The sequence below is a fragment of the Salvia splendens genome, chromosome 13 (assembly GCF_004379255.2).
Source record: "Salvia splendens isolate huo1 chromosome 13, SspV2, whole genome shotgun sequence".
NCBI classification, from domain to species: domain Eukaryota; kingdom Viridiplantae; phylum Streptophyta; class Magnoliopsida; order Lamiales; family Lamiaceae; genus Salvia; species Salvia splendens.
The window spans coordinates 27,305,693-27,449,871 of NC_056044.1; the positions used below are offsets into that span (position 1 = coordinate 27,305,693).

The following is a 144,179-nucleotide window of genomic DNA, read 5'->3' on the forward strand; positions in this document are numbered from 1 at the left end:
AGGGCCAGGGGTGGGCGTGATGATGAGCTCCGCGGATGCGGTGGTAGTGGGAGGGGAAGCTGTGCTATTGGTGTTGGGTTTCGCTGCACATCGTTGAATATTGGTTGACCAGACTTTGGAGGAAATTGGCGCAAGAGATTTCTTACATGCCTGTATTTATATATGGAATGTGGTAATTATCATATTTATTTCTTTTTTTCATGAAAATTTATTTTTCAATTGAAAGAGTATTTGGGAAGATAATGATACTACTAAAATAGTCTTACTTTGCCGATTTGGGATATCTATGAAAATTAGTCTTATTTTAAAAATGAAAAAATTCCTAATGCTTTACTAACTTTTTCTTATTTTCTCTTTTAGAGCATCCACAACCGTGCTCTTGCCAGCGGCACGGTTGTGGGCCCGGGCGGTACTATTCATGCCTGCTCTCTGGCAAGAGCACAACACACACAACTGTGCTCTTCCGCAAGGACGAGCACAATTAATATAAAATTCAATTACACAAAAACATTTCCATAATATTAAAATTCATTTAAAACCCACAATAAATATTACAAATGACAAATAAAATTAAACATTGCATAATTAAAATCCTAAAAATTAAAAATTACATAATTAAAATCCTAAAAATTAAAAATTACATAATTAAAATCCTAAAAATTAAAAATGACACTACTCGTTGCCGAATTTCGCCCACATGTGGTTGATTAGGTCTTCTTGTAGTTGATTGTGGATTCGAGTATCGCGCATTGTGTGTCTTGTCTCGATCCTCTGGCCAACCGTCGTATGCTCGCCTCGGCGTAGGGGAGACCTCGCTGTTGAGCTTCCGGCTTCGTCCTCGTCGTAGAAGCTAGCCGCCCTCGGCCCTTCGTCGGCTATAATCATGTTGTGTAATATAATACACGTGAACATGATGTCGGCGATATTATTCACGTACCACAGCCGAGCCGAGGCCTTCACAATGTTGAATCGAGCTTGAAGGACCCCGAAGGCTCTTTCGACATCTTTCCGCGCTGACTCTTGACGCTGCGCAAAAAGAACCCGTCTCGGGTCGTGCGGGTTGTGGAGCGTCTTCACGAACGTCGACCACCTTGGGTAGATATGGGTGAAATCCATTTGAGATTTTGAGTGGGTGATGAATGTGTTGATAGTTTGTATGAGAATTATGAATGAGAGATGAATGAGAGATGATTTGATGTGATAAATGGATGATGAATGTGTGTATTTATAGATGATTTTGGGGAAAAAAAAATAAAAAAAAATCAAAAAAATTCAGAAAAAACGGGAAAAAAACGGCCATATTTTTGGGATTTGGAAAATATTTTTTTTTATTTTTTAGCATTATTTATAATTAAATACCGATTTTAAAAAAAAAAATAAAAAAAAGTTTAAACACAACGGCTATGCCGTTGACGAATGGGAGCGCGCCACGTGTGCGTCCGCTAGCACGGACGTGCTCGATACATCGAGCAGCGCCGTGCCAGCGGCGGCGGTCCTGCGCCTTGCCAACGGCGCGGACGGCGGTGGCGTCTTTCGCCACCGCTGCGGATGCTCTTACTTTTTCTCTTACTTTATATACTTTTTCTTTTATTTTATTAAACTCGTGTCGTTCACAAATAAGACTATTTTTTTTATAAAGGAGAGTAATTTATTTTTTATTTTGAAGAGTATCTTTATTTTTTCTTTAACACAAAAGGTAAATACAGTACTACATCCATCAATTATAACACGACCACTTTTATTCTGGCACATGGATTAAGAAATAGTATTAAGGCCATCCGCAGTGGGGCGCGCCACGTCAGCATTTTTATCCTCCTCATTCTCCACCTGCAGTGGGGCGCCCTAAGGCGCGCCCTATGGCGCGCCACATCATCAATTTTGTAATATTTACAAAATACATGCGAATTAAAAAAAACTAAAATACATTTAAAATACGAATTTTAAAAACTTCATTCATTTAATAAAAATTAATACATTACAATGCGAAATAATAAAAAATGCAAACTCAGCGACGGCGGTTACGAGCCCACACTTCTTCAATCATGTCTCTCATGAGCTGCGCATGCTCCTGTTGGTTGCGCATTGAGGCCTGCCTAGATAAAACCTCATCGAAACCTAACGGTAACCCTCTATCGGGTGTCTCGGTTGATGTGCCGGCAGAGCTAGATGCACGGTCGTCGTCATTCCAATCGGTGATGCTTCCGCCTTCACTCTCGACTATCATGTTGTGCATGATTATGCATGCATATATGACATCGGCGATGACTTCCTTGTACCAGAAACGAGCCGGCCCATTCACAATTGCCCACCGTGATTGGAGCACCCCAAACGCCCGCTCTACATCCTTCCGCGCCGCCTCTTGCTTTTGCGCAAATAAATCCCTCTTCTCACCAATCGGGCAGCTGACCGTCTTTAGGAAAACTGGCCACCGTGGGTAGATGCCGTCGGCCAAGTAGTACCCCATATGGTATTGGCGTCTGTTGGCAGTGAACTCTATGGTCGGGCCGTTGCCGTTACATTGGTCGGTGAAAAGGGTGGACGAGTTGAGGACGTTGATGTCGTTGTTCGACCCGGCTACGCCGAAGTAAGCATGCCAGATCCAAAGCCGATAGTCAGCGACGGCTTCGAGGATCAACGTCGGGTGGCTGCCCTTATATCCACTTGTGAATTGGCCTCTCCACGCCGTCGGACAGTTCTTCCACTGCCAGTGCATACAGTCGATGCTCCCGAGCATCCCAGGAAACCCGTGCGCCCTCTCGTGCATCTGCATCAGACCCTGGCAATCAGTGGCTGTCGGCTTGCGCAAATATGTGTCGCCATAGGCCTCTACTATCCCCCGACAAAAGTACTTCAGACACTCGCGGCCTGTAGTCTCGCCACAGTGGAGGTACTCGTCAAAAAGGTCCGCCGTGGTGCCGTATGCCAACTGACGAATAGCAGTCGTGCACTTTGCAATGGTGTAAGGCCGGGTTTCCCGATGCCGTCCTCCCGAAACGTGAAGTATTCTTCACGTGAAGACAATGTACGAACAATGCTTAGAAAAAGGTACCTCGACATTCGAAACCGGCAGCGGAACACAGTCGGGCCCCAACGTGGTTGATCGGCAAAATAGTCTTCAACCAGACGCCTGTGAGCTTCCTCGTGGTTGCGTCGGACATACGTCCTATGTCGAATAGGACGATGGACTTGCTCAGCCGCCGCTGCAGCCGCCGCCTTCTCGCGCTGCATTTACGAATAGCATGCCGTCATGGCCTCTTCAACGGCTGCATCTAATGCTTCGTCAATCGAACGACCGGAATCAGACGAACTAAAACTATTGGTGTCTTCATCGGGATTCATTTTCGTTGGATGTTGAGAGAGAATATGTTGAGAGATAGTCGATATGTTCGTATGCACAACTGAATGAGAAACGAGATTTATATAAAAAACGAAACTGTGTGCCATCATCTGCGGCCTTCACAATGGAGCGGACGATGGCGCGGACGATGGCCATCGTCCGCGGTTTAAGTCGCGCCCGAAGCATAGGCCGCGACTATCGTCCGCGGCCTATGCCACACACCCACAGTGGGGGCGGACGATGAATGGCGCGGACGATGCGCGCCATCGGGCGTGCCATCGTCCGCCCATTGCGGATGGTCTAAGAAAAGTTGAATGAAAAAGTTAGTGAAATATGATTCATACTTTTATATATTAGTTTAATAATAAAATGTGAATGCAATGAGTTAGTGAAATGTGAAATCTATTTACCATTAACCGTAAAAAGTGAAAATGGACACTTAATTGGGACAGACCAAAATGGAAAAAATAGACCTTTAATAGAAGACGGATGGAGTAATTATTTTTGTACTATACTTTTTTCAATTTAATTTCTTTCCTTGGAATTCAATACGTACTTTTTAGGAAAGCATATTTATCTTCTTGAAGAGGTAAATAAAATAATAAATCTTCTCAATTTACCTATTTCCCTTAAAGATGCTTTAAGGCACTGTTTAGTAATGGTTTTATGAAAAACGAATCCAATTCAATCATCTGAATTATTCGACAATCCGTAATCTGAACTATGAAATATGATCTAATATGAGAAATAGAGTAGTACAAAATTGCGTAAGATATACTCCTTTCATCCGAAGATAGTTGAGTCGTATTCCTTTTTCAGTTGTCCTAAGGTAGTTGGGTCATTTCTTTTTTTACAAAAACTTTTTCATCTCTCAAACTTTACACTCTTATTTTATTCATTCTCTTACTTAACTCTCTCAAATTTAACTTTAATAGTACACCAATTTCTTAAATCTTGTGCATAAAAATGCTTCAACTACCTTCAAACGGAGGGAGAATAAAAATCCGAAAATCTGATAACCGAAATTATGACAATTTAATTATTGAAATAAAAGAATTTAATATCAATTGAATTGTTCTAACACAATGGTTCTATAATTCACATATGTTCTATGTAAATTAAAAACATTTTAAATGAATAGTGATTTTTAATCTAAATAATAAAATTATAATTACCAGCAGGTAGCATGATTCCATGGTAATTTGAATAATAAAAAAATATTTTACTAATTTTAGTACTTCCTCCGTCCCAAGGTAGTTGAAACATTTCTTTTAGGCACGAGATTTTAAAAATTGATTTATTAAAGGTTAAAATGGAGAGACTAAAGTAAGAGAGATTAAAAGAGAGTAAAGTAAGAGAGACAATAAAGTTTGAAAATTGAACCAAAAAAGAAAATGACTCAACTACCTTAGGGCAAGCTAAAAATAATTACGACTAAACATTGGTACGGAGGGAGTATAAAAATAGATTAATTTTAATAGTATTCACCTCTTTCTAAAGAGAAAGTTATCTCCCATTACATTTATTGTAGTTTGCCAATATAATTTTAATGTCCTTGTAATTTAAGAAGTTTCTCAAATTCGATTAGTTCATCTGTATCACGTGCTAGAGATAAAAACGTAAAAATTTGTTTGCCAGATTTTATTAGTTCATCCGCATCACGTGCTAGAGATAAACGCTTAAATATTCGTTTGTCAAATTCGATTAATTCATCCGCATCATGTTCTAGAGATAAAAAACTTAAATATTCGTTTGTCAGATTTGATTAGTTCATCCGCATTACGTGCTAGAGATAAACGCTTAAATATTCGTCCCTTTGAGTGTTTATCTCTATCTTTAGAATTTATGTACGCACGAAATTAACTTTCTGTCACATGCGTTGTCTGTTGCAACTAAACATGCCCACGGTTCACGAACCGGCGGTTCCGGTTCGGAACCGCCGGTTCCGGTTCGGTCGTCTTCGGAACCGGAACCGAACCGTGAGGCTATTTCACGGTTCCGGTTCCGGTTCGAAAACCGGCGGTTCCGGTTCCGGTTCGGAACCGCCGGTTTTCCGGCGGTTTTGGCGGTTCCGGTTTTCGAACCGGCAGAACCGCCGGCTCAATTTTTTTTTTTTTTTTTAAATTTGAAATTTGGCTTTATACAATAAATCGGAACAAGACAATGCATAATTCAAGCACAAATAAGACGAATAAGGAGAAAATGAAATAAATTTTATTGATTTTGAGTTGTAACGGACAACGATACATTACAATTTACAATACATAAGTATACAATACAACAACATACAACAATATAATATAATTTACAAGTGTCGTCGCCTCGTGGGACTCGGAAGGTAAATAAAAAAAACATGAAATGGGGGGGAAAAAGGAAAAATTGAAAAGGGCTTGGGATCAACTTAAACTTTCAAAGTTAAACTTTTCAAATTTAAGTTGAGTTGCCTACGTATCCACAATTTTATTGAGGAATCAAAGCCCACGTAGTTCTCTTACCTTAGGATCAACCATTTTTTCTTGCAAAATGTTGCCCATTTTCTAAGCAAACACATATCAGCACGCCATATACACATTGCTGCATTTCTAATAGGGGCAATTTGATCTTCCAAAGCAATCAATGCATCTCGAACACATTGATTGCTTTGGAAGATCAAATTGCCCCTATTAGAAATGCAGCAATGTGTATATGGCGTGCTGATACGTGTTTGCTTAGAAAATGGGCAACATTTTGCAAGAAAAAATGGTTGATCCTAAGGTAAATTGTACTTGAAGATCATTAAAATATATTCCCCATTTGATAAATATCTTATTGGTGAAAAAGTGGGTATCTTTGAGGCAGATGGTACTGGAACACAAATTTATATATGGAATCTGGATGATACTTCAAGATCATATATAAATTTGTGTTCCAGTACCATTTGCCCCAAAGATATCCACTTTTTCACCAATAAGATACATATCAAATGGGGAATATATTTTAATGATACATTACAATTACAAATAAAAAAACATGAAATGGGGGGGAAAAAAAAATTGAAAAGGGCTTGAGCTCAACTTAAACTTTCGAAGTTAAACTTTTCAAATTTAAGTTGAGGTGCCTACGTATCCACAATTTTATTGAGGAATCAAAGCCCACGTAGTTCTCTTACCTTGCTTACCTTTTTGGTCGGCTGTGCTCGCCGTTCACCGCCCCCCGTCGACTCATTGCTAATGTTGAGTGCTCTCGCTTCTGACCTCGTCATCGCCATCGGAAGAAAATTCTTCACCATCACTCTCTACACGGAAGTCGAAATCCGGCTCTTGTGCTCTCATGTCCGCCTTTGCCCAATCGTCAAGTAACATAGTGGCTTCCATGTTCTTGGCGGAGAGATTGCTCCTTCTGTTGTCTAGGACACAACCGCCGACACTAAAAGCTTGTTCAACGGCGACGGTGGAAGCGGGAACGGCGAATATCTCCTTAGCCATGATGGAGAGTATCGGAAACTCTTTGTCATGTGTTCCCCACCAATTAAGGACGTCAATTTGTTGAGTAGGAGGACCTGCATCTTGAAAAATAGAGCGCGATTCCAAATATATATCTAATTCACTAGTCGCTCTAGTCCTATTGGTTGTAGTACCGTATAGATCTTGCAATTGTGATACTACGTCGGGATCAATCATGATATTGGTAAAATCCCCTCCACCAAAATCAAATGTAGACGGACTAGGAGGAGCACGTACCTGGTGAGCGGTGTTATACCGCATTTCATATTCCGCGTAGAGAGAACGAAGTGCACTATCTAACCTTAGTTTGATTTCATCAACATCCGGAATACTTAGTTCGAAGCATTCTCCTCTTGTCAAGCCCATTTCGCGGAGTTAAGAAAAATCCAAAGCGTGCAAACAACCATAGTACATGTCTAAAATTTTATAAACACCATGCAACTTCCACTTTGGATCCAAGCATTTTGCAATCAAAAACACATTTGGAATACGTGAAAAATATTTTAACCATTTTTCAACCATGTAAAACAAAATAGCCTTCAACTCAATGAATTGAGTATTTTTCACACAAGTTTTAAAACCAATTGCCACATACATGCAATGCTCCAAAACGCGCACAGAAGTAGGATAATAAACTCCGGATAACTCAACAGTGGCATTTTTGAAAGCGCGGAATAATCGAAATAAATCCATGCTGTGGTCCCAACAAGCGGGTATCAAAATCAAATCAGAAGGAACATGAGGACAACTTCTAAAAAAATCACATAAATACTCAATGTGGTTCAAAGTCGACTCCAACATATCATATGTCGAGTTCCAACGAGTTGAAACATCCAAACGAAAGTTGGTGTACCTGCATTGCTTACCATGACAATATCTCTTCCAAGCTCTACCAATAGGAGCTTTGTTATGAATCAACTTCACAGCAGTTCTAATAGGATCAACATACTTTTGCCACAAATCGATCGCATCTTGAACACACAAATTCAAAATATGGGCAATACATCGCACATGAAAATATTTACCATCAATAACAGGAGAACATGCACTGATTAGTTCATCTATGCTAGCAGTGTTAGCGCTAGCATTGTCAAAACCAATAGAAAAAATTTTATTGATCAATTGAAATTCATTCAAAACTTGAATGATCAATTGAGCAATTGCTTGTGCAGTGTGTGGTGCGGGAAATTCCCGAAATGCAATCAAACGTTTGTTTAAAGTCCAACTGTGATCAACGAAATGCACAGTGATGCCCATATACGAATTTTTACAAAAACAATCAGTCCACACATCAGAACAAATAGAAACTTTATGCCCTAAGTTAATAATAAACGTACCTAATTGCGCCTTCTTTTCCATGCATTGTCGAACAACGGCCCGAGTCATTGAAGTTCGACTCAATTTTTTTGCAGCGGCATTATAAACTTGCCGCATACTCGACTCAAAAGCATCGTTATCAAAAGCATTGAATGGAAGATGTTTCATAACGGCAAATCTAGACATCACATTAAGAGCATTTTTGTGATCATATTTCAAAAGAGTATTGCTACACGTACCTGATGTTTGGGATGAACCCGTCCCACTACCGGTCCCGACTCCATGTTGAAAGTTGAGTTGAGTTTGGGTTGGAGCGATACCAAACTCGACCGGATGCGCTTTCTCCATGTGACGGGTAAATGTACCGTATCCTCCACCCCTTCGGAATGTGTATACGTTTTCGCAATAGTTGCAATACACATTATAAGTGTTAGGATCGTTACTATCTTGTACCTTCTTGAAGTGTTTCACCATGATGTTGGAGGTTAAAGACCTGTCAGCTGGTCTAGGAGGTTGAGGAGGACGAGGTTGTCCACGACCACGCCGACTCCTTGGTGGTGGTGGGGGTGGCATTTCTTGAACCTCTTCTACCTCCTCCTCCTCCTCCTCCTCGTCATCATCATCATCGTCTTCATCAACATTCACAGGGGTTGGACTTTGTTGGGAATAGGCACCGCGACCGGGAGCACCACTACCGGTACCAACATAAGCATCGCCTTGGTATTGAGAGCGAGAGAGAGCAATAGCATGTGCCACATCTTGCTCTTCTCGAGCCTACAAAATAATATTTGTATTGTAAATACAAAATAAAATTATGAACAATAATGTAATGTAATTCAAAATTAATTAAATTAGTAGATAATAAATATTAACCTGCCACTCATCCATGTTCATTTGAGAAATTTCATCAATAACGGATCTCCGAGATGGCCTCTTGGCCTTTCCCTTTCCCTTATCAACACGACCTTCTCGGGATGAAGACATATTGCTATGTAGAAGTAGAAATGTAGAAATATGGAATAATATTTTTTTGTTTTAGCAATTGAGAAAGGAAGACAACTTATAGAGAACTACGGGAACAAGTATAAGTGTATAACAATGCGTAATAAGAGTAGCACTTGCGTAATTAAATGGAAGCACAATAGCACAAATGAGAAATTGGAGACAAAGAGAGAGAATTGGGAGATTGAAGAGAGAAACTCTTATTAACACAAGAGTGGGGTGAATGTAAATGAGGATAGAGGGGGGTATTTATAGATAAAAATGGGGGGAAAATGGAAGAATTTCGAATTTGAAATTTGAAAAAAAAATTCAATTTTCGCAAAAACCGGCGGTTTTTGGCGGAAAACCGCCGGAACCGCCGGTTTTCCGGCCAAAACCGCCGGTTCCCGGGCCGGAACCGCCGGTTCAGTCAACGAAACCGTCTGCAAAAGCTGCGTCATGTCGCCTCGTTTCTCGCGCCGCATCCGGAAGCCCTGAACCGGCGGTTAACCGCCGGTTAACCGCCGGAACCGGCCGGTTTTTCAGCTGAAAAGCTGCCGCCGGTTCCCCCATCAAAATGCCTCGAAATTAGCACCCGAACCGGCGGTTCGGCCGGTTAACCGCCGGTTCCGAACCGTCCGGAACCGCCGGTTCGGTCACGGTTCCGGTTCGAAATATCTTGAACCGGAACCGGACCGCAACCCGAATTCCGACGGTTCCGGTTCGGGAAAAAGTCCACGGTTCCGGTTCGGAACCGGAACCGGCGGTTCCGGTTCGGCGGTTAACCACCGGAACCGGAACCGGTGGGCATGTTTAGTTGCAACGTCGTGCTTAACATCATTACATATGCAAATAATTGATTAGATATGAGCTGTATATTCTAAATTTTGAAATTTGAATTTGGAGATTATAATTTTCATACTACTATATTTTAGTGACTAAGTGTGGCTGTTGATTTTCGTACCATATCAAAACTTGGACAACGTTACAAAAAATTAAGAATAACTTGACATGGGCTTAAGCCCCCAATTGAACCAAATTGTGTCCACCAATATTGAGCGTCGTAGCTTTGGGCCCGCGTTTATATCTTCGCTCTCTTGCACCGCTAAATCCGTGTCGTAATTTGGGCATATATTTTAGGTGACTATCCCATTTTTATGCAAATAGAAGGTTTTTGGAATCACATTGGATTTCGTAGTTTGGATTTTAAATTGTTTAGATCGGATTGGACCAGATTTCATAATTCGGATTTCAGATTGTTTGACTGTTTAGATAATCGAATTGGATTCACTAACGACGCCTTAGAGACTTGAGTTGCAAATGTTTACAGATAAACCCACTTCCCTCTGAATTGCTTCAAAACAAAATAAAAAAAAATGAGCAGCCAAACCAAACACAGCTACGGCGACGACAACAACAACAATAACACACACACAGCTTCCCCGCCAACCACCACCGTCACAGTCGGTAACGTGGAGCTCATCAACACGAATTATTAGATTATCTCTCGAGAAGCTGATCATCTACATGGAAGCTTCGAGAAAGGAAACTGAGGTGAAGGCTTGAAGAAGCTCGAGTTCACAGCTGTCATAGAGAGTTAGAGTGTTATTTTTCTGTTATGCAGTTGTTAGTTTAGATTAGAGCTTTTATATTCTGCTCTTGTGGTATGATGTACACCAAGCAAGCATCCTTGTAGTTGTATGTATATAAGGGGCTCATGCTTGTATTGAGAAATATTCATTCAATAATACAAAATCAAGTTTCTCCACTATTCTACTCTTCTTCATCCTTCGGTATCATGCCATCTTTACCAGTTTATGAGGAATGATGATCGCAAAGCGGCTAGGGCTGTCCCAGCGATGGATGCGGTGGTGAAGGTATTTTGTTTCCACACGCAGCCCAACCGTGGCAGAGAAATCGGCAGTACAGTTGGACCAGCAGCGGCTTTGTTATCGAGGGTTTTGACGAACGCACACTCACCTGAAGAAGAGGGGCTCAGACACCAAATATGTAGCTACCGTGCTTGCAATTGGGGAAGAATGCGATATCGGTGAGTGAGGATTTCTTACTGAGTTTTGTTTGCAGCTTTTACCCGGCAAAATTCAAATTTGTGGTACTCCATTAACTAATGCTTTACTATCATTTTGTAAACACATTGTGCACACACACTTCACTCATGCTTTACTATCATTTTTACTCAACAAAGAATTTGAAATTGAATACTAATTCAATTTATTCAAATTCAGTTCCGTAGATTCAATACCGAATGGACCCGTTGTGAAATTTTGATTGTTACAAACCGATGCAGCCATCAATTCTGGGGGACCTGTTTTCAATGAGAAGAGAGGGTGTGTTGGGATCGCGTACGAGGATGTTGAGAATGTTGGTTGTGTCATACCCACGCCGCTCATTATGCAATTCATCCTAGATTATGATAAGAACCGAACATATACTGGTTTAAGTTTTCTTCTGGCCTTCTCTTATTTTTTCGTGGTCTCTTTCTAGTTGGATAGCCAATATTTGTTGACAGAATTCTTCTATCTTGACTCTTGAGGGAGAATGGTGTTTTAGATTTTGGAAAATGATATACTAATAGACTAAAATATATTTTTAAAAAAAGTTTTACTCTGTTTGTCCCAACTAAGTAAAGGCATTTACCTCTGTCCCAACTAAGTAAAGGCATTTCTTTTTTTGATAAAAAATAAAACATCCAATTAGTATTATTTTTTTTCATCATCTACTTTACTTCTCTTTATCTTTCTTACTCTATTATTCTCTCATACTTTTCAACACAATTTCTTAATCTTCGTACCAAAAATTTTGACTCAACTTAGTTGGAACGGAGAGAGTAGTATTTTAGTAGTATACTATATAGGTACTTCCTCAAGAACGATTAAAACTCAATGAAAACAAGGTGGATTTGGATAAGGATGGATGAATGACGAATGGCGTGGTATGAAGGAACCGTTGATAAGTCAGGAACTGGAATGATTGACTCCACAAATGATTGTGAAATGTCATTTAATAAACCAGATAAAATAACTCAATGAACTGAAAATTTAAAAGAAAAACTCAAAAGAGATAAAACTCATCATAAAATTACTATTCAAAAGGTGCATCTTTGTAGTCCAACAATGAGAATTTTGTATTGACGAAGAAATCATAAACTTATGATAAAATAAAACTTTAAAAAAATAACTAGAAATAAATTACTAAGAGGAAAAACCTAATTAATAGAAGAAGAGAGTATCAAAATCAATTAATATTGATTAATATCTTTTCATCTACCTATTCTAATTATCTAGTAAAGTTATCAAAATATTTTAAGGATATTAGAAAATTAATGTATGCATCAACCATGAGCACTTGTTTGCAGTTCTAATGATTATAATATACCATGTTTCTAGACAAGGAAAGTGTTAGAAGTGACCGTCAAGTTGATCAAGCTGTTGATCAATTTGGCATAATGCATCTCAAGTCACTTTGATCAAGTTGCTGATCAAGCCGCTGCATGCCAAGTTGATCAAGCTACTGCATGTAATGCTGAGATTACTAACCATGGTGATCAGTGTATGGCAACAAAGCAAGATGCACGTGATAAACAAGTGATCAACTCCACACGAGCCAAGGTGATAGATAAGACAAAAGAGAGGACAAAAGTTGGTACATCAAAAGAACCAATCAGAGAGCTCACACGAGCTACAGCTGTGATTGAGCCAAGCATGCCAGCTAAGGTGGAGGACCACCGTTGTACTTGGAGAGACGTGTTGCTCAATGGAATGAAGAAGAGAGAGAGTTTGCAGAGTTTGTTTTGATTAAGAAAGTAAAGCATGTTTAACTTAGCATAAAAGTAGATTAGTACAATGTTCTAGATCATTCGAATGGAGAATATATGTATTGTATCATGTTACATTTGAAGATATAAAAAATGTGGAATTGAAAGCTTTCTCCAAATACATTTCTAGCATGTCTTATTTCTTCTTCATAGCTTCCGCCGCTTCTTTTCATAAAGGAAATGAAATTAATATACTAGTATGCATTAACTATCAAGTATTATCTCATGCTGTTTTTGTTCTTATTATTATTAATATACTTCCACTGACTTAAATTTAGCAATTATCTGCCTAATCCTTATTCGGAGTCACTGACACGAAGTATTCGGGTTCCCAGATTTCGGGGCTGAGTGGCAAAAGCCTGAAAATCCAGACTTGCGTTTGTATGTGGGGATGAAACCTGATGAGAAAGGTGTATTGCAAATGATGGAACAGGTATATGCTGACTATAACTAAGTGAATTACAGTGCTACAAGATTCATAACAATAACATCATTTTTGGGATGCAGTTCCATTTAGGCATGGTGAGCGCATACTGCTGTAATTCAAGTTCTGCGTAATGCTCAAACTCTGAAGCTCCAAGTCAAGTCAAACTTGAGATGCACACAAGGAGGCTCGTTCCTGCTCACACTAAGGGGAGACCTCCTTCATATTACATTGTTGCTGGTTTTGTTTTTTCAACTTCCATACAACACCAACAGCTAGCATGTATTAACATCCAATAAGGAGGGGTGTTAGTCTAGCTTTATTATCTTAATTACTTTTCTATCCATGTCTCCGGTATGGAAATGATTACGAGTGCCAAACTCCAAACAAGTTATTGGACAAACTTTCACATGGATGGAATGCCCCAGTCACGGGATGAACAAATCGTCATTGTTTCTCAGGTTAATCTTGACTACACCATAATGCGTATGTTCAATGTTGCAATATCGGCTTGTGAAACTTGCAAAAGGTGCTTGCGGCTGACATCAATATTGGATATGAGAATATCTTCGACACCCAGGTTAGTGGTCAAGGATAGAGATAAATGCTACTATCAACACAAAAATGAGTCTATATTTGATAAATTGATATGAACCACTTGTGTTTGTATGCGTTTAGATTCTTGCATTCAATGGTGAGCCTGTGAAGAACTTGAAGAGTTTGGCTAGCATGGTGGACAGCTGCAATGAAGAATGTTTGAAGTTTGATCTGGTATATGAAAAGGTGAGCATTCTATGTTGGTTGTAGTATTGGCAAGTATAGTTATTTGTTGAACGCCTTCAATCTTCTTGTTGTTGGTGCAGCTTGTGGTCCTCCGGACGAAGACTGCTAAAGCCGCAACCTTGGACATTCTGGCGACCCACTGTATACCATCGGCCATGTCGGATGATCTCAAAGCATAATACTATGCATATACTCCGTCCAATCGAAAAATAGTCACATTTTTTTTCATTTTTAATCCGTCTAACCAAAATAATGAAAATAAAGTATTGATTATCGCAAGTATTATGTTATAAATAAATGAAAATTACTCCATTCGTTCAAGATTAAATATTTCACTTTTACTCGGTATGAGTTTTAAGAAATTTAATGAATTAATGTGTATTCTATTTTTAAAATTTTATTATGTGGTTTATTATATAAAGAGTGGAGTTCATAATTAGTAACTAGAAAATAAGGTTTGCACTTTTTTGGTCCATGAAGTAGAAAAAATCACATTTCAGGAACTTGCAGAAGCAAAAATCACACTCAAGGTGTCTCGTCTAACTATTTTGCCCCAGAGGCCATGACGGATGCATAAGTCATTTTGTTCATCTCATTATCACTTTGTCACATCAATCATTTAGTAGTGTGATAACTAGAAATCAAATCTCAACTACTAGATCAAAAAATGGAAGGTTGAGATTGAGTTTAAAATTTTTCGAATTTGAAAACACGGAATTTACTATAAGAGCGTTTTAGTTCATAAAATCTGCTATTTATTCAAAATGAACTAAAACACCATTGGAATGAACCAAAACACCCTCAAGATTTGGATTACTTCGGATTTTAAAATATTTCATCCGATCAGAAAACCCAAATTCATAACCGAATTCTAAATTTCAATTTGATTCAGATCATATTCTTGAATTTCAGTTTTTTTTTGTTCTAACTCTAATTCAAACCACCTAGGTGTTGTGGCCGAGAGTCCAAAACAGAATACAAAATTACAAGTAATGATACAAAAACAGTGAAACATAGAGAACGAATTAGACATGAGAATTTACTAGAAATGCCATCTTATTAGGGCACCCGCAACGCTGTGCCGTTGCGGTTCCTATGCCGTTCCGGCGGAACGGTTCCGCGGCGGCACGCGTTGCAGCCTACGTTCCGTCGCCATTCTGTGCCGCCCTCGTTTCTATGCCGTGCCGCGTTCCGTTCCAGAGGAACGCGGAACGAAACGTTCCGCCACGCGCCTAGGCGACGTGGCGGCCTCCCATTCGACGCGTGAAGCCCACTCGCTGCCCCGCGAGTGGGCTTCGTCCCGGTGACGCAATAATTCAATTTTTTTAAAAAAATACGAATTTAATTTTTTTTTTGCAACGGTAATGTGACCGTTTTTTTATATCCGTTTTATTTTTTTATTATTATTTATTTATTTATTTACTCTATAAATACTCCTATTTCATACTCATTTCAATCACAAACACACATCTATTCCTCTCTATTTCCACCCCAATTTTCATCTCAAATCAACTCTCGTTTCCTTCTCCTAAATTTAATCAAACTAATGGATCCTTTTGAACAAATGCGTCAAATATTGCAACAATCACTTGAAGAAGATCGACGACGGGAGGCCGAAGAAGCCGCGCCGCCCCAACGACGCTCCCGTACGTACATCCATCGTAACCGAGAGGAAGCCGCTGCAAGGTTAGTACGCGACTACTTCTGCGATAACCCGGTTTGGGGAGATACGTACTTCCGTCGCCGTTTCCGCATGGGGAAACCTTTATTTCTCCACATCGCGAATACTTTGGCAGTCCGGGAAGAGTTCTTCCAGGAAGGGTACGACGCGGTCGGCCGTCCCAGCCACACGACGCTGCAGAAATGTACTGCAGCAATCCGCCAGCTTGCCACTGGACAAACGACCGACATGTTCGACGAATACCTCCACATCGGAGACAGCACTGGGCGAATGTGCTTGCTCAAATTCTGCAAAGGCGTCCGGGCAGCCTTCACAAACGAATTTCTCCGGAGGCCAAGCACGACCGATTGTCAGTTCCTGCTCGACCTTCACGAAACAGTGCACGGATTCCCCGGGATGCTCGGCAGCATCGATTGCATGCACTGGCAATGGAAGAATTGTCCGGTGGCGTGGAAGGGGTCCTACACGAGCGGCCACAAAGGCACCCACCCAACCGTTATACTTGAGGCCGTTGCCGACTACCGCCTTTGGATCTGGCACGCGTACTTCGGGGTCCCCGGGTCGAACAACGACGTAAACGTGCTCCACCAGTCCGACCTCTTGACCGAAGTTTTGGATGGTAAAGCGTCGGCCATCAACTTCGTCGCCAACAACCGGCTTTATAAAATGGGGTACTATCTCGCCGATGGCATCTACCCGAAGTGGCCTACCTTCGTGAAGACGTGCAGTGGGTCTGCGAACCCAAAGCAGGCTCTTTTTGCGCAGAAGCAGGAGGCTGCTCGCAAGGATGTGGAGAGGGCGTTCGGGGTTCTCCAAGCGTGCTTCAACATCATCAAAGCCCCGGCTCGTACGTGGTTCATGGAAAACATGGTCGACATCATGTATACGTGCATAATCTTGCACAACATGATTGTCCAAGACGAAGGACCCGAGGCGGGAAATTGGTTCGACGACGAATCCCCCGGAAGCTCAACCGCAAGTAGTCCGCCTCGAAGTGGAGCGCATCCGTCTATACAAGAACGGTTATCTATTCGTGCAAGGACACGCGACTCTAGTGCCCACACCCAACTCCAACAGGATCTAATTGAGCACATTTGGGCAAATTTTGACGGATGAAATTATTAAAATTGTGTACTTTTATTTTTTTAGGATTTTAATTGTGTGCTTTTTATTTTTTTAAGTTTAAGTTGTAATTTTTTTTAATGTTGTGTGTTTTTTAATAAAGTGTGTTTGTTTTTTATAAAGTGTGTTTATTTAAATTGAATTGGGTTGGAAATTAAAAAAAATGAAATTGAATGAATAGTAATTTAAGGAACGGTTAAGGAACGAAGGGTTGCAGGTTCCGTTCCATAGTTAAGGAATGGAGTAAAAAAGTACAGTGGGACCCTCAAATAGTAGTTTAAGGAACGGTATAGGAACGGCGTTGTAGATAGCCTTAAGAATATCTATAAGAGACGATGAGATGGCATAGATTATGGAAATCCACACTATTGTCAGACCACTCGGTACACATGGATAATCTCCATCGACCACGTAGTACCATTGGCTGAAAGATGAGGTGATTGACAGATTCCTCATCCTCCTTGTATGTACTTGTTTACTTACATTTTCTATAAATATATGTCATCTTTAACAACCTAGCCCATTTCTGCTCTCGTTCTATGCAATTCGAAAATAGGTTAGAACAGCAACCCAACATGAAGTACAGCAAAGCCATCACAGCTAAACCTTCATATGAAAAACCATTAGCACCAAATTCGACAGAAATCTACTCGTAAATATGTGGGTGAAAAAAGAAGAATAAAAAGTATAAAGAGAAGAGAACGATGGGCAGTAAAAGCTCAAATTCACAAGGGCTTGTATAACTATGCACATCGATCTTCGGTATATCTTGGCGCCAAAAGCTTGTGCTTCTCCAGCAGTCTATGTACATGTGGATTAGGACCTCCATCCTTCCACTAGGGAATGATATCACTGATATTCAGAAGAGGACTTCAGCGACCGGGTGGATAAGAAATGAGTTTCCCAAACAACTCCGCGGTTTGAAGATTATTCCAGCTGAGGGGCTCAGAACCTGCTGCAGAGCTAGGACAATTAAGATACTTCAATTAGGTCCACATTAAACAAGTCCAAAGATTTAGATTTTGAATGACATGGGTTTGCATAGGTAAACTGCAAAATCACAAGTAAAATTTTCCACAAATTTAGTATTGTAAAAAAACATATGGACTAAATAGCTATTGTCGGCATCAAAATCTTTGAGACCCTACACATTATGTAAAGAAAATTATCAGAGGATATGTGGGAAGTCAAACCTAAATGGAAGGGCTGATTTGAAAACTCTGCTTTAAGAACTATAGTGTTTACAAAACACACCGTTTCAAGTGGCAAAAAGTATATTTGGCATCTACAGCATTGTAAAGACACGTTACTGTTATAATGAGATTCCTCACAGACAAAAGCAAAAAAGTAACCGTACGCTATCCCATGTTCATTGAGAATTGGGGAACTTAGAAGACTTCAAACTTTGGGAAGCTATTGATACCTCTAGGTTTAAAAGTATACTCCATTTTTAGCCATTGCTCAGCAAATTATAGACTCAAGTGGAAAACAAACTATGTTTCATATGCACAGAACTATATCTAGATCAGTCATGCCGAACAGTCAGCAGCATAGAAACAAGTAACTGTATTCACATGAAGTAACACCACCCACCATCAAAGTAAGAACAGGAAAGAGAAGCAAACTTACAGGACGTATGTTGAGCATGTAGCCCAGAAATTTACATTTCCTACTGCCATGATGGCTGCTTGTATCTGATCGTTTCTTTATCCCACCCTCCGTCAGGTTCCGCCCTCTTCACACCTGAAACTGGACAGAGCCTAGCTTGCTCCTCTGCTTGAGCATGCGAATTGATAACAGAGTGTAGACTTGATGAATGAGGCAAATTGTCTTCCCTGACATCACCTTCAACCGCTCCAGGGCCAGCATTGAGGTCTAGACCTTGTCTAACCCACTTTCGGCTGTTTTCCAATCCACTGTTACTGCTATTATCTGGAAGACCAACCATTATTGGTCTCTGAAATTGGGATGGAATTGCACTAACTGGTCCCAACAATTGAGAATTCACAGGAGGTGCAAAAAGCCTAGTACCAGATGAGGCATCTGCAAATGAGGTTCCGCCAATGGGAAAATTGGCAGATGATAGAGGAAAAGAGTGCCCATAAGGGAGCACCGGAAACTGGAAAGGACCAGACGGGAATGAGACAGCAGGAGATGAGGACAATACTGATCCACGGTAAACATCAGGCGTAAATGGAGATATGCCAGCATGGCCAAACATTCTCTGGGATGCTCCAGGTGGAATTGCTTGAAATGATTGGTCAGTTCGATCAAGTATATTTAATGGAATTGCCGCAGCTGAATAAGTACTAGCTGGAGGGAACCAAGACGACAAACTACCAAGTCCAGGATTATTTGCTCTAGGACCAATATAAGGCAACTGGGATGTCAAAGCAACTTTGAATTGTTGAGTGTTTCTTAAGTGCTCTGCACCACCATCATCAAAACCAGGCTGATCATTGAGATCAAAACCCCTTTGAACATCAGCATACGGTAAGCCTCCTGAGGGTTTGACAAGTACTACAGAACTCTCTTCATTATAACTCCGGCTGGTAGAACACTGTCCATTCTCATTAGATTCATCAACTCTATTCAAATCCAAATCCAGTCCACCAGAGCCAAGAACTGGTATAAAACCTGAACTTTTATTAAGCAATATCGAACTATCGTTAACCAAATAACAATCTCGAGAAGCTGTCTCGAAACTTTCATCTGGCTCATTTAGGTCTACATTAAGATCTATATCCAACATAGCACGGCCACTTTTACTGGTAGAAGCATCACGTGAGAATTTGGTTGTAGCCAAAGGCACTTCAATAACCTTTCTTGGTTCGGCTGGGCGAAATGCACTAGTGGCAGCAGATCCCTTCCAACCCAATTCCCCTTTACTTCTCAAAAGGTCCTCTGGAGGAACAAAGGGGCCTTTTGCAGCAGCAGCCACTGTAATGGAAGCAGGATGGAGAGTAGGAAAATGGTTTACAGAAGCTTGCAGGCTGTTGGACATCTGAACAGTTGTTGAAAAAGAGGCCGCCAAACTCCCTGGCTCCCCATATTTTCCATCATCAACACTAAACCCTTCATTCAGATCAAACTTTACTCTTGCATCTGGATCTGCTCTTGCTGCAGCAGAGGGCACTTCTGAAGCAGATTCTACTTCATCGACTTTAATTGCAAGAGGTTTTGATCCTCTAATGTTTTCATTTGTATGCCCTTCGAGAGAAACAGAAGCAGGAAAGCCTGTCTCAGGGAGTGAGACCGGCTCGCTGATCTCTTTCTTTTCTGTAGCTGTTTCCATATTATGACTTCTAAGACCATCACCAGTGGAACATGAACTAGCAGTACTACAGCCATCAATGGCTGTGTTTCTGTCAACTCTCCGATTGATGATAGCCCTTTCAACATCACTAACACACGTCTTGATATCCTTTTCATCCATTTCACTGACTTTGACTGCATCACCAGCTTCAGAAAATATCAGGTGTGATGAGGTATGATGTGTCTTCTCATCACTAACTCTTTCTTTGAGTTCAGACTTTACAACTATAGCAGTGATTTTCTTCATCGAGTTAGTACCCACCATCAATGCATCCTTTACATCACTCTTGCAGTCCATATTACACAATTGATTCGTAAATGCATCTTCAGCCATTGCTATCCCCTTAGCTGTGTCTGAGGGATCATCACCAGACTTGTAATCAGTCCCAGCAACACTAGTTCCATCTTTTTTACAGTCGCCAATGTTATCCATGCCATTGCCTGATGGGGTATTTTCCTCCTGGAATTTTTTATCAACTTCATCTCCAGTCTTCTGATTGGCATCAGTCTTTTCAGTCAAATTCTTACTAAACTCCCAATTAGGGTCAGCAGTGCTTCTAGAATCTCTGCTAGCAGCGTCATAGGGTTTGCTTCCCTCTCCAGCTCGCATGTCTGCAGAAGTATGTGATGGATGACAATCTACGTCCGTAGAGAATGATGCTTGTTTAGACAGATGTAATCCATCTTCAGAGAATGAACCATTTAACAAAACCTGTTTCTTGTAAACACCATCTCCGTCATTGCAAACCTGCTGACTTTCAGTTCCTCGAATTTCATCTTCAGGGGAAGGCTTTGATTTTGCATCATCATTAAAGCAAACTCCCTCTGCTGCAGGTGTGCTTCTTTCAGTTGAATCAGAGGGCGAAACAATTTCTGATCTTGACATTTCCCCAGTTGCCACACTAGCCAGTAAGTTCATCCCTACATCATCCTCGGGGGACAATGAAGAGTGTGCTTCAGAATATTTAACGCAGCTTTCAATTAAAGCATTCATGGGGCTAAAAGAAGTTTCATGCAACTTTCCACACTTCAGTTGGTTCTTTTTTGGGCCTTCCATAGGTCGACCGGAGTCTTCGGTTGATATACTTTTCTCTTCTTTGATATGTACAGCAGCTGACCCAGCTCCATCACCAGATCCAGTCACTACATCTTCCTTATCATTAACTCGACAAGATTCAACATTCGTGTCAGGGCTAGCATTACATTGGAGAGCATCACTCTTCGCCCTTGAATTATTGTCAAACTGATCAAGTTTGTCTGAAATCACAGGTTGAGATGTTTGGCTACTCAGAGCAGAAGGATCTTCGGGAGATACTCCCCTGACACCTTGACTTGGGCTCTGTGACCGGTTTGGTATCTTAACAATTAGCTTAGGATTGCCTGCTTCAAGCACTGGTCCATCGCTAAACCTTTCACTCACCATACCAGATTGAGATACTTTATCTGAGGTAGAATTTCTTATAGATGATAAACTTCTGCTAGAGCTGCTGTCTTTCTGAACTCCACTAACCCCTGGAAAACCACCACCTTTTCGATTTCGAGAACTACTGCTTGATATCTTAGATGCAGAAACTGCTGTCGAACTCTTTGCCTCCTCTTTTGTTGAAACTGAAGGACTGTAACTATGAGACTGATTTGAACTGCTGCTCCTATCCTCCCTAATTAGAGGGGCGTCAGGAGTGCCACTGCCACCGACAGAAGTTCCAGGTTGGCTCTCCTTAACAGATGCTGGCGGTGAAGATGGTTTTGCTGGACCAGGAGATGAAGAAGCAGACTTTGTGTTATTTTCTCCATGTGAGGACTTGACTGAAGTAGTTTTAGACGCAGAATGAGTGATAGAGCTTCTCATGGCAACATCAGATCCACTCAGTGTTCTGCTAGCAGCATGGGAAGCCTCTGGGGGGCGTGATTTGGAAGACCATACAGGTCCACCTTGGGCAGAACCAGTCTCTGCGTCAGTACTAGTCATTTCCGCCTGAACGCGTTTCTTCCACGTGTCAACTAAACTTCGAGCCTTCCTTTGAATTTCTACATTTTTATGTGATCGTAGATGATTCACAGATCTACCAATGTTGCATGTTTGAAGCGCAGGGAGGTTCACAGGAAGGTTATCTAGAGCGCGAAGTAAAACCAAAAGAAATTCCTCCACAGGTTTGTCACCATCCTTTGAATTGTTACCACCACCAACCTTCCCCTTATGGATCTCCTGCAGCCACTCATCAAATACAGATAAACCCTTCAACTGCACAAAACGATTGAGGCACTCAATCTTCTCAGTTGCAGCTACTACACCAGCAAGCATGGCACGGCTATTTAAATCCATTTTCTTCTCCACTCTATGTTGCATTAATTGTAATAGCTTCTCAACTCCTTCAAAGTCTACAACTCCACCTTTCTCTGTTATCTTTGCAATATCAGATTTTTTTTCAATTTTGTGCTGACCAGAGGCGCTATCATCTGTTTTTGAGAAACGTTCCCGTTTGACAGGATCCACTGAATGATCTCCTCTTTCCCTCTTCTTAACCTTGGTTTGAGAAGGAAAGGAAGTCCCACTATTCTGAGCATTCTCAGAACTAGGTTTTAATTGGGATGCTGAAGTTAGGCCATTAGCTTGTTTCGGGGATCGGCCACCAGGCTGCAATGTTCCATGCATTTCTGTCCTTGTTTTGTCTAAAAGCTGGTCTACTTCTTCTTGACGCTCCTGCAAGTCATGCACAAATGCGTTTAGAAAAAGATTCTGAGAGGATGAAAGAATCAGCATTGTGATCTTACCCCATGCGTTCCCTAATCAGTAAACAATATTACTAGTTATTAGTAAAAGAGAACAAGATATTGACAAACAACAATGACAACTAACATTAATGTAATCTTGATCTGTTAGCCACCATAAACACTTGTTTTCAATGTCATAGACGCGCCAGCAAACAAAAGAGGATGTCCCTGGGGGAAGTTCAGCACCTCTAGGAAGAAATGCAACTTTACAGGGATGAAGTAAAGAGGCAGCAAGAATCTCGTCTTTATGAAACGAGTAAAAGATTTCGTTTGGTGCGCTTTCCAAGAGAGAGCCTTTTCCGAGCTTTAGCTCAGCAGGTCGATAAAGCCAATTAACTCCTACCCACAAGTTATTATCTTTACTTAATGTCAACCGACGAATTAAACCAATAAAAGGCGGAGAATCCTGAGGGGGTTTGAAAAGACCACAATCACCAACGTTGATTTTGCGACCATCCTGCAAGAGAAGAAGATGACATGTGGTTGTCAAGTCAACTATTTTCCTGCAGTCTTAAAAGATAAACCTGTTGACAAGCCATACTAAGTAGCTGAAAAAGATGCAGCAGTTTCTTTTGGATGTGTAGTTCAGAAAATTATTCCAAATTACACTTGGTTGAGATTACCATAATACCATTCACCAAAAGCAAACATCATTAGATTCATCAGAAGTCAGAAGCATGCGTTAATGGCAAAAAGTATCAGTTATGTAGTATCATATAGGTAATATAAGGTGCACAGAGCCAACTTTTTCATACCTCTCTGAGAAATATAAAAAGTTGAAAACCTGATAGGCAAACTCACCTAATACAAATACAGATGAGGAACCTAATCTAATTCAAAAAACAGTGTCTAGGCATAATATGATCACCTCATAGCTCATTTCTTTCTTAACCATTATTGGTTATGAAGTTTTAGATAACCACTTTCAATTTTAATGATCTATAGTTTCTTAAGCAATCCTTACTCTTATAAATAAGATTTTCTAGGTTGTGCATGTTTGTATATAGTTGGTACTTAGTACCAATACTAATGTGACATGGTAAAGGTGGTAAACTACTCGCTATTAGAGGAATAAAGTTGCTTCTTTTGAAGTTTTGGCTAGTTGAACACTTGACTGTCCACTGCCAACAGAAAAATGCAAGATCCTGCCCCATCGGTAGAACTGGTACAAAATCCATTAAATTTGTACATGAAGCAGAAGGATTATTTTCATCTACGCATATGATTAACATAAATTTGTTTACAATTGAAAATAATCATGCCAAATCACAAAAAGCACATGTGAAATGTTTTAATGGTAAAACTTACGGATTAATGCATAAAACATCAATAGTTGTGACAGCCAGTATTGAACCAATCCCAAAAACTTGTTCGGCGAAAAAGTAAGTTAATTGATAGGAGACATGTATACGCGTATATAGGCATCTATATAACAGCACCCAGTAAAGTCTTCAACTGTTTGCAACGCTGCTCACGATGACAGCAAGTATATGATCATTTCCAAAATTGTAAAAAAAATGATTGAACGATTCTTGATATATTCAATCAAAACAACAGACCGATACAAGTAAAGAATCCAAAACTTTGACAAGAAAAAAAAAAGGAGTCCGCACCTTAAAAAACGAATTTGATTCCGCAGCAGTTACAGTTGGGTGCATATGCCAACTGATACTACGTTGTAGACTTCTGCAACTCCCCTCACCTTCCCTCCGAAACCTCCCACGCATAATAAAAATCCCTTCTTTGCATTTTTCCGAGATTCGACACAACCACAAAAACTGCCTTCAACCATCAATTCAAATCAATTGCCCTGAATCTTCACCCTCTCCGCTTCTCGCAAATCCAAAACCCTAAATATCTCGATTATTTAACCTCTTAACGAAACCCTATAAATTCCAGATTGCCAATCCAAAAACCCTAAACCATCCGAAATTAATAATCGGAAACGGCCTCAACGTCTGAAACTAGCTGCGTCTTCAATTGCACGATCTGCAAAACGCGGAAATCACAACTCATTTAACCTTCTGATCGAGTCAACATGCCATATACATAAACACAAATCGATGAATTAATCAGTAGATTTTCGGGATTTGGTGAGTCTATAAATAGGGCACAACTATGGGATTAGATGAATCTGATACAAGAGGGAATTTGTTTAGAAATGAACAGAGTGACGAAGGGAACGACGCAGTTCTTATTTTCTCATTGGGAGCACGGAATTTTGGGATAATTATGAATCTACTCCTTTCCAATTTAGATATCACATTTGTCGCCCCTATCCATTTCCATAAATATTTGTTGACTAATTTTCATTACTTTGATTTTCCTATTAAAGACAATTATTATTGTTCCTTATTTACTTTGATGGATTAATATCCATAATCTAAAAATGAAGAAGGAATAATAGACAATTTAAAAACGATATTTGGCACATAAGCCAACTTACCATCATCATTATTTATTTATTTTTATTCAACTATCGTGAAATTCTATTCTATAGATTTGGATCTGCAATTAATATTCACATCATCTCATCAATATAGTCCATTATGTTTTGGGGGGAAATTCAATTTATTGTGAAATACTACTATTATATAGATTTGGATGTACAATTAATTATCTCTAACCATTTTATATCAACATATTTTTTAATATTTGTGAAAAAAATAAATAGAGAATAAATAATGGTAATTGGAAAAACTGTGCATTTCCAAAAAAAATTTATTTTGGTGTAAGTGTGAAAATTAAAATTGGACTAAAATGATGGAGTATATAAATCTGACATTCAAAATTTAAAATAAACCAATGTATTTACGGCTTGCTTGGATTCCCGGTTGTCCATTAGGTTCTTTATTGAGAAATTAGAGTACTAATTAGTTTTATTCTTGTCACGACCGCCCTTTGGGGTTAATAAATACGGGCGATCGTGATTAGAAGAACTTAGTAAACAGACGAAGGAAACTAGGGTTTCAATAATGAGTTTGACCAATAATTAATATTTAATAAAAATGGGCCAAGAGGTTGACATTATCCAAATAAATTAGGTTCAAAGCTAAAAGATTGATGAGTAAAAACAATGTCTCAGCGGAAGCGTTCAAGAGAAAGAGTGACGTCATGTGTGGAGACACAACGACACTCGTAGATGACAACTAACCAAACCATGCTTCAATTTTAAATTTGCTCAACACCACCAATTGCTCGTCGCCGCTCAACCTGCACATAGGGAAAACACTTGCAGGGCTGAGTACTATAAAAATACTCAATGGGCTCATGCCGAAAACATTTTAAATAAAAATTGGTATTTTATCATGCCATACTTAAGTAACCAATCGGGGTTTAGCTTTAGAAAGGCCCGAGGCACTAAAATCATTTCTCATAGTAAAAGTCGACTGATCAGTCATTTTCCCATAGACGTTAGCCATATCTGTCAATACATGACTTGGAATGTGGCCACAAACCAAGCCACTAGACCGGCCAGCCCGTACGCTAGCACACGATCTACCATAGGTGTACACTAGTCTAAGTAGGGTTTGCGGCCCTACGAGGACCCGAATTCGATTTATATAACAATGGCGCATAGCCATATCAGATAGGCACGTTAAAACACAAATCACGGCATGATAAATACAGTTTCATTTCCATCGATAAAATATTTAGGACGTTGTCCTTATTTAAAAGAAAGCCCACCTTTACTAATTCATCCAATTCTAATTAATGAGGCCCAATCATTTTAAACCCAAAGCCCAAATCTTAAAAGAACCAAGGCCCAAATCCTATTAAGACAAAAGAGCCATTTATTCACCATCATCTCCACGCTTTTTTTTCTTTCTCTCTCCCTATCTCTCTTCTTCCCCCCTTCTTCTTCTTCTCTCGACGAAAAAAAGATTTGCAGAAGCTTGACGCCTCCTCCGACTCGCCGTTGCGCCATCGCGCCGCTGCTGTCGTCGTTCGTCCAGCCGGGAGATGCCGCCGCCGTCGTCGTGCAGCCGTCGCTGGGAGGGGCCGCTGCCCGCCGCCGCGAGGAGCTGCGACGCCAGCCCCGGCTTCGCCTCTGCCATCGTCGCTGCTCCAGCCGCCCCAGCTCGCCGCCGTTGTTGTCGGCTGATACCGCGCCTGCCCGACAGCCTCCGAATAGCCCCGACCGACTCCGATGCAAACCCAAACCAACCCGATTCACCCCGACGTAAGTTGTTCATTGATTTCATGAATTAAAGTCTGATTCTTTGATTCAGTTTGCTTCGGTTTATGCGATTTGAAGATTGAATTCAGATCGTGGTTATTGGTTTGATTGTGCGATTTGATTGAGTGAAAACATGCTATGCTGTTCATGGATTGAAAAAAAAATAGATTGGGGAAAAGAGATTTACCGATTGTGAATGAAACAAGGACGAAACGACGTAGGGCCTTCTCTCCTAAATTTGGCTTTTCTCAGTTTCTGCCGGAAGGAAAAATAAGTGAGTTGATTTCAATCATGAAAAAATAGAGGAAATTTGTAAGATTACCTTGAGTAGAAGTTGAAAGAATGAATGCTTGTTTTCTTTGTTGCACAGAACGGATAGGAGAAAGAAGATAAACTGTTTTGGTGATTTAAATTAAAGGGAGAGGTAGTTAAAGATGTGGGAGAGATTTAGGGAGTGAGGAGAGAGGGGAGAAACGGTTTAGACGTGTGAAATAGGGTAGAATTCGATTTCTTCCTTATTTTGATTTAATTGAATTTATTTGGCATTTGTTTGCAGATCACGGAGGAGGAATATCTTTTCACGGAGGAGGATAATACCTGTAGAATCTTTAATTAAAAAATTAAAGCCGATTGATGGCCAAATCAACCGGGAAAATAAATTAAGTTGGTTTAATTCACGGTCCTTTGTATTTTATTTTAATTTGTGCAGTCCGCAATTTATTTATCACGGACTGGATTTTATGTTATTTATTTAATTTATCGGATCCAACACGAAATTGAGTCCAATAATATTCCTCACGGACAGGAATTAATTAAATTCGCGCAGTCATTTATTTCTCAAATCTCTAGTCCAGCAACAATTAATTCACCGACAATTAATTCACGGACTTCGCAAAATAGCATTAAAAAAGTAATTTAGGGTTCACAAATTAGGTTTAGAAAAACGGGGCGTTACATCCTACCAACCTTAGCAGAAATTTCGTCCCGAAATTTGTTACCCTCACGTAAATAGTTCTGGGTACAATTCCATCATTTTATCCTCATTCTCCCACGTGGCTTCTTCATGCCCATGATTTTCCCATAGTACTTTCACACAAGCAACATTTTTATTTCTCACAATTTGGATCTTTCGGTCCAAAATAGATTGGGGTCTCTCTTCGTAGCTTAAGTCCGGATTCAACCCGACTTCCTCAAAATGGATCACGTGCTTCGGGTCGAACACGTATTTTCGTAACTGTGACACATGAAAAACATTGTGAACATTTCCAAGGTTTGGTGGGTGCGCCAAACGGTATGCAACGGGGCCCACTCCTTCAAGAATTTCATAAGGCCCAATAAATCGCGACTTCAATTTGCCCTTGACGCCGAATCGTGTTATCCCTTTTGACGGGGATACTTTTAAGAAAACTTTGTCGCCAGCCTGGAATTGTAAGTCAGTTCGTCGGGCATCCGCGTATGATATTTGTCTGTCTTGAGCTTATTTTATCCTTTCACGAATTTGCCGCACGATTCCCACCATTTCTTCAACTGCATCGGGTCCAAGTATTCTTCTTTCACCAACTTCGTCCCAGTAGAGCGGTGATCTACACTTTCTTCCGTATAATGCCTCATACGGCGCCATGTTTATCGTTGCCTGGAAGCTATTGTTGTAGGCGAGCTCGATCAATGGTAGTGCTGCCTCCCAACTTCCTCCTCGGTCGAGTACCACGGCTCTCAGCATATCTTCGAGAGTTTGGATCGTTCTTTCGGACTGTCCATCGGTTTGCGGGTGAAATGCCGTGCTGAAGTTCAATTTGGTTCCAAGCTCCTTCTGTAGACTTATCCAAAATCTTGAGGTGAATTTTGGGTCACGGTCGGACGTGATAGTCACTGGGACTCCATGCAATCGGACTATCTCCTTTTCGTTATTTTGAGCTAGCTTGTTGGACCCATAGCTTATAAGAATCGGTATGAGATGCGCACTCTTAGTAAGTCGATCTATAATTACCCAAATGTCGGTGTTTCCCTCTCAGAGTCCTTGGCAAACCTGTCACGAAATCCATGGGGATGTGCTCCCATTTCCACTCGGGAATCTCTAGTGGTTATAACTTCCCATACGGTCGTTGATGTAGAATCTTCACCTGCTGACAGACTAAACATCTCTCGACGAATGACGCTATGTCCCTCTTAATACCATTCCACCAAAAGGACTTCTTCAGATCTTGATACATTTTCGTACTTCCTGGGTGAGCGGTGTAAGGTGTCTCATGAGCTTCACTCATCACCTCGTTTTTGAGCCCCTCGTTATCCGGCATGCATAATCTTCTTTCGAAAGTAAGGGCATTGTCACCTTCTTCACTAAAGTTCCCAGATTCCCCAGTTCGCACTTCTATCCAAATTTCCTCCAAGTTCGCATCCATCCGTTGTGCTTCAATAATCCTCGACCTTAGATCAGGTTCAACGACTAAAGTGGCGATTCGGGCTTCCACTGTTTCAGGTGCCCTCACCACTTCCAAACGCATCTTGTTAAACTCGCGAATCAAGATTTCTTCTTTGGTGATAAAAGTAGCCAGCTGGGAATGATCTTTCCGGCTCAAAGCATCCGCCACAACATTTGCTTTGCCGGGGTTGGTAATTGATGCCACAATCGTAGTCCTTCACCAATTCGAGCCATCTTCGTTGTCGTATATTCAAATCTTTCTGCTCGAAGAAGTACTTCAAGCTTTTGTGATCCATGAAGATCTCACATCGGACTCCGTAGAGGTGATGTCTCCAAATCTTTAAGGCGTGTACTACCGCTGCTAACTCCAAGTCGTGGGTTGGATAGTTCAACTCGTGTGGCCTCAATTGTCGTGATGCATAAGCAATCACTTTGTTGTTCTGCATCAACACACATCCAAGTCCCACCTTCGAAGCGTATGTGTATACCACGTAGTTCACTCCATGTTCTGGCACAGCTAGAATCGGTGCACTAGTTAGCTTTTCCTTCAACAGTTGGAAACTGGCCTCACACTCTGGGGTCCAATTGACTTTTACCCCCTTCTTGAGTTGTTGGGTCATGGGTCTCGCTATCTTGGAGAATCTCTCTATAAAACTTCGGTAGTATCCTGCCAAGCCTAGGAAACTCTGAATCTCGTTTGGTGTTGAAGGTGCTTTCTATTGTTGTACCGCCTCGACCTTGGCGGGATCCACTCGAATTCCTTCCGTCGACACAATGTGACCAAGGAAGTTTACTTCCTTAAGCCAAAACTCACACTTGCTGAATTTGGCATACAGTTTCTCACTCCTCAACGTCTCCAAAGTGATTCGCAGGTGCCCCTCGCATTCCTTCTCATTCCTCGAATAGACGAGTACATCATCTATGAATACCAAAACGAATTTACCCAAGTATGGGTGAAATACCCGGTTCATCAAATCCATGAACACTGCAGGTGCATTCGTCAATCCAAACGGCATCACCACAAACTCATAGTGACCATATCTCGTGCGAAAAGCAGTCTTCGGTATGTCTTCTCGTCGAACTCTCAACTGATGGTATCCGGACCTTAAATCCATCTTAGAGAACACACCAGCTCCTCGAAGTTGATCGAATAGGTCATCTATTCTCGGTAGTGGATATTTATTCTTGAGAGTCATCTTGTTCAACTCTCTATAGTCAATACACATTCTCATCGACCCATCTTTCTTCTTAACAAAAAGCACAGGCGCCCCCCCACGGTGAAACACTGGGTATAATGAAACCCAAGTCCAAGCTCTTGAAGTTGTATCATGAGTTCTTCCAACTCTTTTGGCTCCATTCGATATGAGGCCTTAGACACCGGTGCCGACCCTGGCTCTAGGTCAATTGTGAACTCCAACTGTCGATCTGGCGGTGGTCCAGGTAACGCTTCAGTAAAGACGTCTGGAAATTCTCGTACCACAGCGACATCCTCCACTTTCCTTTCCTCCTTCTCATCTCCTTGTAGATAGACCAGATGGGCAGGACGCCCTTTTCTCAACATCGTAGTGGCTTGGAGCGCGGAGATGATAGAATTTTTTTTCCTGTTCGTCGTGATTCCATGATACACGATTGGTTCTTTTCCAAGGGCTTGTAATGATATTTGTCTCTCCTTACAACGAATAGTAGCAAAATTCGCGGTTAACCAATCCATCCCCAAGATTACATCGACATCCCTCATGGCCATAACTTGTAAGTTGTGCGCGACTAGCTTAAGTTCCCCCATGACAATTTCTATGTTCGAGCATGTTCGAGAAATCTCTATTACCCCTCCCACTGGTGAGGTCACCATCATCCTATGTTCAGATTGATTAGCAGACATACTTAATGTGTCCACGCATAGTTCTGCCAAATTTCCGCTCTCGTGACTCCCTTGTTCAGTCTTGGTTTGTCTAAAACTCAGCGCATATGCTCTAGCCTGGGAGGGAAGTCTTGGGCGGTGAGGTTGTTGTTGTCGCGGAGATTGATCACGATTCATCCTTGGTTCCACCAGTGGTGCCCTAGACTGCGGACGGAATCCCTGATTGTTCTGCCTTGAACTCATCCCCACGTTCTTGCTCGGACACTCTCTAGAGGAGTGGTCATTTCCCCCACAGTTAAAGCACTTGGTAGTTTTCCGCACTCTACACTCTCCCAAAATGGTACCTGGAGCACACATTGCATTGTGGTGGTTTGGGTCGGAAGTCACCCCTCTGGTTAGAGAAATTGTCTACCCCCATGCGGTGGTCGATTTTGATTGGGTTGGTACCTCTTGTTTTCTTAGTGGGTCTTATTTCTATCCCACTTTCTCTTCTCTCGAGAATAATGTGGTGGAGGCAGTGCCAGTGTAGTGTTCTCCGTCACCCTCTCCTTGGGCATAGCTGCCTCAACATCTAGCGCGAGGGCCAACGCCTCCGCATATGTAAGCCTCCCATGACTGGCTAATGTCATCTTGATCTCATGCCTTAGACCCTCACGGAACTTTTTGGCCAGTTTCTCATCAGTGTCAACTTGTTCAGGTGCATGCCGAGTCATATCGCGGAGTGTGCGATCATATTCAGTCACCGACATACGCCCATGGTTTAAGTTGTAAAACTCAGCCGTCTTTTCCTTTTAGTAGCTCTTTGGTATGTACTTGTTATATACCCAAGTCATTCTACCCACTTTCTTAGGGGTCAGGTCCCTTGCTTGGTCCCACCTAAAGTCGGCCGAATCCGTGAGTTGGTAGGTTACATAAATCAATTGCTCTTCCTCGGTGCACTTCAAGAATTCGAAGATGCTCTCCAATACGCGTATCCAAGTCCCGGCCTTTGCTGGCTCTCCTATCCCATTGAATATAGGAGGATTTTGCTTTAGCAAAAATTATTCAATATGCCATTCTGGCTTAGGTGGAGGAGGTGATGGTGATGGTGCTTGCCTGCGTTTCTCCATTCGATTGTTTCCCATTTTAGTTGATTCAATTTCGCCACTTGCTGGTCAACTTCCTCTCGTCGACGACCTTCATTCGTATATCTTAATCTATCAGGGTGCTCGTACTTTCATTCCAATACTGTCGTACAGTGATGATCTTATGCGACGACCTTCTCTAAGTTGTTATCCGTATATCCCTTGATCAATCACTTACATAAATTCTGAACCGCAAAACATGATCATTTGATGTGCACGGCTTCTCTCAGCTTTTGTTTCTCAAGACCTAATGTCTGGTATGGCATAAAGTTCGATTCTTTGGCTGCTTGCTACAACATATCATAGATGCGAAAATATTCGACTCCTCGTGCTGTTGGTGTATCGTTTTGTATGTGTCTCTTGAAACTTATTCCTCATATGTGTTTGCAGAGATCGAGCCATTGTCTTTCTTGAGAGTCTTGTATCAAGAATTTAGAAATCTATTTAACAGCCTTACTTGGATCAGAACGGGTTTCAACATGAGAAGCATTATTCAAATTGCCCTTGATTAGAATGGCTCCGAAAATGACTCAAGAGGAATAAGAATGAGTCACTACTTTCATCAAAAGGAAACAGTGATGCATCACTTGCAAATTGCAGGTCAATCAAAGGTTTTAAATGCACGAAAAGAATACCATTGTCAAGAAGCTTCATAGAAAGAAATTTATGAGAATCCAAGTAAGTACTGTCAATTAAATTCATCCATTCTAGCTACAAAGGTAGCACTCCGTCATCTCCCGAAGATAATAGAAGCGTTCTCGAAAACTCTAGATGCTAAGTCAAGATTCTCAGTGTCGTTACATCAATTAACTGTTCGTGTAGGTCACATCTTCATATTGTTTTTGGCACGCCCTAGCGGTCATTCTCATCAAAACATAATAACCCTCCTGGCCTTAACGTGTCATAAGTGTTGTCATATTTGTAACGCGTAGTCGCATTAACATGTTATGCACGATTGCATTCACTTTATTTGATTGCAGGCACAAATTCTCGTCGTTGTAAGGATACATCACCTAACATTTCTTCTTGTCTTGATCTCGTTAGAAACTTCCTTTCGTTTTGTTCTTATCATCCAGGGAAGACAATAGACAATTTCAATAATCCGTCTAGTTCGAAGTATATGTTTTCGTTTGTCCCATCACTCAGGAAAGTGATATTGTAGTCATCAATTTACAACTATGTTCAAGCACGTTCAACCTAGCATACTTCTTAGGCACTCTATGTTTTCCAGACATAGTGCATAGTCTCATACTTCAACACATATTCGATCGTTGCTTAATTCAAGCTTCATATGGGTTCTACGTTTGCAACGAAGTTCAAAATTCCACATTTCAGTTTCACAATGATTCTATACAATACCCCGTACTTCATCAATCATGAATTATCACACAAAACGTCATTTATATATTGCGCAATCAAACATGTTTATCCACATAAACCATTTGACATTCCATGGCATTTCATCCGGCGTATATTAATATTTAAAATAATAACTCAATCAATCCGTCGCCCATGGAATCACATTTCATAAATCATACAATTCATGTCCATCTATATCACAATCACATAATTGCAACTACACACGCGTCATACTTTGCGTTTCAGAGTTCCAAAATCATACAATTCCAACAAAATATGCATTAGAATTTTCGCAGTTCAAGTAATCAACATATATGTTCTTCAAATTAAATTCGCAGTTCAAACATGTAATAACAAGTCTCCGCCTCAAGCATGCGATTCATATTCACACTTCAATATCCATAACATTCAACACCTTCAATCACATACTCCCATAGTGTCTCACGTCCCATATGATCACAACATTTCCCAAAAGCCATAGCATTCACTTTAAATTTCCAATAGGCCCAAAATTGCCATTTTCACAAGGAGACCATTTTCCCATCGAATTTCAAAATTTTGGTAAATCATTTAAAAGTCGCCAAAATATTCTTACCTCTTCTTTCGTGGTTGGGCGTGACGAGTTGTGGTGTTGAGCCTTCGATGTTTAACACTTTAGCCAATTAATGCAATGATAGATTTTGACTCCAAAAGACTCTTGGGTCCAGAGCGGAAAGAAACTGAGGCTCTGATACCAAACTGTCACGACCGCCCTTTGGGGTTAATAAATACGGGCGATCGTGATTAGAAGAACTTAGTAAACAGACGAAGGAAACTAGGGTTTCAATAAGGAGTTTGACCAATAATTAATATTTAATAAAAATGGGCCAAGAGGTTGACATTATCCAAATAAATTAGGTTCAAAGCTAAAAGATTGATGAGTAAAAACAATGTCTCAGCGGAAGCGTTCAAGAGAAAGAGTGACGTCATGTGTGGAGACACAACGACACTCGTAGATGACAACTAACCAAACCATGCTTCAATTTTAAATTTGCTCAACACCACCAATTGCTCGTCGCCGCTCAACCTGCACATAGGGAAAACACTTGCAGGGCTGAGTACTATAAAAATACTCAATGGGCTCATGCCGAAAACATTTTAAATAAAAATTGGTAGTTTATCATGCCATACTTAAGTAACCATCGGGGTTTAGCTTTAGAAAGGCCCGAGGCACTAAAATCATTTCACATAGTAAAAGTCGATTGATCAGTCATTTTCCCATAGACGTTAGCCATATCTGCCAATACATGACTTGGAATGTGGCCACAAACCAAGCCACTAGACCGGCCAGCCCGTACGCTAGCACACGATCTACCATAGGTGTACACTAGTCCAAGTAGGGTTTGCGGCCCTACGAGGACCCGAATTCGATTTATATAACAATAGCGCATAGCCATATCAGATAGGCACGTTAAAACACAAATCACGGCATGATAAATACAGTTTCATTTCCATCGATAAAATATTTAGGACGTTGTCCTTATTTAAAAGAAAGCCCACCTTTACTAATTCATCCAATTCTAATTAATGAGGCCCAATCATTTTAAACCCAAAGCCCCAAATCTTAAAAGAACCAAGGCCCAAATCCTATTAAGACAAAAGAGCCATTTATTCACCATCATCTCCACGCTTTTTTTTTTCTTTCTCTCTCCCTATCTCTCTTCTTCCCCCCTTCTTCTTCTTCTCTTGACGAAAAAAAAGATTTGCAGAAGCTTGACGCCTCCTCCGACTCGCCGTCGCGCCATCGCGCCGCTGCTGTCGTCGTTCGTCCAGCCGGGAGATGCCGCCGCCGTCGTCGTGCAGCCGTCGCTGGGAGGGGCCGCTGCCCGCCGCCGCGAGGAGCTGCGACGCCAGCCCCGGCTTCGCCTCCGCCATCGTCGCTGCTCCAGCCGCCCCAGCTCGCCGCCGCTGTTGTCGGCTGATACCGCGCCTGCCCGACAGCCTCCGAATAGCCCCGACCGACTCCGGTGCAAACCCAAACCAACCCGATTCGCCCCGACGTAAGTTGTTCATTGATTTCATGAATTAAAGTCTGATTCTTTGATTCAGTTTGCTTCGGTTTATGCGATTTGAAGATTGAATTCAGATCGTGGTTATTGGTTTGATTGTGCGATTTGATTGAGTGAAAACATGCTATGCTGTTCATGGATTGAAAAAAAAATAGATTGGGGAAAAGAGATTTACCGATTGTGAATGAAACAAGGACGAAACGACGTAGGGCCTTCTCTCCTAAATTTGGCTTTTCTCAGTTTCTGCCGGAAGGAAAAATAAGTGAGTTGATTTCAATCATGAAAAAATAGAGGAAATTTGTAAGATTACCTTGAGTAGAAGTTGAAAGAATGAATGCTTGTTTTCTTTGTTGCACAGAACGGATAGGAGAAAGAAGATAAACTGTTTTGGTGATTTAAATTAAAGGGAGAGGTAGTTAAAGATGTGGGAGAGATTTAGGGAGTGAGGAGAGAGGGGAGAAACGGTTTAGACGTGTGAAATAGGGTAGAATTCGATTTCTTCCTTATTTTGATTTAATTGAATTTATTTGGCATTTGTTTGCAGATCACGGAGGAGGAATATCTTTTCACGGAGGAGGATAATACCTGTAGAATCTTTAATTAAAAAATTAAAGCCGATTGATGGCCAAATCAACCGGGAAAATAAATTAAGTTGGTTTAATTCACGGTCCTTTGTATTTTATTTTAATTTGTGCAGTCCGCAATTTATTTATCACGGACTGGATTTTATGTTATTTATTTAATTTATCGGATCCAACACGGAATTGAGTCCAATAATATTCCTCACGGACATGAATTAATTAAATTCGCGCAGTCATTTATTTCTCAAATCTCTAGTCCAGCAACAATTAATTCACCGACAATTAATTCACGGACTTCGCAAAATAGCATTAAAAAAGTAATTTAGGGTTCACAAATTAGGTTTAGAAAAACGGGGCGTTACAATTCTAGTATGATAATTTTTTTTGTTTTACGTATCCATCTAGACGCTATTAATTCTTAATTGTCATGTGTCTAGCACAGTTTTTTGTATAGATTGCTAACTTGCTTTATTGTATTCAACGCTATTAAATTAAATCTACATAATGCGAAAAAGGTTTTAATATGTACTGAATGATATTTAATCAAATACAGAAAAAAGGCATGCATATACATTTATAAATCTATTCTCTATTGCTATAAAAAAATTAGGGTCCTTCGATATATGAATGGAAATTGTATTAATTAAATTTGAATGAATTTATTTCAATTCAAATTCAAAGTAATTTATTACTCCGTATAAAATTGAATTTGAATATATGTACACATACACAATATACTTACGCGACACACACACAACAAACGCGTTGTATACATTACACCACCTACGCCACATTGCAACCACACACACTTAATATACACATTGCAACCACACACACTTAATACACACAACATGCAACCATGCACAATACATAAAATGGTTAATTCAGGAACCAGAAATGAAATACTCCATTTAATAATAAAATTAATACTCCTTCCGTCCATTTGTAGTTGAGTCGTATTCTTTTTTGAGTTGTCCCATTGTAGCTGAGTAATTTCATTTTGTTGGCAAAAAACAACTTATTTAGAGTGTCCACTATTGGACCGCCGCGCCTATAGCTCCGGCGGGGGCGGTCTATAGTAGAGGTGACGTCCGCCCCCGGGGCGGACGAGGAAATGGGGGCGGTAGGCGGCGGACGGGCAATCGGTGACTTTGTGAAGAAATTTTAATGGTGGAAATGGAATGCGTTTGAACAGATGGTGAAAGAAGAAGAAGCACCGCAGAGTTGTGTGGAAGATGAAGAAAAAGCAAGTATTATTATTATTTTTTTTCTTTTTTGTATTTTTAAATCTGAAAATTGAATGAGTATATAAGAAGCAATCCAACTGCTTTTCAAATACTCGACCTCTAAATTTTCGTTGTATAATTTTTCCTGTACTTTAATAGGACGAAAATTTAGTGTTTAATTTTAATTTCTTCACGTATAGCCGTTTTCTTCTAATTACGTATAGTTCGACAAATTTAATCATAATTGCTTGAAACATTAAAATAAAATTTGGTTATAAAATTTTGGGGCTATTGGTGTCCACCATAGTAGCGGAAACTAAAATTTGGGGTTGTGGACAAAAAAACTGGGGCTATGGACAAAAACTGGGGCGGGGCTATTTAGGTGTCCGTCTTATAGTGGACACCCTTATTCTCTCTTCATCACTCTTCATTTTTCCTTTTCCTACTTTATTCTCCTTTCATTTAATTCACTTTTAACACAATTTCTTAAATCTCGTATCGAAAAGAAAACGTCTCTACTAGTGTACGAGGGTGAAATTTTAGTACTCCTATATTATTATTATTATTATTATTATTATTATTATTATTATTATTATTATTATTATTATTATTATTATTATTATTATTATTATCATTATTGATGTAGCTCTAAATATAAGATAAATATGGTTGTACACGCATATTATTCATCTAATGATTATGTATCAATTTAAATTATAATGATTTGATTTTGAAAGATTTCAAAACAAATTTATTTTTATACTCTGAACGGAGTGATCAGAGACATTTATGCTATTCGGGCAATTGAGAGGGGTGGTTGTGGGCCGCCCCCTCTAAATCTGCCACTGACTGCACACACACTGCATTCACATTGAAATCTTCATTAAAATGGCAAAATTGTTAGGAATTATGATTCCTAAAAGTATGATTCATGTCAGATTATTTAGCCTTTTTTATCTTCTTTTGTGCATGCACCTACATTCCACGCGTCTTTTGAGCTTATCGGACCATCCATGATCATATTCATACCCAACAACAAAGCATCATTGTGCCATCATCTTTTCAGGGTTTTCACTATATCAAACGGTTTTAAAAACATTACAACTGTAACACTATGTTTTACTATTAGTTTAATATTACTATTACGTTCACCGAAAAAGTAGAGAGTAGTCACCGATGCATAGACTCAAGCATAGAGTGTCTCCTATGAGCGTCTCCTAATTACTCGAACCCCGACCTATTAGTTGAAGGAGAAACATCTTATCAGCTGAATTGTGTTTCAATAGTCTTTTCATCAATTTTAAATGCTAGAAAAGGTGCATCTTTCGTTTCAATTTCCATCCACGATTATTTAGTTGTATACACAATTATCACACTTCACATTTATATTAAGGTTATCTCCCAAAATCATAGATGTTGGATTTAACTTGTATCTACAAGAAACTCGGCCCAACTTCTAAGGAATTAACACACATTAATTTCAATGGGCTTAATCCATTGGATTAGGATGACGACCAAAACCAAAAAAAAAAACTAAACAAAATATCACATGTATGTAGACTTAGTGCAATTCATAAAGTTTTTGTACAATAATAAATGTATTTCGAAGGTGTTTGAAGTTTTATTAAAAGTGGCTACTGACTTAGCCAATATGCAAAATAAAGTTTTAATAAAAGTGCCTTATTATTACACAACGAAAGTGGTTGATTATGTACATTGAATTGATTTCGTTAGCAAGTTTTGTTGAAGCCATAATAATTAATAGTCAGAACAAAAATGCCTTACATTTATTAGTTTATTGATAATATAGCCAATTCGTTCAGTAGTGTACTTTATTTTCATTTAACGGTGTTAGTTGAGCCATAACTCTGGAACTATTCTAAAAAATAATGTCCATACAGCTTTGCACAGTTCATAAATAATTAGAAAAATATCGAAACGAGCATCCACTACGCCGTCCCCCACCGTCCCTTAAACTACTATTTGAGGGCCCCACTGTACTTTATTCCTCCATCCCTTAACTAAGGGACGGATCCTGCAACGCTCCGTCCCTTAACCGTCCCTTAAATTACTATTCATTCAATTTCATTTTTTATTTTTTTTTCCAACCCAATTCAATTAAAACAAACACACTTTATTAAAATTAAAACAACATTAAAATTCAAAAAAAATAGAAAATGGACATAATTAAAATCCTAAAAAAATAAAAATGACATAATTTAATTTTCTCCGCCAAAGTTTTCCCAAAAGTTTCTCCCAGTGGTGTCTCCGATGTGGAGGTATTCGTCGAACATGTCGGTCGTTTGTCCAGTCGCAAGCTGACGGATTGCTGCAGTACATTTCTGCAGCGTCGTGTGGCTGGGACGCCCGACCGCGTCGAACCCTGCTCGGAAGAACTCTTCTCGGGCCGCCAAAGTATTCGCGATGTGGAGAAATAGCGGTTTACTCATGCGGATATGGCGACGGAAGTAGGTTTCTCCCCAAATCGGGTTATCGCAGAAGTAGTCGCGTACTAACCTTGCGGCGGCTTCCTCTCGGTTGCGATGGATGTATGTCCGGGAGCGTCGTGGAGGCGGCGCGACTTCCTCCGCCTCTCGGCGTCGATCTTCTTCAAGTGATTGTTCCATTAGTTGACGCATTTGCTCAAAAGAATCCATTTGTTTGAGTTGATTTAAGATGAAATTGGAGTGGTTATATAGAGGATTTTAGAGGAATAGATGTGTGTTTGTGTGTGAAATGGGTATGAAATAGGATTATTTATAGAGTAAATAAATAAATAAAAAATAAAAAAAGAAAATAAAAAATTAACGGTAACATTACCGTTTGAAAAATAATTTTTTTTATTAAAATTCGAATTAAAAAAAAAAGAATTATTGCATCATTCGTGACGACGCCCACTCGCGGGCCAGCGAGTGGGTGTCACGCATGCATCGGGGGCGCGTCCCTTGTCTCGCGGATACAGGCTACGGGACTTGCTGGGGACGGGCTACGGGACGGGACGAACGTTGCAACGCGTCCAGCGGCGGAACCGTCCCTCCGAGACGGAACGCAAGCCACGCGCGGGACGCGTAGTGGATGCTCTAAACCACCAACAACATTACAAATTTGTAATTAGTATTGGTTTGATCGGAAAGTATTATTAAAGATGATTTCACGTTATTTTTTGTGACAAAAATTGATGTAGCGAAATAACCTTTTCTTGTAATTTGCATGGGCTTGACATATTGGGCCTTAAAAGGGGTAAGTCAGCCCAGTAGTAAAAATAGTTAAAAATGGATCCAATAATAGCTTTAAAATCCATCCGTAAATTAAATTATTAATTTCATTTACTTTTTTAACCATAGAAATATATAAACCAAATATATGTAAGAGGGGTGGAGTAGTTTCAAAATTATTTTTTTTCTGTTCTCCCCATGGGTATAAACTCGACATTTTTATAGCAAACATCTTATTAACCAAAAGTTAGGACAAGTCTAAAATTCTCTCCTTTATAGTCGTTGTATTTATTTATCTGAGACTAAGTCCTAAAATTCTATTGCTTGGTATGCTTTTAGGAAAAGTGAAAAAAAAGAGAGAGACATTCTCCCTTTGAATCTTTTGTAGCATTATACAGAATAAAAGGGAGGGGATTCAAAAGTTGAGAGAGTATCCACTTTTCGACCAAATAGAATCAAAGCATATTAACAATGCAACTTCTCTATCACATCCACACACGATTTTTACATATTAGACTTTGCTTAAGATAAAATTAGTTTAGTTTAATCAAATGTAAAGAGCTTCATAGTCTTTGATCTAAAAAAACAAAACAAAAAGAAAAAACTTAGTACAGACTTGGGTATTTTTTTACCAATGATGCTAATGACTTACCCAAATATAAAAGAAATAAGCATTTCTAGTACAAAACAAGAGGAAGAGCAAAAGTAAGGTAACCCCAATTAGTTCTCTCAAGCTTGTGGAAGTATTTAAAGCTATTGCTGATCTGAATAATGCAGTTAGAATTTTCCAAGATATGTTATGATCACACACTGTGATGAGGCTCTCACACTCAGACAACAAAATGACAATGATTGAGGAGGATGCGAAGCTACCATGGGAACAACTACACGGGTTGTAAAACCCGTCCGACCCTACCTAGGACCGTCCTTGTGTCTAAGGCATATATACCCGACTTTGATGTGGTTATATATATGACAAATGATTAGTGAGAATGATAACTATTGGTTGAAAAATCAAAAATTATTTTCACAAATATTTACAATTGATATACTTCTGTGCTAAACATAAATTCAAATATTATCAGGGGAAACAATATACTATACTCATTCATCTATCTATTTTTGAATTTTATGTCTTCATTCAAATTTTTCTTTCTTATGTAGAATCAAATTCTCATTGGATTCATACCTATGTCATGTTTATTTTTTTTCTTAGTCCTTTTCGTAAGATATGGTGATGACTCCTCATCAATTACTAATAAACTAGACGAATAAGAAAAATGGTTCCTTATAGTGCAGGAAATATCTATCCGAATGAAGTTGTTTAATACTAGTAAAATGGTTCCTTATTCATCTATCTATTTCCTTATATGTATGCATTCTCATTTTCTCTCAACAAATAAATAAAACAACCGAAAATTTAATACGTGCATGGTAATTTAGATAAAATCTGAGAAGACACAAATTGGCTAATTTTTACTTGAAAACGTGAAAAGATCCTAAGAGCATGCGCAGCGGTGGACGGACGGCGTTCGTCCATCCATGCCGCTGGCACGGACAAGCTCCACCGCCGCTGCGCTCGCGCCGCTGGCACGGCGCTGCTCGCTGCGAAGAGCATGTCCGTACCAGCGAGTAGGCGACGTGGCGGCTATGCCGTTGCCTTTGAAATTTTTTTTATTATTAAAAATCAGTTTTTAATTAAAAAAATCGATAAAAAATAAAAAAATAAAATTTCACTTCCCAAAAAAAATATATCCGTTTATTACCGTTTTTTACCACTTTTAATTTTTTTTTTATTTTTTCCCCCCAAAAATACACATTTTCATCTATAAATACCCACACTTTCACACAAAAAAATTCACACCAAACTACACAATTCTCATCTTCATTCTCCCATATCCATTCTCATCTTGATTCTCCCATATCCATTCCCAATCTTTCTTCCACTCCTACACCATAACAATGTCCGGCCACGGCGATAACCCCCCGGGCTCCGGTTGGAACCCTGAATGGTTCGGTTCACCACCGTTTCCTAGTCCGGAAACGGAATACTCGGCCCCTCCTCAAACCCAAAGTTCGGGCGTTCCGGGTGGCTACCGGCCATACCCAATCGACGACCAAGGTGCCCCTGAAGGGCGATATGGGTGGACACCGGAGCCTAGGCCGACCGCCCGCTCCCAAACTCCGACTCCTCCTACTCGCGGTGTCCGCACACCGTACACTCCGGCGGAGATGGATAAATAGTTCAAGGCGTACTTGGAAATCTCCAAAGATCCGGTGGTTGGCCTGAACCAATCCGGCGATCACTTTTGGTGGCGCATCGCTCGCCGGTACAATGAAAACCGGCCGCCGGGAACAGTCGAGCGCAACGAGAGTATGGTGCGCAACCCCATCTTCCGAGCCAACGATGAAATTAGCAAGTTTAATGGTTATTCCCTCCAGGAAGAGCGGAATTCGGGGGAGCGGCCGGAACGAGGTCGACTTCATCACTGCCGCAATGAGCACCTACCAATCCATGAACTACAAGCCGTTCAAGTACCTCTACGTTTGGCAGGAGACCCGGACGCACCCGAAGTATATGGGAGGCGTAACATCCTCCTCTAGCGACTCCTCCAAACGGTCAAGGTCGGTATCCCTACCCGACGCCGACTCCGAAGAAGTAGCTAGCCAACTCGCCGGAGCTAACTTGAGTAGCCCCGACGCCGGCCCGAGCGGTTCCCAACGCCGACCGCAAGGAAGGAAGAAGGCGGAGGCCAACCGCCGTCGAGCCGCGGCTGCAACCGCCGGTGCTCCAGTTCCCGCTCCCGTTCCATATGAGCCACCTCCACCCCCCACCAACTCGTTGTGGCAGCTTTTAGCCCAACTCAATATGGCGGATAGGTCCACTATGACCCCCTCGCAACTTCGATCGCACGAGGCCATGATATTGGGCCTCCAAAGACAATTGGAGGTAGTGCCGTCAGATGAGTAGTCGTCCACGGGGGTATTTTTAGCTTTTAATTATGTAATTTTTAATTTTTAGGAGTTTAATTATGTACTTTTTAGGATTTTAATTATGTCTTTTTTATTTTATTTGTTACAAATTTATTATGGTTTTTTAATGAATTTTAATATTATGGAAATGTTTTTGTTTAATTTAATTTTAAATTGAATTATGCTCGTCCTTGCGGAAGAGCACAACTGTGGGTGTTGTGCTCTTGCCAGAGAGCAGGCAGGAATAGTGGCGCCGGGCCCACAACCGTGCTCGCTAGCAAGAGCACGGTTGTAGATGCTCTAAACTCAAGGCTGAACATGCTCAAAAAGTGTAGTTTGGGAAATGTGACTTTTATAAGATCCATCAAATTATGTCGTCAATATTTTTTCCATTCATATCGTTATATAACTACCCACATCTACACTACTTTACATTCATATCCACTTATCAAATAATAATAATAATTATTATTATTAATACTAATACTTGTATGTTAGAGCGATTAATTCATTTTTGAATATAAAACACTTACATTTTTTTGAATACCACTTCATTTTATTGTTACTTACAAATACATATATAATTGACGACATTTAACACAGAAATAATGTTATCCATTATTACATGTCCTAATAAGTAATAGTGGGTGGCAGAATAAGAGTAGGACAAGCAAACAAATGCTGTTAGAGTATGTATGTATGTGACCATATATTCATGAAGAAATTACAGTTACCAACTTTAATTATCATAGAGTCGCAAAAGGATAGCTAATAAATACAAATCCCAACCCCTACACTAAACGTACTATATAGAACTAGTAATATATGTACCACAAAATTAAACAAAATATGAGATTCAATAAAATCAGTTATGTTTATGTATTGTATATTTGTATTTTTCTTGGGACTAGGACATTTAATAAACATTTGTTTTCTTGGTGTATCTTAAAATTCTATCCCAGTGCAAGCTGTAAATTAAGATGAAAAGAACGTGTGGGTGAATATTGTTTGCTATCCCAAGTCGCACTCACTTTTTTGGCATCCCAAAATTCCTTTTTCAATGCTCCGATTTTAATATGTTAATTACAATCTCTATTTTTTATATAACTAGGTGATGTACGGATTTTGTTGTTATCGAACTTAAAAAACTAAATACGTATAAATCACACACTTATTGTTACCATCTTACTCGTGCATGCATCTCAAACAATTAATAACCATTCATTCTACTACTAGACTAACCCACACATATCTCACATATGCTACTTTTTTGTGAAACATATCTCAGCATGTCATAATATTAAAATAAATTGATATAAACAATTACAAATAATAGATTAAAAACAAAAAAAAGGCCATTATTATTTTTGAAGGGAAAATAAGTCCACCAAGTAATAAGACTACCTTTGAAATCAATTGTTTCTCATACATCAGTCTGCAGCTGAATGCCTGACTTTGGACAGTCATCAGATATACACATTGAATTTTCTTGGACTCTGTTTTATTGTTTATTTCAGCAATTCAATTATCTAATTACTTCATCTAACCAAGAGCACATATGTGTTGACGAGTAGTGATTGCAGAAAGCCATACATTAAATAAGCCATTAAATTTGGCTACACTGTCAATAGATTCTCACCAGTTTATGTTCCCAGTTATTTTTCTTACATTTGCAGAGAGAGAATAGGCCATTGAAGCATAAACTTGGGACCAGTTTTTCATCTTTTTATCGTCACATTTTACACTTCTTTTCCCTTTACTTTGTTCAAGAAATTGTTCTCTTAGCTATCTACAAAGTTCTTTCCCTCTTTCTGTTTATATACTTTAACATTTTCTTGAAGTAATTACAACTCTTTTCCATATCTTCCCCTGAATTCATGTTCATGTCTTCTTCATTTCACTATTAGCAGAAAACAAAGGTATGCTACAAACTCTCACGTCAACAGTTCTCTTGATTCTTATGTTTCTTTGCTGCTTATAAAGTTGCAGTCTTTACATCATATATGCTTCTTTTTCGACGTTTCATAAATGTTTTTTCATCTGCATTGCTGCTGAAGGATGACCATTTAACTTGATGTTTGCAGAGAGAGATAAGGAATGGCAGCAAAGCTAGATGAACCGGCGCCACACCCGCCTAAAGATCAGCTTCCAAATGTTGCATACTGCATCACCAGCCCTCCTCCATGGCGTCAGTATTTTCATTTCTTATCCTAATTAATTCAACTTTTTAGTATATTCTGTTTTCTCTCTTTGTGATTGTGGTTTTCTTGGGTCTTAATCCTCTGTCTGATTGTGCATATGTGTAGGTGGTCAGTTTAAGTGTTCTGTTTCTTTTCTGCTCTTTCACCAAGTTTTGATCTTTTTAAAATTGTGAACTCTTATAACAAAATCTAGCTGTTTGATGTGTGCATTAATATGATAAAAAAAGATCCCACTTGTTCATTTGGGGTCATTAGCTTCACATGCTTCCCAATACTGAATTTTACTGTGTTTGCACTATTGGTTTTGCAGCTGAGGCTATCCTTCTTGGTTTTCAACATTATTTGGTGGTGCTCGGCACGACTGTCCTCATACCCACTGCATTGGTTCCTCAAATGGGAGGAGGAAACGTGAGGCGAAACGCAGTTTTTGAATCCGAGTTTTGCTTTCTAAATGATACCTTTCTTCATTAGTATCATCCGCTTGCATTTATGCAGGAGGAGAAAGCAAAAGTCATACAAACTCTGCTGTTTGTTGCTGGGCTCAACACCCTCCTGCAAACATGGTTTGGAACTCGGTTACCTGCTGTGATCGGAGGCTCATACACCTTCGTCGCGCCCACAATCTCAATCATCCTATCTGGTAGATGGGATGATCCAGATCCAATCATGGTTTCTGATCTTGATCCTACCTCTAGTAAACTTTTGAATTTTTCTTAGGCAGCTTTAGCCAAAACGCGTTATCATCTTTCTTTTAACTTCAATTGTGGTCTCATTTTTTAACTGCAAATATGTGCAGAGGTTCAAGAAAATAATGAGGGCCACACAAGGCGCGCTTATTGTTGCCTCGACCATTCAGATAGTGATCGGATTCAGTGGTCTTTGGCGTAACGTTGTGAGGTAAAAATCTACACAACATAGCAGGCTCTAATTTACAGTCAAGTTTTGAAATAAGCTATTAAACTTTGTCATGTATTATTGCTATGTCAGGTTTTTAAGTCCAATTTCAGTTGTTCCTTTGGTTGCTCTTTCTGGTTTTGGGCTCTATGAACTCGGTTTTCCCGGGGTACGTGCAAGCTCACTCGCCTCCTTAACTGTATATTACAAACCAATGCGACTTGATCTCTCTTCCCTTGCCTGTTCAGGTTGCCAAATGTATTGAAATTGGGTTGCCTGAGCTCGTTCTTCTGGTTTTCTGTGGTCAGGTATAGTTTGAACTGGTTTCCGATTTCATTTCTTTTACTTTCATGAAGACTAATCCCACAGCATAATGTTTACTGCAGTATCTACCACAACTGATTAAACCAGGAAAGCATATATTCGAACGCTTTGCAGTTCTTATTACTGTGTCAATTGTGTGGATTTACGCGCACATACTCACGGTTGGTGGTGCCTACGACGGGGCATCACCAAAGACTCAAGCAAGCTGTAGAACTGATCATTCTGGACTCATCAATGCTGCTCCATGGCATGTTCAAATTTTCTGCTTATCGGTGATTGCCACCATATCTACAGATATAACTACGAAGCTTTACTTATAAACGAGCTTGATTCATGCAGGATAAGAGTCCCGTATCCCTTTCAATGGGGAGCACCATCATTTGATGCTGGTGAATGCTTCGCGATGATGATGGCTGCATTCGTTGCTCTTGTTGAGGTCTGTTGTCAGTTAGTCCTATGCTGTCTTTCTTTCCTTGAATTATCCAAAGTTTATTTCTGTATTATGTACATTTCTTTTTGTGGCAAGCGCAGGCAACCGGTGGCTTCATTGGCCTATCTAGATATGCTAGTGCAACCCCATTGCCACCGTCCATTCTCAGCCGAGGCATAGGCTGGCAGGGCGTCGCCACCTTGCTGTCTGGTCTATTTGGAACGGGAAACGGATCATCAGTATCCATGTAAAATACACACAACTAAAAGCTTCTTATCTCATATAAACAAGACAATGCTCATCATTTCAGCATATAATACTACTAAAACTTTTCTTGGCTTTGTTGTAGAGAAAATGCAGGCCTTATAGCTGCAACTCGCGTTGGCAGTCGAAGGACGGTGCAGATATCTGCTGGATTCATGCTTTTCTTCTCTGTTCTAGGTAACCTTTCTTCCCCTTCTCTGTACTCAGATTAGGAATCTCTCTTTAACACAATTTATATCATTTGCAGGCAAATTTGGAGCAGTTTTTGCTTCAATCCCAATGCCTATAGTGGCTGCTTTCTACTGTGTCTTCTTTGGCTATTTTGGTAAGCATTTTTCTAATATCTTATTTTCATACATAACTTAAACATAACATTGTTATTACAACTAAAAAACAGGTGTTGGTGGCCTAGCTTTCCTCCAATTCTGCCAGCTAAACAGCTTCAGAAACAAGTTCATATTAGCTGTTCCAACTTTTCTGGGCTTGTCTGTGGCTCAATACTTCAACGAGTACACGGCTATCAAAGGATACGGCCCCACACACACGTCGGGGAGATGGGTACGTGCAGCCACTACTCTTTCGTTATTATGATCAAGATCGAGAGTAGTGATGCTTTGTCTCTTTGACTGATTGTGTGATTGTTTCGTGGCAGTTCAACGACATTGTGAACGTGCCCTTCGCCTCCAAGGTGTTTGTGGCGGGCGTGCTGGCTTTCCTCTTCGACAACACGTTAGACAAGAAGGATCCCCAGATAAAGAAGGACAGAGGCAAGCATTGGTGGGATAAGTTCAAGGATTTCAAGACTGATAATAGGAGTGAGGAGTTCTATGGCCTTCCTTTCAATCTCAACAAATATTTCCCATCTGTTTGAGTAATCTATTGCTTATTGGTGAAGCTTTTTAACCATTGTTTGTTGTGAAATGTTTCATTTTGGTGTGTGAAAATAGAGGGTATAAATAGCCTGACCCATTTTCTTGTTGCTGCCTGTGAACTTAATTTGCTCATTGAGCTTTGATTTCATTAATAATCACTATAAGTTTTCACTAGATTGGCCTATCCCATTAGAGGGTATAAATGACCTGCCCCATTTTCAGTTTGAAATTAAATTCAAGTGAAATTTTATTTGAGAAGCCCAAATTATGATGGGTTGGAGAATCTAGGATAATGTAAAAGATTTTTGCTTTTCTAAGTAATTGGGCTTCATTTCTCATCAAAAAAGTATTTACTATATAAAAGCACTATATTCTAACAAAATTTTAAAATTTTGAATTTATAAATCTTAAAACAGATGTAATGTGTAGAAAATAAAATTTTAGAATAATACGAGTGTTCCTAGGGGTTGTTCGGTTTGCAAGTTTATATCTCAGAATTAATTAAATATGTATTGTGTATTTGTGTTTGGTTCATGAGATTGAATTGCACAATCTAATCTTAGATGGATAATCATGTGATGATTAGTCATAGTTATCCTCCTCTAACTAAAATAATTTCACAACTTAATTCTAGATGGATTATTCTATAAATAATTAGTTATGACAATCAAATGACACCTTATTAGATTATCAAGTTAGAGTATTTAATTATGCTAGCTCTAGATCGATAAATTGCTAGATAATAAGTTTCAGCAAATTTTGATGTGTACATGAATATTTTCTTTGTAACACTACTGCATTAAAAGAAAATAAAAATATCAAATCAAGTATAGAAAATCAAATGATTATTAGGGGGTAGGTTAGAATATATGTTGACCACAAATATTGTCTTCAACCACTATAATTTGCGAAAAAGTAAAGAAGATATTTTGGATATCACATACAAAGTACAAAATATATTTAGAATATATCTTTAGACAAAAGAAAAAAAAAGTTTCATTATCAGTGTCACACACAGCCCGATTTATGCCGAAAGTGAGCAACGATAGTATAATAAAACTTTTAGTAATTCAGATGCAAATTAAAGACATCCCTAATAAAAGCTGATATCTTTCCAGTAATGGTATGTTTGAAGATCCAATGTACATTGTATCAAAGTTCAAAACCAAGAATGAAATTTATGATCATGTGAAATGAAAGTATGAAACATCCAGGCTTTCGTTTGTCTTAAAACACTTTTTTATGTATATTTTATTTTATGGGTGGCTAACCACTTGTATTATTGCATGAGGCCTAAATTATTAGATTATTGTCTACTTATATCCGATAAAGTTACATATATTGGCACCACATATTATATTTTGAAAGTATTTATTTCCATAGTAGTATTATTTAATTTTAAAATCCCCCAGTTAATATTATTATTATTTTAATATAATTGTAATGGAATTAATTATTACTAGTAGTTACATTCTCCTTAACATATAAGAACACAGTGAAGAAGTTTTGCAGCTTTGTCTCTGAAATTAGAAACCATTAAAGCCAAAAGTGGTGCATGCACTGATTCAAGATTTTTTTGCTTTCAAAAGCACCACTGCAATCTAATTTTAAATCATTAAGAAGATTGCTTGACCAAATTGCTGTGATATTAAATTGAGTTTTAATTATAAATATGTGGACCACTATGAATTGTCATTCGTCTGATCTGAAGACACAAACCTCACAAATTAATTGAGCAAAAATTAAATAAATTATTGCCATTATTTTGTTTTCATTTGGAAAGGAAACCACTTGATCCACTCCTCTTTGTTTGCAGCTTCCAAGCTCCCAACCACCAATAATATCACTTTTACATCTGATAATTTTAGGAATTATTTATAATCACAGTGTGATTTCTATGAAGTTTGAGGTGTTTTACATATGCTCACAAAGTATTCAATATTTTTGCAATATAAACTTGTCTATAACTTTTGTTGCGGGCAGATCAAGTCTTTAGCTGATAAAAACTTTTAAAACTTTAATGTGCCTTTTGTAATATCATGAATTATAAGCTCTAACGTAACTTAGTGATATTTGTCACGTTGAGAATTTAGAGTTCAATCTCTAAAATATATTCTCCCACCTCAACTGACAAAAATTAAAAAACAAGCAAATAAAAGAAACTTAAGTATTTGTTGAAAATTATTAAATGACTCAGGTCAGGTGTGTGACATGAAGCTTAAATAGTATAAATTTAAATGTATAATCGGACCAGATTCGTGTAATGAGCATCACATTAATGTTAGAGAATTGAAGTAGGTATACATATATAAAATTTGCAAATAATATTCATTAATTATATCATAAACAAGAAACTTTCTTCACCAAAATAAGATTCTTTACACCAAACAACTTGACATCTTCGCTTAATTGATTTCACTAAAAAACAAAAGTACTGAACCGTACCATAACTAATTACTAAAAATTATTTGGAGATGACATTTATAAACTTGTTATTATTTCTTCTAGTAATCTCTACCTTTTACATAGCACATGTATTCTGAATTTTGAAATAGTTTTGGACCAGTGATTAATTCCATCTTTTTATTATAAATGTCAATGGACTTGATTTACATTCGGTCCTACAACTAGGGCTGGCAATTTTTGACACGACACGATAATCTGACACGAATCCGCACGAAATTATTGGGTTGGGGTCAAGTCTTATTGGATCCATGTCCTTATCGGGTTGACCCATTAAGAACCCGATAATTTCGGGTTGGGTTCGGGTCGGATGCGGGTCGGATACGGGTAACCCATTAAGAAATAATATTATTATTTTTATTATTATTTAAAAATATATATATTACTTTAATTTTTTAATTTCTTATAAATTAGGTTTAAATAGTATAAAACGAATTTTAATTGTGTAAATTAGGTTAAAAATTAAGGTTTAATCGTGTAATATTAGGTTTTAATCGTGTAATATCAGGTTCGGGTTGTTATCGTGTCGTGTCAACCCATATTATATCGTGTCGATAACGGGTTCGTGTCGGGTGCGGGTCGTGTTCGGATTTGAAGGTAGAAGGTTGGGTTCGTGTTCGGATTTACAGTTTCCTTAACAGGTCGGGTTCATGTTAGGCCTTATTGGGTTGGATCATTATCAGGTTGACCCGATAACGACCCAATCCGCACGATTTGCCAGCCCTACCTACAACGGGCTTCTAATTGTTGAAATAGTAGATTATATTAATTCTAACATATTTTTTGATAAGTTCGATGTTCATATCTTGCTATATTGCTTTGAAATATTACTCCATATTTATATATAGTTCACGGTTTATGATTGGACTCTTCATTATTCATTAATACTACTATACAATGTTTAGATACATTTATTTAATTTTTTATCGTATAAAATGGTCGGACAACTATTTTTATTTAAGATCTCCTATATAGCATTTTAACTAAATAATCAATTGTAACAATGGTATTAAAATTATCATATATTGTGATGGCGATGGTACAACTATAAAATCATTAATTCAATCAAGCTTATGAGATGATTGTAAAGTTAGAATGACTTGCGAAAAATAATTTTTATTTTGTGTATCTTAAAGGAAAGGAAACATCAATTTTGTAATGAAAGATGCGCATACAATTTGAATATAACTATAAGCATGTTGATTCATAGGTCGTATTCACAATAATTCAATTCCTCTAATATGAGTCTATGTATATAGAGTAGGGGTAGCTATTGATGATAAAAAAAACCATTTAATTATTTGATTAAACCGTTCATTTCAATTTATTGCATCTTCATTGGTGTTGACCACACTTGGCGCAAAAACAAAGAAACAAATTAATACTACTATTATTGATGGTTGATTTATACAGTTTTGGACGCATGGGCAAATAGAGCTATGTATGTATCATGATTAAGATCATGTCACCCTCAAAATTGATTTCTTTTTTATTTCCTAAAAATAACAATAAATAATTTTATAATAATTTAATTTGAACCTCAAAAATCTAGTCAAACATAGGTCATGCACAATTATTAGAAGCAAGGAGTGCTGCATTACACATCAATGGGTGGTGGTGCATGGGCAATAATTAGTGTCTTACTTGAGGTGACTGAAATCTATAAACATGAATATCCAAAATCCAATTAATTATAAAAATAAAATAAATTTCAAGAAGAAGAAGAGAAGAAAGTAAAAGGGGCAAGTAAAAAAAATTTGTAGACAGAGAGTGGGGTTAGCTAGTTTGTGTTCCATGTTTGGGAAACAAGATTAAGATGAAAAGTCAGAAAACGAAGAGGGATTGTTAGTAGTAATATTTTGGAAATGGGTAATGTTTGATAAAGGAGGAAGTGGGCATGGACAAAACCTGCACATTTTTTTTAATTTTTAATGTTGCTGGTGAGGCATCGATGGTGCGATGTAATCCCACAAAGATAAAACCAAAAACTTCACATGCGACATCCACTTATTGTTGCTTTTCTTTGTTGGATCTATTGCTTTTGCATGCCACACAAAGAGATATATATATATAGCTATATGTTCTAAAATTTCTCCGTCCAAGAATATTGTTGAGATTATCTTCTTTGAATGTAGTAATTATTTTATTCCAAGTGCAAAACATTGAGTGAACAACGGAATTAGGGATTATATATTAAAAAAATTATTTGAGTTTCAATAAAAAAATCACAGGCGCTTCTTGATGTTGCTTGCTACGAGGGACGAGGCTCGGTGTGTTTGGCGTTGGAATGAAGATGACATAATTAATCTAAGGAGAGAAAAATCAATATAGATTAATTGAAAATGGAGAGAAACTATTTTTTTATAGTATAATTTAAATATAATCAAATAAATTGCTACTACTTGTAGTAGTATTTTTTTTATGATTTGAAAGAAAGAGAAGTGTCCCTCTCGAGCCTTGGGGCGCTCAACCACGCTCGCACTCCAGTTAGATATTGATCGTCAAACCATGTGGGATTTGCACTCAATTCACCAACAACAATAAATTTAATAATCCATAAATAGCAAACAAATTGATAATGCTCTATTAAAACAAGCTTAATTAGTCGGAAAATACAAACTTAATATACATATTCTGCTATTTTACTATTTACATAGATGAGATGATATCACTACCTATACAAATGCATACCAGCTTGCTTGTAAAAAGTTAATTATGGCATAACTTGAAATAGAAAAGCCCACTTTATTCGTCAGCAAATTGCATTGCTGCATAGTAAAAATAAAAGATTCTAACCGTAAAAGTAAATAGTGTGAAATAAAAAAGCAACACTCTGCATTATGGCTCGCATGATTTCAACGTTAATAAAAAAAAGTTTTACATTCACAATTTAGTACTAAGTGGTCCTAAGCAGACACTACCTCATCATCTTCTTACATGTATCTAGTTTTTTTGTCATAAAACACAGTAAAAAACCCAAGAATCCCCAATTTTTTACCAATCTTGTGTGTAAATTACAGTGAACATGACGTCATATATCAACACTCACACGTGGCTATTAATCAAAAACCATGGGATGGGGGTGGGGTTTTTGTATATAAGTATACATAAGGAGGTGAAGTCATGGTCAAGATTAGTTGGGTGTGGCTATAAAGAGGCTTGCTGAAAATTCACATCTTCTTCCTCAACAAACAAAACTCATTTACCAAATTAAAACTATTTGGAGAAGAAGATGGGAAACTGTCAAGCAATTGATAGTGCAACTCTGGTGATTCAACACCCAAATGGAAGAGCAGACAAGCTCTATTGGCCTGTCTCCGCAAGTGAAATCATGAAGATGAATCCCGGCCACTACGTTGCCCTCCTCCTCACCACCACCTTGTACTCCTCCCCCGCCGCCGCCGCCAAGAATAATAGCACTAGTGTAGATAGCAAGAACATCCCTCTTCGAATAACCAGGATCAAGCTTCTTAGGCCAACTGATACACTTGCTCTTGGTCATGTCTATAGACTTGTCTCATCTCAAGGTTTGTTATTTCTTTCTTTCTAATGTTGTTAATTATCATTATTTTCTTGAAATCGTTTTTATTTAATTTTTTAATTTTTGTTCTTGCAGAAGTGATGAAAGGGTTGTGGGCTAAGAAACAAGCTAAGGTGAAGCAGCAGGGTGCTGACAAAATCATGACAGAGAAAATAAGTCCAGAATTTGAAGCGGAAATTAGGAAAATTTCTGAAATTGAGAAGGCTGAGAAGGTACTTATTTAATTCTTTAATTAACTAATTGCAAGATTAATTTATACTGCCAAAGTACTTTTGAGATTCCCGTAGTTCTGTTAAAAAAATCAAGTGATTTAAGAGCTAGTAGTAGATCTTGAAGGAGTTTTTTAGTTAATTAGTAGGACTATTATTGCATGATTAAAGAAAGTGGAAATTAGTACACATACAGTTCAACAAAGTGATGATTCAGATGACAAAAAGCAGGAGCTCTTACTACTTTTGTTCTAGTCTAGTAATGGAATTCCATTTTAATGAAGAGGTTTAGATGTATTCCGACTCAGGGAGTGACGCACAACAATTATGCGTCGTTATTAATGAACGACGCACAACCCTTATGCGTCTTTGGTTAATGACGTACACGGGTTATGCGTCGTTCAAAGACGCATAAGAATTATGCGTCTTACCCTAGTGACGCATAACCCTTATGCGTCACACTGGTAAGCATTTCCGCTTGCCACCCAGGAGACCCGGGTTCGATCCCTGGCAACGGCGCAGTTTTTTAAGTGAAGTATTTGATAAAAATGAGTTATTCTAAACATTTATTTTTGGCAAATAGATATTACTCTTATAAAAGAATTATGCGCCTTTGCCGAGGATCGAACCCGGGTCACCCGGGTGACAGGCGGGAATGCTTACCAGTGTGACACATAAATGTTATGCGTCATTAGGGTAAGACGCATAATTCTTATGCGTCTTTGAACGACGCATAATCCTTGTGCGTCATTAACCAAAGACGCATAAGGGTTGTGCGTCGTTCATTAATAACGACGCATAACTGTTGTGCGTCACTCCCTGAGTCGGAATACAACTAAACTTCTTCATTAAAATGGAATTCCATTAACATGCATTACCCAAAAAAGAATTGTTCCCAAAAAGCAGTGATATTAACTGGCCTTCAAATAAATTTATATTAGCAACCTGCAGCCAGATATATAGTTTCAAGCTATACAGCTACTGTTTCCAATAATTTTAACAATTTTTCTAATGATTTATTTCAGGTGAAAGAAAGGCAGAGATCAAGAAATAATTCATCAGTAAATTCCGGAATATCAAAACCCAGAGGCTGGCAGCCATCATTAAAAGCAATTTCTGAAGCTGGAAGCTGAATTACTTTTTAATTTTTACTATCTATTTTAATTTTTTTTTTGGCCTGTTGTTGGATTGAAGATTGGAAAGTAGTAGTTCAAAACAGGCAGATTAAAGAAGGTTAATTTTGAACGGTTAATTCAGTGAATAGCAGATCCTGTGTTGTGGAATATATACTTTAATCATCTGCTGCCTTTCATGTATATACAACTCTCTCTTTATATTTATCTTTCTTTCCATTTTAAATTTGAGGAATCAGATTTCCGGTCGAAATAAATTAATTTCTAGCAATTTTTTGTTGGTTGAGCTCGAGTTATTTTTACGTGTCACAACTTATGAATATGCTTGAATAGAATTTGTCGATATGAACAATGCTATATGGAATTTGTCACCACCACGTCTTATGTATACTTTTGTTCTTTGTATTATTGTATACTTTTGTTCTTTGTATTATACGTATGTCTGGTTAGATAAATTTATTGTTCATTTCTTATAAATACAGAAGTAAAAATTGTCCAAGATTGAGATCGTGGAGTATACAATTATTAAATAAATATAATAATATTTTTTAAGTACTGATATTAATTTTCAATTGATTACCTGGCTCTTGAGTCTTGCCTCTTGGTAGTTGGTACGGGTCCTTGATACGAGAATATCTATATATCTCCCATATCTTTATTATTATATTATCATATCTTTTCCATCTATTTGTTATCTTATTCACCAAGTTAGGTTATTCATAGTCCTATTATAAATAGGACTATTGTCATTCTCATTATTCAATCAATGAAATAATCGTTTATCGCCTTTCTTGTTTTCTTTATCGTTTTTCTGCAAACCCTAGTTGTCGACGGGATTTCACCTCCCGGGACTTCTAATCTATCTTCCGGCATCACGTTAAGGAGATTATCCTTAACAATTGGTGCTTTCATTGTCGAACTCACCTTTCATTGCCCATGACGACTTGTGCGGGGAGCCGCACGGAATCGATCGTTGTGACGTCTGCCGGAGTAATCCGCAATCTGGAGCAGTTTCTGCCGGCGAGTGGAGCGTTGTATTCCACGTCGCTTGCGTTTGAGCACGTGTTGGCGTCGTTGGCGCGCTTGGAAGCGCGTTTCGACGCTTTGGAGAGGCGGCATGCCATCGCTCAGCCGCCGCCTAGGCCCGATCCTGACCCGCCTTATGACGATGGACTGCGAGAGAGGCGACGCATGGAGACGCCCGACAGCGTGGGATAATCCGGCGCATAGCTCGGAGCATCGATCGGGCAGACCCATGTCGACATGCGATAATGGATGGGGCCGCCTGGAGGGAAGGGGCTATTCTGCCACGCCCCGTTTGGATCAAGTACGTTTCGAACAACCGCGCTACGACACGCCCCGTTTGGATCAGCTTCGTTTCGAACAACCGCGCTATGAGAAGATGAAAGCCCCGCGTTTTGACGGATCTGATGCGGCGAATGTCAATTTTGCAGCGACGACGAGGACGGACGGGGCAGGGGGTTTCTTGGCGGCCGGTGGCTTTGAATTGGTTTCTCCAGATTCCGTTTCGAGTGATGGCTGCAGGTTACCTGATGATGCGAGTCACTTGCTAGGAAGCTCGGATGTTGAGGGCGTTGACGAGGGACGTATTGTTGTTGTACCGTGTGATAGTAAATGTCTGCCCAAGGAGAAGACCGGGAGCATTGCTAATGCTGGATTGAAAGCAGGGGATGCCATGCCGGAGTTAGACGCAAATTTGACTGGGATTCAAAAAGTTGAATGTGTCAAGCAAGAGGCAACGAGCATGTACCTTCTCAGTTGTTTTCAGAAGCCATCACCTCCTGTTCCGGTACTGTGTGGGAACAAATCAATTGAAGAATTTGTTGTTAAATGGAGCTATAAGGCTGAATGGAGGCATTCAACTATTCCGTTATGTGCGAAACAATAATTTGGTGCGTTTGATCCAGGAGGGAATAGCCCACCAAAGCTTATGTCCAGGATGCTTTTCATTGTGTCGTGGTTCCCACCTTGAGGACAAGGTGAATTTTAACCGTGGGGGAGTTGATACGAGAATATCTATACAAATATCTCCCATATCTTTATTATTATATTATCATATCTTTTCCATCTATTTGTTATCTTATTCACCAAGTTAGGTTATTCATAGTCCTATTATAAATAGGACTATTGTCATTCTCATTATTCAATCAATGAAATAATCGTTTATCGCCTTTCTTGTTTTCTTTATCGTTTTTCTGCAAACCCTAGTTGTCGACGGGATTTCGCCTCCCGGGACTTCTAATCTATCTTCCGGCATCACGTTAAGGAGATTATCCTTAACAGTCCTCCCTGACAAAAAAAAAATAAAAATATTACAACATAATATAATACGCTACTTTGTAACAATATTCTTATCGACTTGACTTACGTAACAAACAAATGATAACGTAAATAACAAAGGAGAATGCAAGTAATAAAATTGGGTGGGACGTCCTTTTAAATTCGTGAAATGCGGAAATACTGGCATATATTGATAATAAAATTGGGGGGAAATTAATTATATCAATTGGCCATATAATAAATGAATTAATGAAATTGAAGCTCTTTCTCGGAATCTAGAAGAAGAATGTGATTATTTGACAATGGCTAATATTTGCATCTGAAACACGTGAGTATTTATATTAAGTAAATCAGACCCAATTTTAAAATTACAACTACAATACATTTTAATCTGAAAGTCTCCCCAATAGTTTATCAAATGTATGTATTTGTCTTTATAAAACAATTTGAATCACACATCATATAATTAATCAAGTAACTCTTGGTTGTTAAGAAGAGAAATATTCATTGTGAAGACAAAAGTTGAAAACAACTGTTTGCCAGAACAACCATGACCTGTTGCTAGGACCATATTCTATAAATTCTTCAAAAATAGTAAAAATACAACATTCTCATCTTGCATGTCCTATCTAAATTTACAATAAATACTCCCTTGTCTCCGATTAATTGTCGCTATTTTCCATTTCGGTCCGTCTCTCAATAATTATCACACTTCATATTTACCATAAATGGTAAGTAAGTCTCACATTCCACTAACTCACTAACTCACTTCACTTACATTTTATTATAAAATTAATATTAAAAAGTGAGTCCCACATTCAGTGACATTTTCAACCAACTTTTCTTTACATTTCTTAAAACCCTTGTCCGGTCAAAGAGCGACAATTAATCGGAGACAGAGAGAGTAACCAAAAAAACTACTACTCCATCCGTCCCATGTTACTTGCACTGTTGCTTTTCGGCTCGTCACAAACTCCTTATACTATTTATAGTTTAAGTTAGAATTAATGCATTTAATTAATATGTTAGTTTAAGTTAAGAGCTTCTTTATTAAGTGATGTTTCATTACACTTAAAATTCTAATTTAATTACACTAAAAATCAATCCCAAATTTATGGCCTAAAATGAAAAGTGCGAGTAACATGGGACGAAGGGAGTATTACATTGACATAACAAAACAAATTTAGTAATATAGTTCAAATGCTCCACATTTGTTGATATAACAGAGAATGTGGCTATTTCATAATGAAATTCAATGGACAATGTTCACCATATTGATTGGTATGATATCACTATCATTCAAAATAATTAAATTACGAAACAAGATAAAGGAAAAAATAAACAAAATATCTGGGTTAAGACATTCGCATGTCACAGTCATAAAATAAGAAATTTAGATACATTATCTACATTGACTTCATCGCCTATAGCAGATGGATCCTATACTTTATCAAGGCTAATAGTAGTACAAATGGAATAAAAAGGCAAAATTGAAGGCATATGATAGCATAATAAAATTTGGCTGTCACAATCTTTAAGAATTTAAACATCTAATCTTCATTGAGTTCATTGACAGAGACCAGAATGTGTCTCTTGTCATAACATTCTTCAATGAAAAAGCACAAAATCTCAAGAGCCAACTTAATGTAGTGATAATGTTTTTGAACCTACCTTTGGGAACTGCACAAGATACCCTTCTCTGGACTGGCTGAACGTCGTTGCGGATGTTCCAAACAACTCCATAGCATCATCTATAATGCCTAGAACACGGAGATTGTCTCTCGATAAGATGAATACTGAAAATCAGCTAAACGTATATGCAAAGAGGCTGATACTTTTATGTGATCATGTTCTAAAAACAGAGGAAAACATCTGCTATTCATCTATTAGAAAGTTGTTGTTTGGCTTCTCTGGCGATGTGAAGCACATATCATTCAAAAAATCCATCACAATGAAGTAGATTTGAGTACCTTATGTACAACATTGCTAAATTTCTGATGTTAGATAGCTGACCACTACCAGTAGTGTGGAAATCCTTAACTATGATTTCTCTATCACAAAATTTGGGGATGGCCTTGAGAACTGCAAGGCAGTCCTCACATGTCCTCGGATTCTTCATTGTTCAACAAAATCGAACAAGATGTGTGTGGCATCAGCAGCATAACCAACTAGCTCTACTCTTTTAAATATCTCATATAACTTCTCTTGAATCACAGCTATCTGAGGATAAGCACATCAGCAACTCTGAACTCATGAACAACACTATCTACCTCTATCCAGCTACATCCGATATCTGCAGAATTGTTCTGCTTTCCCATAACCTTCCAGACTTGAGATTCTTTTCCCCATTTACAAGTTGGAGAGCAGCACATTAGTTCCGTAATATCTACCACAGTCGAGTTGCTCAAAACAAGTAATTATGCGCTCTCCAAAACTATGATTGGAATCAATTCTACAGGCACTGAATGAAGCCCTCCATACAGCCACATCTGGATTCGTAGGCATGCTCTTGGCTATTCCAAAAGCCTTTCCCAGATAGCCAGCACGGCCAGGCATATCAACTTAACAGCCATAGTGCTCAATCTTAGGCACAACCCCCATGAACTCTCCATGCTGTAAAACATTGATGAGCCCTGCTGCACAAGAAGACCTGAATGGTTGCATCCATTGAGAACCTGCCAAATAATGATATCTTTAGAGTTCAGTTTTCAGCTCATATTTGCTGAAACACACGTATAGCTTCCTTGCCGTGCCCATGGATTGACAAACCTGATATCATACTAATATAGTTGTGAATGCCTCGTTTCGTGTCAAAAACACGATATAAATCCACAATTTAAAAATTATGAATCAAATCATACAGTTGATCAAACAAGTTCAAGTTCAACAATCCAGCACTCTAAATGCTACCCTTCCCTTCCATGATAACATTATCGTTAACCTACTCTTGATTTCTTTCGGATTGGACTAACATCTAAAACCACCCTCTTCCTAAATTTCAAAACAATGAACAATATTTTCCATCCCTTTCTCCCACCATCAACCACCTCAGGGCCATGCTCGTAACCAAAGGCATCGCGTATGAGATCATCAACGCCTGCAAAGAAAGCATCGTCTCCAGGAAAGCTCATCATCGGGTCGAAACTGTGACATGAAGTGTCCAAATGTATACTACTGCTCGATCCGCCAATATATGGACTCAACCCAGCTAGGTGCTGCTGAAGAGAATTCTGATAATCAAAGGCCTTTCCCTGCCCCCAATTCTGGCAAGCAGATGCTAACAGTTTATCGGCATCAGCCTGTCATTCAAAGTGATGACTCTTGATTTAGTAAGATAGTTATAATAGATATGCTAGCAAATACTATAAAGTAGAACAAGTGTATGTATGTATGCCTCTTCTTGCACGCTTGTCTGATCCGGAGGTAGTCTTACCATGTCTCCTAGAATATCTGAAGATCAAGTAGAAGAACAATTATTTAGTCAGAAACGTCTCATCTTTATCAAATAACAAGGTAGACTCACATTTTTCATAAAATATAATGCAGATCGGACCTGAATTATGAAGAGGGGTGAGTTGAGCATCAGGTTTGGACACCTCTCCTCTTTCTTTTGATCCAATTGGGCATGTAAACTCATTTTCATCATCATATAATGCAGAGGCTCTTTGTAATACAGATCTCAGTAACTTGAGTGCATCATCCTATTAGGGGTCAGTAATTCATTAGTACAAGTAGGAGTAGGAGACACCACAATTGCATAAACGAATCTATTCACAAGACAAGATAGGCCATCACCTTTTTATCAGCACACATATTATCAATCCCAACAAACTGGGACTCTATCATTTCCCCCTTGAGTTTTCCCACACAATCATAAATAACACATCTTTGAGGTTCACTCGATGATTCGTGACAAAACATCTTTTCACAATCAATTTTGCAGTCCTGAGCATGACTCACTATTGTCTTCCAGCTGCCATCACCGACATCTAATATCTGTATGCATGTTGCAAGTTGGCTTTAAAAGCGACTAATAAACCACGATTACTAAACCTAAATCGATAGAACTAGCAACAAAACACAGCATGAATCCTAGTATGCAAACAAAATCTGGTTTCGCACTTAATAAATCAAACGAGTATAAATAGTTAACGAGGGCTATTACTTTGTTTTGGAGCTCTTCAGGATTGACATGGTACCAAAACAGAAAATCATGCACAGTTTTGATGTGATTCTTTTCCAGTCTTTCACAGCGCTTGCCTTTCCTGGAAATTTCCTTCAATCTCCAAACTTCAGAAGTAAGATATGGACAGGGATATTTCTCATTCTCTGCAAAAAGGAAACCATCAATTATATGGAAGTTTCTTCATCCACATTCAGATTAAACTTTAATGGTCTTGTTCTTTGCATAATCTGTGTATCTCAACACAGTAGGAGATGAGACTAAGAACTGCAGCAGAAGCAGCCGTTTGATAGATATGAAGAGTTAGTTGGTATAGAACAGTAAAACAAAACGATGGTTAAGTTCAACTCAGAGTGAGAAGAACATACGGTTGCCGCGCTTATCTTTGACCTTAAATGGTGCAGTCCATGCTTCATGCACCGTAATTCCTTTAAGATTCTGCGCAATCCTAGCCCCAAGCCTGCAACTGCACAACCTACTCCATTTACTGTCGTGTCCCAACTTAGTATCATTCAAATCCGCAACACCCTTCTTGAGCAATATATACTCGACACTTTTTCGAGAAAAGTGTGGCCTCTTCTTATCTCCTGTTTGAATGATGCTTCTCTCAAACTTTTCAAGAGTCAGGTTGTGTTCATTACTATCACCATTGTCCTCAAGAAGTAGTATCTCCACCTTTGCAGAAGATCCAGGGCCATGAGTCACAGTATGCCCGTTCGAATCAAGCAGAGCCAACTTCAGGCACTCACCTTTTAACCCTTTAAGCTCCTTCCCTGTCACAGTATCGGCTACTTTATTATCTAAGAACTTCAGCTGTAGACTCCTTTCCTCGGAAAACTCATTCCTATCAGCACATTAGAAAAGTTACCAAAATTTGTTATCAACCACTAGTGTAGGCCGTTTTATGATCCCAAAATAAGAGAAAAAATGAGTAACCAATTACATAAATTCTAACCGAGTCCCTTTACGCAAAAGCCTCCCAGCAGCAGGCTGAAAACCTTCAATTACCTACAACAAAGGATATCTGTCAAATATACTAATTTGCAAATCAACCATAATAAATTTCCCAAGACTAGAAAATATCGAGATCCACGACATTTTAAGATTTTATGAAGGGTATATCTAGAAGTTGAAGTATAAGTTTTACTATTGAGAGACAAAAGGCCCTGGTTCATGAAGTCTCAACTTGTAACGATCTAACAGGAAAAGAAACATTGAGATGGAACAGTCCACAAAGTTTGAACAGAAACTCAAGCTAGGCTAAGGGTTAAATTAGGCTGGTATAGTGTTTTATAACATACTACAGTAATATATAATCAATCATGATGTTGAGACTTGAGACATCCTCTTGACAAAGTCAGACAAAGAAGAACACCTACAGCATGCATCAATCCTAAGCAAACCTCCTTTGACAGCAATCAATCCTTTGCAAAATGGAAATATAGCATTCATTAAACATAGAAGAGAAGATGTGCATGCAACTCACTATTCCACGAACTCGATCGAGAGAAACTGGACATCCTTCGCTAAACGCTTGGCTATGCAAATATATAGCCACATCTTCAATAAAGCTAAAGCTATCATGAAGGGAGTAAGGAAAGATAGAAACATGTCAAAGTAATGAAGCAGTAATATTGAAAACTTAGTAAAATCAAGAATGAATAAATGAAAATTCCTAATTAACAATTTTCGATATTTTCAAGGAAGCAAATCAAATTAATGAACTTAAAAGGCTAATTAAAGGATTCAATAAATCATAAAAGATACACCAACTAAAAGAATATACTTTGTTAAAGACAAAAATTGGGCAGCATCTGAACATATCAGAAATTGGACACCACCTGCTGCTCTTTTTGTTGCTCAAAAGTATGATCATTTCATAATCACCCTCTAAAGTTGGAATAATATCCGTACATATCAGAAAGGGAAACGAAAAAAATAAAAGGAAAGTTATTTTAAAAGGGATTATAACAGCAATTCTCCTTAAATAAGCACAACCCATATCTTCTCCAATCATGCAAAGACAAAGCAAGAAATGAAAACACGCAACGGTACTCCAAATTAAGATGAAGAATTTTACAAGTGAAAGAGCCTGAAAAGTACAACCCCATCTTCAAAATGGGGCAAGCAGAATGAAACACCCAAATCAAAGAGATAATTGCTCCAAATCGACATACCTTCCTAGAGTTGGAACAAGACGAGCATATGAACAACTTGGGTGCTCAGATGAACCGCCGTTTGGATCACGTTCCATCTCTTAAAAGATAAATGCTTGCTTCCTAGCTGAGTTGAATCTTCATCGATATCATTACTGAGTAGTTTCATATAAATAGGCGGAAGGAAGCATCAGTCAATGAGTATTGCCCCTCAAAATACCGCGTGCCTGCATCGACCACATTGCATCTGTGGTAGCGTTAGCGTATGTAGATTTTCTCACCCAAAATTATACTCCGATGCGTGTATTCTATAAAATTTTATTTTGATTGTAATTGTTTATGGAAGTTTAATCCACTTTAAAGCATCTGCAATGGAGGATGTCCCGCTGAACGTCAGACCGGCGTGTCCGACATCCGAACAAGACGTCCCTCATTAGGCGAGGGAGGGACACCGCACATCCGCGGCTTTCCGGCGATGTCCGTCGACGTCCGCCATTGCGGTACCATGACCGACTTCCGTGCGGACGTCCCGATTTTTTTTAAAACTCTATATACGGCTAGTTGCAAACTCTATATATACAATTTTTTAAAAAACTCTAACGCATGTATTATCGTCGAAAATGAAGGCCTAAAATAAAAACATATCATGCAAACCTCCGTTCTGTTAGTGACAAACTATAGAGATTAAAGGCATAACATGTACTTTGTTTGAATCGTTTTGTTGTTTGGGATGTTTTTTTTGTGAACTATGTACTTTTTTTAATTTAAATATGTATGTTTTTTTAAAATAAAATCATTGCATTTTTTCCGTATTCGTGTTAAGATTTTAATTCCGTAAATTGCATATTTGTGAATTTGTGAAGTTTTATTATTGTGGATGTCCATCGGGATGTCCTTGGGGATGTCCGCCATTATGCAGTGAGATATCTTTATGACGTGACAGTGTAGTGAGAGGTCCTTATGACGTGACTGAAGATGTTTTTGGGAAGTTCGCCGGGACATCCGCACCATTGCGAATGCTCTTAGCTTTATTTGACAGGAGTTGTTTGTCGGGGAAAAAAATAAAAAAAAAATCCATGTATTTACGAGCAAATAAGCCTATAAAAAACTCATACTCCTACTAACTTTTAAAATGGGAAAATACATTGTAATCCATCCGTACGCGATTTATAATCTCACTTTAACTCGATACAAATTTTAAGAAATGTGAAGGAACTCAGTGCAAAGAGTTAGTGGAATGTACGTCTAACTTTTTATATGCAGTATAAGTTTTATAGTAGAACGTGTGAGTTTAAAAATATTAGTGGACTATAAGGTCACCGCTAAAATGGAAAAAAATAATTTGTGCAGAAGTACAGAGTAATCCGTCGCATCTATTGAATATAGATGGGCAGTTGTGCTTATTTGTGCATGGACGTAGAAAGTAATAAATTTTATCTCACAAAACAAAAATTAATAATACATACAATTTTTTTTAATCTAAGGCATTTGTTTCCAAATAGATTTCAGCTACTCTGTAAGAATATCTACCACATTTTCTTCGAAATGAATAAATCCTATCCCCATCAAACAAATTTGAATTGAACGAAATTATGAAAGCATATTTAACTTAGAGTAGTGCTAAATGGCCATATTATGGCCGGCCATAAACTTAAAATATTAATAAAAAATTGTACATTTATTGCTGATTCACTTTAATTTATTTCATCTAGAAAGTAACAATTTGTTTTTGACTATATTATCCTTGAACATGAACACTCTAGTAAATAACAAAGGAAATGTAAGCCTCTTTCAATTCTTTAATGTTGATTTCATATCACTTTTTATATTTTTATTTAATTTGTATTATTATTTAAATTTTGTGTGAAATAAATTTTAAAGTTATAATATAAATATCTAATGATATTATAATTCAATTGTTACTAATAATTTTTGTCTCCTTTATAGCAAAACGTCACTTTTTAGCCATGAAGGATAATGAAAAGCAATAATAACTGTGAACTAGCAAATCGTCAATTTAGAATATGGAGTTTAATGTTTATATTTCTAGAATTCATTATTAGTGATAATAACATATATACCAATAAAATAGCAATTCCTCTTGGGCATCCACATAACATAAGTAGTTTCTTATTCTACAATTACTCTCCAATCTCCATCCAAATGGAGTCAGAATGCTTCATAAAATTTATGATGATGCCTATTCATCGCTAATTTTATAATCGAACTCATTCGTCAACATTATTTTCTTAATTATCATGCAAAATTTTTGTTGTATATTATTATGGAGAGAGAATGTCATAAATTTAAATTTGAAGTAAAAAATTATAAAAAGGGTAATTAAGTAAAATTATCTTAGCACTAACTAGTACTATTAATTTATTGCATTGACTTTTATAATTATTTACAAAAATGCCATTGTGGGCTGGCCACATTATGGCCGCATAGCATTACTCTTTAGGGAAAAGCTAGGTAACCATATTAGGTACAACCATAAAATGGTTTAATTAGAAAAAAAACCGGTTTACTTATAATTCTGGTTTAATAAAAACTAAATTTACCATTATATCCTTTATTAAGTTTTCCGCCAAATTTTTGACCTCCCCAAAACTGGCGCTGCTTTTCTCTCTCTCCCATTCCATTCCACCCCAAAAATGACACCTGATTTCCCTCTCATTTCATTTATCTCTTTCATTTATTTCCTATATTATAGGATTTAGTTTGTAGTTCTATTATTCATTTATAAATAAATAAAATCTAAAAAGATTTGCTCTCTTTCTGTGTTATGCGTGCGTTCTATAGGCATTGCCCATTGTATAAATTTTAAGATTTATTTTTTTTGCTTTCTATGCTACATATTATAAGATTTAATTTTGTTTGAAATATTAATCCTTTATAATCTAGCTTCGACTTTTCTGTTATGCGTTGCTTTCTGCACACCATACTAAATTTATTCTTTATTTTCTGTTTTGGATAGATTCAATGTAATAAGTACAAGAAGTTGAGATTTATTTGATACGTGCACAGCACTTGTTTGAAGAAATGCCCAACTGAATTTGTACTTGGTTTTTTTCCTATAAAATAGTAATACAGTACTTTATTGTATTGGTGCTAAACTTCTGGTGTTGAAGAAAATATGAATAGCTTAACTGAAACAATAAATACTAGACTGAAAAAAAATGAAATTAACTTGATAGCTGCAAAAGAACATGCGAGAACAAAATTTATGAACACTCTACCAAAGAAATAAAAACCAAATTATCAACTAGCTTTAACACAGCAACAATCCAAATTGTTCACAAATCACAACCAGATGAACTACAGACATATGAAGAAAAAACTTAAAAGCAGGATACAAACTCAATGTTCACTTCGAGCAACAAATCGTTTTAACAAGCACATAATCAACTAGCTTTAAAACAGCAGCAATCCAAAATGTTCACTAATCACATCCGGATGAACTACATACACCTGAAAAAAAAGGTTAAAAGCAGGACACAAACTCAATGTTCAAAATTCCAAACTAGAATCACTTCGAGCAGCAAATCATTTTACATTATGCCACTTTCAGAAGGGCCATGACCTCCACTTCGACCACGACCGCGACCTCGACCTCGACCTCTCCTATTTTCAGCTGGATTTTTATATCGAGCAGTTCTTGGCCTTCCTTTTCGAGTGACAACAATCGGATCTAAAATAGGAATATCACCTCCATCAATTTCTATTGCTTGAGAACTACTTGGCCTTGTAAGAGTAGTTGCGCTGGCAGGATTCCAACTCTTAAGGTCTCCATAAATTTCTTTGAGCCTATCTTTGACAAAATTGATTTTCTCCACTGAATCAATGGCAAAATCGCTGCATTTTATAAACTCTAGCTCCATCTCTTGAAATTTTTTATACTCCTCCGACATGTGTGGATATGCACCTGCAAAAGAGATGCTAAAATGCGGTCTGTAAACATCCTTCCTCCATCGCCGCAAAATATATCCCTCGCTCACGTGATCAATCTTTTTGAATACCAAAACCTTCAATATATGACAGCATTAGCAACAAAGAGGACTTTTGCATGGTGTCAATGACAACTTGATAATTTCATTCATAAAGGATAAACATATCCGATAACAATACCAGAAACAATTTCATTTTTCATTTCATATAAACTCTCTGCCACATAAACTCATATTTCAGTCTATGTGTCTTACTTCATATAAAAAGTTTTGACTAATTAAAATGAACACCAAATTCTTACTATTAGATGAAAGTGGAGTCTCCGGGTTCGCATGATAATCTTGAGTCGAAGTTGATGGAGATGCCATTCCTCAACTCACTATCCAGAGACAAACAGCTTCTCGTTGAAGAAATTTACAAGATTTCAGTCTGATATTTGAGATATAATCATATAATAATGGCAATAGTCACTTCTCTAACTAAAGAGATAAAAAGTAGAATGATGTAGTATTAATTAAAGAAGCGGTTGTATCCGTATTGTATTAATTAAGGAAACTACCATGATTACAATTTATTTCAAATTTCAATTTGAACTTCAAAGCATGCTCTCTGTGTCCATGCTATACGAATTTATTTCAGATTTTTTTAAAGTGCTTAAGATTTAATAATACAAAAATAGATAGATTAATTGGTGTATTATTGTTTAATTAAATACTACATCCATCCTGAAAATTTGTCACATTTTATTTTTTGCACCCATTTTTGTCACATTTTATTTTTTGCACCCATTTTAGAAAAATGATACTATAAATAGCTAAAGTGTAAAGAGAGTAAAGTAAGAGAGATAATAACTGAGAAGATAATCTTCTCTACCTCATTGATTAAAATGATTTTTGAATGTGCTTAAGATCTAACATTACAAACTTGATACTAATTGGTTCGTAAGAGAAATACTAACGACCTTAGTCTTGATTGAGATCTCATGTTACATAATAGATACATCTAGTGATTTATTCTCATCGAACCTCTTTTGATTTATAAGAGAAATTCTAATCATGATAGTATTTGATTAAATGATTTTTTGAATGTGCGCAAGATCTAACATTACAAACTTGATATCTAATAATCCGAAATTCAACCAGTGATATATTCTCATCCAACCTCTTTTGATTTATAAGAGAAATTCTAATCACGATAGTATTTGATTAAATGATTTTTTGAATGTGCGCAAGATCTAACATTACAAACTTGATAGATCAATCAGTAATTTATTCACACCCAACCTTTTCATTCACGAGGTACGTTGCCTAGTTGCTGTATACTCATCAAACTCTTTGGTTCGTAAGAGTAATACTGACGACATCGGTCTTGATTGAGATCTCATGTTACATAATAAATATATCAATTAGTGATTTATATCATCCAACCTTTTGATTTATTCAATAAATCTTAATAAACATTACTGTTAGACTAGATAATTTTTTTTAATATGCTTATTATCTAATAATCTGAAATTCAATCAGTGATATTCTCATCCAACCTCTTTTGATTCATAAGAGAAATTCTAATCACGATAGTATTTGATCGAATGTGCGCAAGATCTAACATTACAAACTTGATAGATCAATCAGTAATTTATTCACCCAACCTTTTCATTCACGAGGTACGTTGCCTGGTTGCTGTATACTCATCAAACTCTTTGGTTCGTAAGAGTAATACTGATGACATCAGTCTTGATTGAGATCTCATGTTACATAACAAATATATCAATTAGTGATTTATATCATCCAACCTTTTGATTTATTCAATAAATCTTAATAAACATTATTGTTAGACTAGATAAATTTTTTTAATATGCTTGTTATCTAATAATCTGAAATTCAATCATTGATATTCTCATCCAACCTCTTTTGATTCATAAGAGAAATTCTAATCACGATAGTATTTGATTAAATGATTTTTCGAATGTGCAAATCAGTAATTTATTCTCACCCAACCTATTCATTCACACTAATAATGAACGTAGGGATGGATCGTCTTCTAAGACAAACATCGCATATATATATTTTGATTTTAATTACATAAAAAGTAGGGATCGTCTTCTGAGACAAACATCAGTAATGGTAAAAACACACATCCATATGAACGCATGAAGTATAAAGATGAAAAATTATATTGAAAGTTGTGTTGTTGCCAACAATATTAAATTCTTGAAGATTTCAAAGCAAACTCAGTTAGGGTTTAGGGTTTCAAACTCAGATTTCAAACGTCCATATTTTCACTATAAAATGGTGAGTCGTATTCTCTTCCCTCCAAACATTCTTCATTATTCATCTTTAACAATGGTTGATCATAAAAGCTCCAAACATACTCCATTCAAGAAGAGTACTCCTACTAAAAGCCCCAAACCCAATACCCCAAACAGAAACATCACTCTTAAAAGAGAGCCTGGTACAACCTACGCAACTCCAACAAAGAAGACGAAGTTGAGCCTTCATGAATCATCGCCCTCCACAAATTTGGAAGCTATGTGCAGGAACTTCAAAGAAGCCGAAACAAAATTGAAAAATGAAGTGAACGAGTTATTCCGCCGGCTGTCATCGGCTGGTAACGACGTACCAATTGAAGGCTTCCTATTGCACAACCCCCCTTTGGTAAAGTTGTATGATATACTCATGGAAATGAAGCTGGATACTACATACAAGGATCAAGAAGGAACTTCCAGCCCCATCCCTGTGGTGCTAATCCCAGATAGCTCGAGCGATGTTTAATTTGCTTTACTATGTTCTAAGTATTTTGTTTGTTTTGTTCCCTGCCGGACTTATTTCTTTCTATGCAATATGGTTTCAATATCATCGTCTTAATTAGTAGTACTATTTGTTCTTTGTTATGTAATCGGTTATCTTCATTATGTATCTTCATTTTTAAGCCTATATATGTTTGATTTACATATCATTCCTCAACTCCAATAAATCAAAGATAATAGTTTAAAATCTTGGCAGGTGTTGAGTTAACCCTAACAACTAGTTGAAACTTTAATTGAAGTTAATCATGTAACTTTAAATTACCGACAAACATTTGACATCTAAAATTTAAGAGATCTTTTCACAAAGTTTCAAGTGATGCACGCTTATAAGTTTGATTAATTGTCAAATGAACAATAGGCATATGATATACCAATTTATATTTGAATAGATAGATGTGATCATAAGCAAGAATAAAATCGGTTAACATATGAATATTTTCTCCAACAGCTAGTAGAAGGAATGTTATGGAATGAGTCAATGAGTTATGGAAATTGTAATTAGAATATGAATATTTTCACCAAATAAACCCACATCTGTTATTTCATATTTTTGGAATGGAATGAGTTACTATGTAAATAGTTATTAGTATATGAACATTTTCTCCAAAACAATAGGTATCTAATATCATATTTTTGTGCTAGAATGAGTTATGGAAATTATTAGTAGGAGTATATGAATATTTTATTCCAAAATAATCGGCATCTAATATCATATTTTTGTGCTGGAATGAGTTATGGAAATTTTATATATGAATATTTTTCCCAAAAAAATCGGCTAATCTTTATGGAAATTCTCTAGTATATGACAATTTTCCAAATGGTAATACGGTTGTTATATATGAATATTTCAGGATGAGTATTGTATGTAAAGATTTTGTCATATCGGTTGTTGCTACAATATTATATTAAAGATGGCTGCTACAATATATATTGAAAACTTGGTTATTGATTTTTTATTTTTTTTGGGAACTATAAAATGTAGTAGTAGTAGTAATTAATGCATTTAATTTGAATTCAAATTTGAAAATGAAAAGGATGAGTGATGATGCAGAATCAAAATGGAACGAAAATGAGGCCGAGGGTAATAAAGTCTTTTGAAATTGTCCACTAACTATAATTGATATTTTATTATTTAATTAACACTTAAATTTACTTTTATACCCCTGTGTGGTTGTCCACATTATGGTTGTTTAGCATCACCCTACTCTTTAACTTAACCAATAAGTCTAACATGGCTTAAATGAACACCTACTTCATCTTGTGAATGTCATTGACTCATTAACTTAGTTCAAACCAATTAAATGGCACTAATAGTTTGATAAATTTGATTTGGTAGCTACCTTTACATATTTAATATTTAAATAGCATATTGATTATGAAAAGTGCACGAAGCCATATAGGTCAGGCACGATCATGCTTTCAATTGTTACTAGTAGATAAATCAATATACTAGGTTAAAGCATGATTGGAATTTACAATGGCTGGTAAAATCACTTAAAAGTGAAATAATTTACAAATTATAACCACGTTCCACCTCTCATAGTAAGATAGTGTACTAGTTTACAATAAAATTTAAAAATAGGCACTAGTATTACACCTTACGACCCCAGTTTTTGATTGTGATATGAGTTAAGAAATGTACGTTAATTATAGAAACACTAGTAGTATAATTTTTAATTTGATACTCATAGCGCAGAAAAGTTTGACTGTTTCTGCAAAAGGAGGCCACCCAATCCAAATTTATTTCATATAAATATAGTCCTTTACGTTAAAAGTCGTAGAAAAAAATAGTCTAAGGTCGTTAACATATGGTTCAATTAATTAAATTTTTTGATACAGTATTTCAGGACATAAAATAATAAGAAATGAATTAGGTTTTACATAAATTTGACTGTACTACTTATCTTTTCGTAATACTCCTAGTATTTAGTTATAAAAAGTGTCACCAACTACCATAACGGAATTGTCCTTTTTCGCTTTCTTCGAAAAAACACAATAATGGAGCATCCATTTCTTTGGTGGGCCCTCTTGTGATTAGAGAATATAAATCCACAATTTAAAAATTATGAATCAAATCATACAGTTGATCAAACAAGTTCAAGTTCAAGTTCAACAATCCAGCACTCTAAATGCTACCCTTCCCTTCCATGATAACATTATCGTTAACCAACTCTCGATTTCTTTCTGATTGGACTAACATCTAAAACCACCCTCTTCCTAAATTTCAAAACAATGAGCAATATTTTCCATCCCTTTCTCTCACCATCAACCACCTCAGATGCTGCATTCCACCCGTTCATTAGGCCATGCTCGTAACCAAAGGTATCGCGCATGAACTCATCAGCGCCTGCAAAGAAAGCTTCTCCAAGAAAGCTCATCATCGGGTCGAAACTGTGACATGAAGTGTCCAAATGTATACTACTGCTCGATCCGCCAATATATGGAATCAAACCAGCTAGGTGCTGCTGAAGAGAATTCTGATCATCAAAGGCCTTTACCTGCCCCCAATTCTGGCAAGCAGATGCTAACAGTTTATCGGCATCAGCCTGTCATTCAAAGTGATGACTCTAGATTTAGTAAGATAGTTATAATAGATATGCTAGCAAATGCTATAAAGTAGAACAAGTGTATGTATGTATGCCTCTTCTTGCGCGCTTGTCTGATCCGGAGGTAGTCTTAGCATGTCTCCTAGAATATCTGAAGATCAAGTAGAACAATTATTTAGTCAGAAACGTCTCATCTTTATCAAATAACAAGGTAGACTCACATTTTTCATAAAATATAATGCAGATCGGACCTGAATTATGAAGAGGGGTGAGTTGAGCATCAGGTTTGGACACCTCTCCTCTTTCTTTTGATCCAGTTGGGCATGTAAACTCATTTTCATCATCATATAATGCAGAGGCTCTTTGTAATACAGATCTCAGTAACTTGAGTGCATCATCCTATTAGGGGTCAGTAATTCATTAGTACAAGTAGGAGTAGGAGACACCACAATTGCATAAACTAATCTATTCACAAGACAAGATAGGTCATCACCTTTTTATCAGCACACATATTATCAATCCCAACAAACTGGGACTCTATCATTTCCCCCTTGAGTTTTCCCACACAATCATAAATAACACATCTTTGAGGTTCACTCGATGATTTGTGACAAAACATCTTTTCACGATCAATTTTGCAGGCCTGAGCATGACTCACTATTGTCTTCCATCTGCCATCACCGACATTTAATATCTGTATGCATGTTGCAAGTTGGCTTTAAAAGCTACTAATAAACCACGATTACTAAACCTAAATCGATAGAACTAGCAACAAAACACAGCATGAATCCTAGTATGCAAACAAAATCTGGTTTCGCACTTAATAAATCAAACGAGTATAAATAGTTAACGAGGGCTATTACTGTGTTTTGGAGCTCCTCAGGATTGACATGGTACCAAAACAGAAAATCTTGCACTGTCTCGATGTATTTCTCTCTCAGTCTATCACGGCGCTTTCCACTCCTGCCAATTCCCGTCAATCTCCAAACTTCAGAAGTAAGATATGGATAGGGATCTTTCTCATACTCTGCAAAAGGAACCAGAAATTAAAATTTAATGGCCTTGTTATTTACATAATGTATCTATCTCAACACAGTAAAACCACTGTGGTATCTGTAGACCATGACAGAAGGAGATGTGACTAAGGGCAAAATAGTCTGTTCGTGAGCTACGGCGTGTTCGTGGCGGACAAATGTCCGACGTCGAATCGGCCTCGGGATCTGCTCCGCCGCCTGCTCATGCTCCATTTCGGCTAAGGATTCCGCCACAGCCTCATGAACACAATCGAACAAGGCCCGAGTAACGCCCTCCGAGGTACTCCAGTCGTCGCCGGGGCTCATTTTTTTAGTGTGAAAGATTGGGAGAGAAATATTGGTGTGTGGGGAAAGTGAGAGATGAGAGAGAAAATTTGGTATAGAAAATAGAATGAGAAATGAGGTTTAAATAGATAAAAATTCGAAAAAAAAGAAAAACGCATTGCATCGTCCGCGGTATCGTCCGCCTCGCCCACAGTGGGGCGGACGATGCGAGTTCCAACGCTATCGTCCGCGGACGATCTATAGGACGTGGACGATGCATCGGGCATCGTCCGCATAGCTGCAGTGGCGGACGATAGCCCGCCCGATTCATCGGGCGGACGATGCCCTAAGAACTCAAACTTCTATGACACTAATTTTCATACTTTTCTGCAACAGAAGCAGCCGTTTGGTAGATATAAAGAGTTACTTGGCAAAGAGCAGCAAAACAAAACAACTAACACCGAGTGAGAAGAGCATACGTTTGTGGCGCTTATCTCTGATCTCAAAGGGCGCGGTCCATGCTTCATGCACCGTGGTTCCTTCAAGATTCTGCCCAATCCTCGCTCCCAGCCTGCAGCTACACACCTTGATCCAATCTTTGTCGTGTCCCAACTTGATACCTTTCAAATCTGCAACACCGTTCTTGAGAAATATATCGCCACTTTTAGGAGAAATGTGAGGCTTCTTCTTATCTCCTGTTTGAATAATGCTCGTCTCAAATTTTTCATGAGTCATGTTACTTTCATCACCACCACCATTGTCCTCAAGAAGTAGTATCTCCACCTTTGCAGAAGATCCAGGGCCATGAGTCACAGTATGCCCGTTCGAATCAAGCAGAGCCAACTTCAGGCACTCACCTTTTAACCCTTTAAGCTCCTTCCCTGTCACAGTATCGGCTACTTTATTAACTAAGAACTTCAGCTGTAAGCTCCTTTCCTCTGGAAACTCTTTCCTATCAGCACATTTGAAACAATACCAGAATTCGTTATCAACCACAAGTGTGGGATTTTTTGTTGATCGAAAAATAAGAGAAAAAAACAAGTAACCAATGACATAAATTCTCACCGAGTCCCTTCGCACCAAAGCCTCTCTGCATCAGGTTGAAAACCCTCAATTACCTAAATCAAAGAACATTGAACAAAAATATTATGATTGGAAAATTAACCATAATAAATTTCTCAAGTGGTTAGGCTGGCTTTCTTCAAGTGGTATAGTGTTTTATAACATAATAGGAGTATATAACAAATTAAGATGCTGATAAAGTCACTTAACAATGCATCAATCCATAAAAATTCACCTTTAACAACAATCAATTCTTTAACACCATATGTTCAACAAACATGGAAAAGAAGATGTGCATGCCACTCACCATTTTACGAATTAGATCGTCAGTAACTGGCACTCCTCGCCTAGCCATCTTCGATACTTGGCTACACGTTTTTAACACCATATGTTTGCTCTCTTCTTCCAGTATCCTACCATAAAGAGAGTAAGGAAACTTAGAGCCATGTCAAGGTAAATAAGGAGAATTAATGAAAGATTCCCAACTGTGGTAATTACCAAATCAAATGAATCAACTTACAAGGCTAATTGAATGATTCAATAAATAATAAAAGAAACACACACTAAAAGAATAAACTTCCATGCTGAATAACTTTAAAGACAAAAATTTGGCAGCATCTGAATCCACCTGTGGCTCTTTTAGTTTCTCAAAAGTATGAACATTTCATAATCCCTCAAAAGTTGGAATAAAGTCTATACAATCAAAAAGCGAAACGAAAAAGTAAAAGAAAACTTATTCTAAAAGTGATCATAACAGCAATTGTCTTTAAATAAGCAGAATCCATATCTTCTCTAGCATGCCAAATCATGCAATGACAACTCCAAATCAAGATCAAGAAGCTATGATTGCAAGAAAATGAGTTAACCAAAAGGTAAGTCAACGGATATACATATTAAGCAAAAAGCACAACCCCATCTACAAATGGGGAAAAATGAGGTAAGCAGAATGAATCAGTAGAGAGATGCCGTAATCAAAGAGATAATTGCTCAAAATCGACCTACCTTGTTACAGTTAGAACATATGAACAATTTGGGTGCTCTGATGAGCCGCCGTTTTTATCAGCCTCCATCTCTCTCCAGCAACTACAGTTCCACAAAATTAGAGAAGAATGTCTTTACGATAGATGCTTCTATCCAGGCTTAGCATTTATATAGTAATTAGTTTATAAGTGGGGCCAACCCAAAAGAGCGCGTTCCTTTTTCAGCCACATTGCGACTGTGGCAGCGTATGTAGAATTCAGCCACATTGCGACTGTGGCAGCATATGTAGAATTTGTACGCATGAATTCGGGAACTAAATTTATCTTTTTATTTAGTCCGTTGTCCCGAAAAGCTCATTATCTACTAATAAAACTTTAATTATTTTTCACTCCATCCTTCTCTTAATTTTTCAATTTTGGACTAAAATTCGTGACAAACTCAAACGGCATATTCTTTGGAGACGGAGAGAGTATTATATTAAATAAATGTTCTATAATTTGTACTCGTAGTATTTAACTTGGTTAACATGGTTAAATGAAAAACAACTTCATCTTGTCAGTGTCCTTAATTTCGGCCAAACAACTTAAATGCACTAATAATATGCCATTGTTCGATAACCAAGATTTGGCAGCTGCTTTACATATTTAAATACTACTCCCTCCATCCATAAATAGGAGTCTCGTTTTTTCATTTTAGTCCGTCCGCAAATAGGAGTCCCGTCCGGTTCACTTTTACATTAATAGTACTCCCTTCGTCCCCAAAGAATATGCACTTTGGGTTCGACACGAGTTTTAATGCAAAATTGGTAAAGTAAGAGAGAAGTAGAGAGAAAAAGTAATTAAAGTATTGTTAGCGGAGAATGGGTCACACCTCAATAGAGAGAAAAGAATTTCTAAAATTGTAAAGTGCATATTCTTGTGGGACTTATTAAAAAGGAAAGCGTGCATGTTCTTGTGGGACGCATGGAGTATTAGGGTCTCACCTTCAACTAACTCATCTCACTCACATTTTATTTAAAACTAATAAATACAAATGGGACATTTATTCCACTAACTTTTTTCTACACACTTTTCTTAACATTTCTTAAAACTCTTGCCGCCAAGGAATATGACTCTTAATGGCGAACGAAGGGAGTACTACGTAGAGGTGTGATCAATTGCTAACTTTTTCTTAAATTGTTAACTTGTTAACTCATCGATACAATATTTTAAAAATATCAACACGATAACATTAGGGCACTCAAAATGGGTGAGACCTATCCCATGCCTTATCCCTATTTTCCTCCTGACACGTCAGCATTTTCTCTCATTGCCCCATCTTCCTGCAACACTACACCTATATCACACCCTATCTTCATTTTCACATCAACACTATTTTTTTATTTTTTTGTAATTCTCTATTTAATATGCTATTAAATAAATTAAATTGAAATACGAAAATATCATATACACAAATCTTCGTTGTATTACAAAATTGAAAAAAATACAACGAGAATCAAATTTAAAATGCACGAAATCGTACTATTGTGTTGGCCCCTTTCCCAGAGTGGAGGCCGATCGGTCCCCTATTGTGAGTGATCTTAGTTTGTTAACACAAATTTAGTTGATATATTTATGTCTTTGTATTAACATCTATTTTTATAAGTCAATACCAAATATAAGCATGTCAACTAAATTTGTGTTGACATACTAATGTCTATCGTGTTGGTATTGTTTAAAGAGTAAAGGCCAAAACTAGTCCTGAACATAGAGGTCTTTCTTCTTTTGTGCTAAGAAAGTAATGGAATTCCAATTTAATGAAGGAGAATAGATTCATTCTAATTGAGGGAGTGACGCACAATGGTTGTGCGTCGTTCTTAATGAAACGCACAACCCTTATGCGTCGTTATTTAATGACGCACAATGATTATGCGTCGCTTAACGACGCATAAGGGTTGTGCGTCTTTAATTAACGACGCACATTGGTTATGCGTCGTTAAGGCGGCTTTTAACTCCTTCCAGGCAGACGCAGATCACAGAACGCACCTTCACACACTTTCATTTCCTCTCTCGGCGATTTCCGGCGATTTCTCCATAAGATCCGGTAATTTGTTCATCAATTTAGTTACATTCATCATTATTCATGTTTATTGTGCTTTCATTTGTTAGTTTTACCCAATTTATACAAATTAGGGCTTGTAGGAAAATGTCCATAATTGTCGTTAGTTTATATGTTTTTGATGCAGAAATCATGCAAGTATTTGTGAGTTTGTATTGGGGTGGTAGAATAGTTCAACTACCACATATGGGTATTGGTTATGACCCACCTCGTGCGAGGAGCTCCATCATATTAAATTCAGGTGTTTCCTATTATGAGTTGGTAGCAATGATCTGTGATGCGATGGGAATAGATATGAACCAACACACAATTGAATTATTATGGAGACAATGTATAGTTTATGGTTCCGGTATGAGTTATACATGTTCTGTGATTCGCAATGATGATAGTGTAATGTTTATGTTCAACAATGCTCAAAATTCAAGTGGGTGTATTGAATTATTTGTTGAGTATTCACCTGTGAGGAGTGAAGAAATCCCACCAGTTGTTGATTATGGTATTGGAGCATCTGCGAGGTTTGAACAAATGAGTTTTGACTGTGGTATTGGATCATCTGCGAGGGTGGACCAAATGAATGAGCAGAGAGATGTTGTAGATGTTGTAGATGTTGCTGATGTTGGTGTTGGATTGAATGATGAGGTAGATGATGCAGATGATCTTGATGAGCCAAGGCCACTATCCGAGACAGAGCCAGACCCCGATCTCAGTGATGGTGATGGTGCTGATGATGTCGGTGCTAGTTCTGATGATGAGATAGTACCATGTAAACCTGTTATGCAAGGTGAACAACCACTTCCGGAATACAATCCTACTGGGTTTAGATTCTTTCGTGAATTACCAAGTCATCCTTCTGGAGTATCGGATGATGTGGGTGGTAATGAACACAGCCTTTTGTATTGGAATGAGAATGAGCCGCATCGGATTGTGTTGGGAACAAAATTTGATTCCAAGCTACACGTGAAGACTGCTATAACTATGTGGAGTTTGTGGAATGAAAAACAGTTTAAGGTTGTCGAGAGCAAATTAAGAAGGTGGCATGCTGTATGCAAATTTCCAGCAGGAACGACAGTAACAGGGGCAGGCCTCATCAGCACCACCGACGCTGAAAAAGCGAGGGAATGTAAGTGGGAGGTTTCAGTTACACAAAGGTCGCATGACGATATGTGGGAAGTTAGGAAGTGGAAGAATCGACATACCTGTATAGGCCATCGTGCTAATAGAGATCATGCTAACTTTTCAGCCCCAATGATAGCTCTGTTGATTCGACATCATGTGCGACAATGTGCCGATTTCAAGGTCTTCTCAATAATAGCTGATATTCAAGACAGATTTGGTGTGTTAATCAGTTATAAGAAGGCGTGGTATGCAAAGAGAAAGGCTATAGAGTTTGTATACGGTGGATGGGAGGAATCGTTTAGGCAGTTGCCAAGCTACATGTTTGAACTCCAGTCACAGAATATGGGCACAATTGTTGAGTGGAAGCATAACGATCTATTGAGTCAGAGGCGTACAATGGTGTTCAACTATGTTTTCTGGGCATTTGGGCCTGCAATACATGCTTTCCAGAAGGCCGCACCGGTGTTAACAGTGGACGGGACTTACCTCCGAGGAAGATTTAAAGGTAAGTTGCTTGTTGCTTGTGGTTTTGATGCTAACAAGACATGCTTGCCTATTGCATATGCTGTGGTGGATGAAGAAACCAATGACAGTTGGTCGTGGTTTTTGGACCATGTCAGAACTCATGTAGTGAAATACGAGAGGGAGGTGTGCATTATATCAGATAGGCATAAAGGACTATTGAATGCAATGGAGTCTGAAATCATGACTAGGGCCCCGCAGATATACCACAAATTTTGTTTGCTTCATGTGAGGGCAAATGTGTTGAAGAAGCACAAGGGCCCCAATGTGAAGGCCATTATATGGAAGTTGGGGGTCAGTTCTCAGGAACGTAAATTTGCCAGAAGACGTCGAGCACTATATGATGTCAACAGTGGTGCGGTTCGAATGCTGAATAGGATTACAAAAGAATGTTGGTCACTGTGCTACGATGGTGGACTTAGGTGGGGGGTGGCCACCACAAACATGTCGGAGTGCTACAATAACGTCTTGAGGGGTGTGAGAGAGTTGCCGATTAGAGCGTTGGTTGATTTGACATTTTGGAGGACGGTAAAATGGTGGGCGGAGAAGAAGACAACAATAGAACACACCGAAGGTGAATTAACCCCATGGGCGAGGGACAGACTTGCTAAGAATGACTCAAAGGGGCGAAAACATTACATCACTGTCATTGACCGAGATATAGGGAAGTACCATGTCCGAACTCGAGGAAGAATCGTACAAGGAGTGTCAAAGGGCAACAATGTTCAAATAGTCAGGTATTTGAATCGAGTTGCAGTTGTGGTAAGTGGCAGATGTGGAGAATTCCTTGTTCACATGCTTGTGCGGTTGCTAGAGACAGAGGTCATGTTATGATTGACCTCATAGATGAGAAGTACTACCTAGGTACATGGAGATCACAGTACTATAGTGAAGTTTCATTTGATGCACCAAGACATGAAGAGTATTGGGTTGCACCTTCATGGAAATTGTGCATCACCCCTCAGCAGTTGATTCCTAGAACGCGTGGCCGAGTTAGAAGAAGGAGGATACTTAATCAAATGGATGTCCAGGAGGAAGATGCACCGAGAGCTCCCCGCCGTTGCAGAAATTGCGGGATAGAGGGGCATGACCGAAGAAATTGCTCAGCCGGTGCCGTTCAGTAAAGTCATGGTAGCCATTTGCATTTGCGTGGTGTATTTGAGATGTTATGTATGTATCAACATTTGTGAGATGTTGTCGACAGTTATGATGTGTTTTATTATGCCTGGACTAAAAATTTTGTAACATTATGTGTTTCAAAAAATGTTCAAAAATGTGAAACGAAATGTTTCTGGACTTAAAAGGGTGAAACGAGATTCATTTGGTGACGCATAACAGTTATGCGTCGTTCATTGGTGACGCATAAGCATTATGCGTCACCAAATAACGACGCATAATTGTTATGCGTCACCAAATAACGACGCATAATTGTTATGCGTCATCGAAGCAATGTCGTTCAGCACTGTTGGGTCCAGAAACTTCGCCCGGTCGGGCGATTTTAAGTTCCTAAAACGCCCGGTCGGGCGATTTTAGGTTTAAAATTTTTTTATCAAATTCAAAATACGGTTTAAATTTGGTATTTGTTTATATTTGTAACCGAATTTTATATCAAAATCATAATACTTCGCTCGGTCATATGTTAGTATTCGTTTATATTTGTGGTTATCAAAATCATAATACTGTTCATTCCACCATAGAAAACATGGAGCTTTATCCTATTTTTTCATCACATAAAAAATCATAATACTGTTTCAATAGACACAAATACCGACATATGACCGAAATCTATCTAGATGGAGGCGTGAACTTTGTCGGAGCCTTCCCTTTGTTCTTCCTTGTTGAGAAGCCCCTGAATACATTCTGCATAGCCCGCCCAATCGTACTTGATGATCGTGAGGATCCCGCAGTCGGTGGTCGGAATATTACTTCGTCATGTTCCTCCCCGCCCTCTTCTTCCCCGCCCTCTTCTTCCGGAACCTCTTCCTCCGGACCCTCTTCTTCCTGACCCTCTTCTTCCCCCACACGATCCATAAATTGATAATTCTGAAAGTACGTATCACGTCCTTGTTGAGATGCATCCCAATCAGACACACCTCCAAAGAATGAATCACATGACGCGCGTGCTCCCCATTGCGAGGGCTCAATTCTTGCACCACTCAACTGAGACCATCCTGGGGGATCGTACTCCGGACTCAAGGGCTCTGGTACCGCATACTCAGGTTGCGGTTGCGGCTGCTGCGCCAACCGATGCTGTCGTGTAATCCCGTGCCCACCCGTCCGGACACCCGGCAGTCCATGACGAAGAGAAGTTGGTGGGCGTGGCGGCACGACCACATTTTGCCGTTGAGAAGATGGATACCTCATCGCATCAGCATGGTTCATCGCACGAAGTGCCGACTTCGCCATTTCTCGAATCTGCCGTAACCGAGGGTCTGTGTCATGCTCAGAGGTCAAATGCCATATCCCCTGAAGGGTCTCAACCTAGATAATAAAAATATAAATGACATCATACCACGTGGAGCAATACAAACTTTAAACTAAAGACATTTTTATATACAAAAACATCACATACCGCCAATAAATTAGAAGAGGCTGCCTCGTTCATCCATTCAGTTGACTGTGTCCCAGGTTGAACTAGGTACGACATGGTGATCCTATTGTACCACGCCATATAGCCCGGATTAATGCGACCACCCATTGTCGCCGTTGCGTGGTCAAAAGTTGCTTGGAACCTGTCGTGGCGCAAGTCCCATTCATCAATGAAGAACTTATGTACCTTAGCCCAATCAGCGCCCTTCCTCCCACGGCGGTGACTTTTACTCAAATGGCCGGAGTTATGTAGCATCCTATCACAGTACTGAGGAATACGCTAGTATAGGTTAAATTGTCGGCAAACGCGTCCAGCCTCGTGTGCCTCGACAAATGACCAGCACACCAAATAAGTGTCGCACAAGTACGATGCAGTCGAATCAATACAGTGCTCAGGCAGGATACAGTCTGCATACGGTGTCCACAGAAACTACAAACAAATAAAATTAAAAACACGATTAATTTCATACTACAAATTGATAATTCATTAACTAAGACAACACAAATAAATGTCACCTGGCCAGGACGAATCAGTGATAACTGATCACGATAATGAGCTACTGAATGTCGGGGAGCATTTCCAATTTCAGTAACTCCGTGCCACCTATGCATAATATTAATGTCAACCGTTATCAACAAAACACATAATTATGTGAGTTAATTTAAATAAAAACATTACTTGGCTCCACACGGGGTATACGGCGTGTGCATAGGCGATATCAAAAAGGCTGGTCTCAATGTACTTTATTTGAAGATGGTGATGGTGCAAATACATTCCGTGCTTTTAACCCAACTCAAGCCGAAGAAACTTATTCCATGGTCACCGCTAATCGCTTTTGGTCCCAAATCTTTGGGGTTGCTTTTTCCAATAAACGTTGGTTACATTTCTTTATGTTATTTGTACCAGTAACCGGTTTATGGATGAGTGCTCTTGGAGTAGTCGGTTTGGCCCTGAACCTACGTGCCTATGACTTCGTTTCTAGGCATTCTTTCCCACGCCCACAGCTGCAAGAGAACCATAGGTCCACCAACATCTCTGCTCTGTCTGCCTACAGAAGCCTCGCACAAATAATGATACAGGTATGCTAAAGCAGCACTACCCCAACTGATATTAGCTACATCTTCCGGATCGTCTAAGGCATTTAACCACATGAAGGGAACCTTACACCCTGTGGTGTCCGGTAAAATAAGCCCCCCTAACAAGATCAGAGCATGTATACGTGCTCTTTGGACGTATGCATACTCAGGCAGCCCATCACCCAACGGCATCGTCGCTTGGTGGATCAAAGCCGTCATCAACAAACCACCGTGCTTCGTTTCTGTTTCTGCATCAGGAATCCATCCCAACAAATCTCTACACTTGCTGGACCAATCTTCAAATCCAACAGGGTAGTCACGGCCAGTGAAAACACGACCGTTTGCTCTCAAACCCCACAGGCTTTGCACATCCTGTAGGGTTACAGTAACTTCACCAACTGGAAGGTGGAAACAGTGTGTCTCAGGCCTCCAGCGCTCGATCAAGGCAGTTATTAGCTCATTGTCCATCCTCATCGGCCTTCCACATTGAACCACGCCTCTGAACCCCCATACATCAAGCCAATACATCACATTCTCATGTATTGGCAATGCCCAAACCTTACTCTCCGTCCTACGACTTCTCAACACATTTGTTGTGCCATTCGCCAACAAGGACGCTGAAATGTGCTCGTTCTGATGAAATAGTAATGATGGATCCTCAGGTCCATAGCATAACTGATGTTCGGTACTTGCAGATGCCATCTACTTCAAAACATTCACCCAATATATCATTTTTTTTCATAACATCTCAACAATCTAACTAAAAGGGGCACAATTACAAAAAATTAATCATTTCTTTCTACCCGTTCAATTATATGCATAGGAAATACCCAAATTACGGAAAATCGATCAACAAATCCATCAATTTCATCATAAACCCTAATTTTGCTAAATTATATCCATATAAAATACACAAATTACGGAAATTCGACCAAAAATTCCGTAGTTTGTGTCATAACCCCTACTTTCATCATAATCCCTAATTATATGCAACAAAACAACACAAATATACCTAAAAATCCATCAATTTCATCATAAACCCTACTTTTTTCTACATTACGGAATATCTGCCCAAATTAATCATTAAAGGTTGTATTTAGCCAAATTGAAGAAGAATTACCGGAATACGGTAGCAAGAAGGTGGAAATTCGCCGGAAATTGCTCGGATTCGTCGGAAATTGCGTAGGTTGCGTCGCTGGTTTCGGTTTCGCCTCCTGCTTCTTCGTTCGCTTGGTTTCTGTCTCTTTCTGCCTTCTGCCCGTTTTAAAACGCAATGGAAGACGCATAACTATTATGCGTCGTTAGTTAGTGACGCACAAGGGTTATGCGTCGTTAATTAGTGACGCATAATGGTTATGCGTCTTTTAACGACGCATAATGATTATGCGTCTTTAAGTTAACGACGCACAACCCTTGTGCGTCACTCCCTGAGGTGGAATTCATCTAATGCTCTTCATTAAAATGGAATTCAACTAATGCTCTTTACCAAAAAAAGAATTGTTCCCCTGAACATATGCCCATTTTACTATTTTGGTCCTAAACATTATCTTTTGGATTTTTTGGGCCTGAACATATGAAAATTTGATCATTTTGGTCTTCCGTCAATATTTCCGTTAATTTTATAACGGTCAACGGGTGTTTAGCCCAATTTTGACCAATTAAAACTCTTAATTACTCATAGTAAAACAAAACAAACATATTAACAACAAATATACTAAAAACAAATAAAATTAAAATAACAAAATGCAATTCATAAATTTGTACCCACTTTTATAATTATAATTTGTACCCACGGTTTCCAAGCTGAACCCTCCGCCGTAACCCTGCCCGATCCCGACTCCGGCACCGGCTCCGCATCCAGTTCCGACGCCAAATACCAATCTAAGATCATTCCACGACGAGCTGAGTAAGCCGGCGCCGCCGATCACTCCGAACCCCAATCCAACGCCGCAGCCGATTCCGGGGCCGAGGACGGCGTCGTCTATCTTCTCGTGGAAGAATTCCGTCACCGGATAGAGCTTGCCCTCGGGCTTTCTCGACTGCAGATCGATTCATTTCCACTTCCACAGAGCATTAGAATTCGATTCCGTATTTTGGAAACCGTTGGCGAATATCATATTTCCCTTCATTTTTGTTTTAGGCCTGGGTACAAATTTATGAATTGCATTTTGTTATTTTAATTTCAATTTGTTATTTTAATTTCAATTTGTTATTTTAATTTCATTTTTATAAACATATTATTTAATTTAATCACCGTCTTCACATTCACGCAAATCCATTTTTAATTCCCCTTTTCACCACTGCCTGCAGCAGCTTCCCCTTTTCCGGCAACGGGTCTTTGATCAACTCCACGGGCATTCTGTCGGGCGACGAAGCGATGCTCTCCTCGCAGTCGGAGGAGGACAATCCGTCGATTCCTTTAGCGGGTTCGTCTTCTATGCTGGAGATTGCTGAATTGAGGGCTGATTGGTGGACGAGGATCTTCTCCAACAATATCTTCTTGCAGTTTTCTCGAGCTTCGTCGCGTTCTTTAATGGCAGCGGCGAGGAGCTCCTTCAGGCGGAGGATTTGGGCGTCGCGCGATTTGAGGTCTTGGTCTGCTCGGACCCTGGTTTCTTGGAGCTCCATGCTTAGCTTAAACAATTGCTTCATTTCATCCATGCTCTGCTTCAACATAAATTGATTGGAAAATTGAGAAATGGAATTAGATGGAATTGAAATGGAATCCATTTTTAATTCCAATCCACACACTCTCTCTAAGAAAATAATTAGGGAATTAATTAGGGAGTAAAAAATCAGAATTAAAAGTCTAATTTGGTCAAAATCGGGATTAAACCAGTTGACCGTTAGTTTTTAACGGAAATATTGACGGATGACCAAAATGATCAAATTTTCATATGTTAAGGACCAAAAAATCCAAAAGATAATGTTTAGGACCAAAATCGTAAAATGGACATATGTTCAGGACCAATTTTGACATTTACTCTTTTTTAAATATTGCATTGATAAGTTAGCAATTTAAGAAAAATTAGCATTATAACGCACCCTACTACATATTATTATCCCGAATATGAAAAATGCACTAAATCATAGGAGTAGTATATTAAGTCAGGTTCGAGTAGTAAATTATAGATGAATCAATGTAGTGGAGAGCAAGACTATAACCACTAGTAGTACTATTTTACAAGGACATTTAAAAAGTTATTTTATCCTGTTATAAATTATTCTCTACGTCCTATAATAGGAGTTACATTTAGTGTGAGCACAAGTTTTAAGAAATAAAAAAAAATGAGTTGGAAAAATTAGTGGAATATAAGTTCTATTTTTTTATATTGATTTTATAATAAAATATGAGTTAAGTGGGTTAGTGAAATGTGTGACTTATTTATCATTTTTGATAAAAATGAAATATAATTCTTATTGTGGGAGAGATAGAAATGACAAAATTATGACTCTACGGAGGAGTACTAGCAAAGAGTACGTAATTATACAAATTTAATTCAATAAATCAGTGCGCAGACAAGTTAGATTATTTCAGCAATAAGACGGCCGCCAATTCATATTACTTCAATTAGGTTTTTATGTAAAAAGTCGTCGTTCGATATATAATCATGAAGCGTGATTGTAATAACCCTATGCACAACTGATTGACTCATGGACTCGATTCCATAATATTAGGTGATATTAACAAATAAAACAAATTATTTAATTTAATATGAATAAATTAATAAGAGTAGATGTTTGACGTGGAGTATTAAATAAACAAAATTAATATTTAAACTATATACTTGATAAATTTGTTTGTATTTAAGTTTAGGGCGTATTCAGTTTTTGCTATTCCAAATGTATTGATTAAATTCCTTTACTATTTGTATAAGGTTGGGCCCACATATTCTTAAATCAATTCGCGTGTTCGGGGAGGCAGAAATAAACTCATATTTGCATTTATGGTATATTTATTTATTTCCTTTTTACGAGTGTGTTCCCAAAAATATCTCTTTTTATGAGTATCGAAAGGGGTACCCAGATCTGCGAAGGCCACAATTTACTCCAAAGTAACAAACCGTCCCCTGCGTAAAGACGTGCAAAATTAGACCAAGTATGGTTCAGTGAACATTGAATTGAATGTTACACGACTAAACCGGGGAGTATCTCCTCCCTTATTCTGGGTGTTCATTGCCACTTTGCATAAACTGGTAACGAAGCCATTTGAAACACACCTGAGTACTGATCGGGAGACTATTTGTGTAATCGATTTCGTCGCCTGCCCAAAAAAGCTCCGTGTCAAAAGTCACGAAGAATTGGTATTTTGAGTGTGCCGCCCAAAGAATTCCGCCGCACAGAGGAAATGAGAGGGTTCAGATGAACCTAGCATTTTGGGGAAAGTGAAGCTGGAAGGTAGGAAAATTAATTGCGGGGGCATAAAAGTAATCTTGCACTGATTTATGACTTTACAGCTCTCTCCAATTTTCAAATACCAGCTTCACACGGAGAATTGAATTTTGGTAAATCAAATAGGAACAGTGCGGGCTTTGGCAATATATTCGGGCCGATCAAAATTAGTTCCATGAAGATGAACAGATGAAATCTCCCAAAAATAGCACCAAAACTGGCTATATTCAAAAAAACTGAACACGCCCTTGGATTGTCTAATTGTATTAGAATATATTTTCTATATTTCAAATCAAAATCAGAAGTTGTAAAATTTGAAGGCGATAAGATAATTTAAGTTTGTTATCATGATAGAATTTTCATGTAGATTATTTAACTCAATTACTTGATGAGTTTATTTAACACATTAAAAAATAAAAATTAAGACGGGTCGAAAAACTAACATGGGAAATAATTTAACCAACATACCAAGCATCAAAATAATTAATTATTTTGGATACAATATTTCCGGACATTTGAAAACAATTAGGTAACTTTTTGTTATCATTTCGTGTGATAATTATTGTTGTAATTAGTGTGGCTCTCTGAAAAAAGAAAAAAACCGGAATGAGATTTAGTCAAAATGCTTTGTAATGAGATGCATATATTTGGCGTTATGGAAGGATCGATGACTAATTTTGTCAAATTAACTCTTCTTGAAATTCAATAATAGTAACTTAAAAATTCGTAACCTTAATGATCGATCACAAGAGTGTGTGTTTTCAACACAAAACAGCTTCAACAGTCCAGGGGTATAAAGAACACCACCACACTAACCAGGTCGAATTGGACTAACTTCTAAAACCAGCCTTTGCCTAAATTTCAAAACAAAGAACAATATTCTCCATCCCTTTCTACTAACAATCTTCTGCCAATTCTTATTTGGTGAATTCACAATCTACTGCAGGCCAGTTTAGACCTATTTTCAACTGAAGAAGCAAATTAGCAATACTTCATTTGTACAAAGGCAAGATTGGATACCAAAATTCTTCATTTGCACCTTAATTAGACATTTCATTTGTCATCTGAGGAGGGAATACAGAAGAAACTTATGGATTTTTGAGGCGTTGAATGAGGAAATCCTCCACGGTGCAGATGTTGTTTTCTAGAAGACTGCTTATCGATCGCACCACGCCTCCAAATACAATCTAACCGCCATACTTCATCAGATAGAGATGGATTCGCATGTTTCTCATTATCTGAAGATCAAGTAGAAGAACAATTATTTAGTCAGACACATCTCATCATTATCAAATAACAAGGTAGACTCACCTTTGATGCGGAAATTCTTGAGGGTGAAGGCCTCCTTTACACGAGCAGAAGCACCAACAACTCTCGCGCCTAACTTGGAAAAGATTCTCGCTTTCTTTGATTCCAACCCTTCTTCGACCTTAGCAGAATGTCGCGCATAAAAAAAAACAATTTGCAGGTTATTTAGCATCTACAAACATGTGTGTGCTTACTTACAATTAGCATCACCTCATCCATCAACATCATTCTCTAACTATTCTGTTTCTTGTCTATTCTGTCTGAAAAGGGAGCATCAGAATATAAGAAAAAGAGGGTGATGATATTAAAGTATGTGTTAACAGTGTCTGTCAGCACCCACATTTGGCCAAAATGAAGTCTCGGTTTGTGTTGTTGTGTTTCAGTGTTCTTTGAATTTTGATTTTTTTTTCTCTACCATAGTTTTTAAAATATTCAACTACACTAGATTATTTAATCACTTCCATAGTCAAGATCATGGTTTCCCAGAAACAGATAGGAAACTACCTCATTTCCTGCAAAAAAATATCGCCACCAAAATCAAGAATGGAGTCTGAGACCTTGCTGCAAATCTCTCTGTTGGTGCATAGGCAAATTTCAACATGAGAAATGCAATCTTGAAGGTTGTGTTAAAGTCAAAATGGAATTTTGACAGAAATGATGAGGAAGCTGCCCAGCAACTTCTTCTACAATATGTCCTCACTGGTCAATATTTTCGAGCATTCCCGTTCCTCAACTCCAGTTTCGCCTTGAGCCGAGCTGAAGTTTGATTCGCATCTTTGAAATAGCTCTAAAATTAGACAAGGAAACTCAGTGATATTTCTTGATCAAGAAACACAAGTTACTTGTCACCTGAATTTACCACATATGCTCCTTTTTTTTGTTGATTCAGTTTCCTTAGACCTTGGCAAGCCTTCTCCCTCTTTCCAATTCCAATTCCAATTCCAATTCCTCTTCAACCTTGGTAAACCTTATCCTCTTATCCAATTTGAAATATCCGATCACCCGAACAGGATGAAACCAAACGTTCGCAATTTAGCATACTTAAGATTGCTTATAGCATTTACATGTGTACATGTGCTAAACAATTTTCATCAACTCATAGATTCTTTGAGAATGAACAAATGTCCGAATGAAAAATATACTTCTGTAGGAAATGAATGTTTATTCAACTTTTCTGTTCTGATGCAAATGATGAGAGTTCCCTTCAAAAGGAAATTCCATTCCATTTCCAAACAAACTTTCAGTTATCAAATCTGCAGCTTTACATGGAAGTAAGGGTCTATTTATTATTCACATATTGAATATGTACAGAAAAGGTAGTCCTTGAATGGAAAACTAGACCACCCCTAAAACACTACCATATACAATTTCACACTGATGCTTCCACTGTTTGCACTTACAGCCTTGCTTATTGTATATTTTTTCACAAAACAATCAGCTAAATCTGTATATGCATGCATATATAAGAACTCATAAATTCTCTTCACATGTAGCTGCAGAGGATCTCCAAAAATCGTCTTCAATCGTAACCGTATTACCCACGATTCTTCTTATGGAGAACCACCATCTTAATACAAAGACTGGAATGTTCCACCCCCTGTTAGATTTACCGGTGGGAACACCAGAATATGGCATATAAGCACTGATGTCGCCCTGTATATCTTCAGATAATTCCAGAAGAGGACTGTGGATTGCCTGATCCATCTCAAAGTATCGTAGTTCGTCTGCACACAATGCTCCATTCAAGGTGTCAGCATTACAGATTAGGTTGTTTTCAACTTGGTGCAGGCAATCTTCAAAGGTGCCTAAGCCTTCCAAAGAACATACCGACTCCATGTAGGTTGGAGAAGCCTCTTCTTGCGCGCTTGTCTGATCCGGAAGTAGTCTTAGCATGTCTCCTAGAATATCTGAAGATCAAGTAGAAGAACAATTATTTAGTCAGAAACGTCTCATCTGTTGGGTCGCGATACCGCCGATCTCACACACGCACGAACGAGGAAATAAAGCACGCAAACGATATAACGTGGTTCGGTGATAATCCACCTACGTCCACGGAGAAGATGACCGGAATCTTATTGACGAACTCTTTACAATTACAACGAACTCACACTCACACGCTACCGCTCACAACTGCTTGCTATCTTGAGATTTAATCTCTCTGAGTGTGTGTATATGGTGTAATTCTGCTCTCTCACTACTGAGCTCTATCGAGCTATTTATACAAGATGCAATCAAGAAATAAAATCCAACTAACTCTATTTCCCAAAGTTAGTTATAACCGCTGCTCGGCTATCAACCGAACTGCCTTTCTCGGCTATCAACCGAACTGCCTTTCTCGGCTATCAACCGAACTGCCTTTCTCGGCTATCGACCGAACTGCCTTTCTCGGCTAGCTCAAAGCCGAGCTTTATTTCTTGATCTCTTCTCGGAGCTGCCGAGGCTCCACCACTCGATCACAACCGGACTCAAAGCCGAGCTTCATTTCCGAGCTCAGAAGCCGAGCTCCAGTAGTTTGCATGGACACACTTTCACAAATCTCCACCTTGTCCTTGCAAAACTCCATCAATATCTGGATTCCCTTCTCAATCCTTGTTACAAGCTTCAACACTCCACAATCTCAACCAACTTCAAACAATGTTTGAATTTCGAAGTTGGCAGAGATTTTGTCAACATGTCTGATGCATTTTCTTCGGTAGGAACTTTCACCACATTGATCTTTCCACTTTGAATCTCATCTCTGATGAAGTGTCTCCTCACATCTATATGCTTCGACCTCTCATGGAACATTTGATGTTTTGCTAAACATATAGCCGAGTTGCTGTCACAGTTAATCTTCACTGCTCCCAGCTTCATTCCTAGATCTTGTAGTATCCCTTGCAGCCATTTTCCTTCCTTTGCAGCCTCTGTTAGCGCAATATACTCAGCCTCGGTCGTAGACAATGCAACCACAGACTGTAGATTTGATTTCCAACTCACTGCTGTGCCAAATAACGTGAATATGTAGCCACTTTGGGATTTTCTGTTGTCCAAGTTGGCAGCATAATCCGAATCACAAAATCCCTCAAGAACTTCATCCTTTTCAGACCAGGCTCCACCACCAAACTTCAAACCAATCATTACAGATCCCTTTAGATACTTCAAGATCCATTTCAGCGCGGCCCAGTGCTCTCTGCCCGGGTCAGCCATGTACCTACTGGCCACGCTTATAGCATGAGCAACATCCGGCCTTGTACAAATCATCAAGTACATCACACTGCCCACTATATTCGCATAGGGTATCAGACTCATTTCCCTTCTAGCTTCATCTGTCTTTGGCTCTTGTTCTTTGCTAAGTTTGAAATGGCCTGCCAATGGAGTGGAGACTAACCTTGCATCCTTCACTTGATACTTTTCTATCACCTTCCTGATGTAATCAGCTTGAACCAACCTCAGCTCCCTTTTTCCTCTGTCTCTGATGATATCCATCCCTAGGATCCGCTTTGCCTCCCCAAGGTCTTTCATTTCAAACTTCTGCTTCAGTTCCTTCTTGACAATCTGCAGCTCATTCTTGCTAGATCCAGCCAACAGGATGTCATCTACATACAGCAATAAGTAGGCAACTATCAGATCTCCCTTTCTCTTGATATACACACAGCTATCAAAGTTTGATCTCTCAAAATCCATCAGCTCCATCTGCTCATGGAATTTCTTGTTCCACTGCCTACTACTTTGCTTGAGGCCATATAGGCTCTTTTTCAGCAAGCAAACTTTCTTCTCCTCTCCAGGTTTCTCAAAGCCTTTAGGCTGCATCATGTAGATTGTTTCCTCTAGATCTCCATGTAAAAAGGCTGTCTTCACATCGAGTTGATGCAGCTCCCAGTTAAAATGAGCAGTCATGGCCAACAAGATCCGAATGGAAGTATGTTTCACCACTGGAGAGAACACCTCTGTGTAATCAATTCCCTCCACTTGTGTGAACCCCCTAGCAACCAGCCTTGCCTTAAAACGTATGCTTTCAACCTCCCCCACCTCTACCTTCTTTTTGAACAACCATTTGCAACTGATCAGTTTCTGTATCCCTGGATCAATCACCAAAACCCAAGTTCCATTTTTCAATAGGGACTCAATTTCTTCTTCCATGGCCTTGATCCATTTCTGACTTTCCTTGCAACTCATGGCTTCTTCATAGGTCGAGGGCTCTGAAAACATGAGTACTTCTGCTACACATAGAGCAAAGAAGCTCATATCATAATCTGAAAACCTACTAGGCAAGCCTGCATTCCTCCTCGGATTCCTTCTAATTTCCTGACTTGCAGCAGCTTGCTCCATTGGTGGATCATGATCACTCGCATCCTGAGCTGGTTGAGGATTAAGTACTCCACCTTCTTCTTGATTTTCTGTAATATCAGCATCCTCATCTGTATCTGTCCCACCAGATCCTTCACCAAACTCAAAGTTCTGCATACTAGAGCTGCTGCCACCATCAGAGGCTCTTCCATTTTTCTTGAATGGCATTTCTTCTTCATTGAATATTACATCTCTGCTCACTATAACATTCTGACCTTCTCCATCCAAGTTCCACAATCTGTATCCCTTCACACCATCTTGGTATCCTAACATTGCACATTTCTTGGCTCTTGGTTCTAATTTATTCTGCCTTATATGTGCATAAGCTGCACATCCAAAAATCTTCAATGCAGAATAATCTCCCAAGCTCCCATACCATCTCTGATCTGGGGTCTCATCAGAGATTGCTGAAGAAGGACACTTATTGATGAGAGCAGCTGCAGTAGAAACGGCCTCTGCCCAAAACTTCTTTGGCATTCCAGAATAAAATAGCATACATCTCACTTTCTCTAGCAATGTCCTATTCATTCTCTCTGCCAACCCGTTTTGTTGGGGGTTTCTTGGCACTGTCCTATGTCTCCTTATTCCCTTCTCCTTACAGAAGCTATCAAATTCAGTAGACAGAAACTCCATGCCATTATCAGTCCTAAGATATTTCAGCACTGACCCTTTCTCATTCTCATATCTAGCATGCCATTCTCTAAACTTCTCAAATGCTTGGGACTTCTCTTTCAGGATATATATCCATACTTTTCTTGAATAATCATCTATGATGGAGATGAAATACTTACCTCCACCTATGGATTCAGTTGGAGATGGCCCCCAAAGGTCACTGTGGGCATACACAAAGGGTGCGGTTGAAGTGTGCTTCCCACCAGTGAATGGCAGCTTCTTCGCCTTTCCAAGAATGCAAGATTCACACTTACTCAGTTTCTCTGATGTACCTAACTTCATCACACCACGTTTGGCCAGCTGCCTGATGCCCTTTTCACCCACATGTCCCAGCCTAGCATGCCAAATATTAAGATTCTCTGACTGAGCAACATTCACTGCATCAACCACTGTCTCTCCCAGCAAGTAGTACAAGCTATTCTTTCTTTGGGCCTCCATAATGATTCTGGAACCCTTTGTTACTCTGAGAATCCCATTACTGGAATCAAACTTGTACCCCTTTGATTCTAACAATCCAAGAGAGATCAAGTTTCTCTTGATCTGTGGTATAAACCTGACCTCTGTGAGAGTCTTGACACTTCCACCCTTCATTCTGAGCTTGATCTCCCCAATGCCCTTGACATCACACGTCTGATCATTCCCCAGCATCACTGATCCTCTCCATGCTGACAATTCTTGAAACCAGGATTTGTGAGAGCATATATGGAAGGAGCAGCCCGAGTCCATAATCCAGCACTCTTCAATCTTTGCTCCTGAGTGTATATTCAAGGCCTCGTTGGCCTCCACCTCTTGAGCTAGATCAGCAGTCTCCAGGTTGCCAGCCATCTCTTGCCCTTGCTTCCTTCTCCAAGCATTGCAAGATTTCTTTAAATGGCCCGGTTTCTTGCAATAATAGCAGCTCCTGGTCTCCTTCTCTCCCTCAGCCCTCTCCTTCTTTGGTTTCTTTTTCTTGAAGCCTTTCTTGTTCTGACTTTTCTTCAGATACAAACTTTCAGCTACTGGATCATTTTTCCTTGAAGAAGTTGGATGATCAATCCTCTGTGATTCTTTCAATTTTAGGGCAGAATGAATCTCCTCATAGGTAACCTTGGACTCTCTTCCAAGTAGCACCGCATCCTTGAAATGTTCGAAACTTTTAGGAAGGGAATTCAGCAACATCAAGGCTTTGTCCTCATCCTTGATTACCTCATCGATGTTTTCAAGATCATCAATACATTTTCCGAACTCCTCAAGCTGCTCAGCAATGCTTCTTCCATCCGAGAACTTGAAGGCAAGAAGTTTCTGCTTCAAATGCAATCGATTTGCAAGGGACTTGGTCATATATAATGACTCAAGTTTTGTCCACACCCCTGCGGCTGTCTCCTCCTTGGAAACCTCTCTAAGCACCCTATCTGTCAAGTTTAAGATCAGGGTGCTATAGGCCTTGTATTGCATGTCTTGAAGCCTCCCTTTCTCCTTCTCGTCGGCCTCCGGATTCTCTTTAGGATCACTATTTCCCTTCAAGACATCCCATAGGCCTTGCTGCATCAAGATGGCCTTCATCTTCAGCCTCCACAGCCCAAAATCGTTTCTGCCGGTGAACTTCTCCACCTCAAACCTGGCCGTGGACATTTCTCGAACAAACGGTGGGCAATCGCCAAGATCGGCTCAGACAACAGAGCTCCCGGACTTCAACTCGCCCAGAAAACCAATCAAGAAAACGTTTCAACGTTTCCCACAGACGGCGCCACTTGTTGGGTCGCGATACCGCCGATCTCACACACGCACGAACGAGGAAATAAAGCACGCAAACGATATAACGTGGTTCGGTGATAATCCACCTACGTCCACGGAGAAGATGACCGGAATCTTATTGACGAACTCTTTACAATTACAACGAACTCACACTCACACGCTACCGCTCACAACTGCTTGCTATCTTGAGATTTAATCTCTCTGAGTGTGTGTATATGGTGTAATTCTGCTCTCTCACTACTGAGCTCTATCGAGCTATTTATACAAGATGCAATCAAGAAATAAAATCCAACTAACTCTATTTCCCAAAGTTAGTTATAACCGCTGCTCGGCTATCAACCGAACTGCCTTTCTCGGCTATCAACCGAACTGCCTTTCTCGGCTATCAACCGAACTGCCTTTCTCGGCTATCGACCGAACTGCCTTTCTCGGCTAGCTCAAAGCCGAGCTTTATTTCTTGATCTCTTCTCGGAGCTGCCGAGGCTCCACCACTCGATCACAACCGGACTCAAAGCCGAGCTTCATTTCCGAGCTCAGAAGCCGAGCTCCAGTAGTTTGCATGGACACACTTTCACATCATCTTTATCAAATAACACTCACATTTTTCATAAAATATAAAGCAGATCTGACCTGAAGTATGAAGAGGGGTGAGTTGAGCATCAGGTTTGGACACCTCTCCTCTTTCTTTTGATCCAAGAGGCCCATAACCACCGATGGTGGTGCTTGTGGGTGGGCATGTAAACTCATTTTCATCATCATATAATGCAGAGGCTCTTTGTAATACGGATCTCAGTAACTTGAGTGCATCATCCTATTAGAGGTCAGTAATTCATTAGTACAAGTAGGAGTAGGAGACACCACTATTGCATAAACTAATCTATTCACAAGACAAGATAGGTCATCACCTTTTTATCAGCACACATATTATCAATCCCAACAAACTGGGACTCTATCATTTCCCCCTTGAGTTTTCCCACACAATCATAAATAACACATCTTTGAGGTTCACTCGATGATTTGTGACAAAACATCTTTTCACAATCAATTTTGCAGGCCTGAGCATGACTCACTATTGTCTTCCATCTGCCATCAACGACATCTAATATCTGTATGCATGTCGCAAGTTGGCTTTAAAAGCTACTAATAAACCACGATTACTAAACCTAAATCGATAGAACTAGCAACAAAACACAGCATGAATCCTAGTAAGCAAACAAAATCTGGTTTCGCACTTAATAAATCAAACGAGTATAAATAGTTAACGAGGGCTATTACTTTGTTTTGGAGCTCCTCAGGATTGACATGGTACCAAAACAGAAAATCTTGCACTGTCTCGATGTATTTCTCTCTCAGTCTATCACGGCGCTTTCCAATCCTGCCAATTCCCGTCAATCTCCAAACTTCAGAAGTAAGATATGGATTGGGATCTTTCTCATACTCTGCAAAAGGAACCAGCAATTAAAATTTAATGGCCTTGTTATTTACATAATCTATCTCAACACAGTAGAACCACTGTGGTATCTGTAGACCATGACAGAAGGAGATGAATTAGGTTTTACATAAATTTGACTGTACTACTTATCTTTTCGTAATACTCCTAGTATTTAGTTATAAAAAGTGTCACCAACTACCATAACGGAATTGTCCTTTTTCGCTTTCTTCGAAAAAACACAATAATGGAGCATCCATTTCTTTGGTGGGCCCTCTTGTGATTAGAGAATATAAATCCACAATTTAAAAATTATGAATCAAATCATACAGTTGATCAAACAAGTTCAAGTTCAACAATCCAGCACTCTAAATGCTACCCTTCCCTTCCATGATAACATTATCGTTAACCAACTCTCGATTTCTTTCTGATTGGACTAACATCTAAAACCACCCTCTTCCTAAATTTCAAAACAATGAGCAATATTTTCCATCCCTTTCTCTCACCATCAACCACCTCAGATGCTGCATTCCACCCGTTCATTAGGCCATGCTCGTAACCAAAGGTATCGCGCATGAACTCATCAGCGCCTGCAAAGAAAGCTTCTCCAAGAAAGCTCATCACCGGGTCGAAACTGTGACATGAAGTGTCCAAATGTATACTACTGCTCGATCCGCCAATATATGGAATCAAACCAGCTAGGTGCTGCTGAAGAGAATTCTGATCATCAAAGGCCTTTACCTGCCCCCAATTCTGGCAAGCAGATGCTAACAGTTTATCAGCATCAGCCTGTCATTCAAAGTGATGACTCTTGATTTAGTAAGATAGTTATAATCGATATGCTAGCAAATACTATAAAGTAGAACAAGTGTATGTATGTATGTATGTATGCCTCTTCTTGCGCGCTTGTCTGATCTGGAAGTAGTCTTAGCATGTGTCCTAGAATATTGAAGACGATGCCTGTTTTCTTCTCCGGGTCTATGTAACAGTACAGCCTTTCGCTACTTAGGCATGCTCGAGCATTACTAACAATCTTCTGCCAATTCTCATTTGGGGAATTCACAATCTACAACAGGCCATCAAACTAGTTTAGACCTATTTTAAACTGAAGAAGCAAATTAGCAATACTTCATTTGTACAAAGGCAAGATTGGATAGCAAAATTATTCATTTGCACCTTAATTAGACATTTCATTTGTCATCTGAGGAGGGAATACAGAAGAAACTTGTGGATTTTCATCAGAAAACTAACAAGTACTATAATACAGAATACAGATTAAGACAAGGGAAAAAGGTTACACTCTTGAGGCGTTGAGGATTTATGAGGTGTTGAATGAGGAAATCCTCCACGGTGCAGATGTTGTTGTCTTGAAGACGCATATCGATCTCACCACGCCTCCAAATACAATCTAACCGCCATACTTCATCACACAGAGATGGATTTGCATGTTTCTCATTATCTGAAGATCAAGTAGAAGAACAATTATTTAGTCAGAAACGTCTCATCTTTATCAAATAACAAGGTAGACTCACATTTTTCATAAAATATAATGCAGATCTGACCTGAAGTATGAAGAGGGGTGAGTTGAGCATCAGGTTTGGACACCTCTCCTCTTTCTTTTGATCCAAGAGGCCCATGACCACCGATGGTGCTTGTGATTGGGTATGTAAACTCATTTTCATCATCATATAATGCAGAGGCTCTTTGTAACACAGATCTCAGTAACTTGAGTGCATCATCCTATTGGGGTCAGTAATTCATTAGTAGGAGTAGGAGACACCACAATTGCATAAACTAATCTATTCACCAGACAAGATAGGTCATCACCTTTTTATCAGCCGACAGATTATCAATCCCAACAAACTGGGACTCTATCATTTCCCCCTTGAGTTTTCCCACACAATCATAAATAACACATCTTTGAGGTTCACTCGATGATTTGTGACAAAACATCTTTGCACAATCAATTTTGCAGTCCTGAGCATGACTCACTATTGTCTTCCATATGCCATCACCGACATCTAATATCTGTATGCATGTTGCAAGTTGGCTTTAAAAGCTACTAATAAACCACGATTACTAAACCTAAATCGATAGAACTAGCAACAAAACACAGCATGAATCCTAGTAAGCAAACAAAATCTGGTTTCGCACTTAATAAATCAAACGAGTATAAATAGTTAACGAGGGCTATTACTGTGTTTTGGAGCTCCTCAGGATTGACATGGTGCCAAAACAGAAAATCTTGCACTGTCTCGATGTATTTCTCTCTCAGTCTATCACGGCGCTTCCCAGTCCTGCCAATTCCAGTCAATCTCCAAACTTCAGAAGTAAGATAAGGATATGGATCTTTCTCATACTCTGCAAAAGGAACCAGCAATTAAAATTTAATGGCCTTGTTATTTACAGAATCTATCTATCTCAACACAGTAGAACCACTGTGGTATCTGTAGACCATGACAGAAGGAGATGTGACTAAGAACTCAAACTTCTAAGACACTAATTTTCATACTTTTCTGCAACAGAAGCAACGTTTGGTAGATATGAAGAGTTAATTGGCAAAGAGCAGCAAAACAAAACAACTAACACCGAGTGAGAAGAGCATACGAATGTGGCGCTTATCTCTGATCTCAAATGGCGCGGTCCATGCTTCATGCACCATGGTTCCTTCAAGATTCTGCCCAATCCTCGCTCCCAGCCTGCAGCTACACATCTTGATCCAATCTTTGTCGTGTCCCAACTTGATACCTTTCAAATCCGCAACACCCTCCTTGAGAAATATATGGACACTTTTTCGAGAAAAGTGTGGCCTCTTCTTATCTCCTGTTTGAATGATGCTTCTCTCAAACTTTTCAAGAGTCATGTTGTGTTCATTACTATCACAATTGTCCTCAAGAAGTAGTATCTCCACCTTTGCAGAAGATCCAGGGCCGTGAGTCACAGTATGCCCGTTCAAATCAAGCAGAGCCAACTTCAGGCACTCTTCTTTTGACCCTTTAAGCTCCTTCCCTGTCACAGTATCGGCTACTTTATTATCTAAGAACTTCAGCTGTAAGATCCTTTCCTCTGGAAACTCTTTCCTATCAGCACATTTGAAACAATACCAGAATTCGTTATCAACCACAAGTGTGGGATTTTTTCTTGATCGAAATATAAGAGAAAAAAACAAGTAACCAATGACATAAATTCTCACCAAGTCCCTTCACACCAAAGCCTCTCTGCATCAGGTTGAAAACCCTCAATTACCTAAATCAAAGAACATTGAACAAAATATTATGATTGGAAAATTAACCATAATAAACTTCTCAAATGGTATAGTGTTTTATAACATAATAGGAGTATATAACAAATTAAGATGCTGATAAAGTCACTTAACAATGCATCAATCCATAAAAATTCACCTTTAACAACAATCAATTCTTTAACACCATATGTTCAACAAACATGGAAAAGAAGATATGCAAGCCACTCACCATTTTACGAATTAGATCGTCAGTAACTGGCACTCCTCGCCTAGCCATCTTTGATACTTGGCTACACGTTTTTAACACCATATGTTTGCTCTCTTCTCCCAGTATCCTACCATAAAGGGAGTAAGGAAACTTAGAGCCATGTCAAGGTAAATAAGGAGAATTAATGAAAGATTCCCAACTGTGGTAATTACCAAATCAAATGAATCAACTTACAAGGCTAATTGAATGATTCAATAAATAATAAAAGAAACACCCACTAAAAGAATAAACTTCCATGCTGAATAACTTTAAAGACAAAAATTTGGCAGCATCTAAATCCACCTGTGGCTTTTAGTTGCTCAAAAGTATGAACATTTCATAATCCCTCAAAAGTTGGAATAAAGTCTATACAATCAAAAAGCGAAACGAAAAGGTAAAAGAAAACTTATTCTAAAAGTGATCATAACAGCAATTGTCTTTAAATAAGCAGAATCCATATCTTCTCTAGCATGCCAAATCATGCAATGACAACTCCAAATCAAGATCAAGAAGCTATGATTGCAAGAAAATGAGTTAAGCAAAAGGTAAGTGATGGTTGGGCGAATTTTTGATGGTGATGAATGCAGGAAAATACAGATCACGACACAGAGATTTACGTGGTTCGATTTACTGAGGTAAATCTACGTCCACGGGAAGAAAAGAGGGCAGAGTTGTATTGCTTGATCTGTTTTCTACAGCTTACAATACAGACTTGCTATTTGATATTTGATCTCTAGAGAAATCTCTTCTCTATCTGATCTAAGTTCTATTTATACATTGAACTAAGATCGTGGCTTGCATCACCACTAACTAGGTCGTGGCTTACATCATCACTAATTAGGTCGTGGCTTACATCATCACTAATTAGATCGTGGATGTCGTGGAGGTCATGAGATCCTGCATGGGTCCACCACTAAATAGATCGTGTAGTGGAGGTCGTGGAGGTTCTGCATGAGTCCACTATCTCCCAGTTCGGTCGAATACTGAGACCGAACTGCTGAACTATTGCCGAGCAGCTTTTGCCGATCTGAGAGTAGAGCTTGATTGGTCGGCTTTTACCGAGCTGTAGGCTGGGGCTGAACTCTTTGGTAATGCCGAACTGATTGGTCGGCTTTTACCGAGCTGTAGGCTAGGGCCGAACTCTTTGGTAATGCCGAACTGATACTCTTCCTTGGTTTTTGGGCTGATGGGCCGTCACTGCTATTGGGCTTGTTTAGTACGTACCCCATCACTACCCCCCCCCCCGAAAAGCGAAGTGAATCACTTCGGCGAAGCGAGTCACTTCGGCATTCTGGATAAAGGTACGGGGGAGGCTGACGTCAGGGGACGTGCCTTGCGCGTGACTGCATTAAATGCGACAGTGAAATCCGGCCGTTGAATCCTGAAAAGGTGGGATTCGAAACGGTGCGATGATTTTGAAATCTTCTCCGAATCTGATAAATACGTCCTTTCTTCATCAGTTGAACACTTTTGCTATTGCTTCTTCTGTCTTCTCTCTCTTTTGCGCAAAAATTTCCTTCCACTTTCAAGAATTCCTTCAGAATTTCTTCAGACTTTCAAAGAGTAAGAACCATGTCTTCTTCTTCTTCTTCTGAGTCAGGTAGCGGTAGGAAAGGGGGTAAGGGGTCTTCTAGCCGGAAAGAATCTGGGGAGAAGACCGTAGAGTATTTTCACAGCGTCTTGAGTAAGGATACTGTGATATCCATATACGAAAAATATCTTCTTCCCAGGGGGAAGGCGGTGGTTCCCGACGACGATCATAGGGCTAACGAGCCGCCGGAGGGTTATGCCACCGTTTACGAAGCCTGCTTAGAATGCGGGCTTCGTTTCCCTCTTCCCCCACCTTTTGTAGAGCTTCTTGATTTCTTTCAACTCCCTTTAGGTCAGGTGACTCCGAATTCTTGGAGGCACTTATCGGCCTTTGCTGCCGAACTGCGTAGGCTAGATAAGGATCTGTCTCTGAGGGCAATCCTTAATTTTTTCCAGTTTAAGAGGAAGGGATCTTGGTTTTACTTGATCCCTTTACAGCCTTTTAGGGCCTTCTGCAAAACCAAATGGCCGAAATGGCAAAACCGCTTCTTTTTTTATAATAGGACAGCGGCTCCGGGCTTTCCCTGGAGAGGGCCGAAGTCCGTGATTCCTCATCCTCGGTTAGAACCGTTGGCCGAGCTCGAGGGCGAGCTCAATAAGATTCCTATGATTAGGAAACAGTACTCGGAAACTGAGCTCGTCAAGGGCGACCTCGTGTTCAATATCTCGTCTTCGGACGAAGAAACTGAGGGTGAGGATTTCTTTTTTATGCTTTACTGCTTTAGCGGCGAAAACTAACCTTGTTTCCTTGCTTTTCGGCAGTGAACATGCTAAATAAGCTCAGTCGCCAATCCTCTGAGTCCAAGGAGCCGGAGAGGCCGAAAACCACCAGCTCGGCGTCTGATGCCGAGAAGAATCCGAAGAAGCAGAAGACCTCTTCTTCGGATCCAAGAAAGCCGGAGTCGACTTCGGCAAAAGGGAAGGCGAAGCTTCAGAGGCCCCCAAGAGCGCCGGAGAGAGACGTGGTCTTGGCGCCTCCTTCGGAAAATATCTGTGAGCCTTTTGCATGGCCCACAGACTTCGCCGAGGTGAACTTTCTTCTTGATTTTCTGGTCTTGCTTTTTTTCTTTGTATTTTTTGTAGCCCCTCTGTTGACTTTTTGCTTTTTCCATTTTCAGAGGAACGATATGCTCTCCAAGCTCGTCGCCGTCGAACTCTCCAAAGCGTCCAACGACTATGCTGAGATGCAGAGGAAGTTGGCGGCTGCTTGTCACCGGGCCGAGCAGGCTGAGGCAAACTTTGAGAAAGCCAGAGCTGCTAGGATTTCGGCCCAGGATGAAGCTCAGTTTGCCAAAAACCAGCTCGTCATCCAGCGAGAGCAGACGAAACGGAGGGATGCTGCCGCCGTGGTTGCCCAAGGAGAGGCTCTTCGTGCTTTCGCGGAGAAACTCTTTCTGAGCAACCAATTTTCGGCCTTTGTCGGTGATCTGCTGAAACTGATGACCGATAAAGCCGAGCAGGGTCCCGAAGTCATCCTGCCGCTGTACGGCCGAGAGATAGCAGCTCGGCTTCAGAGTCTGCCGGTGCTTGAGGAGCTTGCTTCGTCCTCGGTCCTGCTTTCTGCAGACCAAGTTCGTAGTTGCCGAGCTGACCGCGATGAGAACATGGAGGCTATCTTTGCCTCCATAGGGTCAGTTTCACCCGCTCCAATTTTCCATGGAGAGGGTGAGACCGAGCAGCATGAGCGGCAGACCGGCGATGAGCAGGCCGAGCAGGAGGCGCAGCAGATCGGCTACGGTGGCGCCGAGCAGGCTGGGGAGAGCAGGGAGGCCGAGGCTGAAGCTGAAGCAGACAAGGAGAAGGAAGCTGAACCTCACCGAGAAGGCGGAGACGAAGCTGGCGGAGTATGATTTCGTCTCCCTTCTCTTAGTTTAGTTTCTTCCTTCTTGTAAAACGGCCTTGAAGCCCTTGTGTAGAAAAAAATTTTTCTTATGAATGAAAAAATTCTTCTTTCTGCTCTTGTGTCTTCGTATAGCCTTTCGTACTCTCTTTTACTCCTGTTGTGGTTTACTACCTGCTCAGTAATCTGAAATGCCGAACTGACATAGCTGCTCTATATTCTGAACTCTTAAGGAGCTGGAGGTACTTCACTGGAAGCGGCTGTACTCTTCGGCTTTAGACGAAGCTGAGAAAAGAGCCATAGCTGACCAGGTGAAGAATGACGAACTCTTGGCTCGTTCAGTGAAGCTGGAGGCCGACAATAAGGACTTAGAGTCCGAAAAGAAAGATCTGGAGGCCGAGCTGAATACCGCCGTCGCTGAGAGGACTGCGTATGAGGATTTCATCTGCAGGCGCGGGGGAATGACCATCTCTGAAGTTCAGGAACGAGTTGACGAACTGTGGGAGGAATATCATGTACTCCGGAGGAACAATGCGCTGGAGAGCTCGGTTTGCCAACAAGTCGTGAATTCATTGCGGCGCTATGCTTCTCGGTACGACATCATTCTTTCCCGGCGTCCTTCAATCGAGAGATTCCTTAGGCATTTCCCGCCAACAGATGCTCGCACTCCAGCTCAAACTTCTGATTCACTTGCTCAAAATCCTACTCCAAGTCAGCAACGAACTCAGGAACAACCGGAGACGTCAAGTCGAAGACGGACTGAAGTTCGCAGAGGAGCGGTGACTATGAGTGAGCAAGATCGGCAAATGATTCGTGAAGAGACTCTTCGCCGCCGAGGTGCTAGAGCTTCTCGGGCTCAGGGAAGAGGCGGCAGGTCGATCAGAGCATCTCGTCAACCTGCTTATTCTTCAGCTGCCCGGAACGCCCGAACTCGGCTTCATGGGGATTTTGTGAATAGGTGGCTCAACTTTAGCAACCCTGGACAGTAGAATAGTCCTTTGTAATAGCGTAACGCCATTTTGTAGGGTAGCGGAGTTGTATGCCGAACAAGATTTAATAAATGAAATTTTCATTTCGCTTCTAACACTGCGTATTAACAGCTCAGCGAAATAATTTCATCGTACTTGTCCTCGGTCTTATGAAGTAAACTTCTTTGACCGGACTTGGTCCTCGGTCTTATGAAATAAACTTCTTTGACCGGACTCGTCTTTGGTCTTTATGAAGTAAACTTCTTTGACCGGACTCGTCTTTGGTCTTATGAAGTAAATTTCTTTGACCGGACTAAGCTTGTGTCCTAATTTGGCGAGTTTTATCGCTTGGATCGGACTTTCCCTTGTCCTAATTCGGCGAGTTTTATCGCGTGGATCGGACTTTCCCTTTGTTGCAGTTCGTTTCAGACGAACTGCTTGTTTCTTAAGCTGAATTGTGGTCTTGTATCCTCCTTAGAAGCTTGGACTCACAATCGTTGGCTTATACATGTTCTAAAAAGGGGATCAACCTTCGAAGAACAAGATACCTCAGTAACATTTGTAAGAGACGACACGCACATAGACAGACAAAACGCACATAGACAAACATGAAAAACAAGTAAAAAACAAAGAAAGCACATACCCCTAGGACTGAACTAGACACAAGACTGACTGACCGGACTGTCTCTTACAAATGGAACTTCTTGAGGTTGGAAATGTACCATGTTCGGGGTGCTTGTTCTCCTGACATGTGAGTCAATTTGTAAGACCCTTTGCCGAGGACTTCTGACACCCGATATGGACCTTCCCATGTGGGTTCGAGTTTGCCCAGCTTTTCTGCTCGGCTTACTTCGTTGTTTCTCAAGACGAGATCTCCCACTTGAAATTGCAGCTTTTTCACCCTTTGGTTATGATACCGGGCTACTTGCTACTTGTACTTGGCTGCTTTTATGCAGGCCAATTCTCTTCTTTCTTCGGCCAGATCTAGTTCGGCTATCAGTCCGTCATCATTCATTTCTGAGGAGAAATTTAGAGTTCGGGGACTGGGTACGCCGATCTCAACCGGAATCACGGCTTCAGTGCCGTACACCATCGAGTTCGGCTCCGGTGTGACTTCGGTCATTTCGCCTGCCTCTGACTCCGGCTGCTGTGATTGCTATGCTTGATGGTGCCGATCTGATTGCTCGGCACTTTTAAGCGCAATCTGCAAACATTCGCTCTTTTTTGATCACCTCGGATGACCGCTATCCCTCCTTTAGTGGGGAAGGAGTTCGGCGAGGAAGCCTCTGATCGCTATGATCGGGCTTCTTTTTGTCTTCTCTAGATGAGCTGTCTAAAGACCGTTTTCGACGGTCTGCCTCATCGGCACGAGAAAACTGGTCCGCAATGTCCCACATCTCTTGAGCTGTTTGCGGACTGCATTCCACGAGCTTTCTGTAGAGAGCTCCGGGCAGGATTCCATTTTGGAATGCCGAAATGACAAGTAGATCATTGAGATCATCTACTTGTAGGCATTCCTTGTGGAATCTCGTCATAAAGTCGTTGATCTTTTCGTCGCGACCTTGACGTGTAGAAAGCAGCTGAGCCGAAGTGCTTCGGGCTTCCGCTTTCTGAAAGAACCTCTTGTGGAAAGCATCCATTAGATCTCGGTAAGATCTAATGCTGCCTTGGGGGAGGCTATCGAACCACCTTCTTGCGTTCCCGATAAGCAGCTCGGGAAACAGCTTGCACATATGGACCTCATTGAGACCCTGGTTCACCATATTATACTGATAGCGTCCCAGGAAGTCATGAGGATTCACTAACCCGTCATAAGTCATCGACGGAGTTCGGTAGTTCTGTGGCAAGGAAGTTCGGGTGATATCGTCCGAGAACGGAGTCTTCAATGCTCCGTACATGGCGAACCCGACACCTCTTCGGTATGGAGGAGATGGAGTTCTCCTGTGATTCCGGTACCGAGGAGGAACAGGAACATGTCGGGGTTGAGGATTCTTCTTCCTGGAAGACACAGCACTACTGCGGTAGTGACTTTCATGTCTGGATGAGGAGGGAGAATCCACCGTTTTCGTTTCCGGCTTTTGGGTCTTTTGCAGGAAGATTAAGAACTCTTCCTGCTTCTCGGCCAAAAACAATTTGACAGCCTCGTTCAAATCGGGCTGCTGGGACGACTCGGTGCGATGAGTCTTTGAGCGGCTTGTTCCTTCTCCGTGAGAACTGGAAGTAGATTTCTCCCGAGGCTGTTTTCCAGACCTGCGGGCTGGACTAGCTTCCTCATGGTTATCACGAACGGTATTATGGGTGTTACGTGATCTGGTATGCATTTTTTTGGTGGAAGAGGATCAAAAACTCGCTTTATCACAAATTTGGTTCTCTGTTTCCCACAGACGGCGCCAGTGATGGTTGGGCGAATTTTTGATGGTGATGAATGCAGGAAAATACAGATCACGACACAGAGATTTACGTGGTTCGATTTACTGAGGTAAATCTACGTCCACGGGAAGAAAAGAGGGCAGAGTTGTATTGCTTGATCTGTTTTCTACAGCTTACAATACAGACTTGCTATTTGATATTTGATCTCTAGAGAAATCTCTTCTCTATCTGATCTAAGTTCTATTTATACATTGAACTAAGATCGTGGCTTGCATCACCACTAACTAGGTCGTGGCTTACATCATCACTAATTAGGTCGTGGCTTACATCATCACTAATTAGATCGTGGATGTCGTGGAGGTCATGAGATCCTGCATGGGTCCACCACTAAATAGATCGTGTAGTGGAGGTCGTGGAGGTTCTGCATGAGTCCACTATCTCCCAGTTCGGTCGAATACTGAGACCGAACTGCTGAACTATTGCCGAGCAGCTTTTGCCGATCTGAGAGTAGAGCTTGATTGGTCGGCTTTTACCGAGCTGTAGGCTGGGGCTGAACTCTTTGGTAATGCCGAACTGATTGGTCGGCTTTTACCGAGCTGTAGGCTAGGGCCGAACTCTTTGGTAATGCCGAACTGATACTCTTCCTTGGTTTTTGGGCTGATGGGCCGTCACTGCTATTGGGCTTGTTTAGTACGTACCCCATCAGTAAGTCAACGGATATACATATTAAGCAAAAAGCACAACCCCATCTACAAATGGGGAAAAATGAGGTAAGCAGAATGAATGAGTAGAGAGACGCCGTAATCAAAGAGATAATTGCTCAAAATCGACCTACCTTGTTACAGTTAGAACATGTGAACAACTGGGTTCTCTGATGAGCCGCCGTTTTGATCAGCCTCCATCTCTCTCCAGCAACTGCAGTTCCACAAAATTAGAGAAGAATGTCTTTACGACAGATACTTCTTTCCAGGCTTAGCATTTATAGTACTTGTATAGCATTAGTTTATAGGTGGGGCCCACCCAAAAGAGCGCGTTCCTTTTTCGGCCACATTGCGACTGTGGCAGCGTATGTAGAATTTTTATGCATGTATTCGGCAACTAAATTTATCATACTCTCTACTTTTTTACTCCGTCAGTTTTGACGAGCTAATTATCTACTAATAATACTTTAATTATTTTTCTCTTCATCTCTTTCTTACTTTTTCAATTTTGGAATAAAACTCGTGTCAAACTCAAAGTGCATATTCTTTAAAGACGGAGGGAGTATTATATTAAATAAATGTTCTATAATTTGTACTCGTAGTATTTAACTTGATTAACAGGTTAAATGAAAAACAACTTCATCTTGTCAATGTCCTTAATTTGGCCAAACAACTTAAATGCACTAATAATATGCCATTGTTCGATAACCAAGATTTGGCAGCTGCTTTACATATTTAAATACTACTTCCTCCATCCATGAATAGGAGTCCCGTTTTTCCATTTTAGTTCGTCCGCAACTCGGTTCACTTTTACATAAATAGTACTTCATTCGTCCCCAAAGAATATGCACTTTGAGTTCGACACGAGTTTTAATGCAAAATTGGTAAAGTAAGAGAGAAGTAGAGAGAAAAAGTAATTAAAGTATTGTTAGTGGATAATTGGTCCCACCTCAATAGAGAGAAAAAATTTCTAAAATTGGAAATTGCATATTCTTGTAGGACGTACTAAAAAGGAAAGAGTGCATAGTGGGACGGATGGAGTATTAGGGTCTCACCTTCAACTAACTCATCTCACTCACATTTTATTTAAAACTAATAAATACAAGTGGGACATTTATTCCACTAACTTTTTTCCACACACTTTTCTTAACATTTCTTAAAACTCGTGCCGCCAAGGAATAGGACTCCTAATGGCGAACGAAGGGAGTACTACGTAGAGGTGTGATCAATTGCTAACCTTTTTCTTAAATTGTTAACTTGTTAATTTATCAATATAGTATTTTAAAAATATCAACACGATAACATTAGGACACTCAAAATGGGTGAGACCTATCACATGCCTTATCTCTATTTTCCTCCGGACACGTCAGCATTTTCTCTCATTGCCCCATCTTCCTACAACACTACACCTATATCACACCCTATCTTCATTAGCACTATTTTATTTTATTTTATTTTTTGTAATTCTCTATTTAATATGTTATTAAATAAATTAAATTGAAATACGAAAATATCATATACACAAATCTTCGTTGTATTACAAAATTAGAAAAAAAAAATACAACGAGAATCAAATTTAAAATGCACGAAATCGTATTATTGTGTCAGCCCCTTTCCCAGAGTGGAGGCCGATCGGTCCCCTATTGTGAGTGATCTTAGTTTGTTAACACAAATTTAGTTGATATATTTATGTCTTTGTATTAACATCTATTTTTATAAGTCAATACCAAAATATAAGTATGCCAACTAAATTTGTGTTGACATACTAATGTCTATCGTGTTGATATTTTTTAAATATTGCATTGATAAGTTAGCAATTTAAGAAAAATTAGCATTATAACGCACCCTACTACATATAATTATCCTGAATATGAAAAATGCACTAAATCATAGGAGTAGTATATTAAGTCAAGTTCGAGTAGGAAATTATAGATGAATCAATGTAGTGGAGAGCAAGACTATAACCACTAGTAAGATAATTCATCCGTCCCGCACTACTTGCACTTATTTCTTTTCTGGACGTCCCAAGTTATTTGCACTCTTTCTATTTTTAGTAACAATTTATACCTACAGCCGTAATTGTTGACTTTGTCTATCACTCATTCCTTAATCTCCGTGCCCAAAAGGAAAGGTGCGAGTAGTGCGGGACGGAGGGAGTACTATTTTACAAGGACATTTAAAAAGTTATTTTATCGTCTTATAAATTATTCCCTCCGTCCTATAATATGAGTTACATTTAGTGTGAGCACAAATTTTAAAAAATGTAAAGAAAATGAGTTGAAAAAATTAGTGGAATATGAGGTCTATTTTTATTATATTGATTTTATAATAAAATATGAGTTAAGTGAGTTAGTGAAACGTGTGACTTATTTATTATTTATGATAAAAATGAAATATAATTCTTATCATAGGATAGATTAAAATGACAAAATTATGACTCTACGGAGGAGTACTAGCAAAGAGTACGTAAGTATACAAACATGTTTAATTTAATTCGATAAGACCAATTCATATCACCTCAATTAGGTTTTTATGTAAAAAGTCGTCGTTCGATATATAATCAAGAAGCGTGGTTGTAATAACCCTATGCACAACTGATTGACTCATGGACTCGATTCCATAATATTAGGTTATATTAACAAATAAAACAAATTATTTAATTTAATATGAATAAATTAATATGAGTAGATGTTTGACGTGGAGTATTAAATAAACAAAATTAATATTTAAACTCTATACTTGATAAATTTGTTTGTATTTAAGTTTAAATTGTCTAATTGTACTAAAATATCTTTTCTAAATTTCAAATCAAAATCAGAAGGTGTAAAATTTGAAGGCGATAATATAATTTAAGTTTGTTATCATGGTAGAATTTTCATGTAGATTATTTAACCCAATTACTTGATGAGTTTATTTAACACATTAAAAAATAAAAATTAAGACGGGTCGAAAAACTAACATGAGAAATAATTAAACCAACATACCAAGCATCAAAATAATTAATATTTTTGGATACAATATTTCCGGACATTTGAAAACAATTAGGTAACTTTTTGTTATCATTTCGTGTGATAATTATTGTTGTAATTAGTGTGGCTCTCTGAAAAAAGAAAAAACCCGGAATGAGATTTAGTCAAAATGCTTTGTAATGAGATGCATGTATTTGGACGTTGCATTCTTGAGGCGTTGAAAGAGGAAATCCTCCACGGTGCAGATGTTGTTTTCTAGAAGACTGCTTATCGATCGCACCACGCCTCCAAATACAATCTAACCGCCATACTTCATCAGATAGAGATGGATTCGCATGTTTCTCATTATCTGAAGATCAAGTAGAAGAACAATTATTTAGTCAGACACATCTCATCATTATCAAATAACAAGGTAGACTCACCTTTGATGCGGAAATTCTTGAGGGTGAAGGCCTCCTTTACACGAGCAGAAGCACCAACAACTCTCGCGCCTAACTTGGAAAAGATTCTCGCTTTCTTTGATTCCAACCCTTCTTCGACCTTAGCAGAATGTCGCGCATAAAAAAAAACAATTTGCAGGTTATTTAGCATCTACAAACATGTGTGTGCTTACTTACAATTTGCATCACCTCATCCATCAACACCATTCTCTAACTATTCTGTTTCTTGTCTGTTCTGTCTGAAAAGTGAGCATCAATACTTCATTTGTACAAAGGCAAGATTGGATACCAAAATTCTTCATTTGCACCTTAATTAGACATTTCATTTGTCATCTGAGGAGGGAATACAGAAGAAACTTATGGATTTTTGAGGCGTTGAATGAGGAAATCCTCCACGGTGCAGATGTTGTTTTCTAGAAGACTGCTTATCGATCGCACCACGCCTCCAAATACAATCTAACCGCCATACTTCATCAGATAGAGATGGATTCGCATGTTTCTCATTATCTGAAGATCAAGTAGAAGAACAATTATTTAGTCAGACACATCTCATCATTATCAAATAACAAGGTAGACTCACCTTTGATGCGGAAATTCTTGAGGGTGAAGGCCTCCTTTACACGAGCAGAAGCACCAACAACTCTCGCGCCTAACTTGGAAAAGATTCTCGCTTTCTTTGATTCCAACCCTTCTTCGACCTTAGCAGAATGTCGCGCATAAAAAAAAACAATTTGCAGGTTATTTAGCATCTACAAACATGTGTGTGCTTACTTACAATTTGCATCACCTCATCCATCAACACCATTCTCTAACTATTCTGTTTCTTGTCTGTTCTGTCTGAAAAGTGAGCATCAATACTTCATTTGTACAAAGGCAAGATTGGATACCAAAATTCTTCATTTGCACCTTAATTAGACATTTCATTTGTCATCTGAGGAGGGAATACAGAAGAAACTTATGGATTTTTGAGGCGTTGAATGAGGAAATCCTCCACGGTGCAGATGTTGTTTTCTAGAAGACTGCTTATCGATCGCACCACGCCTCCAAATACAATCTAACCGCCATACTTCATCAGATAGAGATGGATTCGCATGTTTCTCATTATCTGAAGATCAAGTAGAAGAACAATTATTTAGTCAGACACATCTCATCATTATCAAATAACAAGGTAGACTCACATTTGATGCCGAAATTCTTGAGGGTGAAGGCCTCCGTCTTGGCTTCCTTTACACGAGCAGAAGCACCAACAACTCTCGCGCCTAACTTGGAAAAGATTCTCACTTTCTTCGACCTTAGCAGAATGTCACGCATAAAAAACAATTTGCAGGTTATTTAGCATCTACAAACATGTGTGCGCTTACTTACAATTTGCATCACCTCATCCATCAACACCATTCTCTAACTATTCTGTTTCTTGTCTGTTCTGTCTGAAAAGTGAGCATCAAAATATAAGAAAAAGAGGGTGATGATGTTAAAGTATGTGTTAACAGTGTCTGTCAGCACCCACATTTGGCCAAAATGAAGTCTCGGTTTGTGTTGTTGTGTTTCAGTGTTCTTTGATTTTTGGTTTTTTTTTCTCTACCATATTTTTTAATATTCAACTACACTAGATTATTTAATCACTTCCATAGTCAAGATCATGGTTTCCCAGAAACAGATAGGAAACTACCTCATTTCCTGCAAAAAAATATTGCCACCAAAATCAAGAATGGAGTCTGAGACCTTGCTGCAAATCTATCTGTTGGTGCATAGGCAAATTTCAACATGAGAAATGTAATCTTGAAGGTTGTGTTAAAGTCAAAAATGGAATTTTGACAGAAATGATGAGGAAGCTGCACAGCAACTTCTTCTACAATATTGAACAACAAGACCATCCTCAAAAAAAGAAAACAAATCCTTCTCCTTTATGTCCTCACTGGTCAATATTTTCGAGCATTCCCGTTCCTCAACTCCAGTTTCGCCTTGAGCCGAGCTGAGGTTTGATTCGCATCTTTGAAATAGCTCTAAAATTAGACAAGGAAACTCAGTGATATTTCTTGATCAAGAAACACAAGTTACTTGTCACCTGAATTTACCACATATGCTCCTTTTTTGTTGATTCAGTTTCCTTAGACCTTGGCAAGCCTTCTCCCTCTTTCCAATTCCAATTCCTCTTCAACCTTGGTAAACCTTCTCCTCTTATCCGATTTGAAATCTCCGATCACCCGAACAGGATGAAACCAAACGTTCGCAATTTAGCATACTTAAGATTGATTATAGCATTTACATGTGTACATGTGCTAAACAATTTTCATCAACTCATAGATTCTTTGAGAATGAACAATATCCTTAGAATAAAATACCTCTGTAGGAAATGAATGTTTATTCAACTTTTCTGTTCTGATGCAAATGATGAGAGTTCCCTTCAAAAGGAAATTCCATTCCATTTCCAAACAAACTTTCAGTTATCAAATCTGCAGCTTTACATGGAAGTAAGGGTCTATTTATTATTCACATATTGAATATGTACAGAAAAGGTAGTCCTTGAATGGAAAACTAGACCACCCCTAAAACACTACCATATACAATTTCACACTGATGCTTCCACTGTTTGCACTTACAGCCTTGCTTATTGTATATTTTTTCACAAAACAATCAGCTAAATCTGTATATGCATGTATATATAAGAACTCATAAATTCTCTTCACATGTAGCTGCAGAGGATCTCCAACAATCGTCTTCAATCGTAACCGTATTACCCTGACTTTCTCAAGTACGGGTTTTTCTAGCCACGATTCTTCTTATGGAGAACCACCATCTTAATACAAAGACTAGAATGTTCCACCCCCTCTCAGATTTACCGGTGGGAACACCAGAATATGGCATATAAGCACTGATGTCGCCCTGTATATCTTCAGATAATTCCAGAAGAGGACTGTGGATTGCCTGATCCGTCTCAAAGTATTGTAGTTCATCTGCACACAATGCTCTATTCAAGGTGTCAGCATTGCAGATTAGGTTGTCTTCAACTTGGTGCAGGCAATCTTCAAAGGTGCCCAAGCCTTCCAAAGAATATACCGACTCCATGTAGGTTGGAGAAGTAGCATTGTGTTGCAAGTAAGGCTCGCCATCATTGAAACTGGTCTCAGAGGGCAAGTTTGAAGAAGATCGAGCAACAGATAAGCTTGATAGGGTTGGGAAATTCGGAGATGAGCCCTCATCAAAGCTGACAATTTTGTCACGATCTGCAAAAGCAGAGATGACTGACTCGTGGGCCTCCGCCTGAAACAGAGTCGAGATACAGTCAGATGTCAATCGAAAATGGAAAAATGAATGAGCATTCATCTTAAAAGCAAAAAAAAAAGCAGCGTGCCTTTTCTGCTTTGGACAGCTTATCAGCACAAAGATACTGGCCATTCGAGATGATCCCCATCAGTTGCCCAACCATGTCGAAAACAACACCATTATCTTGAGAGGTGCCATAGAATTGTAATTTCTGGTCAATAACACATGTTCGAGCATGCTCCACAACTACTTCCCACATTTTGGCAGACATACCGGTCCCAAGGATCTACAATGTTTTTATTTTAGAAATGTGTTAACCACGCTTCAAATAGTGGATATAAATGAAACATCAAATCCTAACGTGAGCAATGGAACCAAGAGTTACAGAAACAGATATGTATTACAAAATATCACAAATATCTTACATTTCGAAGTCTTGTAGGGTCTAGGAAGAATGACACCAGAAAATCCTCTACTGTAGTGACTTTTTCCTTCCTCAAACGTTTGTGAAAAGCTCCACCTTTACCAATCTTTTCCAGCCGCCATACTTCATCAGAAAGTGATGGAGGGTGGTGCTTCTTGTACACTTCCACAAGGAAAAGTGAAAAGATGTATTATACTAAGTGATTTTCTGCTGATGACTGTTGTTTCGCTTCAGAGCAAAAGAAGTAATGTGTTTTGAGGCATTTAAACAAGTTTAATTGTTCTTTAGCTTTTCCAAAGATTCAGTCCACGACTCCACGTACAAAACTTAAACGGACTATATAATCACGGAAAGGGAATAATTCAAAGAAACAAATATTGACTACATTTCACCACATGAAAATTAAGAAAATGGCTGCACAATGTAACTAATAGAAGACTAAGGTAACTCACGTTCTCCACGATGATCTCTAACAACAAAGGGTTCTGATCTAGCCTCTCTTACTCTGACGCCACTGATGCTGTCCAAGAGTTTAGCACCCAGCCTAAACTTCCGGCTTCTTGTCCAGCTTGAATTATCTGTAAACATAATGTTACCAACCAAACCCTTGCCATCTTGCAGGGTCATGATAAGATCCCCAGTTAGGAGAGGCTTCTTTCCATCCCGCTCTCGCACTGTATTATTTTGGAATTCTACAGCTGTCCAATTTCCCCTCTCGTCTCCATCAAAATCTCCTTCAAGAACTACAATCTCTACCTTCTCAGATGATCCATGACCACTAAAAACAACTTCCCCAGTAAGGATATCGACTAAAGCAACTTCCATTCTGGTAGACCCTTCTCCTTCAATACGAGTTCCAGTAAACACAGGAAGAGATATGCCATTAGAGAACTGTAAACACAAATTCCTCGGTTCAGAGGGATGTGTGTCTTTCCCATAATTCCTGGATATTTTTCACCAAAAAAAAAGGAAATAGTTAGCGAATTCGCTTGTGACCTAAATTAGGAATCATGTTGGATACCTACGTCATACCTTTTCGTATTAATTATGTATTTTCTCAACGCGGACTCCACTTCCTCTTTCACCTGTGATCTCATTAAAAGTAAACTAGTAAATTTATGACAATCATAGATTGGTCCAGTAACATCTAAGCAATGAAATTCAGCAGAACTCCATACCTAAAAACCATACAACAGAGTTAATAACAGTATAACACACAAGAATTCTACATTCAAATATCCAATGTAATCACAAGACTGAGAACAAAGGTTGTATTATTCCTGTGGCTATAGTTTACCTAATTACATAATTATTCAAGTGCATCTATAACTGGAAAACATGTTCATCACAAGCACATAAATAAATATTTCAGAAGCACAACTCGACTTACAACTCGACGAATGAGAGGCTCAAGAACTGGTTCCATTAGATGTTGTAATTTGCAGAGGTTCTTAACCTCCCTCACCACACTACAAAATTTACAAAATAATCAGTACAACAACACCCGAAAAAACCTCTCAGTAAACTACCAACACACATTCTCAACTAATAAATCGGCCTCCAACTTCAAACTAAAGTATCAATTAACAATAACTCTATCTGATCCTCTCTTACAAGAATTAAGAAATTCCATGTTACAATTCAATTTAGCATCAAAACAAGTTTTGTTTTACAGCTTCAGAAACATAAGCATGCTCATTTCTAGTTCTACAAAAGCTGAATCTGAATGCTAAATTCAAATTCACAAATCCCATAAACAGATCAATTGGTAAAGATTAATCCAGCAAAGACTAATTAACACAATAAAATTAACATCAGGAGAGAAATCAGAAGACGCCATGACTTTATAGCAACAATTGACATTAAAAAAAAGCAACCTTTTAAAAGATTTTGCATTCCTGGGATGCCAAGATGTGCCCTCCTCCGGCTCTTGCCGCTTCTGCGACATTTTTCAAGAGGCCCACCAAGAAAATCAACAGGAAAAGTACAACCCTTGTGCTCTTAGACTGTAGTACATTTTTCACACCGACAAACAGCAAACCAAGAAAAGCTCAATCACAGGAGCTTTATAAGAGAAGCTGAGAAAACAAAAAGACCATCATGCGCATGGTCCAATGAAAAATTAATAACAACCAATAAACCACAATTATTTGAATAAGCTGCAATTTGTAATTGTTAGACAAGTGTTATGTGATGAGGAAACATGAGTTTACTTTGTTGGGGTGAGGATGGATGGACGAGAACGGGTGGATGAAAAGATTGAATCTTTTCACTGTAGAATCCAAAATGGCAAATATGGTAGTTTTTTCTTGGATTGTTTTGTGGCGTTACTAGGTGTGGTGTGGGAAAGAGGGTTCGATTGGAAGCCGATTGGAGCCTTTCCAGGTTCAAGCGTCGGTTTCATTTCATGTACGGCCGGTGGGCGGTGCCGCTCGTTGATTTAGCACGACAAAGAATAGGTAGAGGAGAGAGAGAAGGGAGCTTGAGAGTCCATGAAAACGCGTGGGGGCCCAGTAAATCAATACTCCCGCCCTCCCCTTAGAGCATCCACAACCGTGCTCTTGCCAGCGGCACGGTTGTGGGCCCGGGCGGTACTATTCATGCCTGCTCTCTGGCAAGAGCACAACACCCACAACTGTGCTCTTCCGCAAGGACGAGCACAATTAATATAAAATTCAATTACACAAAAACATTTCCATAATATTAAAATTCATTTAAAACCCACAATAAATATTACAAATGACAAATAAAATTAAACATTGCATAATTAAAATCCTAAAAATTAAAAATTACATAATTAAAATCCTAAAAATTAAAAATTACATAATTAAAATCCTAAAAATTAAAAATGACACTACTCGTTGCCGAATTTCGCCCACATGTGGTTGATTAGGTCTTCTTGTAGTTGATTGTGGATTCGAGTATCGCGCATTGTGTGGCTTGTCTCGATCCTCTGGCACGATGTTGAGGAGGAGGAGCAGGGGTATTCGCCGCGACATATGCTTCGTAAGCGGCACGATGTTGTTCGTAGTATTCTTGTTCTTCGCGTTCCGCTTCCGCCATAATATGGGTGAAATCCATTTGAGATTTTGAGTGGGTGATGAATGTGTTGATAGTTTGTATGAGAATTATGAATGAGAGATGAATGAGAGATGATTTGATGTGATAAATGGATGATGAATGTGTGTATTTATAGATGATTTTGGGGAAAAAAAAATAAAAAAAATCAAAAAAATTCAGAAAAAACGGGAAAAAAACGGCCATATTTTTGGGATTTGGAAAATATTTTTTTTTTATTTTTTAGCATTATTTATAATTAAATACCGATTTTAAAAAAAAAATTAAAAAAAAGTTTAAACACAACGGCTATGCCGTTGACGAATGGGAGCGCGCCACGTGTGCGTCCGCTGGCACGGACGTGCTCGATACATCGAGCAGCGCCGTGCCAGCGGCGCGGCTGCAGCGGCGGCGGTCCTGCGCCTTGCCAGCGGCGCGGACGGCGGTGGCGTCTTTCGCCACCGCTGCGGATGCTCTTAGGGTGTCCACTTACGTGGACACGCCCAATAGCCCCGCCCCAGTTTTGTGTCCATAGCCCCGGATTTTTGTCCATAGCCCCAAAATTCTATTTCCGCCACTATAGTAGACACCTCCAATAGCCCTCAAATTTTATAATCAACTTTCATTCTATTAATGTTTCAAGTAATTACGAAAAAATTTATCGGGATATACGTACGTAGACGAAGTCGACTATACGAATTAAGAATAAAAATAAAATTTAACTTTAAATTAAAATACAAATTAAAATAAAAATTAAAATTAAACACACTACTTTAAAATTAAAATTAAAAGTGAACACTACATTGAATCTAGTACAAATCACTACCAAGTTTACGCAACGCCACCACCTCCCCTACGTGCCCACACTTCTTCAATCAAATCCGCCTGCAGTATGTTATGTGATGTGGTCCTGCGCATATCCGCGAAGCGTTGGATCAAATATTCATTGCTCCGTGGTACGCCCATCTCGATGGGCGCGGAGGCGACACCGTGACTTGTACTTGCGCCCTCTTCCGGCGCCCATCGCTCTGCCGCAAATCCTTCATCTTCTATTATCATATTATGCAATATGATACAAGCTAACATAATATTGGCGACATCATCTTCGTGCCAAACTCGTGCCGGACACCGTATTATAGCCCACCGCGATTGGAGGACACCAAAAGCCCGCTCAACGTCCTTCCTAGCACTCTCTTGTTTGCGCGCGAAATATTGTTTCTTCAGTCCTACTGGCTGGCGGACAGTCTTCACGAATACGGGCAACCGAGGATATATTCCATCTGCCAAATAGTAGCCCCTACTGTACTGCGTACCGTTGGCTACGAAGCTGATATCTGGTCCCTCACCCCGGCACTCCTCGTTGAAGAGCGGCGACGACTGAAGAACATTGATGTCGTTGTTCGAACCCGCCACGCCGAAATACGCATGCCAGATCTTCAGACGGTAGTCTGCAATGGCTTCCAGTATCATCGTTGGATGTTTGCTTTTGAATCCAGTAGTGAACTGGCCTTTCCATGCCACGGGGCAGTTCCTCCACTCCCAATGCATGCAATCGATACTTCCTAACATTCCTGGGAAGCCGTGCACCGCCCCGTGCATATCCAGTAGGTGCTGACACTCATCCGGTTTGGGCTTCCGTAGAAACTCCCCACCGAAAATTTCCCGGATCCCCTTACAGAACTGCCTAAGCACTGTGAGGCTAGTCGTCTCACCCATCTGTAGGTATTCATCGAACATGTCCGCTGGTCCGGCGTAGGCAAGCTGTCGGATTGCAGCGGTGCACTTCTGTTGTGTGGACAGCCCGATCCGGCCAGCCGCATCACGCCGGAGAGTGAAGCATCGGTAATGCTCAGCCAAATTCGTCGCTATATAGTTGAACAGCCGTTGTGACATCCTGAATCTCCGGCGGAATATCTCGGGTGGATAACGGGGGTTATCCACAAAGTAATCATCCATTAGATGTTGGTGAGCACCGACGTGGTCTCGTGGGATTGTCCGCCGATGAGTAATGGTGCGAGGGATCGGATCCTCCGCAGCCTCCGCCTCCTCTGCCAAACCGGCCGCTACCTGCTGGGCGGCCTGGTGTTGCATCTGTTGAAGCATAGCATTCCAGTTGTCTCTCCACATATTGTTCATTTCCGACCCAAAATTGTAGTGAGAGAAATTTGTATAGATGTTGTATTGGAATGGTGTGAAAATAATGAATGGAGTGGGGTGTATTTATAGGTGAATTGAAGTGTAAAAAAAAAAAAATCGGAAAATCGCCAGCCGCGGCGGTTGTCCTCCGCTATAGGAGGCGCGCCTATAGGCGCGGCTATAGGGACGCACGCCGCGTCCTCGCCCCGCACGCGGCTATCCCGCATCCGCCGCCTCCCTCCCCCCTCGCCGCGTCCACCTCCGAGGCGGACACCCCCCTCACTATGATAGCCGCGTCTTTCTCCCCCCTCCGCCTCCAATCGCGGCGACCGCCGCGGCGTGTCCATAGTGGACACTCTTAGGGTATCCACTATAAGCGGACCCGCCCAATAGCCTCGCCTCAATTTTTGTCAATAGCCCCAATTTTGTTATCCACAGTCCCAAAATTCTATTTCCGCCACTATAGTGGACACCTTCAATAGCCCCCAAATTTCAAATACAAAATTCTACATTTTCATAGCCGCGTCCTCGCCCCGAATGCGGCTATCCCGCTTCCGCCGCCCCAATAGCCCCCAAAAGTTGTCCGCCCACCTTCCCCACTATAGCCGCCCGCCCACCGCCCCCAGCCGCGGCTAAGCCGCGTCCTACCCATAGTGGTTACTCTTATAGATGCCCAAGGTTTTCGGTTCCGGCGGTTAATCGCGGTACCGGAACTGTGACTTTTTTCTTGAACCGTAACCGCCATATTTTGAATCGCGGGCTGGTTTCGATTTCAAATTTTACGAACCGAAACCGTGCAGGAACCGCCGGTTCTGGACGGTTCCAAACCGAAACCGTGAAAAATTGTCGGAAAACCTTGAAATCTAGCCCGGAACCGCGAAAAACCGCCGAAAACCGGCGGTTTGGAACTGTGAAAAATCGTAAAAAACTGCCGGAAAACCGGCGGTTCGGAACCGGAACCGCCGGTTTTTTAACCAAAACCGAAACCGTGAAATAGCCTCACGGTTCGGTTCCGATTCCGGTGGTTCCGAACCGGAACCGGTGGTTTACGAACCGTGAGCATGTCTAACTCCCCTCATCCAGCAGTGGACCGCCGGGGCAGCTCCACTATGAACACTGTAAATAATTAAAGTGAATAAAGAGTAAAGTAATAGAGAGAATAATGTAGAGAAGATTATTATCTATATTGTTCTTTTTTTACTTTAGTCTTTCTTTACTTTAACTATCTTTTTATCATTTTTTCAAAACAAGTACAGTCTATACTACCGTGGAACAGAAGGAGAAAGAGTAATTAATTAAATATTCTTATTATTAAGTGATTTTCCATCAAACATAAAAACTAACTTGATTATACTGAAAAATCAATCTTAAATTTACAACTTAAAATTAAACGTGCGAATAACATGAGACGGATGGAATATAATTTTCATAATTGTTTTGCTGATATTTAAAGTTATATGAGACCTATTGTTCGTTGATACGATTGGATCATTGGAGCACAATGTTTCGGCATGATGCAAAAATTAGATCATTAAATTATACTCCCTCCGTCCCGCACTACTCGCACATTTCCTTTTGGGCACGGAGATTAAGGAATGAGTGATAGACAAAGTCAACAATTACGGCTGTAGGTATAAATTGTTACTAAAAATGGAAGGAGTGCAAATAACTTGACGCCCAGAAAGGAAATAAGTGCAAGTAGTGCGGGACGAAGGGAGTACTACAAGTATTAATCTTGCTAGTAAACCAAAGGGTATACAAAATCTACCCAATAATTAATGTCAGTAGGGCTGGGAAAAATACCGAAATGCCGAAATACAGGCCTTATCGTACCGAAAAAATACTGAAAATACCGAATTTTCGGTATACCGTGATTTTCGATACGGTATGATACCTTACTGAAATATTTCGGTAAGGTAAATGTATGAATTTTTATATACAGCGGTATACCGCGGCATACCGAAAATGAGGTACGATGTCGGTATGAAAATTCTCCATACTGAAAATAAGGTATACCGAAATTTTGGTAAAATAAAGGTATGATTTTTTCGTATACCGAATTTACGATAAGGTATACTGTATGATGGTTTCGGTAAGTTATACCGTACCTACCTACTCCTGAATGTCACGTCGAAATATTCTGAAATAATTGTAGAAAATTTACAATCATATTCCATTCCCCGTAAAAGGGCATGTGTGACAACACTATATAAAAAAATCAGAGGAAAAAACTCAAGAATGGAAAACTTAATTGGACTCACTCTCATATTGATGCTCATCGTGTACCTGTTACATCACTTGATGTTTGGGCAAAGAAAAATTTTAATAAGTCTCTCAAGAATCCGATGGGATATAATGATTCTCTCGATGTTCGGGTTGAGAAAAAGCCCGACAGGCCTTGAGAAGAGTATTAGAGCATCCATTGCGTTGTTTCCCCATCGTTCCTTAAACTATTATTTGCGTGTTTCCCTATCATTCCTTAAACTATTATTTGCGAGTTCCACTGTACTTTTTAACTTCATTCCTTAACTAAAGTGCGGAACCTGCAACCCTCCGTTCCTTATCTGTTTCTTAACTGTCCCTTAAATTACTATTCATTGAATTTCATTTTTTATTTTTATTTCCAACACAATTCAATTAAAACAAACACACTTCATTAAAAAACACACAACATAAAAAAATTACAACTTAAAATTCTAAAAAATAAAAAACACACAATTAAAATCCTAAAAAATTAAACGTTGCATAATTAAAAATACAAATTTAAAGAAAATAAAAAAACTACTCCGCCGTCAAATCATCCCCCAAAGGCGGTCGAGGTGGAGGGGGAGTCGGAAGGCCAAGTTGTGCTGCCATATGCACAATTCCGTTCCACCAGACCGCGTATTGGGAGGGCGAGAAACGGGAAGTGTCCGTCATTGTGGCGGTCATGTATACCGCCATAAGAGTGTTCGAGCCTCTCCCCGAGCCTGCCTGGCTTGATTCGCCTCGGCCCTTCCTCGCTCTAGCCGCCTTCGCCGCCTTCGTCCCTTGCGGCCGACGGCGCGCACGGCTGGATCCCCCGTCATCGCCGGCCGTACCCGCAAACTCCTGCGGTGCACCCTCTTGTCCGCCGCTGCCCTCACTGGTGTCACCAGACGAGTATTGGCCACTCGCCGTGTGCTTCGTGCGCTTCAGGGTTGAGCCCGAGCTGGAGCGGACACCGCCGGCCCACCGTTCCCCGTCCTTGACAGCCTGCCAAACATCAACAAATCTGAATTGTTTGCCGGTGTCCTGGTTGTAGACGCGCAAAGCCGCCCTCAGAATGTCGGCTCCCGAAGCTCCGCTTTGGTAGTGCGCCGCTTCGGTCGAGTAGATGCCGTAGAATTTTTTGACCTGTTTGTCGACTCAGCCAAAGCGAGAGCGAAGCATTGTATATGTGCGCTTCCGGGAGCCTTTCGGCTTAATCTGATGGTAGATCTCGGTGACCTTTTCCCAGAAACGCTTGTGGGCTTGTTGATTCCCGACGATGGGATCATACGAGACGGTGATCCAGGCGTTGTACACCGCCATCGTTTCGTTGTTGCTGCACGGATGCCGGCCTAGATCCTCCTCTTCTTCCTCCTCCTCCTCCTCGCCCGCCTCCGACTCCGCCCTGGAGCTTCCATCGCCTCGGCCTCCTCCCCCTCCTCCTCCTCGCCCGCCTCGGCCTTCTCCCAGAGTGGGTTCAACGGGGAAATCCTCCTGAATCTGGGATAATGCCTGCGAATACCGCGGGGCGGAGGGTCGAGCGTATGCATCCACGTCGAAAGTGGGTGGTTGGTATCCACCCGGCGTCGCCGAATCCGTTGTGCCTGGCGTCGACGAACCGGAACCACCAAGTGTGTTGTACATGGTATCCCAATCGGTAAACGTGTTGAGATCCCACCGCCGGAGTTGCCGTCGCCGGACATTTTTTGATGAGATGTTAGATGAAAATTGGAGAGGAAATGAAGTTGATTTTAGGAATAATAGATGTGTAGTTGTGTGTGAAATGAGGATGAATTAGGAGTATTTATAGAGTAAAAAAATAAAAAATAAATTAAAAAAAAAAAAGAAAAAACGGATATAAAACGGATATAAAACGGTAATAAAACCATTTACACATTTTTAAATTTTTTTTTATAAATTTGATTTTTTTTAAAAAAAAAGATTTATTGCGTCATAAATGACGACGCCCACTCGCGGGCCTGCGAGTGGACGTCACGCACGACGCATGGCCGCGCCACGTCGCCGAAGCGCGTGGCGACGCAGGCCGTGCCGAGTCTCACGACGACGGCACACGGCAGGGCATGGGCACGGCCTGGGCACGGAACGCATGTCCGCAACGCGTCGCGCGCCCGTTTCTTTCCTCCGGCACGAAACGCGGAACGCGGGCGGCGCGCGTTGTGGATGCTCATAGTATGAATTTGCATGATACTGTAAGATTATATGCAGAAGATAATGGAAACGAGTGGTACAAAATAAATGGATTGCAATTGTAGTTGGTTGCATCATAGGGTTTATAATATTCGTAATTCTTGTTATTTATTGGTGTCATGGTAAAAAAGTAATAAACATTTTAATAAGTTACGACATGAAACTAGTATGCCAATTACTAGGTAGAGTCATGGAGGTTGTTCGGTTTGTATTAAATTATTATATCTTATGATTAAATATGTATTATATTTAGTTCATGAGTCTAATAATTTAATTATATATGGAAAATCATGTGATAATTAGTCATAGCCAACCACATCTAACTAAAATAATCTCACTAACTTACTACTATTTCTGTCCCATTAAAAATGAAACGTTTTTCTTTTTAAATTGTCATATTAAAAATGAAACATTTCCTAAATTGGAAACAATATCATCTCAACTTTTTCATCTTTCTTACTTTATATATTTTCTCCTCATTAATTCACAAAACAATACTACATAAAATCTCGTGCCGAAAACAAATGTTTCATTTCTAATGAAACATATGAAGTACTATTTTATCAAGAAAACTAAACATCACCTATATAAATAAAATTAGTACTCCTATTAATTAATGATTTTGTAGTACTATGTTTATGATTTAGGCTAGTTTGCTTATAAAGTACCACTACTAAATTTTCACCAATTTTTAGTTTTACATACCATCTTAGAATCATAACTAAGTTGCTGAGCTATTGATTTATTTTAATTTTACGGTCAAATTATTGATTTGTTTTAATTTGCAAATCCAATTTTTGATTTGTCCTAATTTTACAACCAATCAAAGTTTCAGTATTGATATAACTTCAAGACTTACTTACGTGGCTTTATGAGACGTCGACAAAATGACGTCATATTTTAGGCAACGAAACGAAACTGTACTATAATAAATTAGTAAATAATTTCATTTATTGAATTAAGATTTATATTAAGAATGAAGAATTGGAAGGGAAAAACCTGAAACAAGAAACGAGATGGAAGTGAGTACAAAAAGTATAATACGACATCGTTTCAATACCTACAATGTGCCGTCGTTTATATTGACATTCGATAGTCATGTTAAGTGTAATTTAATAACTGTAACAATCCGAGTTTTCGTGCACCTATTTTGGGGGCAATAAAAAAATATTGGACGAAGAGATGATTGGATTTATTTTGATGTTAAGTTGGATTTAATCTTAAGTGAATGACTTAAGCTTTGTTTGGTTGTTTTGCCTCATGGAATTAAAGTTCAAGGGATTTCAAATTTATGAGCTACAATTGTTGGAAAATAGAAATTTCAAGTAATCAAATAGAGTACTGCACATGTGTTTCAAGCATACATGTCATATATATACATGAACAAGTGTACAAGTGTTTATTGGAATTTATCCAAAAGAAGAAAAGTTGGAGGTATACTTTAGAACGTAGGAAAACTACCTTTCATGAAAACGATTACATGGATCTTGGAACAAGTAGAGAAAATATGTCTACCGCGTCTCGTAGGGACGGGTTACGGGACGAGATGGGAACGGTTCCGGGGCAGGACGGTGTGCCGCAACGCGTTGCGCGGGGTTCCGTCCCTCCGGCACGGAACGCGGGACGGTTCCGCGCCGCGTTGCGGATGCTCTAAAGGACCATCACCCTTCTTCTCCCACCACACTCTAACACCCTCTAAGTTTCGAAAGTCAGCAAGAAGTGGAGAGGGGAGCAGTGGCAGCAAGAGAGCAGCCCCAAAGTATCACCCAAGCTAAGGTAAACTCCACAACACCACCCTTTGCATCACGTTAGAAATCCCACTTATAGCTTGAAAACTTAGAACCGCAGATGATCAAGAACACAAGAATTTTAGAGTTCAATACCAGAACTTTCAAATGGAACCGAAACCAAATAATGCACCACTGTGAACTAGCCGAACCACCAAGTAATAACATCACATAGCTACTGCCCAAACATCGAACATAATTATGTTAAGTAGCAAACTGGATAGAGGGCTTAGCTTAGCATAAGGGGATGTCCGGCGAGGGTCGAGTTACGACGGGGCTCCGGAGAGTCGACAGGAGCAGCGGCAGCTGGTGCCGGCGCCGCCGAGCGAAGATAGAGAGAAGGGCGATGGCGTCGCTGCCTTCCGGGGAGCTCGACGGAGAGAGAGGGAGTCGACACAGTGAGAGTGTCGGCAGAGATGACCGGTAGAGATGGGCAGTTGACGGCGATTTCGCCGGAGAGGAGAAGAGAAGAAGAGGGGCACCATTCTCACTTGGAATTAGGGATTTGAAAAAAAGAAATGAATTTAGCTTGGGAAGTTAAGAATTCATTCTTACCGATAAGTGAGAAAGGAGCAAGACAAATTGGGCTAGAGGAATGAATTAAATAAAGTGGGCCTCTTTAGATAAAATTAAGGAAATATGGGCTAGTGTAGTCAAAGTATTGGGGCCTTTATTCAAATACAGTTGGGCCGAAGTTAAATAAGGAGTGAGCTGCCTGGATTTAATTTAGTTCGGGCTACGGAATTTGAATTGGAGTTTTGGGCCAGATTAAATTGCTTATGATTGGGCTGGAAATTATAGATTTGATTTGGGAGCCCGGTTAATTGTTTATTTAGTTTCCGAAGATGGAAAATGTTAAAGTTGGAGACGCGTAGGGCCGCCCGGCATCGCCCCGCGACACCTCGGGCAGCCTCTAAGGAAATAGAAGGAAAGAGAGAGACGACGTTCTCGAGTCACGAAAATAATCAAGTTTAAGAAAGAAGTGCTATTAATTAAATTTTCTGATTTAATTAATATGCTAGTTCCGAAAATCTCTTAGAAGTGAACGAAGAATAAAAGAAATTAATTAGGGGCATGCATTCCTATAAGTATATGAATTTCTCGAGTCTTATTAGAACGTTGTTTGCTTTCAAAAGGCTATCTCCGCGAGTTAAGGGTGGAGTCAGGAAAATTCAAGGAGTCAGGAAAATTCAAGTTAAGGAGTTTTAAGCAAGCGAGGTGGGCTTTCTAGTTACTAAACAGTTTTTACGAGCTTTCTATTGTGATATATGATTGTGGGCTTTCGAACTAAAGTATTTTAGTGAGCTTTTAGTTTAAAGTATGTTTGCAGTTTTTATGAGAAGTATATTTTGTGGGCTTTCTATTTAAGATACGATTGTTGCCTTTATGTTTAAAGTACAGTTTTTATGAAAAGTGCCAATGTGATATGAAAAGTACAGTTTAAGATTACAGTTTTATGAACAGTATTTTATGATGGGTGCTATTTACACAAAGTGAAAGTGATGTTAATTAGGTATGTGACATTATGTGTTACTTAATGAGTACTTATGAACTGTTAGCCTTTGTCGATTTTATGTTCGGCTTTTGACAAAAAAAGAAAAAAACGAGTTTTGTTTCAAAAATGTTTGTGAGGAAAAGAAGTTTTGAAAGTTATGTCAAGCCAGGTTTTGTTTTGAACTTTCCCTATCTGTTCGTCTAGCGAGGGCAATGCCCCTACTAGACTAGGAGTTAGTGAATTCGCGGTTCACTAGGAGTTGGTGAATTCGGGTTTGTAAGTGGGATGAGCCCATACATTCCGGTTCACCAGGAGTTAGTTCAGATACGACATATGTTCCAGGAAAATAGATCGGCAGATCGTTTTTAATAAAGAAATAGGAAAATGATTTAGTGTTCTCTGATCTTTTACTTAAAACCCCGAGTTTACTCTGGAGTGACTTGACAAAACCAGTTTTTAGTAAAATATATTTCGGCACGTGTCCACTGAGTACACCAAGTACTCAGCCCTGCATATGTTTTAAAAATGTGCAGGTTGAGTAGTGATGACGGCGAGCGGTGTTGAGCACATACAAATGAAGATCCTTCGATAGAATAGTACTTGGATGCGTCGTGTCTTCATACACGATGTCATCTGCTCTTGACTCTTCCGCTGCAATGTAAAAGTCGAGTTTACATTTTTTGTATCATGCACTCTGATATATATATATATATATATTTATTAAATGATTTATATATATATGGATGTATTCATTTCCTTTTTGCATCTTTTGTTCTATTGTTCTTCTTAATCTCATCCCCACGATTTTGTCATCCGACGGTTAGATTGATGCCACGTGTCATTTAATAATGCAGATTTTTAGTTGAATAATGCACACCGACTAATAATGTACCATTATAGTGTAATAATGCAGATTTTCAGTTGAATAATGCACACCGACTAATAATGCACCATTATAGTGTAATAATGCAGATCATCACAACCATCCAATTCAAGGATCCAAGGGTTGTGATCTGATTGAAGCTTTGACTGAAAAGCTGCGAAGGACCTTAACACACCCCTATATATGTGTGTATATATATATATATATATATATATATATGTGTGTGTGTGTGTGTGTGTTTTTTTATCAAAACAAGTATTGCTTTAAATCAAGAAATATAGACGATTTTTTGTCCATAGGATTAGCCAATCTCATCTTAAGATTAGATTATCTAACAGCTAGATTAATTTGTTAGATATTATTAATTTATTCACTAATATTCATAAAAGGTTAATTATATCAATTGCATAATGTCGTTGGTTATAGAAGTTCCTATAATTTTGCTCCTTCATCTCTCCACTAACTAATCATCAATGTAAGTTATGTATGTTATCAATCCATTGGATTTCATCTCCTTCATATCTTCCATGAAAATTCATACGATATTCCATTCATTTTCTCTTCTACTAAGTTTTCACATTTAAAGATTTGGTAAAAGCCTTTATCGATTAGTCGGGGCGGTATAGTATTATTCCCAGCCAACCTTTGAGTTTGCATTCCACAATCTCGAAACTACCTATTTCAGTTTAACATCTCGTCCTGCATCATTTTTTTGATTTTGTGTTTCTTGTTTCTCGATCCAATATATACTGTAAGTTAATACAATATACTTCAGTTATTCATCTAATTTTTCTTGTCAGCGGGCATTTTTTATTTAGACATATGAATTTAAGTATCTGAACTTTCATTGATAGTGTTTAATGTTTTGATATCAAGATTTGTTGGTTTATGTTATGATATAGATTTCCGGAAATGGATTCTGAAACGCCATCTACTTCGCATGTAGATAATCAATCATCCTTCGATAACATTGTTGAGAATACATGTTATGATTTAAATCATCCTTCGATGACATATCTTTATAATCAATTATTTTTATTCTTGATTCTGTATCAATATTAGTAATGATGTAAGTTTGACTTAGTTGTGGTGTTGCTATGACATGTTATTGTACGTCCGTTTATATGCACTAAGTATGAACGTTTTTTCCGCTATGCTTCTATTTGTGTATAGTATGACCCATTTTCGTCTAGGATAGTTGTATGAGTTGTATGACGCTATTGCATCCTATTATGACCTATCATCATTCTAATTCCAGTAGATGGAATCTTGTATTTAATTAATAGTTATTTTTTTGGTGTTTTCTGATTTTGAATTATTATAGATTTAAATACACCAGAATGCCCTATAGAACTTAAACCATTCGTTGGTCGTAGCTTCCCCACATTGGACAACGCAATTGAATTTTACGAGAACTATGGGAGACGTGTTGGTTTTGATATAAGGAAAAACGATTCAAAGAAGGTTGATGATATCACCATATGGTTTTAAATGGTGTGTAACAGAGAAGGTGAACAGAAATTTAGCGATCAACAACCCAAACGACTGCGTAAATTGAAAAATTGTGGATGTAATGCTGGTGTTGCATTCAAAATTGTATTTTACGTGTTACTGAGTTAATTCGTAATTATATTTTACATTCTGTTTGTCAATAGTTTTTTTGTCATGTCTTGAAATTAGGATAATTATGACCAAATTTACCATTAGCGTTGCATGACCCTTATATTCATCTACTATGACCCAAGATAGTAGATTATGTTTTCTGTATATAAAACACTTGTTTTATATGATGACTCTAATGTTGCCTTAATAGGCCCCAATATACTCATATTCTGATATGACATATATAATTGTTTAGTATGACCCAAAAGCATATCTATTATTTTAATAATTGTTTTTGCATGTTTCAATCGTACTAGCTTTATTAATATGTTAAAAACTTGAGTATAATCGTGTTTTTTGCAATCTGGTATTTAGTAGTTTTATGCCATGCCTCTTCTGTTCGTCAATGATGACACAGATCTACCTAACAATTCTATGACACACATATGTGTTTAATATATATTACAATGAACAATAGGAAATCATCTAATGGTCATTTTAATGGAAATTTTTCTTTGCTTAGAGATGAAACAGTATGTAGTACCAATGACATCCAGCCGCTGAATAAAACATGATTCAAAAACAAGAGAAATTCTATCTTGAAAGAAATGAACAATTTGATCCCTTAATTTAAGTTACAACATAACCATTTGGAGAGATCCATAGTTTGCTATCATGTTTTCTACGTTGATCTTTTTTTCTTGTTCTCCTTTGCATAATGTTTAGATGCCGCCTCTTTATTCAGTAACGCGTTGTGATTATTTCCTACCAACATCAACACACGGTTGTATTTAGCTCGTAAATACGGTCGAGAAGAAATTCTGATGTTTAATACAATGTATTCCGTTTTTTAATTAACGTCAGTTTAAGTTTTTTTTGGACACCAATTTGTTTACAATGTTACGTTGTTATAAATTACTGAGTTAATTCTTAATTGTATTTTACATTCTGTTTGTCAATAGTTTTTGTCATGTCTTGAAATTAGGATAATTATGACCCAATTTACCATTAGCGTTGCATGACCCTTATATTCATCTACTATGACCCAAGATAGTAGATTACGTTTTTTGTATATAAAACACTTGTTTTATATGATGACTCTAATGTTGCCTTAATAGGACCCAATATACTCATATTCTGATATGACATATATAATTGTTTAGTATGACCCAAAAGCATATCTATTTTTTTAATAATTGTTTTTGCATGATTCAATCGTATTACCTCTCGGAGCCTTTGGGATCTTTTGTAGCTTTGTCTTCGCGGATGTACTCTCATACACTACGTGAACAACAGATTTAAATTACAAATCGGCCTGATTTTATCAACTTTAAGTCATGGGTTACAACATCGTACTAACCTTTTCCGTCATGAGGTGCGGATCCAGAGGCTCTAGTGTTGACCATGGTTGTAGTAGCTTTTTTGTTATCCTTCTTCGTCGAGTTTTGAATTCTGCCAAGGTTTTGTGGTAGAGGAATCGGTTTTTATGGAAACTCGATTTTTGGTGCAATCGGCCTGATTTTGTCAACTTTAAGTCATGGGTTACAACATCGTACTAACCTTTTCCGTCATGAGGTGCGGATCCAGAGGCTCTAGTGTTGACCATGGTTGTAGTAGCTTTTTTGTTATCCTTCTTCGTCGAGTTTTGAATTCTGCCAAGGTTTTGTGGTAGAGGAATCGGTTTTTATGGAAAACTTGATTTTTGGTGCAGACGATGTTGAAATAGTGGAGGAGACGACTAATGTTTACAGATTTGTATGGTTTGGGCTATTGGGTAGAGATTTTGGTGATGGGGTTGAGATTTGGGTGTTTTGTCGTTTAGATTCTAGGGTTTGTGGGGATGAGGTTGAGATTTTGGTGAGAGAGATGCATTGAATGGCGCGGGAACCGAAGAATCAACTTAGAAAACGTGTGGAGTAATGATCCCAATTAATCCGGTCTTAATTAACGGAAGGGCGGTTGTTTATATTTTCTATACCTATATTACCTTTTCATGACATAGATCAATCATATTATGACCCACAGAAATTGTTGACAAATCCAGATCGTGGCCATTCATTTCCATATCTTATGGTCCATAATTGGTCTGTATTTCTATACTTAAGGGCTTCTTTTGATAGATTAAGACCCTATATATATATAATACCTATATATATATATATATATATATGTATAGGGGTGCATTATAATGATAACTCCAATTTGTGTGATAAACCTATAACTAAATCTCCACCACACATTTTAAAAATATGTGGTCTGGATTTAATCTAACAAAACAATCATTTTATCAAATAAAACTATCATATTTCGGATATATTGTAGAAGAAGTGTTTGATGAATGTGTAAATTGCATTTGGATTGGATTTGGAGATGCGGAGAGTGATATAACTGAATTAATTACAACAATTTTGTTGACTGGGGAGGCAAACAGGTTAGGGAAGAGTTTTCATGGTTTTGCTTCAGCAGATATCTTGATCGCGATGATTACCATGAAATTATGGCTGATGCCGTCCGAAATAAAATTATCATTTTTAATTTCATCTTTGATTCTTTATTATATTTTAATTTTTGTTAATATACTTTTTTATCTCTTCACCGTATCTTCATTGAGAATTTACCTACAAATTACCTTGATTCTTTTTTTTGCTATCAAAGATGCAATCTTTTTTTCCTAAATAAATTCGAGGTTATTCGGTGTTCAATTGTCCATCTTGATAGTTTTTCCTCTGATCCCACACGTCCACCTCAAGTATTAGTTGGTGTGGTTCGCCCCAATTTTGGTATTCAAGTCCGGACAAGCAAAGGTTTGATTTTTCATTAGACCTAGTTTGTTTTCATATTTATTAGCATCAAAAGATTGTCATCCATTGGTTCCTTTTAAAGTTACTTCTAATTTATTTTTGTAATATTGTTTTGCAGTCACCTTATGGAAGAGGATGTTCCTGTAAGACCTTGAACCTTGACCTCTGTCTTTATTCATTTTATTAGGTTTTTATGTTTTTTTCATGTGAATTATATAGCATAGAATGTTACTGCCTCAATATTATGCATATTGAGAAACTAAGTTGCACAATCATTTTTACATGCAAAGAATAACGAAGGGGAAATCAACTACGTAAGTGAAAATATGAACGATGAACTATATAATCCTCAAGTTGCAAATGATCGGAAGTCAGAGATTGGAATGAAATTTGCAACAGTAGATGATACATTTTCATTCTATAATCAGTATGCACGGGAATTCGGTTTTAGTGCAAGATTAAGCAGTAGCAAAAGGAACAAGATGAATAATGAAGTTGTTTGAAAACAATTTGTATGCTTCAAAGCTTGTCAAACTGATGAATATCGTTCAAAGAAAAGAAAAACGAGTGGTGACACAATCAAGACAAGAGCTCGTGGTGAAGTTAGAACTGGTTGCAAGGCAAAAATTACTATTGTCAAACAACAAACTGGACCTGATTGGAGTGTTAGTGTCTTTGTGGAAGGTCATAATCATGGACTTTCTACTCCTTCAAAGGTGCATTTGCTTCGATCACACCGTAGTGTTTCTATGGTTAAGAGAGTATTGACTCAGCAATTGTCCGAAGCTAATATACCGACATGTCAACAAATGCAATTATTGGAGATAGAGTGCGGTGGACCTGAAAATGTTGGTTGCACGGAGAGAGATATTAGGAATTTTGAGAAAGAATTAAAGGATGAGCAAAAGGGGATTGATGCTGAAACTCTTATAGAATTCTTTACCTTAGAGAAAGAGAAGAATAAAGCATTTTTCTTTGATTATGAGACAGATTCAGACAATAGGTTCAGTAGATGTTTTTGGGCAGATCCTAAATCAAGGGGGGCCTATAGTGTATTTGGTGATATCGTTGTCTTTGATTCCACCTATAACACCAATAAGTATTCAATGATTTTTACGCCTTTTGTAGGGGTTAATCATCACCATCAAACAATAGTTTTTGGTTGTGGATTTCTTAGTGACGAGAAGACTGAATCATATGTTTGGCTACTTAATAAGTTTATGGATATGCCAACAGGTCCACCAAAATCAATCATCACTGATCAAGATCCTGCATTAACAAAAGCACTTGCACAAGTTTTGCTAGGAACAGTGCATCGTTATTGCTTGTGGCATATATTGAACAAGTTTCCTGAAAATATTTCTCCGGTAACATTTCGGGACCACTACCAAAGCATAAAAAATGTTAAAAAAAATTCTATATCTCCTGAGGATTTTGAGCATGGTTGGAGTGAGGTAATCAGAAGTGCTAACTTAGAACAAAATAAATGGATATTGTTGATGTATGAACTGCGGCATAAGTGGATTCCATCATACTTTAGCCATGTATTTTTTGCTGGGATGTCAAGTAGTCAAAGATCTGAGAGTTCTCATTCATTTTTTAAGAAATATGTCTCCAATAAGAACTCACTGATAGATTTTATCACACGCTTCAATAGAGCAATGAGGCGTCAAAGACACAATGAGTTAGTTGCAGACCATATTGACATGAATGAACATCCAAAAATTAAAACAAATTGGCCGATGGAAGCTCAAATGGTCAAAGTGTACACGAAAAAAAAATGGATGGAGTTTCAAGATGAAATGAGTCGAAGTCATGGTTACTTTGTGGAGCATGCCTCTACAAGAGATGATATTATGATTTACAATATGGTGAGTTGTCAAACTTCATCGTCCTCAAAACCAAGGTTACTCATGCATGATTGACAGGGAGATCATATATCTTGTAGTTGTGGAAAATTCGAGTTTGATGGTATTCCTTGTAGACACATGCTAGCTTTCTTCCGCATTAATCAAATATACTCAAGCGGTGGACACGAGAAGCTAATATTGGTGTTGTATATACAATAGATGATAAGAACTCCAATGATGATCCAACAAGATTTTTGATGTCACGACATTCCAAGTTATCATATAAAGCTTCGATATTGATTGATGTTGCATCTTTGACTGATGAAGGCACAAAGTTTTTGGATGAACAACTTGATTTCATAGATAGTAAACTCAAAGAAATGGGTGTTAGTCCAACAACTGAATATGGAAGTCAAAGAAGGAAAAGCTCGGATAAAGCCATAAATATTGGCGATCCTTGTCAAATAAGAGCAAAGGGGTGCAGTAAGCGAATGCTATCATCAAAAGAGAAGTCAACTTTAAAGCTTAGGGCTTGTCATGGATGTGGGCAACGTGGAGTATCACATGACAAACGTAATTGCCCAAGTTTAAATGATGGGTATGTGCATAATTGTTTCATCATGTATATTGTATAGTATTTTAGTACCCAATAAATTTCACTTCACTAACTTAACTCTCATATTTAAATTTCAGATCTGTTGCAGGTTATGGAAATGAGCAACAAGAATGAGAAGACTTGATATGTTATGCAAGTTGAAGAAAAAAGATAGCTTCAAGATAGAATGATATCTCTTTTTTTGCAAAATGAGTTGCAACTGTTATGTTACTTTTTCTTGGAATCAGTTACTGATGTTGGATAATATTAGATGTTTTTGCAAAATGAGTTGCAACTGTCATGTCTTCGTATAATCTTAGGTATTTTTAGTATCATGCTTACCTAGTTTGGTGGCCTCTTTTTGATTCTTCAGTTTAAAACAAATTTTTATTTTATTATCAATTCTTACATAGTATTAATTTATTTGTGGTAGTATTTGCTAACTTTGAACTTAATAATCTGTAGTTAGTAATAAATGCTTGACATCTTCTGTTGTTGTTACATTATATGTTGCTTTGGTATATTATTCTCAGTTTGCAATGTATATCTGTCATCAGTTTAATTCTAGTAATTAGTTATAATGAAATGCTATTTGTAGTCTTGCTTGTATCCTTTTAGTTGATGCAGATTGTCGTCTTGCCTGTGTCCTTTTGGTTGCTGCTCAACTTGACTTGTCTTATTACCTGTCTACTTGGCTGAACGGTTACTCTTATGTGAGAGGGAATCATTGAGATTGAGTCAAATACTATGCATGCAGATTCACTTGGCTGCAATTTTTTTGGTAAAATGACTTGAGGATATTATTACTTGTAGAATATTTAGCCTTGTGATGTTTCTGATTTGTTGTGTTGCTCAGCTTCAGTTGATTTTTATGAAATATTGAAGAGTCATCTCATTAGGTAGAAGCTATCCATTTGTTTCTTCTTTCTCAAATATGTAGACTATTTTGCAACATATTTATATTGCAAGTGCTATCCTGAAATGCAGTAATCATGATGCACTTAGCCACATTTTGGTATTGCTGACACACAATATGTAAATAACGTTAATTCTAGTAATCTCTGTTACAAGATGACTAATAAACTCTCAATTTCATCAAGCCAATATCCAACTTAGCCGATTAATCAAAAACAAAATTCAAACTCTCATTTTTATCAAGCCAAGATCCAACTTTGTAGTTCAACAAAAAACTAACTCCAAATTGGAATTAGGCTGAAGGAAAATAGTGAAGAGTGTTTATTGAATAAGTCGTAAAAAGAGTGTATATTGAGTAACAACAATCATTGTTTTAGCATTTTCTCAAACAGCTGGGTTGCAGGCAGGAATGATCAATTAAATTCCTCACAATCTTAGTATCAAGCAATTCATTATCAACATTCATAAACTAATTTTACAATCAAGTACACTTAATCCCTCTTAAGTACAATGAAACCAAATCTTAAGCCCACCCAGACTGCATCAATTCTCGGGCACTACAACTCCTCGACGAATGGACTCTTCGACGCGTAGATGGCTCTTCCAATTTGCCTCAGCATTGAGGTTGTGAATTTGAGAATTGAAGAAGAGAAGTTGAAACTGATTTGGAGGGATTTCACATATTGAGAAAATGAAAGGGATTTGATGAAGAGAAGTTGAAACTGATTTGGATGAATTTCACATATTGAGAAAAATGAAAGGGATTTGATGAAGAGAAGTTGAAAGTGATTTGGATGAATTTCACATATTAGGGAAAACAATTCTGATTTTGAGAATTGGAAGAAGAGAAGGTGAAATTGATTTGAAAGAATTGCACTGAATGAGAACACGAAAGGGAATTGAAGAAGAGAAGTGATGTTGATTTGGAGAATTGAAGAAGAGAAGATGAATTGAATTGGATGGATTTCACATATTAAAAAATGGAAAGAGTAGGTGACGTGGAGAGAGAAAGAATGGCGCTCAAGAGGTGCTCACAATGAGCGCCCAGCATATCATCTCTCTCTCTCTCTCTTTCTCTCTCTCTCTCTATATATATATATATATATATAGGGGGTTTTGATCTATACAAAGCTCATTCTTAATACAAAAATACAGAACAAAGCATTGAAATGTCATTTTTAAGTCATCATAAGCTTATTTTACGTCATTATAGTAATGATGACATAAAATGATCTTAACACGACCTCAAACCCGAATTTTATAATATGACCTAAAACTACTTTATAATGACCCTCCGTGTTTTTATTTAATTATTGACCATTAGATTGTCAAATCTCATGGTCAGGATTTAATCTGGATTTTGTATTGAAATCAATTTTTGTATTGATCATTTTCCTATATATATATATAGGGGAGCGTTATTCTCCTATTCATCCCTTAGATCCTTTATTCTTCTTAGTATGAGCCGTTAGATCTCATTCATCAACGGTCCAGATGATCTGCATTATTACACTATAATGGTGCATTATTAGTCGGTGTGCATTATTCAACTGAAAATCTGCATTATTACACTATAATGGTGCATTATTAGTCGGTGTGCATTATTATTCTGTGTGCATTATTCAACTGAAAATCTGCATTATTAAATGACACGTGACATCAATCTAACCGTCGGATGACAAAATCGTGGGGCTGAGATTAAAAAGAACAATAGAACAAAAGATACAAAAAGGAAATGAATACATCCCTCGTGGGGCTGAGATTAAAAAGAACAATAGAACAAAAGATACAAAAAGAAAATGAATACATCCCTATATAGGGTTTAGATTGATGTCACGTGTCATTTAACAATGCAGATTTTCAGTTGAATAATGCACACAGACTAATAATGCACCATATAAGTGTAATAATGCAGATTTTCAGTTGAATAATGCACACCGACTAATAATGCACCATTATAGTGTAATAATGCAGATCATCACAACCATCCAATTTAAGGATCCAAGGGCTGTGATTAAAAAGAAGCTTGGACTGAAAAGCTGCGAAGGACCTTAACACACCCCTATATATATATATATATATATATATATATATATATATATATATATATATATATATATATATATAGGGTTGTATTATATACCAAACTAGTTTTAAACACTAAACGTCAAACACATCATTATATAATAATGCGGAGTTCATTACAACTTTATTTGTAGTTCATTATAGGGAATTCTGAGATTTAAAAACAATGACATCTTCATGCATAATTTAGAAATCTGAAGTTCATTATATGTTTGTTATTAGTTCATTATACTGAACTCCATGTTATCATATAATGATGTTGTTCGGCGTTTAAGGTTTAAGATATATATATATATATATATATATATATATATATATATATATATATATATATATATATATATATATTCCAAGTTATTTCAGTTCATGTTCAAGACTGAGAATGTATAATTTAATATTAAAATATTACTATAATTTGCAATAATAAAATAATATATTAATATTTAAGTAGTATTAGCTTCGTTGATAAAATATAAACATGCATTAACTTGCACATACAAATATCTAAATATCCAAAATCATTGTAAATATTATACAAATGTAATGAGTGACGGATCTAGAAATCTAAATTCGAGGGTAGGATACAGTAAAGAACTAATCAAAAATCATTTTAAATATTATTCTTAATAATATATAGTAGTGCGTTATATCTCTAACTCACCCTTAAATTGCTAACTCAACTAAATATTAGATATTAGAATTTCAAATCAAGGGCTAACATCATTCAATCCCGAGTATCAGTACACTGTATAGAAAATGTCAATTCATTTTTACTATAAATGGTAGGTACACCTCACTTTCCACTAACTCATTCCACTCACATTCTATTATAAAACTAATATATAAAAATGGGTCTCACATTCCACTATCTTTTCCCACCCACTTTTCTCTTGCCTTCTTTGTCTTGTGCTTCTTTTGGTAAGTCTTTGTGACACTCCCCCTCAAGTTGAACAACGACATCTCCGATGCTTAACTTGCTTAAGACTTCCTTGAACATCTTTGGGTTTACTGTTTTGGTAAGGATGTCTGCGAGTTGGTCTTCTGATCTGACAAATGGGAATTCTATAATCCCTCCTTCGATCTTTTCTTTGATAAAGTGACGGTCCACTTCCACATGCTTCGTTCTGTCATGCTGAACCGGATTCTCGGAGATGCTGATAGTTACCTTGTTGTCACAGAATAACTGACTTCTTCTTTTGGGGGGAAGACCAATCTCAGTGAGCAAACGCCTTAACCACATAATCTCTGTTATACCACTCTTGATTCCTCGGAACTCAGCCTCAACACTTGATAATGCTACCGCCTTCTGTTTTTGCTTTTCCAAGTAACTAGATTTCCTCCAACGAAGGTAAAGTATCCTCCAGTAGACTTTAGGTCTATCGGGTTGCTTGCCCAGTCGGCATCCGTGTATCCATCTACTTCAAGATCATCATTCTTCTTCAGCAATACTCCCTAACCTGTTGTACCCTTCAAATAACGAACTAAGGGCATCTCCAGTGGCTTTCGCCTAGCAATAGCCCAGCCACAAACTCCTCCTGCCACATCATCAGCACTAAAAATCCTCCTGCCACATCATCAGGACAAGCAAATAGTCCAGCAATAGCCTAGCCACATCACCCCTAATTATATAAAACAAATAATTGACAATCACACAAAATACGGAATTAAATGTACGACACAGATACGAGAAAATTCTATAATATTATTTAAATTAAAAAAAGTACAATAAAAAAATACATTAATTTTAAAAAATAATTAATTATAAAAAATTACATTATTTTAAAAAAATTAAATTCGCTCGCCGAACGCTCGCCGGTCCTGAGCCTGCAATGGCGGTGAGCGGACCGGAGCGCGCTCGCGAATCGGCCAACGCTAGCCGATTTTTTCGCCGAAATGGCGCTCGCCGGTTCCAATGGTTCGGCGAGCGGACCGGCGAGCGCCGGAAATCGGCTAGCCGGCCTGCTCGCCGCCATTGGAGATGCTCTAATGGGACCATTTTCCAGAAATTCCCTTGCAAGTAGATGATATTTGGCTGCCCCGAAATCAAGAGATGCGTGCTTCTTGAAATCCATTCTATTGCTCCGGCCTCATCAAGAACTAATTCTTCTAATGTTTGTGAAAGGTTAAAGATTACATAGAGAAGAACAGCAGTAGCTGAAACTAGGGGTGGGAAATTATACCGAAATACCGTAATACCGGACTTACCGTACCGGAAAAATACCGAAAATACCGATTTTTTGATATACCGCAGTTTCCGGTATGGTATGATACCGTACCGCAGTGTTTCGGTACGGTAACGGTATCAATTTTTCTATACCGCGGTATACCGGTATACCACGGTATACCGAAACTTCGGTATATACCGAATCCACGGTATACCGGTATACCGATAGATTATAATATATATATATATATATATTAATATTAAATATGTTGTAATATATATATTACATTTATATATATATTATATTAAAAAAATTTAATACATCAATTAATACAATAAAATTAAACATTCAAATGATAATTTATTCAAACAAATTCAAAATTAACCTGAATTATTTTTTTATCAACTCATCCTATTAAATATAATAAACACAATAGCACATAACACCGAAAGAAGATTGGAAATACGATATCGGGAATATGTTTCAACATAGCACATTTGAAAGAATTTGTATTAACTCACACCATTTAGTATATGATTCTTTGTGTAATGTCATATTCCAAATATACAAAGTAATTAAAAATTTTGTTTTATTCTTCGTCCCACTTCATAAAATGTCAATTAAAAATATGTGCAGCTGAAAATGAATCAAATCGTTTAATTAGTGTTTAATTCATTGTATGTTATCTTATTTTATATACTACTTAAATTGAAGGATGAATAAATAGGATACTGATCAGTCATTCTTAATTCTTAAAGAGAAATAAATGTCAAATTTAAATTACTAACTAGTGTCACGCCCGTGCGATGCACGGGTCATTTTAATTTCTTCATATTTATTTCATTTTGTGAAATAAAAGTTGTGAAATGATAAACAAAAGAATATTCGACATCCTCTTACTTTGGATTATACTTTTTCAATCACATTAACCCCACATAGACACAAGAGTGTGTTTAAATGCTACCTTTTCTTAAAAATGTCAATACGATCACATTAAAATTTCAACACATATTTGTGTTGATATTTTAATAAACTGTCTTGACATTTAAATATCAGACTTAAAATTAAAAAGCATTTTAAATCTGTGAAAATATGAATTAACCGTTGAGTTATAACTGTAGGAGCAAGTTTACGTTGCAATAATTTAATATTGCACTGGCGAGACACTTTCTAGTCGAGATTCATTTCATTGCAATATAGCGACCCTATACACTAAAAACCCAAACCTTGAAACCTAAATCCTAAACCCTTAACTTTAAAATATACTCATCATAACCAACAAATGAGCCAAATTTTGATATATGTTGAATTTTAGTATTTTCACATAAAAAAAATTATTTGCTAGTATTTTAAAAATCTATTCAAATCAAAGGAAGACCGCGCCTTGTTAATATTTTTGAGAATTTGT

At 38.7% G+C, this 144,179-nt stretch overlaps 9 protein-coding genes, 2 long non-coding RNA genes and 1 pseudogene across 26 annotated transcripts; 5 read left to right on the plus strand and 7 right to left on the minus strand.

Annotated features, from left to right (window-relative positions):
* Positions 1-11,415: 11,415 nt before the first annotated feature.
* On the plus strand, positions 11,416-14,388 carry LOC121761562 (annotated as a pseudogene).
* A 3,155-nt stretch (positions 14,389-17,543) lies between these two features.
* On the minus strand, positions 17,544-25,250 carry LOC121759971. Of its 4 annotated transcripts, none has more exons than XM_042155561.1 (4): positions 24,663-25,250; positions 23,135-23,506; positions 18,592-22,978; positions 17,544-17,914 (listed from the first exon to the last, which is right to left on the minus strand). In XM_042155561.1, exons 1-3 carry the CDS (start codon positions 24,774-24,776, stop codon positions 18,632-18,634), a joined length of 4,833 nt encoding a protein of 1,610 aa, XP_042011495.1. In that variant the 5' UTR covers positions 24,777-25,250; the 3' UTR covers positions 17,544-17,914; positions 18,592-18,631. The 4 variants fall into 4 exon arrangements, with proteins under 4 accessions (XP_042011495.1, XP_042011494.1, XP_042011493.1 ...); XM_042155560.1 differs by having other exon boundaries at positions 17,544-17,917; XM_042155559.1 differs by having other exon boundaries at positions 17,544-17,925.
* Positions 25,251-45,673: 20,423 nt separating this feature from the next.
* On the plus strand, positions 45,674-49,191 carry LOC121762735 (nucleobase-ascorbate transporter 6-like). Its single transcript, XM_042158714.1, has 14 exons — positions 45,674-45,951; positions 46,117-46,220; positions 46,544-46,641; positions 46,729-46,902; positions 47,030-47,130; positions 47,221-47,296; positions 47,376-47,435; positions 47,514-47,698; positions 47,791-47,887; positions 47,983-48,128; positions 48,231-48,322; positions 48,393-48,470; positions 48,543-48,703; positions 48,798-49,191. Exons 2-14 carry the CDS (start codon positions 46,130-46,132, stop codon positions 49,014-49,016), a joined length of 1,578 nt encoding a protein of 525 aa, XP_042014648.1. The 5' UTR covers positions 45,674-45,951; positions 46,117-46,129; the 3' UTR covers positions 49,017-49,191.
* A 5,414-nt stretch (positions 49,192-54,605) lies between these two features.
* LOC121760154 lies at positions 54,606-56,589 on the plus strand. Its single transcript, XM_042155774.1, has 3 exons — positions 54,606-55,007; positions 55,097-55,233; positions 56,256-56,589. Exons 1-3 carry the CDS (start codon positions 54,713-54,715, stop codon positions 56,361-56,363), a joined length of 540 nt encoding a protein of 179 aa, XP_042011708.1. The 5' UTR covers positions 54,606-54,712; the 3' UTR covers positions 56,364-56,589.
* Positions 56,590-60,522: 3,933 nt separating this feature from the next.
* On the minus strand, positions 60,523-65,290 carry LOC121761865 (calmodulin-binding protein 60 A-like). Of its 4 annotated transcripts, none has more exons than XM_042157555.1 (10): positions 65,025-65,290; positions 64,334-64,424; positions 63,803-63,855; positions 63,216-63,691; positions 62,830-62,993; positions 62,460-62,660; positions 62,218-62,365; positions 62,059-62,114; positions 61,712-61,963; positions 60,523-61,339 (listed from the first exon to the last, which is right to left on the minus strand). In XM_042157555.1, the coding sequence occupies exons 1-10, from the start codon at positions 65,099-65,101 to the stop codon at positions 61,178-61,180; spliced, it is 1,680 nt and encodes a 559-aa protein (XP_042013489.1). In that variant the 5' UTR covers positions 65,102-65,290; the 3' UTR covers positions 60,523-61,177. The 4 variants fall into 4 exon arrangements, with proteins under 4 accessions (XP_042013489.1, XP_042013490.1, XP_042013488.1 ...); XM_042157556.1 differs by having other exon boundaries at positions 62,098-62,114; positions 63,791-63,855; XM_042157554.1 differs by having other exon boundaries at positions 63,791-63,855.
* Positions 65,291-73,788: 8,498 nt separating this feature from the next.
* On the minus strand, positions 73,789-77,878 carry LOC121761971 (calmodulin-binding protein 60 A-like). Its single transcript, XM_042157689.1, has 9 exons — positions 77,666-77,878; positions 76,971-77,076; positions 76,667-76,719; positions 76,081-76,553; positions 75,167-75,330; positions 74,797-74,997; positions 74,555-74,702; positions 74,399-74,454; positions 73,789-74,303 (listed from the first exon to the last, which is right to left on the minus strand). The coding sequence occupies exons 1-9, from the start codon at positions 77,731-77,733 to the stop codon at positions 73,920-73,922; spliced, it is 1,653 nt and encodes a 550-aa protein (XP_042013623.1). The 5' UTR covers positions 77,734-77,878; the 3' UTR covers positions 73,789-73,919.
* Positions 77,879-90,262: 12,384 nt separating this feature from the next.
* On the minus strand, positions 90,263-91,309 carry LOC121761972. 2 transcript variants are annotated; one of them, XR_006042135.1, is made up of 3 exons: positions 91,250-91,309; positions 90,749-90,866; positions 90,263-90,675 (listed from the first exon to the last, which is right to left on the minus strand). XR_006042135.1 is itself a non-coding variant. In XM_042157690.1 (2 exons), the coding sequence occupies exons 1-2, from the start codon at positions 90,915-90,917 to the stop codon at positions 90,491-90,493; spliced, it is 354 nt and encodes a 117-aa protein (XP_042013624.1). In that variant the 5' UTR covers positions 90,918-91,148; the 3' UTR covers positions 90,263-90,490. The 2 variants fall into 2 exon arrangements, 1 of the variants encoding a protein (XP_042013624.1); XM_042157690.1 differs by lacking the exon at positions 91,250-91,309 and having other exon boundaries at positions 90,749-91,148.
* Positions 91,310-99,096: 7,787 nt separating this feature from the next.
* LOC121761054 (calmodulin-binding protein 60 A-like) lies at positions 99,097-102,490 on the minus strand. 2 transcript variants are annotated; one of them, XM_042156639.1, is made up of 9 exons: positions 102,380-102,490; positions 102,100-102,152; positions 101,514-101,986; positions 101,104-101,267; positions 100,734-100,934; positions 100,469-100,646; positions 100,205-100,365; positions 99,799-99,972; positions 99,098-99,695 (listed from the first exon to the last, which is right to left on the minus strand). In XM_042156639.1, exons 1-9 carry the CDS (start codon positions 102,458-102,460, stop codon positions 99,312-99,314), a joined length of 1,869 nt encoding a protein of 622 aa, XP_042012573.1. In that variant the 5' UTR covers positions 102,461-102,490; the 3' UTR covers positions 99,098-99,311. The 2 variants fall into 2 exon arrangements, with proteins under 2 accessions (XP_042012574.1, XP_042012573.1); XM_042156640.1 differs by lacking the exon at positions 99,799-99,972 and having other exon boundaries at positions 99,097-99,695.
* A 10,372-nt stretch (positions 102,491-112,862) lies between these two features.
* LOC121761473 lies at positions 112,863-114,811 on the minus strand. 7 transcript variants are annotated; one of them, XR_006041999.1, is made up of 6 exons: positions 114,454-114,811; positions 114,182-114,380; positions 114,051-114,103; positions 113,856-113,973; positions 113,258-113,782; positions 112,863-113,184 (listed from the first exon to the last, which is right to left on the minus strand). It is a non-coding gene; the product is annotated as an uncharacterized LOC121761473 (long non-coding RNA). The 7 variants fall into 7 exon arrangements; XR_006041998.1 differs by having other exon boundaries at positions 113,258-113,375; positions 113,453-113,505; positions 113,584-113,782; positions 113,856-114,380; XR_006041995.1 differs by having other exon boundaries at positions 113,856-114,103.
* Positions 114,812-115,735: 924 nt separating this feature from the next.
* On the minus strand, positions 115,736-119,454 carry LOC121759955 (calmodulin-binding protein 60 A-like). Of its 2 annotated transcripts, none has more exons than XM_042155540.1 (8): positions 119,177-119,454; positions 118,841-119,041; positions 118,354-118,432; positions 117,996-118,141; positions 117,416-117,906; positions 116,965-117,125; positions 116,628-116,825; positions 115,736-116,536 (listed from the first exon to the last, which is right to left on the minus strand). In XM_042155540.1, exons 2-8 carry the CDS (start codon positions 118,909-118,911, stop codon positions 116,024-116,026), a joined length of 1,659 nt encoding a protein of 552 aa, XP_042011474.1. In that variant the 5' UTR covers positions 118,912-119,041; positions 119,177-119,454; the 3' UTR covers positions 115,736-116,023. The 2 variants fall into 2 exon arrangements, with proteins under 2 accessions (XP_042011474.1, XP_042011475.1); XM_042155541.1 differs by having other exon boundaries at positions 117,996-118,048; positions 119,177-119,453.
* Positions 119,455-129,545: 10,091 nt separating this feature from the next.
* Positions 129,546-130,600, plus strand: LOC121760999. Its single transcript, XR_006041888.1, has 2 exons — positions 129,546-129,598; positions 130,409-130,600. It is a non-coding gene; the product is annotated as an uncharacterized LOC121760999 (long non-coding RNA).
* Positions 130,601-135,487: 4,887 nt separating this feature from the next.
* Positions 135,488-137,741, plus strand: LOC121760806 (protein FAR1-RELATED SEQUENCE 5-like). The gene is made up of 4 exons (XM_042156421.1): positions 135,488-135,626; positions 135,687-136,604; positions 137,339-137,609; positions 137,705-137,741. The coding sequence occupies exons 1-4, from the start codon at positions 135,488-135,490 to the stop codon at positions 137,739-137,741; spliced, it is 1,365 nt and encodes a 454-aa protein (XP_042012355.1).
* The last annotated feature ends 6,438 nt before the right edge of the window (positions 137,742-144,179 follow it).

Bases quoted from the DNA above. Each gene is read 5' to 3' on its own strand.
- LOC121761971 (XM_042157689.1), bottom strand. From the start codon at position 77,733: ATGGAGGCTGATAAAAACGGCGGCTCATCAGAGCACCCAAATTGTTCA. The intron at 74,703-74,796 runs GTGATGACCTAT...GACCCCTAATAG, and splicing joins ATATGTGTGCTGATAAAAAG to GATGATGCACTCAAGTTACT. The intron at 74,304-74,398 runs GCATACATACAT...TTTGAATGACAG, and splicing joins AGACAAGCGCGCAAGAAGAG to GCTGATGCCGATAAACTGTT.
- LOC121759971 (XM_042155561.1), bottom strand. From the start codon at position 24,776: ATGCGTGGGAGGTTTCGGAGGGAAGGTGAGGGGAGTTGCAGAAGTCTA. The intron at 23,507-24,662 runs GTGCGGACTCCT...CTTCTCTTGCAG, and splicing joins AATCAAATTCGTTTTTTAAG to GATGGTCGCAAAATCAACGT. The intron at 22,979-23,134 runs GTTAGTTGTCAT...CATGACTTGCAG, and splicing joins CAGATCAAGATTACATTAAT to GAGCGTCAAGAAGAAGTAGA.
- LOC121761054 (XM_042156639.1), bottom strand. From the start codon at position 102,460: ATGGTGTTAAAAACGTGTAGCCAAGTATCAAAGATGGCTAGGCGAGGA. The intron at 101,268-101,513 runs GTATGCTCTTCT...TTCCTTTTGCAG, and splicing joins CAGAGATAAGCGCCACATTC to AGTATGAGAAAGATCCATAT. The intron at 99,973-100,204 runs GTAACCTTTTTC...GGCCTGTTGTAG, and splicing joins ATCCTCAACGCCTCAAGAGT to ATTGTGAATTCCCCAAATGA.
- LOC121761972 (XM_042157690.1), bottom strand. From the start codon at position 90,917: ATGCTAAATAACCTGCAAATTGTTTTTTTTTATGCGCGACATTCTGCT. The intron at 90,676-90,748 runs GTGAGTCTACCT...CTTGATCTTCAG, and splicing joins CAAGAATTTCCGCATCAAAG to ATAATGAGAAACATGCGAAT.
- LOC121759955 (XM_042155540.1), bottom strand. From the start codon at position 118,911: ATGTCGCAGAAGCGGCAAGAGCCGGAGGAGGGCACATCTTGGCATCCC. The intron at 117,907-117,995 runs GTATGACGTAGG...AAAAATATCCAG, and splicing joins TACATAATTAATACGAAAAG to GAATTATGGGAAAGACACAC. The intron at 116,826-116,964 runs GTAAGATATTTG...AAAACATTGTAG, and splicing joins ACCCTACAAGACTTCGAAAT to ATCCTTGGGACCGGTATGTC.
- LOC121760154 (XM_042155774.1), top strand. From the start codon at position 54,713: ATGGGAAACTGTCAAGCAATTGATAGTGCAACTCTGGTGATTCAACAC. The intron at 55,008-55,096 runs GTTTGTTATTTC...TTGTTCTTGCAG, and splicing joins TAGACTTGTCTCATCTCAAG to AAGTGATGAAAGGGTTGTGG. The intron at 55,234-56,255 runs GTACTTATTTAA...GATTTATTTCAG, and splicing joins AAATTGAGAAGGCTGAGAAG to GTGAAAGAAAGGCAGAGATC.
- LOC121760806 (XM_042156421.1), top strand. From the start codon at position 135,488: ATGAACGATGAACTATATAATCCTCAAGTTGCAAATGATCGGAAGTCA. The intron at 135,627-135,686 runs GTAGCAAAAGGA...TATGCTTCAAAG, and splicing joins TTTTAGTGCAAGATTAAGCA to CTTGTCAAACTGATGAATAT. The intron at 137,610-137,704 runs GTATGTGCATAA...TTTAAATTTCAG, and splicing joins TGCCCAAGTTTAAATGATGG to ATCTGTTGCAGGTTATGGAA.
- LOC121761865 (XM_042157554.1), bottom strand. From the start codon at position 65,101: ATGGAACGTGATCCAAACGGCGGTTCATCTGAGCACCCAAGTTGTTCA. The intron at 64,425-65,024 runs GTATGTCGATTT...CCTTCATGATAG, and splicing joins CTTGTTCCAACTCTAGGAAG to CTTTAGCTTTATTGAAGATG. The intron at 63,856-64,333 runs GTGAGTTGCATG...CCTTTGTTGTAG, and splicing joins TCGATCGAGTTCGTGGAATA to GTAATTGAAGGTTTTCAGCC.
- LOC121762735 (XM_042158714.1), top strand. From the start codon at position 46,130: ATGGCAGCAAAGCTAGATGAACCGGCGCCACACCCGCCTAAAGATCAG. The intron at 46,903-47,029 runs GTTTCTGATCTT...AAATATGTGCAG, and splicing joins ATGATCCAGATCCAATCATG to AGGTTCAAGAAAATAATGAG. The intron at 47,699-47,790 runs GCATGTTCAAAT...TGATTCATGCAG, and splicing joins CTCATCAATGCTGCTCCATG to GATAAGAGTCCCGTATCCCT.